The sequence below is a fragment of the Ahaetulla prasina genome, chromosome 2 (genome assembly GCF_028640845.1).
Source record: "Ahaetulla prasina isolate Xishuangbanna chromosome 2, ASM2864084v1, whole genome shotgun sequence".
Taxonomy (NCBI): Eukaryota; Metazoa; Chordata; class Lepidosauria; order Squamata; family Colubridae; genus Ahaetulla; species Ahaetulla prasina.
The window spans coordinates 31,868,144-31,991,236 of NC_080540.1; the positions used below are offsets into that span (position 1 = coordinate 31,868,144).

Here is a 123,093-nt window from a genome sequence, read left to right on the forward strand (position 1 = left end):
ACTCCTAGCTTACTCTTCCCAAGAGCTTCATAAAAACATCACCTTGACCTGGAGAATGATCTTTGAAGCTACGGATTTGTACAATGAATGGATGCATGCCATAACAACGTCCTTTCAGATAAAGTTGAGCAAAAACCACAGCATGAGTTGCAGTTCGGCCCACTGCAAGAAGATGAGAACAAAAGAAGTTATCATTTGGTTAAAAATAATGGTCCGGAACATCCAGGTCTTAGTATATAATCTCACTAAGTATTCAATTCAATTGTTTTAAGTTCTCATAAAGAAGACAAGACCCAAATACTTGATATTGACTTGAAAAGTTCACTGCTTGGTCCTCACTGATTTTGGAATGTGTTCAATGAACAATTATTCTACCAAGAAAGTTCTAGCCTTCACATTAATAAAGGCTGGAGGGAAACAAAATGTTAGGTTCCATAGATTCAGTGGTTGGTTGCCCCCGGTTTGGACCGTTTCTATAGAACCGGTAGTAAAACTGGCAGGAGGCTCCGCCCACTGATCTGAATGTCATCAAAAGTGATCTGCATATGCGCAGAAGTGCTTGCGGGCACGATGCGAACTGGTAGTAAAAGTAAGTAGAACCCACCTCTGCATAGATTCCTATAGGGATGCTGTCATTCCGATGGGATGGGGGAGGCTTGGGGGGGGGATCTCTGTATGAGGTTTCTGTTTCTATTCCTTGCTTTGCCTTGCTGTAATTTTAGGGACCCTGGGAGGGGGGAAAGGAATGTGCCTCGAACCAACTGCCTTATCTTGTCTCCAGAACGCCAGTGTTGCCTTGGGAACCAGCGTTTATCACCTTCTCGACCTGAATTTCTCATAACATATTCACATCTCGGGATTGGCCCGAGGTAAAGATGAACTGGACTTTGGGAGGGGCTCTGTTTGCAATAGTTTAACTTAAGAGTTTGAGCGGGAAAACCTTAGTTCCTGCCTACACCTTGCTATCACTATCTTCCAATAAAAGTTCCTTTTGAAGTAGCTTTCATTTCAAGAGTTCTGCTTTCTTGAGAAAACTGGCAAGGCAGGACCTTACACAAAAGAAGAAATGAATCTAGCAATTCCTTCCATTTAGTTCCAATTCACCAGCATGCTTGGTACTTACGGTCTCCTGGCCACCATTTCATGGCAGAGATGGTTGGCGTGTTTAGGATAAACTCCTGAGTGGCCACATCAAATGTGGCTGTGGTCTCCAAGCCTCGAAGATTAGATCCTTTGCAAAAAAAAAAAGATAAAATATACAATTTTCTGCATACCCGACAACCAGCAGCAGATTGCTAACTATTTCCAAAAGTGCTTTTTCAAAGTCCAGTTGCCTTTTGAAAAGGCACTTTGGGGACAACCATGATCTGGATGACTCAGAATCTCCATAGACATTTGCTAGCAAGATTTAGCAATCCTAGCTGGTCTTTTCTCAGGAATGAAATTTGCGCAATTTTTTTCTTGTTGTGAGCAAATTCCAACCTTGCAAAGATCTCAGTGAAAAGTAAGGTTGTAATATTTTAGACATATTTAATATTTCCTAGCATGATTTTGGGAGTAGAGCTCAGTATAAGAACTCATTGAATGACAATCTCATTTTGTCTAGACTTTTAGGTCAATTCTTAAAACACATACACATGCACACCAATAAATATGAGGTTTATAAAACATCTATACAAAATCAGAAAATCACTGTCTGGTTGACCTAAAGATCGGCTTAAGCCTTTGTGACAACCGGGAGACTCCAGCTAGTCCAGAATGCGGCTGCGTGGGTAATAGTGGGAGCACCATGTTGCTCCCATATAACACCTATCCTGCGTGGCCTGCACTGGCTGCCGGTAGCCTTCCGGATGCAATTCAAGGTGTTAGTGTTCACCTTCAAAGAGCTCCATGGCTTAGGACCGGGCTATTTACGAGACTGCCTTCTGCCACCGATAGCCTCCCAACGACCTGTGCGCTCCCACAGAGTGGGCCTGCTCCGGGCGCCATCAGCCAAACAGTGTCGGCTGGTGGCCCCCAGGGGGAGAGCCTTCTCTGTGGCAGCACCGACCCTATGGAACGAGTTACCTCTAGAGCTACGCCAACTCCCCGACCTCTGAACCTTCAAGCGGGAACTGAAGACTCTATTATTCAATTGGGCGGGACTAGCCTAAGTGTTTTAATTTAATTTTAACTTAATTTTAATGTATTAATTTGTTTATAATTTTAAATTTTAAGGGTTTTATATCGGTCTATGACCGTTTTAGTTAATTAGGCCTGTTAAATATTTCATTTTAAATGCATTTTAAATCTGGGATTTATATTGTGTATTTATGTGTTTTAAATAAGGCTGTACACTGCCCTGAGTCCTTCGGGAGAAGGGTGGTATAGAAATTTAATAAATAAATAAATAAATAAAATTAGCATCATTCTGCATCTATTCTCTACTTATAGGCTGGAAGGCTGGGTGCCTATCCAGGTGGACTTATTATAAGGCCCCAAATTACTCAGGGACCACCAGGCACAATAGCTAGTTGGAGAAAGGACTCTGCTCTCATTTCAGTTGACAGACATTGCCTCATACTGCTCAGTGACTGTAAAGGACAATTGAACTGAAGGACTTGGTACTTAAAGTTAATTAAGCAAAATGTCTGCTCTTGCAAAATCCAGAACATAGAACTACTTTATATATACACTAGATTTTGTATTGGTTTGGTTTGGTCAGTTGCTAGGCCTCTTTATCTAAGCATCAGGTTATTCTCAAGTGTTTATGGCCAACTGGCTGGAAGACATGGAGGTTAAGAATATTTATTTCTTTAGCATTGGGTTAATCTCAAGTGCTTATCGCCAACCGGCTGGAAGACATGGAGGTTAAGAATATTTATTTCTTTAGCATTGGGTTAATCTCAAGTGCTTATCGCCAACGGGGTGGAAGACATGGAGATTATGAATATTTATTTCTTTAGGGTTAGGGTTACATTCTATTTGTATAGCTATTTTTTGTACACAATTTGCATTGCAATTGATGGTGAAGAATGATGATGATGATAGGATTTGACAAGGGAAGTGGCCATACAACTATGGAGAAAATCATAAATGAAAACCAATGAAAAATGTTCATGTTAACAAGAGCTTCTGCAAATCAAAAATATAACCATTAACAATACAATTAAAAAAATAGTCATATTAACAAGAACTTCTCTAAAAAAACACACCCTCAAAAGCAGATTTGATGGACCACTTGATCTTTTTCTGCCGTCAGTTTTCTACATTTCTATATTTAAATCTGTGTAATAAGTGGTAAAAATGAGGTTCAAAAATCAGATCAAGAGATTTCTATAGCTACTGAAGGTAAATCAAGAGGTAACATTCTACTAAGAGTCATGCTATGATGGGTTTTACTACTGCTCTTGTTAGTTATTACTCTCACACAAAGGGTGAGACAGTTAAGCAAGCATAAATACATTTCTGCTTCATTTAAAACAACAACAAAACAAGTGCACAGAGCCAGATTTATGCACCTATACTGTCGGCTGTATAACATTTAAATAATAATATAAAAACCTGGGGCAAAATTTGCTGTGAAGATTATGTAGCAGAAATGTGAGATCACAAGCACTAACCAGTAGGTCATGGGTGTCCAATTTGTGTCATCACGACGGTGTCACATGACATATCATGACTCCCCCCCCTCGCTAAACTGGGCGTGAGCATGGCCAGTGCGTGACACAACTGGCCCATGGGTCGCGAGTTTGACAGCCCAGCAGTAGGCCCTCTTGAGAAACAGATTTACCTTGACAAATGGAACTACTACATGCTGAAAATAGGCAAAAACAGGTTTTACAGCATACTGTGAGTCAGGAATGAAAGAAATGTGATAGAGATGATGGGGCGAAATTGTTGCTATTGTTCTTAAAAGTTTACTCAGCCCCCAAAAAATGGATCCCAGCACCAGAACCATCTTTAACACTTTCAGTAAAACCTTAGTAACATTAAGATGTGTGGATTTCAACTCCCAAAATTGCTGCCTGGGGAATTCTGGGGTTGAACTCCCTATATCTTAAAGTTGCCACCATTGAGCAAACCTGATAATCATTTCTTTGGCTGCTACTCTCCTACTTTCCATTTCAGAATCACTAAACGTTATGCTTAGAGCCTCCTGCACAAAATTTCAGTAAGCAACTTGAATATTAGAGCACTTGATTTGCATCTAGGTCATCCTCTTAATCCAACCTCATTGTGTATGTGAAAACAAGAGAAAGCACTCAGCTGACGATGCCACAAAATGGAGCAGTTTTTCTTCTCTCTTGCTATTCAGTAGGACCCAATAAAAGTCCTACTGAAAAAAAAAACCCCAGCTTCTTTCAGCCTTCCTGGGTGTTGAGTGAAGGGTGTGTGGGTGTGTGTGTTGCAAATTAATTCATATCAAATAATGGCACTTGATGAATCTTTGGCTTAGAGTTTATGAAATCAGAGATCTGGATCCCGACGCCAGCCAAGGGTGCTTACCATGTCCCAATTCAGTTTGGGCGTAGGTCCCTATGATGAAATTCTTTTTTGCTAAAGGAATCCATTTGTTGATCTGTTCATCGGTGCCTAAAGCCAAAATGCTCTTCATAAAGACTATGTGTATGTTAAATGCCAAATCTTCACTGAGAAACCTGCGAAAACACAGATGCCATTATGTCCCCTAATAGTGACATACAAACGCGTATTCAATATACAATTCATTAGTAGACAGTGAGAGGGCTAGATGTTTAAAATTTCAGTGGAGCAACCTCCATAAGTGAGATCTATTTCTAGATGTTGTTTTCGCCTTTCAAAAAATCATAACCCAAACCATTTGATAAATCTTGCTAACCCTTTTTGAAAACCGCTCTCATTATCTCTGCGCACAGCCTCCAAGAAAATAGAGCAGAAAGCAAAATTAATTCCTTAATTGCTTCCAGTAATACAATTAGTTTTACATTGCAATCCTAGGCATGTAAGCTCTACTGCTTTCAGTAGGTCCTGTGGCTTGTAACATGTGGTTACAATTGCACTTCTCCAAATCTGTTAAGGAATACAATGTGTTTCTGAGCCCACTGATTTAGAAAAAAAATATACTAACGAATTAAAATTACTTAAAGCAGTAGTGCTGTTCCGGGCCGTCTTCAATCCATCCCATTTTAGCCATCTTTTGCGAGAGGTAAACAGTTTTTCTGACTGCACTTCCATATCTTTCATTTTGATTCTCGAAATACCGGTTTTCTTGGCTAAACTCTGGATCAGCCTCGAGCACAGCCTCTGTTGAACATATAAGCATTCTTTTAACACATGGTGATATGGGACAATGTCTTCAGTTATCTCCTCAGATTCTGCCGTAAAGAATTCCCAGGAGCATTGCAAATGACTGTAGGAATTTCTGGTTGTTTCTGCAATTTTAAGCTGGAGGAAAGCTTAGCTGCTACTTCCAAAACAGATCCCTCTTCAGATAATGTTTATATGTTGATCAGTAAGTACTTTTGAATGGAAAAGAAGTCCAATATAATGGCAAAGAAATCACAAAATGATGTAACATACAATTTGGTCAGGTTTGTTTAGGATGCACCACTTAATGCCAAGAGTAAGCAGTGAAGAAGACATAAGCTACAGCTAAAAATATGTTATCGTATATTTGACTTTAATGAGATCCTGTTGGGTGTAATTTTTATTTTATTTATTTATTTATTTGTCAACACAACTATATATATATAAGTATAAGCATGAAATAACCATACAAATTGGATACAACCAAAGGGAACATTAGGACAGGAACAGTAGGCACGTTGGTGCTCTTATGCACACCCCTTATAGACCTCTTAGGAATGGGGTGAGGTCAATAGTAGACAGTTTTTGGTTAAAGCTTTGGGGATTTGGGGATGAGACCACAGAGTCAGGTAGTGCATTCCAGGCATTAACAACTCTATTACTGAAGTCATATTTTCTACAATCAAGATTGGAGCGGTTCTCTTTAAGTTTAAATTTATTGCGTGCTCGTGTATTGTTGCGATTGAAGCTGAAGTAGTCTTTGACAGGAAGGACATTGTAGCAGATGATTTTATGAGGTCATGCCGAAGGCGGCAGAGGTCTAAATTTTCTAAACCCAGGATTTCAAGTCTGGTGGCATAAGGTATTTTGTTGTAATCAGAGGAGTGGAGAACTCTTCTTGTAAAATATTTCTGGACACGCTCAATTGTATTAATGTCCAAAATGAGGTATGGGTTCCAGACAGGCGAGCTGTATTCGAGAATTGGTCTAGCAAATGTTTTGTATGCTCTGGTTAGTAGTGGTTGAGAGAGAGAGAGAGAGGGAGGGAGAGAGAGAGGGAGAGAGAGAGAGAGTGTGTGTTAAAGAGAGGGAGAGAGACAGAGGGAGAGAGAGAAGGGGGAGTTAAAGAGAGGGAGAGGGAGAGAGGGAGAGAGAGAGAGAAACAGAGAGAAAGAGGAAGAGAGAAAGGGAAGTTAAAGAGCGGGAGAGGGGGTAGGGAGGGAGGGAGAGGGAGATATGCAGGGTACTCCAACCTTGGCAACTGTAAGGCTTGTGGACTTCAACTCCCAGAATTCTCCACAAGTCTTAAAGTTGCTAAGGCTGGAGCTCTAACTGCAATATTCACAATTCTCTAAAGATGAATATTAAAATTTGAGTGATGTGTAAAAAAGATTGACTTAATTTATTTTTAAAATAATAGTTGCAGTGGCTTTCTAAAGAATAAATCACAGTTATTACAATAACCTGGCTCACTAAACAATAAATTACCATAGTTCCACAATGATATATGAGAGCCAAGCCAACTACTGTACTACAGAAGTTTACACATTGTGTAATGATAAATTGTTGCAAAACTCACAGGTTTTGCTGAATCAGAACATTGCCCTAACTAATTTAGGGCTAATTATTGTGTATGCTCAGAATTTCAGAACAAGGTCTTCCTGGGTTAGACTGAACTTGGAATCTTCTGAATGTAAAATATATTTTCTAATGCTGAACCATATGTTTTTATTTTCAGCAACATAAACTTTTCAGAACATAAAAATTCTTCCCTCAACTCTAACCAAGATACGATTGCTTTCTGAATCCTAGATGCATACTTTTGTGTGTGTTTTTTTCTCCTTGATCAAGGGACTTACTTTTTCCTCTTTTAAAACTGATAATTTCATAAACTAAGTTCCAAAGACTACATAGAAAGTAGCTAGCCTGGTTTTAATGGTTGCTGCTTCTTTTGGCTTCTGTAGCTCAAAATCAAAGAGATGACTCCAGTCTTAAAACAAACATTCAAACAAACAAACACATGCAGTATTGCAATGGTGGAAGATGTCCATAGGATAGAGAGAAAGAAAGACATAGGATACAGAGAGACACAGAGGTGTAGGGAGTCAAATTTTAAAAAAAGTTGTCATGAGTTCTTTTGAGTTATCTACTAACCAACTTCCCTCCGGAGCTTGGTGTTGTTTGCTCCGCCGTCCAGTATATTAGTAAGGTGCTCTACGGAGAAAGAGATATTTTTTCGTTCATTGTCAATATCAGGGTTCACATTTTGTCCCGGAGAATTTGGAGAAAATATATTTGCTTTCTTTGCTTCCATTTTGAATACTTTAGAACCTGTGAAAAGCATCCAAAATTAGTTATCTTAGATTCTTAGATCTCATAAAAAATAACCAACAATTTGAGAATAGAAAGGAGGCTTTCTTAGAAATGAGTCTAGGAGAGTGTCAAAACAATTCTATCTATACTTTCCTGCTGGGTATAACCAATTTCAAACACAGTGGGATTTATTCTGAACAATCATTCTTTAGATTGTGCTATCAGTGCAAGAGTCTATTTGACTTGACATATTCTATTTAACTCCTAGGAATGAGCTTGTTCATTGTGATTACCAATAGCATTATGATGTTCTGTCGGCAATGTAGAGCCACAGTTGCCAAATCACCCACAACATACATACATACATACTTATATTTATATGGTTTTTCTTTGCATACAATATGTGCTTAATAAACAGTGTACTGTCTGGGTCATTTTGTTTACATAGTAATACTTCTTAGGTTCCAAATTTCTACCCCTTTTATCCAACCACTGATAAAACAAGTCCCAAATTTGAAAATATTCTGTCTCTTCTTTTTCTTTTATCTTCAGTATTAATCTGTCCATTTCTGCACAATCCAATATTTTTTTTTAATTATATCTTCTTCCATAGATGTTTCCTCGCTTTTCCAATGTTGTGCAAACACAATCCTTGCTGGTGTTAAAAACATGCAATATCAAATATACATCCCCTTTATCATATTTTTCTGATATTATACCCACGACATTTTTATATGGCGTAAATAAATAATTTTCAAATGGTCCAGATTTCATACTTAGTCTTAGAATTGTTTCCTAACCTTGCAGGAAACTGCAGACAGCTCAAGGATGCAATAACATGCCACCAAGTTTATACTATGCAGATATGAAGGTGTTAAAGGATCTGATAATTTTTATGCACTTTTGTAGCTCTGTCTGTATAAATCTTTTAATAAGATGCTTTGTGAAGCCACCAAAGCATTTCTCCAACTCTGCTACCTGAAGATTTCACAAAGCCACAACTCTTGAAGGTTTGGAGCCACCATTTTAGGGCTGTCTCCATGACTTCTGAGCAAACCTCTGCAGGCACAGAAGGCAGTTCCTCTCAGATGAAGCTGCTAAAGAGATTCTTTAGTAAGCTTTAGATGATGTGGGGAGGACCTGAAATGGTCAAGGCACGACCACTTCAGTGGTTCAACCAGCAAGTTCTGAGTGGGGGGGTGGCTACACTCAGTTTGCAAAATCGAGTTATTTGCACAGTCCTTGAACAAAGCATCAAAACAATCCCCCTTTTATGTGCCAAAAATAACTGGAGCTCATCAAAGAATTGATGTTGTATTTATACCTGCAGTGCTTTTATGAGGCATTCTTCTGCTTTATTCAAGCACAAATCAGAAACATCTCCAAAATGTTCAGGAATTGACATAGTGGGGGAAAGAGATGAATAGAATTTGAACTGGAGGGAAAATGAAGATATTACCTCAGTGAAAGCAAGAAAGCCAGCTGAGCAAGTCTGGATACCAGATTCCAGAGATAACAACTATCATGCAGTTGGTCAATCTCATGGGAAGTAACCAGGAACAGGAACTGATTTCAAAGCACTAAAAGTTTGTTACATGCTACTCATACACAAGAATCTGATCTAATGGTCAAATCAAACTGGCACTAGGTAAGGGTCAACTGAATTTCTGGGGGGCGGGGAAGCTGGATTTGGGAGTCTTGAGGGATAATATAATCTGTAGACCAGCTCAAATGTGCTTTTGGCTTAGCTGTCTATGTATGCCCAGCTATAAAAACTTTCTATTTTGGCTTGGCACTCTATGTGGATTTGTTTAATTGTGGATTATTTAACAAATCATTATTAATCAAACTCCATCTTATTCTTTACTTTAGGAATCGTTATATAATTACATACTGGCATTTCTTTTTCTTATGAAGTTTCCTAAAATACATATTCACATCCCCACAATACTATCTGAAAAGCTATATAATTTTAGAAAAACATTTCAGCTCATGTTTTCTGTGACATCCGAGTGAAAAATATTATTTCCTATAAAAGGCTATTAGGAAGACAGTTCTGTGAAGAATAGCCACTGAAAAAATCTGTCATCTTTAAATCATTATTTTTTTTTGTCAACCATCTCATACCACCTGACAACTAACAAGCAGTGCACTGCACAAGTTAACCTTTGCACTGTGCTATACGTGACACATTAATAGATCACTACGAGAAAAACAAATGTTCAAGGTGAAAGAAGAAAAATAAAGCCTTTTGTATATCACCTCCTGCTCTAACTCTGTAAACACTCTATATGCCAGTGAAACATGGACACTAACCTCACAATTGATACAAAAGCTACGAATGGCGCAAAGAGCCATGGAACGATAACATGCTTGGCATCATAAGACAAGATAGAAAGACCTGCACATGGATTAGAAAAGAAACAGAAGTATACAATATGATCAAGAGAGTAAAAGAATGGAAATGGGCTGGTCACATAGCAAGAAGAACTGATGGCAGGTGGACTAAGTCATAGAATGGATCCTATTTGATCAAAAGCGTCCACAAAACAGACCTAAAACAAGATGGATTGACAACATCAGCAAGTATTGTGGGCCCAATTGGCAAAAGTGAGCTCAGGACTGTATTGGTTGGAAAAGGCCTTCATCCTGCAGTGGATAAACGATGGCTAAAATGATGATGATGATGATATAATATATAACAACAGAGTTGGAAGGGACCTTAGAGGCCTTCTAGTCCAACCCCCTGCCCAGGCAGGAAACCCTACACCATCTCAGTCAGATGGTTATCCAACATTTTCTTAAAAATTTCCAGTGTTGGAGCATTCACAACTTCTGCAGGCAAGTCGTTCCACTTATTAATTGTTCTAACTGTCAGGAAATTTCTCCTTAGTTCTAAGTTGCTTCTTTCTTTGATCAGTTTCCACCCATTGCTTCTTGTTCTACCCTCAGGTGCTTTGGAGAACAGCCCGACTCCCTCTTCTTTGTGGCAACCCCTGAGATATTGGAACACTGCTATCATGTCTCCCCTAGTCCTTCTTTTTATTAAACTAGACATACCCAGTTCCTGCAACTGTTCTTCATATGTTTTAGCCTCCAGTCCCCTAATCATCTTTGTTGCTCTTCTCTGCACTCTTTCTAGAGTCTCAACATCTTTTTTACATTGTGGCGACCAAAACTGGATGCAATGTTCCAAGTGTAGCCTTACCAAGGCATTATAAAGTGGCACTAACACTTCATGTGATCTTGATTCTATCCCTCTGTTTATGCAGCCCAGAACTGTGTTGGCTTTTTTAGCAGCTGCTGCACACTGCTGGCTCATATCTAAATGGTTATCCACTAGGACTCCAAGATCCCTCTCACAGGTACTTACCTACTCTACATCCCAAGACATTACATAACTTCAGCCACAAAATTTCAACAAAAGCTTTTTTTTTTAAATTGTAAGGTCTCTATTAAAATGGTAATTCATCTAACTACAACTGATAATTTAATTGTGTATTGTTTAATTTACATCCCAGTCCCGCCTATCCTTCACAGGCTCCTCAGAATCCTTCCTTCTAACAGCCTTTTGTGAAATTGTAAGTTAGGAAAAACGGAAGGAACTAATGAATGGAGATGTGAATCTGGATAGTTCAAATTCTAACCTAAGGGTTTAATCAGTACCCTGACAGTATTATCAAAGCTCCACCAATGTTTAATGTATGACATATGCAACCCCCCCCCCAAAAGAGGCGAAGCTACTATAACCACCATTTTGCCTACATTCAGCCCTGATCATTACACAACTGTGTCAAGGAAATTTGCCAGTTACCTCTTAAATTTGCAGTTCAAACACCTTCATAGTTAGGGAGAAGAAAGTACAATTTAATCCAATGTGACCACCTCAAAAAAGAAGCATGCATAAGTCAAAGAGTGTGTAACTTATCTCAAACACCTTAGATCAGCTTTGCTGGCTGGGATATTCTGGGAGTTGGTCTTCCAGGCTTAAAGTTGCCAAGGTTGGAGACCCTGCCTTAGATCAGGGGTCTCCAACCTTGGTCCCTTTAAGACTTGTGGACTTCAACTCCCAGAGTTCCTCAGCCACCAAAGCTCAGCCAGCAAAGCAAAGCTGGCTGAGGAACTCTGGGAGTTGAAGTCCACAAGTCTTAAAGGGACCAAGGTTGGAGACCCCTGCCTTAGATGACACCCACAGAATTGAATGGGGCTTACTTACAGGAATGAAGCTTAAGCCCAGAGGAGGAAAAAACCTTTGCAAGGCCATCTTTCAACTTAGTAGAAAAGATGCCGGGGAGGGGGGGGGAAGGGAATAAATTTATTACACAAAAACAAAATCGAAGGCTCTAAAAGAATGATTGAAAGTCCTCGAAGAAAAGAAATGAAGATCGCAGGCAACCTATGGGAGGTTCGGTGAGGATGTTACTAGCTCAGCCACAAATTCATGGGAAGCTTTAGTTGCCTAATTCGAATGAAAGCTTACAGGAATTTTCTCTGAATAAATTCTATCAAGTTAACTGGCACGCAAAAACAAGTCTTAGCACGGAAATCTCCAAAGATACAAACTATCAGGGAAGTTGTGTCTCGAATCGCAACCCTGGTAGCATTTTCCCACTTGAAGCCGGAAAGCCGCCTTTGCAGGCAAAGTGTCTGCATGGCAAAGTGTCGGTCAAACCTTGTGTCGGTCAAACTCCGGCCAGCGAGCTGACAGCTCTGCAGACGCAGATCCGTGTTTCATCTCTCCGAGAAAACGCCATTCAACCTCATCCTAACCTTACAAACCTAGGCAGCCCACCCAGAAACGTCAGAAAAAGAGTCAACTTGGGAAAGTCAGTATCCTTGGCAGAAACTTTCAAGAAACTTTCAAGAAGGAAAGAACTCATTTCCGTTCCTTTCGATCAGTGAACGGCGACTGACGCGTCCCGTTCGCCTTGGCTTGAATGCGCACCTCGGACCCGACCTACCTTGCAGGCTTTCCAAACAAGAAATCCCAGCGCCCTGCCTTCGCTCGGTTTGTCGAACTTCTACACTGGAGTAACCTTTTCAGACTTCCTTCTCTTCTCTATGATTCCCTGCTTTCTCCTTTTCTCTCTCTCTCTCTCTCTCTCTCTCTCTGGCGGAGTCGCTACTGCTTCCTTCTGGAAGGGAGTGCAAGTTACAGGAACTGGTTGGGAAATCGAATTGGCTGCTTTGGGGAGGGGAGAAAGGAGAGCAGGTTTGTTTCGAAGGCAGGGGAGGGAGAGAGAGAGGGAGAGAGAGAGGAGGAAGGAAGGAAGGAAGAAAGAAGGAAGGAAAAGAAAAAAGAAAAAGAAAGAAAGAAAGAAAGAAAGACAGAAAGAAAGAAAGAAAGAAAGAAAGAAAGATTGGTTTAGCAGATAATACCACATGGGAGCCTTACATAGAAAAGGATTAAAATGAAAAGTTACAGAGTCACTATAGAGGCAACAGTTAGGAGTAGTCTGGTAGTACCTTTTCATGTATCTTTATTTTTATTTAATTTATTTATTTATTTTGTCAATTATAAGATAACAGGTAAAAGTATAAACATAATTTGGATACATGAAAAGAGTAAGTAAAAAAGGAATAATAGGACAGGGACGGTAGGCACGCAGGCGCACTCATGCACTATCTTGTTTAAAAGTTGTAGGCTTTTAAATCAAAATCTAAGGGACTGGACTAATTTGCACAAAAACTCAACAGCACTTTTTCGTGTGGCTGTTGATAAAAATAGGATCACCAACATGATCGCCAACGTCCGATGACGGATATGGCAGAACAAGAAGAAGGCGTTTAAAAGGGGAAGGAAGGAAGCGATTGTAGGAATTTAGCACCCACCCCCCTCCTAGAAGAATGAAATATTCTAGGAAATATTTTAAAAAGCAGAATATTATACCTTCCTGGATGAGAAAAGGAGAAACATGCTCTTGGAAAGCGGCCCCCACCTTTGTTAATAGCCCCAGAAAGACAAAAGACATCTTATCTACAACACAGAAGACCTTCAGCTCCAGGGTGATGGGATTAAGACATGGTCCTCAGGACATGATAGGATTAGCCTCTACCCATTTTACCACATGGCACCTGGGAAGATTACATCAGCCAGCAAGGCTCAGGCAAGCTTGAGGGACAACCTACAATGTTAGCTAAGACTCCCACCCCCTGGGAGTCTGACAACCAATCAGGATACTCTTCCTGTGCCCCAGAAAGTTCAAAGCTCAGAAAAAGCATAAAGCCAGGGAGCACACAGGATCTCGGCCCTTTTCTGTTCAGGATCTCAAGCCATGTGATCCTGGCCACCATTAAACCATCTTTCCAAGCAGCCTCCATGTTTCCAGTGTCTTTGTCCCCACTTTGAACTGAACCCAGATGGATATTTCTTCCAACACTAGCTTTCTTCAATCAGCTGCCCAGAGTGGGTAGTTTAGGCTATGCTGCTGGGAATTATGAGCCCTGAAGTCCAACATTTCTGGGGAGTAGATCAGGGGTCTCCAACCTTGGCAACTTTAAGACTTGTGGACTTCAACTCCCAGAGTTCCTCTGGGAGTTGAAGTCCACAAGTCTTAAAGTTGCCAAGGTTGGAGACCCCTGGAGTAGATGATTGAGATGGCTGCTATAAGCATGTAACCAGAGAATCAGTGCCATTGCACTAGGAACAATTTGAGAAAGAGAAATGGCAGATCTAATTACTACCCCACCTTTGTTGTTTATTTGTAATTGAAGGTGACAAACATACTCCTTCCTCCTCCTCTTTTTCTCATAACAGCAACCCTAGGAGGTTGGTTGGGCTGAGAGAAAGTCTCTGGCCCAAGATGGCTTTCATGGCTAAGGTGGGACTAGAACTCATAAGCCTCTTTGATGCTAACCATTATTTTGTTGTAAGGTATGGAGAATAAAATATACAATATTTGGGCTGGGACTGGAGAGATCCAAGTTTTAGTCCACCCTCAGATGGGTGATTTTGAGCATATCTTAGCCCAGTGTTTCTTAACCTTGGCAACTTTTAAGATGTGTGGGCTTCAACTCCCATGCTGGTTTATTCCTGGAAATTCACAAACTATATATACAGACCTGTTAAACAGATTGCATAGAAAAAGATTTCCAACAATTAAACCAAAGTATTCCATTGATGTCCAACTGCTATTAGAATTCTACACATACATGTATGTACAGACACATACACATCCCTGCTGTACATGTAAGTACATGATAAGTAATATGTGGTTTTTTGGGGGTGGATTGTGACCCTGCCCTTTGTGGTAAAACCATTATGGCTTTGTATCTCAGTGAGAATGAGCTAATTGTGATTTATTCAACAAAGCATGATTAAGCAAGATAGGCCTTTGGAGTTTCTCACACATTGATATGCTGGTAACTCCCATTGTTGGAAAATAAAACAGTGATTAGCATAACTCCTTTGAAGTATTATGGCCTCCAAAGAGATAATAAGCAAGTCTACTGAGAGATTTAACAATAAAGAATCTACACATTAAAAGCAAGATTACTATATATTTCCCCAAAGAACTGATTCTTTCAAACAGTAGTTACAGATTTAGAATTTGAAAGACACGGTGTATTGATGATTATTATGTGCCATCAAGTCATTTTTGATTCCTAGTGATCACATAAATTTTCTCCAAGAAACACAATTTCTTCTTTCTTTTTATGTTCTAAGTAATATATGGTATCAATTGTAGAATGTTAGCACCCACCCCTCTCCTAGAAGAATGAAATATTCTAGGAAATATTAAAAAGGCAGAATATTATATTTCCCTGGATGAGAAAAGAAGAAACATGTTTTTAAAGACAAAGAGCATCTCCCTGCAGATCCCTGCCCCCATCAGATATTTGGTGCATGTTAAGACTGGGCCAGCCTATCTACAAAAAAATTAGAACTTCAGCTCCAGGGTGATGGGATTAAGACATGACCCTTAGGACATAATAGGATTAGCCCTCTACCCATCTAGCAGCAGGGCTCACTGCATTGTGAAATCACCTGGGGACATTACATCACCCAGCAAGGTTCAACCAAACTTAATTCAGACAATCTAAAAAGTTAGCTATGACCCTTGCATAACCCCCTGGGAATCTGACAACCAATATAACACATTTCTTGCACAGGAACAGGAAGCTCAAGGGCAAGGCCCAAGAGTGGGTATAAATACCACCCCCTCTCAACTTCATGTGTTCAGCTGCCCAAGATCTAAAACCCATGTGGTCTGGTCTTCAATAAACCATCTTTCCAATCAGCCTCCATGTTTCCAGTGTCTTTTTCCCCATTTGGAACTTAACCCAGATGGATATTTCTTCCAACACAATAATGTCTCATATATCTTGGCCTTTTCTAAAACTCATTTGAATGTCAGGAATTTACTTTTTCCATGTAGGACTCTAATCTGCATTGGGAGATCTTAAACATTACTTTGCTAGCATGTGAAATTAAGGATATTGTATTATAGTCTGTGTGCTCTATTAAATCTCATTTTTTTTAGTATAGGAGTGTAAATTGACTTCTTCCAATCTGTTGGCCACTGTGTCATTCTCCAGATTTGCTGGCATAGCTTGGTTAAAACCTTGAGTGATTCTTCTGTTTCTTGCCATATTTCAGCAAATATTCCATCAGTTCCTGTAAACTTCCAACCTGGCAATGATCAGAATATTAATATAGCTTCATATTCTAGTAATACAGGTTCTAAAGGAATATCTTCTGAAGTATCTAGGATGTTGGCACCTCTACTGTATAGTCTTTCAGAATACGCCTTCCATCTTCCTTTGATCTCCTTTTATCACTTACTATCTGTCAATTCGCATTCTTTAGCATGCCAGTTTGAGGTTGGAACCTCCTGAGTTCAGTGATCTTTTGAAAGACTTTCCTTGTTTTTCCATGTCTATTTCCATCTTCAAAGACTTTGCAGATGTTATTATAATACTGCTTCTTGTCTCTTCTTACAGCTCTTTGAAATTCTGTGCTAAGTTCCTTTCTGTGATTTTTGTCTTTCTTGGTTTTAGTTCCCTCCACAGGTTTTTTTTCCCCTGACATCCAGTTTACTTTCTTTTTTTTCTTCATTTTTGGCAATCTCTCTTCACATTCAACCTTAACAACGTCTATAAATTAATTCCATAATTCTTCTGTTTCTCTATCAGTGAGGTACAGGGCTTAAAAGTGATTCCTGATGTTCTTTGTGAAAATGGTTGGTGTACACTCAAAATCATACTTTAGAAACTGGTTGGCTTTCTTCTTCTTTAACTTAATTTGGAGCTTGCACGTGAGCAGTTCATGATCTGTTCCATAGTTAGCATCTACCCAAGACTGTGGTGCTATAATTGAGCTCTTCCCAGTTCATTTTCACAATAATATAATCAATTTGATTTTTATACACTCTACTGAACTCATCATCATTATCATCATTTTAGCCGCTGTCTATCCACTATAGCAGTGGTAGTCAACCTGGTCCCTATTGCCCACTAGTGGGCATTCCAGCTTTCATGGTAAGAGGTAGGGGTTTTGTCCGATACTGAAGCACTTTCCTTTTTTTTAAATTTAATTGACTTTTTAAAAAAATTTCATAGCATTATTTAAAAACATTTTCATTAGGTTTTCATAAAATTCCCTGTGAAAATTAAAATTTCTGAAAATATACTATTCGTATTGCCCGCACATAAGTTTAGTTCATGTTACATAAGTGAAACTAAATGGCGCTATAGTGCGACCGCAAACAAAAGAGCCTTGTCCCAGAATAGCTCGTGCATCTCCCCCCATACCACCCAGCTGTAACAGACAAGCAGAGCTGGTAGCCGGCGCCCCCCGCCAAACCCAATCCACGATGCGCGAGAGGCATGTGCAGACGATGATACACTTTATAAATCACCATTACTGTGGAATCGGTGAGTGGTTAGAAAATTTTACTACTAACAGAGATACAAAAGTGGGCAGTAGGTATAAAAAGGTTGATACCACTGCACTATAGGATGAAGGCCTTTTCTGCATGTTTCCAACCTATACAGTCCTGAGCTTTCTTTCGCCAATTGGGCCCACAATATTTGCTGATGTCGTCAATCCATCTTGTTTTAGGTTTCTTTTGTGGATGATTTTTATCAAGTGGGATCCATTCTATGACTGCCTTGGTTCACCCGCCATCAGTTCTTCTTGCTATGTGACCAACTCATTTCCATTTCAATTCTTTTACTCTCTTGATAATATTGTAAACTTTCATTTCTTTTCCAATCCATGTGCAGGTCTTTCTATCTTGTCTTATAATGCTGAGCATGTATCTTTCCATGACTCTTTGTCCCACTTGTAGCTAGCTTTTGTATGGATTGTGAGGTTAATGTCCATGATTCACCAGCATATTTTATTATTTATTATTTACATTTACATTTACATATGTTAGAGCAGGCAGGACATACTGATCAAAAACTTTTCTCTTGAGGCATAGAGGAAGGTTGTTCTTGAAAATTATGTTTATCTTGCCGAATGCCTGCCAACCACATTTAATACGCCATTCAATTTCCTTTATTGAATCACTTTCCATTGAGATCCATTGGCCAAGGTATATGGTCTGCTATGTCTAATTCTTTTCCAGATATCATTTTTCTTTCTTTAGTGAATTTATTAACCATAACCTGGCTCTTTTTCAGGTTTATTTTTAAGCCAAATGGTTCTCCTGCTTTGTGCAGCTCTTGTATGTGTCTTTGTATGTGTCTTCTGGGTCTTGTGAGACAAGAACAACATCATCTGCAAATCTTAAGTGATTTAAATAGGTGCAATTCAGAGGTGGGTTTCAGCAGGTTCTGGCCAGTTCTGGAGAACCGGTAGCGGAAATTTTGGGTTGTTCGGAGAACCGGTAGTAAAATTTCTGACTGGCCCCACCCCCATCTATTCTCTGCCTCCTGAGTCCCAGCTGATTGGGAGGAAATGGGGATTTTGCAGTATCCTTCCCTGGAGGGGGGTGGGAATGGAGATTTTACAGTATTCTTCACCTGGAGTGGGGTGGAAATGGAAATTTTGCACTATCCTTCCCCTGGAGTGGGGAGGGAATGGAGATTTTACAGTATCCTTCCGTTGGAGTGGGTAGGGAATGGGGATTTTACAGTATCCTTCCCCTGGAGTGGTGTGGGAATGGTGATTTTACAGTATCCTTCTCTGGAGGGGGGTGGGAATGGAGATTTTACAGTATCCTTCCCCTGGAGTGGGGAGGGAATGGAGATTTTACAGTATCCTTCCTCTGCCATGCCCACAAAGCCATGCCCACAAAGCCACACCCACAGAACCGGTAGTAAAATTTTTTGAAACCCACCACTGGTGCAATTGATTTTTATTTCATATTTTGCCCAGTCTAGTTTGCAAAATACTTCTTCAAGGCAGGCTGAGAAAAGGATAAATGATATTTTACCACCTTGTTGTACACCTCATTCTATGTTAATTTCCACTTTAAGATCATTAAGGCAAATTGCCACCATTATTTTTTCATATATTGATTGGAAAAATTTTATGTAAGCAGTGTCTACACCTTTGTTGAGCAATGCATTAATTATTGCTTGCTGGAATACTGAGTCAAATGCCTTTTCATAGTCAATGAAAGCCATGCACAGAGGCATGGTGTACTCAATGTGCCTTTCAGTGACTTGCTGAACAACCTGGATGTGATCCATTGTGCTGTAGCTGCAATGTAGCCTCTACTGAACCACTATACTATATTAGGAAGTAAAAAAAAATCTTGGAAGAAGGTAGTTCTTGCATTCTATGGCATTTAAGAGTCAAACTTCTTTAGAAGGTAACTTCCTGGATTCAAGGAGAATCCTAAAGCATTATTTTGCTAGCCTATGAAATTAAAGATATTTTGCAATATTTTTCACAGTCCATTAAGTCTCCTTTCTTTGCTATTGGCATGTAGACCCACCTCCAACATGTTGGCCATTTGTCATTTTCCAGAGCTGCTGGCATAGTTTGGTTAAAATCTTTATTCCTTCCATTGCTTACTATGTTTCTCTTGCTCAGCTTTAGTGTTATACTTCCAGTGTGCTTCACTCCTCTCTCCTAGGAACAACCCCTGCCATGAAGAAACAGCACAGCAGGGTAGGGTGTAGATGTTCTGCAGATACCTATTAACCTATCTGAAGGACATCTAACTGGAGAAGGTGTGCTAGGTGGAGAAATCATTTTATTTTAAATAAGCCTTCTTCTGTTGGTTAATAACACTGCAGGGCTCTGAAACCTGAGTTACACATCCCACTAAATCATCATGTGGCTGATTAAGACATCATGTATAACCTAGTTACAGAAGTAACCTATTTTGAAGATTCTCATAAATAATTGACCCATTAACTAATTAAACATATTGAAGGAAAAGATTCCCCTCGCACATATGTGCTAGTCGTTCCCCACTCTAGGGGGCGGTGCTCATCTCCATTTCAAAGCCGAAAAGCCAGCGCTGTCCGAAGATGTCTCTGTTGTCATGTGGCTGGCATGATTAAACACCAAAGGCGCACGGAATGCTGTTACCTTCCCACCAAAGGTGGTCCCTATTTTTCTACTTGCATTTTTTACGTGCTTTCGAACTGCTAGGTTGGCAGAAACTGGGACAAGTAACGGGAGCTCACTCCATTACCTGACACTAGGGATTCGAACCCTTAATCTTAGTTACTTATCATCAAGTATAGAATAGTGTAGAAATAAAGCACCGGGTCTTCAAAACCGATCTGGGTTAGTATATTGCATGGACAACGCCATTTCATTTAGTTGTATGGTCCCAGCTATTGTGGTTTCTTCTGCAAATTCAACCATGAACCATTGTTTAGTGCTATGTGTAAACCTAGCCTGAGAAACACTTAGTTGTAGATGTTCACTGTTAGTTGCTTTCTCTGTTCTTTCATGAAGATATGTTTGAAGCAGAATGGCCCGCTTGATCCCAGGGTCTGGTAGAATGTGGGGAAGAAGAATTTGTGCCAAGGGAAGACAGACCTTCCATAAGACCCAGAAATGCAAAGGACAAAACCACCTCTCCCAAATGTTATATAATTTACTGTAGAACCAGGAAAAGATCCATTCAGCTTTCAGGTTATATTTAACAACAAGAAGCTACAGTGCATTCAGGTAGCATTTACAACAAAACTCTGCCTATTCAGAGAAACAATTCCTTATCACTATTTTTACGCTACTTTGATGAAATTTCTGAAGTAGGATAAATTTATAATCTTTCCCTTTTAACCACCCAGGATGCATCTCATATTTTATCCCCCTGTAATTGGGTCTGCTGTATAGAGAAAGTATAAACACCTTTTTTGGTTGTCCCTTGCTCATTAATGCCAACTAAGTTAGCTGTGGTTGCCTTGGACACTGAGAGTTCTAGTCCAACACATAGGAAAAAAAATAAGGTGGAAAAGATGGTGCGTGTCAACTCACAAAGCTTTCCTGACCTACTCCCGAGTTGCCATAGGCAGGGGGATGGGAAATCACACCTCACAGCTGCACCGAGGAATTCATACTTCAGTCAAAACAAAACACCACCTAGCTGGCCAAAGTCAAGGCCATCTTCATGGAGACCTGCAACAGCTGGAGGGAGTGACTTCTACCCGTGAAATTGCTTCATTGAGGAATGTGACTGGTGACACACCTTTGGGTGAGGGGGCAACAGAGCCAGAGGCAAGGTATTATTTATTTATTTTATTTATTTTATTTGATTTTTATACCGCCCTTCTCCCGAAGGACTCAGGGCGGTGTACAGGCATAATAAAACCAACAATACAATATACAAATTTAAAATACGATTTAAAAAACTTATTTTAAATTAGCCCAATGATTAAAATTTACCATACTAAAAAACCCCGTTTAAAATTAATAAATTTAAACAATAAAATCCCATTTTAAGCCAGCCCCGCGCGGATAAAAAGATGAGTCTTGAGTTCGCGACGAAATGTCCGAAGGTCGGGTATTTGGCGTAAACCCGGGGGAAGCTCGTCCCAGAGTGTGGGAGCCCCCACAGAGAAGGCCCTTCCCCTGGGGGCCGCCAGCCGACATTGTTTGGCGGACGGCACCCTGAGAAGTCCCTCTCTATGGGAGCGTACGGGTGAAGTCAGAGCTGGCTTCACCTAGGTCGTGCTGACATGGTGCTTCTAATAAACAACTGGTTTTTTCTTGCACTGTAGTTTGAGGCTCCTAATTTTATTAGGGCATTGGTCGGAATCCTGACATCGCACAGGATTGTACTCTCCAACTGTAATTAATGTGGAAATTCAGATAACTTCTTAATTGTGTTTTGCTCCCTGTCATTATTGAATGAGGAGAATTTGTTTTCAAGAATGATGATCTGTGCTTAATTGTCATAAGCCAAAGGCCCAAGTCAAATATTCTCAGGATCAAAACTGAGGATAAAGTTACAGAATGCTCTGTACTTTAACTAAAGAAAACCTTGTTTGGTCTGCAGTGAAAAGAAATAGTAAAACTTTGTAGTGAAACAGCAAACCTGATTGTCTATTTATGACAATATACAATGAGCTGCGGTGGCACAGTGGTTAGAGTGCAGTACTGCAGGTTACTTCTGCTGCCTGCCAGCTGTCTGCAATTTGGCAATTCGAATCTCACCAGGCTCAAAGTTGACTCAGCCTTCCCTCTTTCTGAGGTTGGTAAAATTAGAAACCAATTTTTGGGGGGCAATAGGCTGACTCTATAAACCGCTTAGAGAGGTCTGTAAAGCACTAAATGCTATTGCTATTTATTTGTATAAATCCAGTTCCATCGTTTTAGTTTTTACAGTGAAGTACGGTAGATCTCAGCTCTGGTGGTTCACAATCAAAAGTGCAGTCCTGGGGAAACAACAGACAAAGGAAAGTGCAGTGGGGATCAATAGGAGAAAACCTGGATGTCTCTTATGTTTCTCACTCAATCCACTGGGAATCCAGTAGGAAGGAGGACAGTGATGAAAAGAATACAATTCATGTCCTCTTGACGACTTTGCGGTTCTCTGAGCATGAACAATCCAATAAAAACTGTAGACCTTAAAAGACACACTAGCAGAGAAATTTAAATGCACTCCAAAAGCAAAGTGGCTATACATTCAGATTGTGGTGTGTTGCAATTGCCTGATCGAAACTTAGAAGGAAAAAAACTTACACAAAGTTATTAGAGGCTTTGGAGATGTTCAGCCTAGAAAAGTCTGCAGAAAAACACAACAGTCTTCTTTGACTAGCTGAATGGCTGTTATGCAGAAGGTAGGGTGGAGTTTTCAGAAGTGTTCCTGAAGACAAGAAACAGATAGTCCTTGAGTCACAACCACAATTGAACCCAAAATTTATGTTGCTAAATGAAACATTTGTTAAGTGAGTGTGCCCCATTTTACAACTTTTCTTGCCACCGTTGTTAAGTGAATCGTTGCATTTGTTAAGTTAGTAACACAGTTGTTAAGTGAATCTGGCTTCCCCATTGACTTTACTTGTCAGGTCGCAAAAGCTGATCACGTGACCCCAGGAGGACATGCCAACCGTCATAAATATGAACCACTTGCCAGGCATCTGAATTTTGATCATGTGACCATGGGGATGCTGCAATGGTCATGTGTGAAAAACGGTCACAAGTCACTTTTTTTTAGTGCTGTTGTAACTTTGAATGATCACTAAATGAACAGTTGTAAGTCAAAGTCTACCTGTAGTGGATTTATGTTAGAGAGAAATTGATTTTACTTGGGCATCAGGAAAATATGTCCTAATGATAAGAGCTGTGCAATGATGGGATACTTCGTTTTGCAAGGAAAAAGGCAAAACCAACAAAAAGAGGCATGAACTCCACTATGAACAAAAAAATAAGAAATTCACAGCTGTTTTCTCCAAAACCGATGAGTCTAAGTCATAGTGAAGATATGTTAGTGAGATATAAGTAGAATGAAGGAAGCAAACTCATATAAACAATACAAACATCTTATCAGGAAACCAGTGATAGGTTGGGATATGTACATCAGTTGCTTATTAGGTAAAAGGATGTGCTCTAATGTTTAAGAATGTGTAGTTACTAATTCTTTCACTGCACAAAAGTTACCCATTTCTCTATTTAGCTACTTGGAAACACTGGATGGCATGTCAGACCCTCGCTTGGTTCAGATATGACATTATTCCATGGTTTACTTCGATCGTGGTATATTGCCTAAGCCTCATTGGCTGGGTCTACATATAACACTAAGCTAGAAATCATGATTTACAAATTATAGGAGAGGTTCACACAACAAACTAAGGCATAAACAAGGGAAATCATATGGATCAGTGTCATGTGTGAATCTAGCTCATCCAGCAAAGGAGGACCAGGCAACTATGGTTCACAGGCAATCCTAACCTCATGTCTATATCTCTGAGCCAGTGGTGGGATTCAAGTAATTTAACAACCGGTTCTCTGCCCTAATGACTTCTTCCAACAACCAGTTTGCCAAACTGCTCAGAAAGTTAACAACTGGTTCTCCCGAAGTGGTGCGAACTGGCTGAATCCCACCACTGCCCTGAGCCCTCAGTTGCAGCAGGAAAATTTAATGAGAATTTGCTTTTATGGTATGTTTATGAGAGAATGAAATGCATGCGTTAAACTGCTTCAAAGTTTATAATTTCCCAACTCCCAGGTCCAACTGAAAATAAAGGGGCTGAATCAATTTGCCCAAGGAGTTCATGTTGAGCTCAGCCTTCTATCTACTCTGCGGGCACAAACATACACATCCTCCTTGACCACACAGACATGAGCTGAATAGAAGGTTCAGGGATGCGGCTTGGTCAGAGAAGCAATTTGGTTGTAGATGCCTTACCTCAAAGACAAGTTGACTTTTATATATAAAAAGAGGTTGCTCTGCCAATGAGCCTTTTTGGAAGCAATGCCCTAATACAGCATCTCTCAACTTTGGTGAGTTTAAGATGTATGAACTTCAACTTCCAGAATTCCCAAGTCAGCATGCTGGCTGAGGAATTCTGGGAATTGAAGTCCATACTTCTTGTCATGGTCAGGTCAGAGCCTGGGAGACAGAGCTAGGGCCAATGAACTACCAGAGGAGCAGGGCAAATCAATCCCAGATACTTCAGGCTGGGAAGGATCACCAGTGAAGGAGAGAGGGCGCAGGATGACCAAGCAAAGGAGGAGGAGAGGGCAGGCAGTGGAGCAGAGGAGCGATGGAGCTCCGGCGACGAGCAATTACTTTCCCCCGATCCCCGAGCACGGAGAATGGAGAGGAGGCAGGATCAGCGCAGGGCAGCCTGACAACTCAGGAGGAGGGCACCCTGCCTCTCTTCACAAGGCTCACCTGGGGAATGAGATTTAAGGAGATGCCGTTGGGAGGGGCGTTTGTCAGGAACAAGCATTGCCTTTTCCCAGTCTCACATGCTGTTACCAACATCTGGATACCTTGCTGTGCCTTGCCCTCCTTGGCTATATGCGAGTTCGCAGCGACCCAGTTCTGTTTTCGGTTATGCTGCAGTCCCAGGGAACTCTTCCTGTGTCGAGGATTCTCTGGAACCAAATTTTCTGAACTGTGGCTGCTCCTCTGGACTAATAGCAGCCAGAAACTATTGGAGGTTTGTGTTTAGAGATTGGCTCCTGGACTTGCATGAACAGTGGGACTTTTGGGGGAAAGTTGGAGCAATAAAGGGGAATCAAGGCTTCCTCCCGGTTGTGTTGCTTTCATGTCCCAGCCTGGGTCATCACACATCTTAAGTTCATTGAGGTTGAGAAACATTGCCCTGAAGAATGCAAAGTTCATGTTACTTCCTTCCCCCAAACATTTCCAAAATGCTAAACTACCCACGACAGCGGGAATGTTGGTGCATCTGTATCATATTTCCAAGCACTCCTGCTTGCATACTGAATTCATCAAGACGGGATCTAGCCAATTCAATGTGCTTACTTCCAGTTATTTAAAGAGCATTGTGCTTTTGTCCCCTTTACACTGGATGCGGTTTTGGATGCTTGACTCTCTATATCAGGGGTCTCCAACCTTGGCAACTTTAAGACTTGTGGACTTTAACTCCCAGAATTCCTGGCTGAGGAACTCTGGGAGTTGAAGTCCACAAGTCTTAAAGTTGCCAAGGTTGGAGACCCCTGCTCTACATTGTGCTATGCTAAAAATCAAAGGCTGTATTATGGCTCAGTGTGATTCATAGATCTTTGCAAAAATCCAAAAGATCATGAGACAGTAGCAGAGAAATATAAAAAAACACACCAGCTTTCATTGTCTATTAAAGTCCTTGTTTTTAGTAGTCCAGATACGACAGGCCTAGCAAGCTAGAAATTTATCCATCGTGTTTGCGGAGTGTTTGTTGAGCAAATAACCTGGCTAATTTGTGGCTTATCATAAAGGAATATCTGTAAGAAAATCATGCATGAACCCATCCGCTCAATGTAAAGGCTACTTTATACACACAGAGAATAACTTCGGGTCAGGTAAGAGGGGCAAACCTAAAGCCAGCAAATCTCAGGGAACGCTTGACAGTTATAGTTATGCAGTTGAATAGTTATGCAACCACTGAGTTTCAAGGGCACGAGGCACTAGACCTGCAATGTCCTAGAAAAGAAGGAGAAAAACACAGCAACATTCTGACATAGTGCTGTGTGTTCTTTTAAACAGCTTCATTGCAGTATCCAGTCAAGATCCTTGCCTAAGTCTGCCACATCACGTCCGTGAGGGGCAGACGTGATGTAGCCAGGGGTGAAATTAAAAAATTTCCCCTCCTGGTCCTGTGGGCGTGGCTTGTTGGGGGAAGGTCATGTGACTGGATGGGTGTGGCCAATTCGACATCACTCACATCGAGGGACTCCTCACCAGCTCCTCCCCTCCCAGCCACTCCTTGTCGCAAATGGCAGGAAAATGGGGAGGGGAATATTCCTGCCTACCTCAGTCTGTGCTGAGATTGAGGAATGGATGACAGAATGAATGAATGAAAAATCCCCTCCGCCATTTTCCTGCCTTTCGCAAAAACGGCTCCATTCCAGCTGCTCCCCCCCATCCCCCTTCCTCCTGGGGACTATCTTAAAAGGGACAGGCTGCAGCAGCTCCGTTCTGAATGGAGGGAGAAAAGTTAGCATTCTCTCTGCTGCATTTAGCATTGAACTCTGTGGCAGAGAGAATGCTAACTTTTCTCCCTCTATTCACAACAGGGCTGCTGCTCTCTTTATGGTTCCCTCCTGGCCCCCTCCCTCCTGGGACTACCTTAAAGGGACAGGCTGTAGCAGCTCCCTTCTGAATAGAGGGAGAAAAGTTAGCAACCTCTCTGCTGCATTTAACATTGAATTCTATGGAATATCGAGTGGCCGGAAGAGGTGAGTGGCAACCAGCCGGGCATGGGTGGGGCCAAGGAAGGGTAATTACTACCGATTCGATGAACTGATGCTCATAATCCCTAGCGGTTCTCCCAAACCGGTCTGAGCTGGTAGGATTTCACCCCTGGTTTTAGCTGACTTCAAGCCTGGCAGCTCTGCTGTGGCAACTTGAATATCCAAGAATTTCTTCTTGTTGTTATGTTCTGCTTGTTTTCTTCTCTCTGGCACTCATCTCCCTATAATCCTATTTGATAAATGGTGCTCCAATCTTTATATACTACCACGATCAGCTTCTCAGATTTCTTGGCACGATGTTGCAGTCCCAACACATCTCCATGCATTTCAAAAGCAACGTGGAAGGCACAAGAAAACAAACGTGTTCCTCTTGATACCTCTGAAGGTCTAACTTTTTAAAAAGAAAATCACAAATCCATCAACTTTATTAATTTTAAACAGTAAAATTAAGTTTATTTGGTTGTTGCCTGCTTTAATTCACAGAATATAGACTCCACAAAATATACAACTGCTTTTTATTAATAAGCTTCCCCCCATCCCAAAATCTGTGGTTACAATCAAGTCATATATGAGTTCTAGATGATACATATAGATAATATGTGTTATGTATTATTTTGGCTGGTCTTTCCCTGGTAGTCTTCTGCATCTCAGAGGGTCCGTCCTACCAGGAAAGCTGACCTTAATCTGACCTTAAAATTGTGAAACTAAGAAAAAAAATATTGTGGCTTTTGGTTATGTTTATCTTCGGTTCAAGACTAAATGAATAATAAACGAATAACAAAGAATTTTAAGAAGTCTCTTGTATTTGGTGTAAAAAACACAGCTCTCCTTCTGAAAACCAAACATGAGTTGGTCTTCCTTTTTTGGATAGACATATGGCCTATTCTTGACTCCACCTCCGAAAGCAGAGCTGAAGGGGGGGTTGGCAACTCACTTTTTTGCCTTCCTGTTATTATATATTTTAAAATCCATCTAAAACAGTCCGTATTATAGTAAATATCTGTATAATAAGGATATTCAGGATTTTAAAAACAGGAAAGGGCATCTGGGAGGTGTAGACTTCATGTAGCTATAATCTATAAATAACCTTCAATTTTATTATATATTTTTTTAAAAAAGAATCTTAGTTTAATGTGTTATATTTGTGCAAAATCCAGAAGACCCTACATCTGGTATTGTTCTTTGACTTTCTCCTTAGAATTCTTTGCTGTTTCCCTTGCAAATCCTTTTTTTGTGGATTTGTCACTTGTCTTTTTGAGACATACACATAGATGTCTGCTTTTTGTGTGGCTCTCATAGTTGGTTTTTTACACATTCAGAGGACTCCAACTCCTGCTACTTTTTCTGCAGCTCTTAAAGATCCTTTCCATAAAGTATCTTATCTTATTTCTGCTTCTCATTCTGGACACCAGAACTAGATGCTGAAAGACTGGTTGGACAATCTGTTTGGAAATACCTCAGAATCTATTTGTCATAGTAAACTTGACTATACAACTATCATGGATGTTGATTTGTGACAAGAATCTCAAACATCATTTCATGTCTGCTAAATCCCAATAATGAAGAAACACACATATTTTTACTGGTTATTGTTGATGGGATACAGCACCTCAGGTGCCAGCCTAGGTTGAGGTGCTCTAAATCTTAGCTAGTACTTTCCTTATTGATCATAACTTCTCTTTCTGCCGTCTTTTTTAGTTTCCCAACTTGCTCCCTCAAGCGTTAATTGAGCTAAACTGAAGATTTCAATACCGGCAACGGAACTGCTCTGCTGTATAAACATCTGAATCCCAAATGTTTAGCAATCTCTCTTCACACAACATCTCCCATTCCACACATGCGCCTGTCCTGCTGAATCTCAAAGGATTAGCCAAGAGTTAGTGATGGGAAAGGGCACCGTATTATCTCAGTACTTGACAGGAAGGCGAAGTCTGTATTACCTTCCCTGTCTTTTTCTCATCTGAGGACCCTTGTGAACGAAAAGCCACCTTATTTGGATATTCTTCTTTTCCCAGATGTGAAAATGCCCCATTTTTTTAAAAAAATGGAGCAAGCATTAATGTACAGTAAGTAGCCGCCGAGACAAAACTTTGAACGTCCATTGTTTACCAAAATGTCAGCATGTAGGTATTCAAAGCAGAAGGTCTTAATCTATTTTGGTCTTAGCTGATGCTTTACTCTGCCCCAGGTAGCGTAGATGTTCTCCTCAGATTTTCTTTGACTTTAATAAATTCTGGTGCACTCTCTTCTTGCTTTTCATCTTCCCTTTCCAGCTGATTAAAAAAAGGCAGAAGAAATAAATAGGTGATTTTTTTTTGGTAATCTTTTAAAATAATCCCTGCAACGTCTATTAGTTATAGGAAATGGGAGACCAGACAAAACTTTTAAGGGAAGTTAATAGGCTCTGTGATGTGTCACTCGTTGAGGCTGTAAATAACTGGCCTTAAGTGTCACCATCTGCATCCAGCCACCGAACCAACATTTGTTTTTTGTTAATCACAGTTTAGAACCTAAAGGGTTATTTGAATTCTTAGCCCGATATCAGGCAACTAATAGCTTATCAAATCATCAGCTTTCATTTTCAGTCCAATTGATATCTTAAGGTCACTTCTATTTTCTTGATGCAGTAACTGCTGAAAAATGGATGTCACAGATCAAAATTTGGCTCTAATTGTGCTCAGTAATAAGATTCAGCAATAAACAATCCTCAGGTACTTGTGTACATGTTTAAAACTTTCTTTATAAAAAATCAATTATTTCTTAGTGTTTAACTCTTTTCCTTCCACACATGTATTAAATTAACTCAACTTGGGTGTGCTGCATAAGAAAATGTTGCTTCTTTCCCCCCCTTTTTTCAGCAATTTCATCTATAGCTCCTAGTCAAAGATATAATCTATAATCTATAATCTATCATCTCTCTCTCTCTCTCTCCCTCCCTCCCTCTCTCTGTACTATATATACGTATAGTACCAAATTTGTGTTTTGCTGATAAAGAAATAATGGGAGACTAGTATAGATCTATTTCAAGCTATTTAGCTCTCATTAGCCAGCCATACCTTTACTCGGATTTGAACTCCATATCTATATCTATATCTATATCTATATCTATATCTATATCTATATCTATATCTATATCTGTATCTGTATCTGTATCTGTATCTGTAAGTGTGTGTGTGTGTGTGTGTATGTGTGTGTATGTAGAGAGAGAAAGAGATAGATATATAGATAGATAAAGATGATAGATTATCTCTCTCTCTCTAAATATATCTATTTCTATCTATCATCAATCTATCCTATCCTATCCGTCCATCCATCCATCCATCCTATCTATCATCTATCCATCTTTCATCTATCTATCTATCTATCTATCTATCTATCTATCTATCTATCTATCTATCTATCTATCTATCTATCATCTATCTATCTTATCAATCTAAATCTCTCTCTCTCTCTCTTTCATTATCATCTCTCCATCTCTCTTTCTCCCTCCCCCCCATCTCTTTGTATCCTGCCTTTATTATTTTTATAAATAACTCATGATCATGAAATATCCAGCACAGTTTCCTCTTCCTATATTTTCCACAATAACAACATGTGAAGTATTGAGCTGAGAAAGAATGACTGTCTCTAAGTCACCCAGCTGGCTTCCATGGCTAAGGCGGGACTAGAACTCATGGTCCCCAACTTTCTAGTCTGGTGTCTTAGCCACCAAATTACCAAATGGACCAGAGGTGGGTTTCAGCAGGTTCTGACTGGTTCTGGAGAACTGGTAGCGGAAATTTTGAGTAGTTCGGAGAATTGGTAGTAAAAATTCTGACTGGCCCCGCCCCCATCTATTCTCTGCCTCCCAAGTCCTAGCTGATCGGGAGGAAATGGGGATTTTGCAGTATCCTTCCCCTGGAGTGGGGAGGGAATGGGGATTTTACAGTATCCTTCCCCTGCCATGCCCACCAAGCCACGCCCACCAAGGCATGGCATGCCCACCAAACCCCACCCACAAAACCGGTAGTAAAATTTTTTGAAACCCACCACTGAAATGGACTCTCTCTATCCTCCTACCTGGGCAGATATCAGCTTTTAACTGACTTAAATTTAAACTCGTTGTTAAATATTTTGTTTTAAAAATGTTACAAATTATTGTAAACAATGAACATAAGGACAGGGGGAAGAAAACTCTGTTATGGAGGCATCTGCACCTGACAGAGTTACAGTTGTTTTGTTTTGTGACCTGTTAACGGTCTTGTGGGTTATGCAATCCCCCAGAACGGTCACTTTTGCTGATTAAAAGAAACTGAAATTTGAAGCCTGGTTTGTTTAAGGCCAAAGAGAACATCAGACAAAGAATTTAGTATGTGGAAACTCCTAGGAGCTTAATTTCATGCTTTTTGGCAATTGAAAGAGAAACTTTATTCTGACATATTACCCCTTTGGTTTTGTAGTTCCCAAGTTCTGAACAGTCTTTTATTTTTTGGTCTGTTTTGAAGCTTTGCCTTCTAATGCAATGAAGTGAAGACTCACACAAGTCCCTTATGCCCAAAGCCTCTCTGTATATCAAATGGAAAAGATTGGAATTGTAGGTCATTGGGCTCTTCGAATGTCTGTTTTAAATAGATATTTTTCATCACTTCCTTTTAACAATTTTCCATGAGAGATCAGATAAATTTTATATGGTTCTCTCTCTCCTTTCAGACTTGAATGGAGGTTCTAATATCAACATATTAATGAGAATCCTCCCTCAAAATTGTCAGTTTTGTGTCTGTTGGCAGTTTGAGGATAAAGACGGTTAAATCTACAAAAACCAATTGTGGAGAAACCAATGGTGAACTGTTTATAATTTTAAGAGTGCTACATTTATATTGTATACTTCTGGGCCCCTACAATGTTGGAAGTTGGGTGTTTGTGTAATGTTTTACAGTGGTTCTATTCCTACTTCCTATCCTGGGGGGGGGGCAGGTGTGCAATGCCCAAAACTGTAGCAATATCAGTGTGGATGTCACAGGTTTGGTGCTCTCTGGCCTGTTATTTTAACATCTATTTGAAATTATCAGACCAGGTCATTCAGTGCCTTGTGAAGAGATATCATAAATTCAGTCATTATACTGTTATATATATGCATATAGTAAAATACTAATTCTACTCACTGTAGTGCAGGCAAACTCTACCCAGTCTGTAGTTCGATCCTGATGGGGCTCGAGGTTGACTCACAGCCTTCCATCATTCTGATGTCGGTAAAATGAGAACCCAGATTGTTGGGGGCAATATGCTGACATTGTAAACCACCCAGAGAGTGTAATAAAGCATTATCGGGCAGTATATGTCCAAGTGCTATTGCTATATCATGAGCGCAGTGGTTAGAGTGCAGTACTGCAGGCTACTTCTGCTGACTGCCGGCTGCCTGCAATTTGGCAGTTCAAATCTCACTAGGCTCAAGGTTGACTCAGCCTTCCTTCCTTCCCAGGTGGGTAAAATGAGGATCCAAATTATTGGGGGCCATAGGCTGACTTTGTAAACCGCTTGGAGAGGGCTGTAAAGCACTGTAAAGCAGTATATAAGTCTAAGTGCTATTGCTATTGCTATCACCAAACTTTGGCTAAACCAAAATCCTATAGGCTGTGAGGATTTGGATGATGCAAAACAAGCTCACATTCAATCTTTCCAAGATGGGGCAGCTTATCATCAATATACATCAGGGAAATAGAAACATAGAATCATGGACTGGAAGGGACCTTGGAGGTCTTCTACAATACTTTAGTCCTTTTTGCTTACAGAAGAGTTTCTGACTGTTTGCTTCAAAGCCAACTCCCTTGCTCTCTACACTACAAGAAGTTCTCCACTTAGGACCACAATTGAACCCAAAATTTCTGTTGCTAAGCAAGATAGTTGTTAAGTGAGCTTTGCCCCATTTTACAACCTTTCTTGCTGCAGTTATTAAGTGAATCACCGCAGTTGTTAAGTTAGTAACGTGGTTAAATCTGGTGCTTGTCAGAAGGTCGCAAAGGATGATCTCATGACCCTGGGACACTACAACTATCATAAATATGAACTGGTTGCCAAGCATCCACATTTTGATCACATGACCATGGGGTTGTTGCAATAGTCATAAATGTGAAAAATGGCCATAAATCACTTTTTTTCCCTGTGCTGTTGAAACGGTCACTAAACCAATGGTTGTAAGTCAAGAACTACTGGTATTGAAAAAATCTCTGTGTCTTTTAAAGGAGTTTTTACCTAGTAGAATCCATAATTATTTCTACCTCATCAAGCTTCTGTTGCCTTTTCAAGAGCTCCTGTTCAAATGGAGATTTTAATTTCTTTGCCTCTTCTTCTTCTTTCCTCTGTTTCAACAGCTGGTTTCGTCGGCGATGTTCCAGGACTCTTTGCAGTTCTGGTTTACTCTCAACTCCTCTAAAAGATAAGGTAGACAGTGAAAGATCGAGATTGAACTTGAATGCCAAAAAGATAAATACTGTAGTAAAATAACCTACCAGGGTAATCCTATGAGCCACGGTGGTGTAGTGGTTAGAATGCAGTACTGCAGGCTACTTCTGCTGCCTGCCGGCTGCCTGCAATTTGGCAGATCGAATCTCATCAGGCTCAAGGTTGACTCAGCCTTCCATCCTTCCGAGGTGAGTAAAATGAGGACCCAGATTGTTGGGAGGCAATAGGCTGACTCTGTAAACCGCTTAGAGGGCTGTAAAGCACTGTAAAGCGGTATGTAAGTCTAAGTGCTATTGCTGCTGCAGTCTAACTCTGCTTACTGCTAGGAGTTCGATCCTGACTGACTCAAGGTTAACTCAGCCTTCCATTCTTCCTAGAAGGGTAAAATGAGGACCCAGATTGTTGGGGGCCATAGGCTGACTCTGTAAACCGCTTAGGGAGGGCTGTAAAGCACTGTAAAGCGGTATGTAAGTCTACGTGCTATTGCTATTGCTATGTCTTCCCCCTGTTAAAATAAATTCAACTTTCTAGAGAGGTGTTGTGACCCAGGCCCAAGTAGGTAGTAGTAGATGCAAACAGTTCAAAAACAAACAGACTTTATTAGAATAGCTGAGAATTAACTCATTCTCAGCATAGTCCCAACTAAATCAAAGCAAATTCTTCATAACATAATTCCTCCGTCTTATCACCAACCTTGGTCTAATTAGGCAAACTGCCAAAGGCTTTTCTTGGCAAAAGTTCAAAAGCAGAACCCTACAAGAAATAAATGCAGCAAGACAAGGAGCAAGGCTATCAACGTTGTTTTCCGGCAAAGAGCCCAAACGCCATTGCTAGTCTTCTAAGCCTTATGGGAGAGGCCAATCATCTCTTGGCCCTACTCCTACTCTTTGCTTTAGCTGCTCTTGCCTTCTGATAGCTCTTCTCATGCGTGCATTAGGAACAGGCTCCTCCTGTTCCTTTGCCTCACTACTGTCAGCCTCTGGAGGCTCCGGAGTCTGCTCATCACGCCCTGGCCCCACCTCTGCCTCAAACGCAGAGTCCTCATCCAGGCCTTCCCCAGCCTCCAGGACTGGCCCATGTTCTTCCTCAGCCACATCACTGTCCAATTTTGCTGCCAGCTCCGCAGGCTGCTGGCGGACCACAACAATAGGTTTGTTTCCCTAACCCGCCCTAGTTGTGCCATGCTGCCTCATTGTAGTGGGAGATGTTCCTTGGAGAAATAAGCAAACTGCAGCGGGAATGTATGCCAAGAGCACATACTTCTCACCCCAGCTTCTCAACTCAAACAAGCAGATGCCGGAGGTGGGTGATCGTTTTAGTGACAACCGCAAAGGCATCATTTCATACTGCATAAAAGAAGGCATGGGAAGCCATTTGATTGAGAAAACCCAATGGGTAGTCAAAATGTAAATTTTGATATAGGCCTCTCAAGTTGGATGCCACTCCACAGTCTATTTAAGATCTTTCAGAACGCTAATGGTGTTATGACACTGCTAAAATGAAAGCTTTCCAGATGGTTGCTAATGTATAATATAATATAATATAATATAATATAATATAATATAATATAATATAATATAATATAATATAATATAATATAATATAATATAATATAATATAATATAATATAATATAATATAATATAATATAATATAATATAATATAATATAATATAATATAATATAATATAATATAATATAATATAACAACAGAGTTGGAAGGGACCTTGGAGGCCTTCTAGTCCAACCCCCTGCCCAGGCAGGAAACCCTACACCATCTCATCTATAAGAAGCATGGAAAGCTCAATACTGTGTCTGCATCCTTTTTCTTGAGATCATGCTCCATGTCACCCATTGGCAGGTCAGTTTTTGATGATACTCCAGGCAAAAAGTGAAAAAGGAAGTGAACGGAAAGACATAAGCAATTGAATATGAAGAAGACCCAAGAACTGAAAATGGGTGCAACAACTAGCCTTAGTATTGACAAAGAGGATATTAAAGTGGTGGATAGCTTGTGCATTTAAGATCAACAATCAACTGTAAAGCTACTAGCACTAAAGAAATACACCACAGATTAGCCCTTGTAGAGTAGCCATGAAGTCCTTAGGAATTATTCAGATACAAGGATTTTGTAGGTACACCTACAAAAATAATAATCATATAAGATATTCCTGGTGACTCTCCATGGAAGCATAGGTTGGACTCTGCAGAAGTAGGATTAGGAATATATTGATGCTTTTGTACTTTGGTATTGGAAAAGACATTTGAGAATGCCAAGGATAACCCAGAAAACAACCAAATGGGTCAATGTCTGTGGAGTTTCTTAGTCATCCAGGTCATAGTTGTCTTAAAAGTGCTTTTTCAAAAGGTAACTGAACTGTTTTTCCAAATCAACCCAGAGTTCTCACTTGAGAAACAGATAACCAGAGTCAAATAATCTTATTTTGGACAGATTATGAAAAGACCCAGCAGCAAAATGAATGAATTGCAAAGCAATGGATGTAGAACTGAAAGTCTGAATAGGCTAAGTTGAGGACAGATCACTCTAGGGAAAGTTTATTTATGTATAGAAAGTTTATCTACGTCTAGAGAAAAAAATATTTTTGTTTCTAAGAACTGACAGCAGAATCCAACATGAAAGTTGAGGTTCAATGGAACTTCCAGGAAAGCAAACATCAGAATGTGTAAAGTCAAAGGACACACATGAAAAACTGCTAGAATAAAATAACAAACTTCTTATAGTTTGCTATAAAATAACAAAGTTTGCTCAGGATGCTTCATTAAAAGATCATTTCTTTTCATCTTCCCAAAACTGTTTCATTTCCCCATTTTTTCATCCCCTTATGGTGGTGTAGAAGAAATCTGAAGCCTTGAATTTCCTAATGTCTCCAGATATTTTCCCTCCATTGAAGTTTGATAATTAATTGCAAAGAGCATAATCAAAATGGGTATCAGAGCGCTAGAAGAAAACGTGAATGTTTAAATTAACATTCACTTAATGTTAATTTGTTTGCCCTTAAAAGCAAAAAAAAGTAAAATATGAAACTAAACACAGATAAACAAAAATGCATAGTGGCCCACCAGTTTGATTAAGATATAGAATTGATCATACTGCCTGCTGCAGTGCTGATGAAGTGATAATTAATGGGTTGCTATCATCCTTTTCCTTCCTTAAGGTAAAGGTTCCCCTCGCACATATGTGCTAGTCGTTCCCGACTCTAGGGGGCAGTGCTCATCTCTGTTTCAAAGCCAAAGAGCCAGCGCTGTCTGAAGACGTCTCCGTGATCATCTGGCCAGCATGACTAAACGCCAAAGGCGCATGGAACGCTGTTACCTTCTCACCGAAGGTGGTCCCTATTTTTCTACTTGCATTTTTTACGTGCTTTCGAACTGCTAGGTTGGAAGAAGCTGGGACAAGTAATGGGAGCTCACCCTGTTACATGGCACTAGGGATTCGAACTGCTGAACTGCCAACCTTTTGATTGACAACCTCAGCATCTTAGCTGGTATCATCTTACATGATATTAAATCTTCTGTAAATTCACATACCGTGCAACAGGGGTTTTCAAACCTTTTCAAGCAGCAGAACCTTTAATACATAAATAAATAAATAAATAAATAAATATTGGAATTTCTGAACAAGTGGCACAGCTCTAGTAAAGGAAACATGGCAATAAAACGAAATTTGTACTGTCATTTGCTGCCTGACCCTACAAAAAAGCCAGTTAGAAATCACTGCCTGATGGATGCTCCTGCTTTCTTCCCCTGCTTGGGATTAGCACGAGAAGGCTGAGCCGGGGTAGGATGACTTTGTAGGAAGCACAGCTTATGATCTTTTTTTCTCACATGAGGCATTTTTCTAGGTAAAGCTCATAGTCATCATTTTCACCCTTTCACCTTTTAGAGAAATCACTATTGATGCAGGGGTGAAATGTTCCCGGTTCTGACCGGATCTCGCGATCCGGCAGCGTTTGTGTCTGGTGGTTCGGCGATCTGGTAGCTATGGCAGAGCAAAGCTCCGCCCACCTGCCCGGGTGTCATTACTTCCTGGTTTAACCAGGAAGTAATGTGTTTTTACCTTCTGCGCATATGCAAAAGATCTGCATGCATATGTGTGCGCCGGGCATGTGCACCTCCAAGCCAGTAAGGAAGGTAAGTAGATTTCACCCTTGTATTGATGCCTCTGGCTGCATTCAAGTGATTTTTCTCCCTTAGTGTTTCACGGAATCCCATCAGGTTCCTGTGAAACTTTATTTATTACATTTATTTACTGACCACATCGAAATGACTCTGGGTGGTTTTCAGCATTAAAACATTAAAATCCTAACGATAAGTATTTCTAAAACAATAAAAACGGAATTAAAGAACTCAAAGAGTTCTAGAAAAGGGAATATTGAAAATCCCTACTTTAGACCATTTTGCGTCACTAGACAAGGCAAGACCGACTTGGTAAAATATATCAAGCAAGGGCCCACAGTTACATTCCATGGAGAGAAAGCAAGGACAACTGAAGCTTCACATAATATGAGCCCTGGCAGTGAAGTGGTTAGAATGCAATACTGCAGGCTACTTCTGCTGACTGCCTGTTGCCAGCAGTTCGGCAGTTCAAATCTCACTGGCTCAGCCTTCCATCCTTCTGAGGTCGGTAAAATGAGGACCGAGGTTGTTGGGGGGCAATATGCTGGCTCTGTAAACCACTTAGAGAGGACTGTGAAGGGGTATATAAGTCTAACTGCTGTTGCTAATACTAGGTTTCAGAAAACAGAAAATAGGAAGTGTTTTGCCCATGATGAAAACTCATCATCTTTCTAGCTTTCTAACTAGTAAAAACTTTAAGGAAGTGTGAAGCAGAGAAGCCTTCAGTCTGCTGCCTACCTACCAGGATTCCAACAACATTTAGGAACTAGCCTTGGAAGGGCTGAATTTTTGACTTCTCTATCTTACTCTGTATTAGGAATACCTTCAGATTTTTCCTTGGATGTTGACCTAGTTATTTGTCTGGTCTGTGGTTTAGGCAATTATGTTTGACCCTTGGACTATTTTACGATCCTGTTACATTAGAACAGTGTTTCTGAACCTTGGCAACTTTAAGATGTGCAGACTTCAACTCCCAGAATTCCCTGGCCAGGTGGCTGGGGAATTCTGGGAGTTTTTTTTTTGTTTTTTTTTGCATTTATATCCCGCCCTTCTCTGAAGACTCAGGGCGGCTTACACTATGTTAGCAATAGTCTTCATCCTATTTGTATATTTATATACAAAGTCAACTTATTGCCCCCAACAATCTGGGTCCTCATTTTACCTACCTTATAAAGGATGGAAGGCTGAGTCAACCTTGGGCCTGGTGGGACTAGAACCTGCAGTAATTGCAGGCCGCTGTGTTAATAACAGACTGTCTTACCACTCTGAGCCACAGAGGCTCAGTGTGAGTTGAAGTCCTCACATCTTAAAGTTGCCAAGGTTCAGAAACACTGTGTTAAGACTCTGGATCCCAGCAAACTATTCTGAAGCAGTATTGCACATGTCAAAAACAGATGTGCTATTTCCAAAAACACAATCTGTGCTTAACAAATAGTTACATCATCCTCTGACTGGATTGTTACTAATCTTAGTAAATGTTTGGGCCTGTTGCTTAACATGAGATATTTCATGTAAAGTATAGCACACCTAAACATTTCTCATAAACTAAAGTGCCAAGAGGGAAAATTGCTTATTTTGAAATAAGATTGCTAAAGGTCTGAGCCCTTCTTCATGTGAAAGAGTGAAAACTTAGCAGGGTAGAGCTTCCTTATTTCCATTTCAGGCAAATGCATAACCTGCTGAATATTTATCTATAAATACAACCTGCAAAAGGGCAGGAGAAGCCCAGGCAGAGAAGAAAGTACTTAGGTTTCACAAATATATTGTTTCGTAGAATTAATTAAAAGAAACAAGACAAAAAATAAATAAATCTCTATTTTCCTCCTTTTCCAGCAGGGGGAGTAATTTAACCAACAATCTCATGATGGAATTTAGCATTAGAAGTTCTGGTGTGGTTTCCACCAGAGAAGATCTCAACTTTCACTACTGTATTTGCTAGAAGTGCAATGAATTTAATGGGCGTTCCAGCTGCTGGCTTTGGTCACATGAGTCAGATGAAAAAGTTGGTTTTCTTAACTGGTTTCCATATTCTGAGGGGCCAGTCTTGCAAACTGAACAACTAAGACAACTATCTTTTGGGGTTGTGTCCCCATGTGGGACATTTCACTATCAACTGCTGGGTTAACACTTTCTATGTTTTCAAGATCAGAAATTCTCAGTCATCCAGGTCATGGTTGTCCCAAAGGTGCTTTTTCAGGAGGCAACTGGACTTTCTTGTTTTTCTTTGGAAGACATTTCGCTTCTCATCTAAGAAGATTCTTCAGCTCTCTCGTCTTCCCAAAAAAAATCACAAGAAAGTCCAGTTGCCTCCTGAAAAAGCACCTTTGAGACGACTCAGTGCTAGATGATTTGATGGATAGCAAAGGAAAGATTCTACTTATAATTCTACTGCCAACACTTTTTTCCAATCTCTTTTAGATCAATCTAGGCATGTGCAGGACAGATTTTCTCAAATCCCATCCCTAATCTTCCCAATTACAATGTCCCTTGAATGCACAGGGAGCTGTAACAAACTAGCTGAATTTTTTTGAAAACATCAACCTATTATTCTCAAAGGACAATTTCTTGTGGGTTATTTATAACCAGCAGGGAGCCTGGTGGAACCAACTAGGACAAGAATGTTCTTATGGAACACCTGCTTCAGTTTTGGAAGACAGTTTTCCTTTTTGCTTCCTAACTGCCAGTTCCTTTCTCGCAAACTGAAGTCTAATCCCTTCCTGGCTGAATTCAAGAGGAGACTGAAGGCTCAACATCACACTCAAGCCTTAGGATTTTTGTCTTTTAAGCACAGATGTTTCACACTTCATATTGTAGCATGGTTTTGAGTATTGAGCTAATTTAAGGATTTTACACTGCAAAGCTTAAGATGTTGTCGAATTTTACTGATGCTCTTTTTCGATTTATTGTGTTTACCACCTCAGTTGGTTGGTTAAAAGTAGATGGCTTATAAATATGACAAACAAACAAACAAACAAACACCTGTGTGGTTAATTATTATGGTAAAGTTAAGTAAGTAAGTTCTTTTTTGCTTCTTAACTGCCAATAAGCAGTAAGGGTTCAGATATTGTATGCCACCCAGAGTGACTTCTTTTGTGAGATGGGCAGCCATATTCCCATCATGTCTCCCCTAACTCTTCATCAGACTGAGTAACCCCAATTCCTTCAGCCAGTATTTATAGTGCACGGTGTGCTTCATATACTATTATTTCCCAATCTTGCATCTAGATTTTGTATACTTTTATGTTTGTGTTTCAAAATGCTGTAAGCTGCCTTCTTGAAGAGGTGGTATTAAATATTAAACTAGTAGTTGTTGTTAAAGTACAACTGTTATTAAGAAGATATAGATCAGCGGCCCTCCTTTTCATGTCAGAATGCATTTTGAGATTTTATTTTTTAATCAAACTCCCATCACATCAGGCCTTCTTTATTAGGTTTGGATGACTCACTCCGTCTCTGTCTACTTTTTGCAAAGGAAAGTTGTGTTTCATAAAACAAATAATGCTACGGATATGGCTGAGAAACCAGCAGGATATTGGCCCGATCTTCTCTCTCTTTTCATCTAGATAGCTCTTGACGAGTCCCTCATTTGCCTTTCATCTACAGATATACAGTATTTACCTTTCTATGAGGCGCTGGGAAATCTCAGCTCATCTTTGGTATTCTTTGATGTTGCAGAGAACCAAAGGAGGTCAAAACCTTATCTGAATCATGGGAGAGCTTTTTTTCCATGACCATCAGAACTAAGGAAAAAAAAAACTTCTTCAAAGTTTTACGTGGAGCTAAATAATATCAAGGGGACATGGTGGATCAATGGCTAAGACGCTGAGCTTGTTGATCGAAAAGTTAGCAGTTCAGCGGTTCAAATCTCTAGTGCCAAATAATGAGGTAAACTCCCATTACTTGTCCCAGCTTCTGCCAACCTAGCAGTTTGAAAGCATGTAAAAAAATGCAAGTAGAAAAATAGGGACCACCTTTGGCGGGAATGTAACAGCGTTCCGTGCGCCTTTGGCGTTTAGTCATGCCGGTCACATGATCACGGAGATGTCCTTGGACAGCGCTGGCTCTTCGGCTTTGAAATGGAGATGAGCACCGCTCCCTAGAGTTGGGAACAACTAGCACATATGTGCGAGGGGAACCTTTACCTTTACCTTTAAACAATATCATCACAGATATATGGTTCACAAAAATGTTGGCATATGTATCTTATTTTGTGACAAATGTAACAAACTACAAACTGCCTTTCCATGATTAGCTGAATTATGCTTTTCTCGATCCAATTTTTGAGGTTCACAAAAGGGCCTGGAGGCTAAATTGTATGACGAACAGTTGAGAGATCTAAGTTTGCCTAGCTTATCAAAGAGAAGGATTGGGGATGGACATAACAGTTGTGTTCCAGTACTTTACAGGCTGTCACAAAGAAGAAGGGCTTGATTTATTCTCCAAAGCACCAGAGGGCAGGACAAGAAGTAATGGATGGAAGCTTGTCAAAGACAGATACAATCTAGACGTTAGGAGAAATTTTCTGGCAGTGAGAGCAATCAAACAAAGGAATAGCTTGCCTCCCAGGGTTGTGACTTCTCTATCACTGCAGGTTTTCAAAAATAGACTGGACAACCATTTGACAGGAATGCTATAGGACTCATGCCTTGAGCAGGGGGTTGGACTAGAAGATCTCGGAGGACCCTATAATTCTATGATTTGAACCTCACACATCAGGGCAGGCAAAAGTGTAGCTGGAAAGTTTGTGGATCAAAATGACACCTCCCAAAGCCCAGCATATGTCAGCTCAACTTTTCTGCAGTCTATTAATGATCCAAGAGCCCTGTCTTTTGTACTTAATTAGGGACAAAAATAAAAATACTCCTGTATTACAATGACCATGGTCCTAGCTTTGCTGGGAGTAGATGGTATACAAATTGGATAAATGCACAAATAAATTTACATGCAGTTTTAACATGATCTTTTTTCTGCCAAAGTTTCTACAGTGTAAAGGGAAAGATGTTTTTATGCCTGAGGAATGGCTTATTTTCTAAACAGTCATTCTTAAGTCTTAAGGTTGCACCTGAAGAATGGTAGATGTGTTTGAAACACACACATGTATCTCATTCACAATACGCTTGTTCTGAAAGGCTGTGTGAGTGCTGGTTATCAGCTTCCATTTTACGGAAGGCAAATTCATTAGACCGAGCGACATTGCATCTATTCAAGGTGTAAAGGCAAGCTCTGAAAATCAAAATATAAAAATACTTCTTTGAACCTAAAAGAATGGAAAGATAATTCCCTAATCAATTTCCCTAGAAATATCCTGCAATGCAGGTATTCAAAAACAACATAGAACACAGCTGCCCCAATAAATATAACCTGTTTTGCAAACCTGTTCTACCTGCAAGATTTTCTGTTCGATGGAATATGTGTCATCAAGTTAGTATTAATTTTTAGACACGATGTGTAGACCGATTTTCTGCAGGACAATTTATCACCAATGTGGTCTTTCAGGACTTCCAAAAGGGCATCCTTCACTGCTTTAATTGCTGCTAGTTGTTTTCTTTGAAATATAATAATCTGAGCCTGGATATTTGAGTTTCAAGTGAGCATTCTGTATTGACTTGTTCTATGATGCATTGGATTAATTTCTTTTGGCTCCCTTGCTATACTCAGGGGTTATCTCCAATGCCAAAGTATTGATCAAAGTGTCAATATTCTATGCCACTTCTTCAACATTCTTTTTCATAGAATGTCTCAGACAAACCCACAGATGTCACAGCACACATAATACAATACCCAATCTATCCCTCCTGAGGAAGCCTCTGGCTCCAACCCTCTGCTCACCTTCTGTGATTCATAAGTAGTTCCCGATGAAGTTCTTGGTGGCTTTTTGAGGCTCTTACAGGATTGAGCAGCTTTTTAGGTTTGATCAGATCTGGGTTTCCATCAAGATAATCAGGATGAGTCATGATATTCCCAATATCAGGCCGCTCTGACTGTATGTCTGAATACATAGATGCTGGGGGAGGAAGAGACACCAGACAATGCATCACAATAACTGAAAGAAATTCTCAGAAACCAGGCATACATCAAATTCAAACCCCTCAGATTTCAGATTCCTATCTCTGAAGAAAGTCACTTGTTTATATTGGAAATCTTACACTCTAATTTAAAATTATTTAGGCCCAGAAGACTAATTAAGCAAAATATCATTTGAACCCCTGTGAATTTGATTAGTACAGATGGTAAATGTGCAGTGACACTGTGTAACTACTAGAATTTTGGAGAAGCAATCCATATCAGTTTCTCTCATTTTCTAATCCCCCCCCCTTGAATGCCATCACTCTGCTAAACAAATAATTCCCTCAACACTGTCAAACTAGTTATTAAGTCTCCATTACTATTAATATTTTCATCGTTCCTATCACCAATCTCCTCCCATTTATGACTGTAACCTTGTTGCTGGTATCCTTATGATTTATATTGACTGTTTCCTAAAATGATTTGATTGCTTATTTGTTTCCTATGACTATTTTTTTTAATTTGCATTTATATCCCGCCCTTCTCCGAAGACTCAGGGCGGCTTACACTTACAATATACATTTGTATATTATATACAAAGTCAACTTATTGCTCCCAACAATCTGGGTCCTCATTTTACCTACCTTATAAAGGATGGAAGACTGAGTCAACCTTGGGCCTGGTGGGACTAGAACCTGCAGTAATTGCAAGCAGCTGTGTTAATAACATTGTCTTAGCAGTCTGAGCCACAGAGGCCCTTATCTATCTATCATTAAGTGTTGTACCTTATGATTCTTGACAAATATATCTTTTCTTTTATGTACACTGAGAGCCTATGCACCAAGACAAATTCCTTGTGTGTCCAATCACACTTGGCCAATAAAGAATTCTATTCTAATTTTTGTTAATATTTTAGTAATCGAAGTAAATCATGTGTAAACGCTCTCATGTACATAGTTATAAATGAATGGTGATAATAATTCTAAATTGAATAAAAATTCTTTGGTTTGCAACTGGTTCCAAAAACTACAAATTTGGAATTGCTTTCCTTCAAATGTATGCTAAACAAATTTCTCCCCTTCCTTAGTTAGTGCTCAGAGCCACATCTACCTGTAAATGACTTCTTCATCTAGGAAGCAGATCCTGACTAGCTTAGGATCACTACATACAAATATTTGTATGCTCATCAAAAAGCCACACTAGTTTCCTACAACCTGAAGTCCTTTTCCTAAATTGTAACAACAGTACCTAGAATCCCCGACCAGCATTGTTGGTATGCTCATCTATTTATGTTTTCATCCGACATGTGAGATTTATGCGATAAGATTTAAACCCCATCTTTTTTCTGAGAGTTTATACATAAATTGAACAAACAAGAGGCAGAAGGAGTGCCAGTTTTTTTTTTAAAAAAAGTTTTGGCTTGATGCATGTTGAAAAATGTATTCCTTTTTCAAAAGTTCATCTGGAATGCCCCCAAAATATTTCCTCTTCCACTTCACTGCATGTCCTCCTCTTTCCTCAATCTCCCATAACTGTATCCTTGTGGGGTGGACCAAACTCTGCAAGATAGCAACTCAGCCTATCTATGGCTGAAAGTGGACATGGATCTGAGTCTTCCTGGACTTAATCTAAAAGCTTTAATTATCTGTCACTTGAAAGAATGATGCTGAAAAAATGTAGTTCAGATGGCCACAGATATCTGGTTGACATGGCCATGGGATGACTGGGAGGCATTCAATAGAGGAGATGCAACTTGTAGGTCAGTGGTGGGTTTCAAAAAGTTTTACTAACGGTTCTGTCGGTGTGGCTTGGTGAGTGTGACATGGCTTGGTGGACGTGGCTTGGTGGGCGTGGCAGGGAAAGGATACTGTAAAATCTCCATTCTCTCCCCACTCCAGGGGAAGGTTACTGCAAAATCCCCATTTCCTCCCAATCAGCTGGGACTTGGGAGGCAGAGAATAGATGGGGGCGGAGCCAGTCAGAATTTTTACTACCGGTTCTCTGAACTACTCAACATTTCTGCTACCGGTTCTCCAGAACTGATCAGAACCTGCTGAAACCCACCTCTGTTGTAGGTAATGTGGACGGGGGGGGGGGCATATTCAAGGAATGTTTATTTTGAAAACCTATACAGTGCTAAAGCAGCATTTGATCCCCTTCCATGGTGCTCTTCAACCTCTCCCTTTCAGATTGCTGGACTTGTTCTACTTTTTATCAAATATCTCCAGAGTCCAATAGGAAGCTGAAAGGGAGACGGGCACATTAAGTAGTGAAAAACAGAAAACATTCATAGTTATTTTTTCTTTTGTAAAAGGAGAAAGTGACTGAATTCATACCACCACAATGGTTCCCTCCTGCCTTGGTACAATGACAGGTCTCTGATGGCTATGGAAAAAAGACCCATGAAAAGCCAACCGCCATGGATTACATCACTATAATTGGGGTGAAAAGTTCAGTGCTACAATTAAGCACCAGAGGAGAAATAAGGGGGTCTTGTGACTCCTTTCACTAAGTAGGAGTGGGTTTTATTATCATTTTTGTCCAAGGAAATTGCTAACAGTGTGGAAAGCCACAAGGAAGGTTGCCTGCTTATCTCACTCCTTTTCTTTTTCAAGAAATATTTTCTAGTTATGCTTTGAAATGATGCAGACAATTTCTGTAACTTGGAAAGCTCTTCCCAAAATCCTTCCCAAAAAATCTCTTCCCAAAATCCCCAAAACTTTAACCAAAAACTATCTACTATTTATCTCACCCCATTCCTAAAAGGTCTGTAAGGGGCGTGCATAAGAGCACCAATGTGCCTACCGTTCCTGTATCCAATTTCATATAGTTATTACATACTTATGATTATATATAAGTTTATATATCGTATAATTATTTCATGCTTATGTTTATATATAATGTTGTGACAAATAAATAAATAAATAAATAAATAAATAAACAAACAAACAAACAAACATGGTTTGGGGGGTCCACAAAATATAGGGGTGGGTAGCTAAATCTAATACAGTTCCTGGAGAGTTACCGCGCTAAGATTGAACAAAATTTTGTATCAAACCCCTTGTGCTGCCAATAGCATTGGACTCCTCAAGTTTTAGGATGATTAAAATCAGAATTTTACCTAGTAAAAACAAGCCCATTAATAAAACACAGGGAGCAGGGAGGCTGTCCTGTATCCAACTAAGATTTAGAAATGTTTGCCTAAGGAACGTGCTTTATTTGTTTTTTCAGGCAGATGTTTATTTTCAAGATATTGCAATACCTGACATTTTAAAGACCATCTGTTTGGGACACAGGAATGGGAGAAGAAGTTTGCAAGGGTAAAACGGAGGAGACAAGATTCATTATACAAATAGGAGTATGTAACACCCTGGCTCAAGTCAATAGAAAGGTGAAGAAAAGCAAAACTGAACGCTATTTATGATGTATATCAAATAAATGATCACTGCAGTATGTGGCATAAAAAGCAACAGTTCATAGCAAAAGCAGATGATGAAATGCTGCCTACCTCAACCTAGCGCCCTCCAGAGGCCTTGGATCTGCATGAGAGGGTGCCACGTTAGAGACAAATTGTACACTGTATTCACTTTCCAGCAATGGAAAAATGCTGTTCAGCCATCCATGTCTTCTTGATAAAAAAAAAAAAAGATGCGATCCCTTTCTTGGATCAGACACATAACAAAACCTGATGCAGAGGGTCAAATGCTTAAAAGGGAGGCTCTTGCACCTTTAAATAACACAACCCTCATCACTCTCACTTCTGGGTAATTGTGGTCATTGCACCGTTCTTCAAGAAGAAAAAGGATTCATGTACAGACAGCAGAAGAACATCTGTGAGGGTCGCCCTCAAATATGTAGACCAGTAGTGGTTTCCACTTACCTTCACTATCGGTTTGGAATCTGGAGTACTTGCGGTGCTTCTGCGCATGCACAGAGCATCCGTGATGATGGCCAGGTGGGTGGGCAGAGCCTCCTGCTGCAGCCACTACCAGTTTGCCTGAACTGGGGTGAACCAGTAGAAACCCACCACTGATCTGGACAGCAAGTGAGGTGGTGTGATTTAGGGAAGGACTGTAACTCAGTGATAGTCCCAATGAAAGAGTCCATTTTAGTTCCCAGTATTTATTTTTATTTATTTATTAAATTTATCTGCTGCCTATCTGGCCTAAGAGGCAACTCTAGGTGGTTTACAACAAAGTATCTCAACTTTGAAGTATTTCCGTCCGATATCCTAGAGCTGTGGTTCCCCCAACCTTTCCAGGTTTTCAGCCTGGCATGTGGGGGGGGGGGAAGAGGGGATGTTTTTGCACGAGGGGCATGCGTGCATGTGCGCGCATAGCTTCATTTCAGTGAGCGTCCGGTGCATGCACCCACCACTTGTGTGAGTGGGGCTGCGTGCACGAGCTCCCGGGTCTCATGTCAGTGGAGCTATGCGTGCATGCATGCTCATCTGTTGCTTGCACGGCCCGGTTCAAAATGGTGTATGGCTCCCTCCCAGGCTGTGGCCAGGGGTTTGGGAACCCTTGTCCTAGAGAGCTCTTGCCAACATCATAAATCACCAGAAACAGCTGAACCAGATAAGCCATGGAACTATGTTATCAGAGACTTTTGAGGCAGAGTCCCTCGAGCACAGCGAAAGGGGCCTTTTCTTGTGTAACTTACATTAGACGGTCTCCCTGAACCTGCAATTTGTTTCTTCTTTCCCAGTTTCAATACATTCATCCCAGCCTTTCTGCAAGAAATAGTCTTCTTATGCTTCACCCTCAGTTTTTTGTCCTCAACTCTGCTCTGAAAGGTAAATTGGGTTGAGATGCAGTACTGGGTGTTCAGGCAGCCTCATGCTTGGAGATTTGTATCTTCTGGGCTTAATCTGATGCCATGATCAATATCTCCTGCCTTCTCTCTCACACACAAAAGTGTCTTTGGCAAAGGAAACTGTCTTTCTGTTAATGCACCATTTGTTTTTGAATTATGTAAGTCCTATGGTTGTTTCAAACCAGATACTGCTATGGATGGAAACAGTTTTCTGTAATGTGTGTGACATGTTTTTTCTCTTTCTCTCTCTTTGTGTGTCCATCTGTGTAACATTATGTCCCTTTTTGTAAACATGAGATAAAAAGCAAGGTGACGGAGCTGAAGAATGTTTTCATGTTCCCTTGTTGCTTGTGATAACTAAGAATTTCTATTAAGACCTTTTCTTGTAAAATGAGAGGTACTGAAAGACACAGTTCCTAGTCATCTTGGCAGGAGAAGAAAGGAATAATTCAGACCACTCTTCTGTAAACTTTTTAAAATAACTTTTTATTAAAGTTTAGAATTACAAAGATAAAAAGAACTAATATAAACTAAAAAAAATATAAGAGAATAAAAAAAAGAAAAAACATAATAAAGGAAAAAAAGGGATATATAAAAAGATGACTTCTACCGTCATCCTAAGAACAAAGAATTTCAGTAACTTATCACTGATGCAAAAAGATTCGGTGACCATTTTGTTCCTCAAAAAAGAGAAGCTTTTTTTTTTTTGCAAAAAGTCTGAATTGATTTGTTACTTGGTCAGAATTTTTAAAATCACATGGCATAAAGGGCACATGAGAGACATTCAGAACTGGCATTTGCAGCTGCTTTGCTCAATGAAATTACTGCTTGCTAATTTGAAGCCAAATGAAATAATTTTTATTTTAATGGTAGAAATGTCTCATCTTTCAGCTCTGGTTGATAACACTGAGGTTCAACCAGAGAACCTGGTAGCAAGGCCAGGGGTAAGTAGGTTATGGGCAGAGGTGGGCTGCTGCCGGTTCGGACTGATTCACCCAGACCGGTTGTTCCGATTCTGTGCTGTTTGGAGAACCAGCAAATCACACCACCAACTGGCTCCACCCAGCCCATTTTTCAGGCTGTTTTCAGGCTGTTTTGGGGGGCATTTTCAGACCTGAAAAGGGCCCGAAAAATAGCCTGAAAACGGCCCAAAAAAGCTGGCTGCGAGAGGAAGAGAAGCCAGGTGAGCCGGACCCAGAGGTGTCCTGGGTCCCCTCGTCCCAGAAGCAGCAACACTCTTCCCTCTCTGCTATCCCCCTTCTTCACACGGGATCGCCTTGCAACGGAGAGGCAGAGGGAGAAGGGGGTTAGCAGAGAGGGATTGCGGTGATACGGGTGAGACGGCTGAGGGTGGTCTTGGTGACATTTTATGGGATGAGTTTGACCCTGTTGCTCCCGAGGACATGGACAGGTTGTTGGGGAGGCTGAATGCCACCACATGTTTACTGGACCCGTGCCCCTCCTGGTTGGTGCTGGCCACGCAGGAGGTGACACGAGGCTGGCTCCAGGCGATTACGAGCGCTCCTTTGGTGGAGGGTGTCTTTCCGGCCGCCTTGAAAGAGGCGGTGGTGAGGCCCCTCCTCAAGAAGCCTTCCCTGGACCCGGCTGTTTTAGGTAATTATCGTCCGGTCTCCAACCTTCGCTTCGCGGCGAAGGTTGTTGAGAGGATGGTGGCATATCAGTTTCCCTTACACCTGGATGGAACTGTCTATCTAGTCCCGTTCCAGTCCGGTTTCCGGCCCGGTTACAGCACAGAGACGGCTTTGGTCGCGTTGGTGGATGATCTCTGGAGGGCCAGGGATAGGGGTTGTTCCTCTGCCCTGGTCCTATTAGACCTCTCAGCGGCTTTCGATACCATCGACCATGGTATCCTGCTGCGCCGGTTGGAGGGATTGGGAGTGGGAGGCACCGTCTATCGGTGGTTCTCCTCCTATCTCTCCGACCGGTCGCAGTCGGTGTTGACAGGGGGGCAGAGGTCGGCCCCGAGGCGCCTCACTTGTGGGGTGCCGCAGGGATCGATCCTCTCGCCCCTTCTGTTCAACATCTACATGAAGCCGCTGGGTGAGATCATCAGTGGGTTCGGTGTGAGGTACCAGCTGTACGCGGATGACACCCAGCTGTACTTTTCCACACCGGACCACCCCAACGAAGCTATCGAAGTGCTGTCCCGGTGCCTGGAGGCCGTACGGGTCTGGATGGGGAGAAACAGGCTCAAGCTCAATCCCTCCAAGACAGAGTGGCTGTGGATGCCGGCATCCCGGTACAGTCAGCTAAATCCGCGGCTGACCATCGGTGGCGAGTCATTGGCCCCGATGGAGAGGGTGCGCAACATAGGCGTCCTCCTGGATGAACGGCTGTCTCTAGAAGATCATTTGACGGCCGTCTCCAGGAGAGCGTTCTACCAGGTTCGCCTGGTGCGCCAGTTGCGCCCCTTTCTGGACCGGGAGGCCCTATGCACGGTCACTCACGCTCTTGTGACGTCTCGCCTGGATTACTGCAACGCTCTCTACATGGGGCTTCCCTTGAAGGGCATCCGGAGGCTGCAGTTAGTCCAGAATGCGGCTGCGCGGGTGATAGAGGGAGCCCCTCGTGGCTCCCGCATAACACCCATCCTGCACTGGCTACCTGTGGCCTTCCGGGTGCGCTTCAAGGTTTTGGTGACCACCTTTAAAGCGCTCCATGGCATAGGGCTGGGTTATCTACGGGACCGCCTACTGCGACCAGATACCTCTCACCGACCCGTGCGCTCTCACAGAGAGGGACTCCTCAGGGTGCCGTCACCTAGGCAGTGTCGTTTGGCGACGCCCAGGGGAAGGGCCTTCTCTGTGGGGCTCCCACCCTCTGGAGCGAACTCCCCAGGACTCCGTCAACTTCCTGACCTTCGAACCTTCCGTCGCGAGCTCAAGACACATTTATTCATCTGTGCAGGACTGGCTTAGATTTTAAATTTAGAGGGGTTTTAAATTGATTTTAATATTTATATTTTATATTTATATTTCTATTTTTAATAATTCGGGCACTAGAATAAGTTTTTTAAGGATTATTTTAATTTGTATATTGATGTTTTATATGCCTGTGAACCGCCCTGAGTCCTTTGGGAGATAGGGCGGTATATAAATTCGAATAATAAATAAATAAATAAATAAATAAGGGATGAGTGCGAGGTTGCTGCTTCTGGGATAAAGGGACCCGGGAAGCATCTGAGTCCAGTTTACCCAGCTTCTCTTCCTCTCGCAGCCAGCTTTCCCAGGCTAGCTTGACACAGTCTCTCTCTCTCTCCCTCCCTCCCTCCCTCCCTTTCTCTCTCTCTCTCTCATACACATACACACACACAAACAGGTTGGATATTTCTTTCCTCCTGCTCGCCCCCCCCACCAGAGACCCCTGGATTCCCTCCCCAACCCTGCATGTCTCATACAGATAGCACCTACACAAGTGACATAGAGGTCGACACGCTCACTCAGTCACATGACCCCACCAGCCACGCCCACCCACCCAGACATTAGGGCAGAGAACCGGTTGTTAAAAAATTTGGAGCCCACCACTGGTTATAGGCTATATGTACTGTAGTTCCTAGTATCCAGGAACAGATTCTTGGGAGCTTTGTTATCCCAACAGTGAAGGGAAAAGAAATCCAGCTGTTGTGACCCAGGGCCAAGTAGGTAGTAAGAAACTCAGTCCATGAAAAAACAAACAAACTTTATTCCCAGCATCGTTCAACTCAAAGTAAAACAAATGCCTCCCAACACAAATTCCTCAGTTATCTCACAAACCTTGGTCTAATTAGGCAAACTGGCAAAGGCCCTTCCTGGCAAACGTCCAGAATTCACAAAAACAAAGACGTAGATGAAGCAGAAGATGCAGCTACGTTGTTTTCCGGCAAAGCTGAAACACTGGTGCTGGTCTGTTTTAAGCCTTATGGGAGGGGCCAATCATCTCTTGGCCCTACTCCCGAGTTGTCCTCTCTGCTTGAGCTGCTCCTGCCTTCTGGCAGCTCTTTTCATGTGTGTATTAGGCTCCTCCTGTTCCTCTGCCTCACTACTATCAGTCTCTGGAAGCTCTGGAGTCTGCACCTCACTTCCCGATGGCCCTGGCTTTACCTCAGCCTCATCGCTGTCTGACTCCATTGCCAGCTCCATAGTCTGCTGACAGACCACAACACCAGCTAGTCATTTGAGTGGGAATGAGTGGTGAGTAGAGTGGGAGAGGTGCGGTAATCAGATGGGCTGCATGGGCAGGGCAAGTGAACCAGAGAGTGAGATATATAGGACGGGATAGCGCTGGGGCGGGTCGGTGGGACCAGCCGGTGGTCGGCAGCAGCCCACCTCTGCCTAGTTCCTATATCCAATTCCAGATCTCCAGTTTTGATTTTTTTTCCTGAGAACAATTATCTAGCTGATAAGAAAAACCCAGAGACCACTATTACTTCCCCCATCATGGCATCTGCTGCTCATTTTCCTTAATGGTAGGCCTGATCCTATTTTTATACAAAATTGAGCCTCTGGTGGCTCAGCAGACTAAGCAGTCTGTTATTAACACAGCTGTTTGCAATTACTGCAAGTTCAAGTCCCACCAGGCCCAAGGTTGACTCAGCCTTCCATCCTTTATAAGGTAGGTAAAATGAGGACCCAGATTGTTGGGGGCAATAAAAGCTGACTTTGTATATAATATACAAATGGATGAAGACTATTGCTTAACACGATGTAAGCCGCCCTGAGTCTTCGGAGAAGGGTGGGATATAAATTCAAATTAAAAAAAAAATCCCTTTCTGCTGTCCTATTTACTATAATTGATTGTATGAGTTCTGCACCACATATTATGCATGTTTCCTTGCTCATCATTCATGTTCCAAAAGCAGGAAATAAATTACGAATCCTGTTACACCGGTATAATATTACATGTTCTGTTATATAAGGGAACAAATTTTTAATGCTCACAATTCACGTGAAGATAGATCTTTACAGAATACCAAAAATCTGCTAGTTAGAAAAATGGCTTTTTGCACTGCTTCAGACACAGAAGGAACACGAAGTTCTCAGCTTTTCCGCTTGAAAAGATCTCTAAATTTACATTTCAGAAAGAAATGTAGCTTGGTTTTAGGGCTTAGATATCCATTTCAAATTAAAAGAGTTTCTGCCAGAGGTCGGTTTCAGCAGGTTCTGACCAGTTCTGGAGAACCGGCAGTGGAAATTTTGAGTAGTTTGGAGAACCGCTAGTAAAAATTCTCACTGGCCCCGCCCCCATCTATTCTCCGCCTCCCGGGTCCCAGCTGATTGGGAGGAAATGGGGATTTTACAGTATCCTTTCCCTGCCATGCTCACCAAGCCACACCCACAGAACAGGTAATAAAAAATTTTGAAACCCACCACTGGTTTCTGTGTATTAAGGCTTCAGCTATGAAAACATCAGCTGTCCATGTCCTAAGAAATTAAACACGGCTACATTAAAGCTGTGAAATCTCTATGGATATGGCAGTTTGTGTGTCAAGATAAACATTTACAGCAGACACTGTATGCAGAACTTATGGCTGTCTGTCTATATCTTGCTGAACTACACACATCCCCTACAATTGGTCATGTTATATTGTATTATTATTTCATGCTTATATATACTGTGTGACAAAATAAATAAATAAATAAATAAATGTTGGTTAAGCAGCTGGGATCAGTAGTGCAGCGACTGTTAGGTCAATAGTTCCACACCTTTAATTTAGAGTGTCTGCCATCTACTTGATGGGTATCAGCTAGCATTTACTTATTTGTATTTCACCTTTATTGTTTTTAGAAAAAAACTCAAGGCAGCAAACATACCCAGCATTCCTCTTCTTATTTTCCATAGAAAAAAACCCACCCTTCCATGGCTAAGGCAGGACCTGAAGCCAGTGGTGAAATCCCAATTTTTTTACTACTGGTTCTGTGGCTTGGTGGACGTGGTGTGGCTTGGTGGGCATGGCAGGGGAAGGATATTGCAAAATCTCCATTCCCACCCCACTCCAGGGGAAGGATATTGCAAAATCTCTATTCCCACCCTACTCTGGGGCCAGCCAGAAGTGGTATTTGCCGGTTCTCCGAACTGCTCAAAATTTCTGCTACCGGTTCTTCCGAACCTGTCAGAACCTGCTGGGTTCCACCCCTGCCTGAAGCCCTTTTACAGTCTCTCACTTTCTAGCTTGGTGTCTTAACTACTAGGCCAAACTGGCTCTTTGACATCATCCCTCTACCCTGATGGTCAGTAGATCAATAGATTTTTCAGGATTTCTGGGAACCAGCCAACAAAAAATACATTAGAGCTTTATGGACGTTTTGATTCATCCATGTGTGTCCTTTGTGATTTCAGGCAAAACCATCAGAACTTGAATGTTACACAAGGGCTTTGGGGGAATATTGTCAGCAATGCAAATAGATAATCATTATATGCAAAGGCCAGAGTACATCAAAATCCTATTAAAATGCTATTAAAAGGTTGAAAAAGGACAGAATCTTGATGCTAAATTTCCTTGAGCGATTTCTTGAAAGGTTGACTGGATCACTGAAAGTTCACCGTGATTAAAGTATGTACTCCTTCAACAAGTTGAGCAAGTATTCAACAAATATTTACTCTTGAATTGAAGGTGGGGCATCACAGCCTTTTGCTGCTCTGCACCTGCTCTGTCTCAAAAGTTCATGCATCTCATCGTTCTCTTTAAAAACAAATTCTCAAGAGCCGTGGTGGTGCAGTGGTTAGAATGCAGTGTTGCAGGCTAACTCTGCCCACAGTCTGAAGCCCTGGGCTTGAGGTTGACTCAGTCTTCCATCCTTTCGAGATCTGTAAAATGAGGACCCTGATTATTGGGGGGCAATAAGCTGACTCTGTAAACTGCTTAGAGAGTGCTGTAAAGCTGTAAAGCTGTGGTCCCCAACCTTTGTGGCTTGGCAGCCCGACAGGAGGCGTTGAAGAGGGGAACTATGACTCCAATAGCTGGGTAAGCCCACATGGTAGAGAATGGTTCTAAAACTCATATGTAGAGAAAACCGGGTAAAAGGACAAATCTTATAGCCCTTTTCCCACACTCCCCTTCCCTTTGGAATGCTGAGATAATTAGAAAAAAAATTGACATTTGTATTAACATTCATTGAAGAGAAAGGGATTGCAAGTGAGTAAGCAGACACACAGTGGGGAAATATACATGAAAGGCAATGCAGCAGCTCCGGCTATTTGCCTAAGGTGCTTGCTGCCAGTCTCTTAGGAGGCCAACAAAGGCCTTTAGTGTGAAACTGTTTAGGGGCATGTCAGTTTCAGCCAGCAGCTTCCAAGCACCCCACTTCTAATTAATTGATTGCAGTGCTCAAGTTAACTTTTCTTAATCTGAGGTGGGAAAAAACAGCTCAGGAAAAGAACTCTTTGAGAGGAGGCAAAAAAAATAAAATAAAAAATAAAAAAAAAATAAAAAAATAAAAAGAAGGAGTGTGTGTGTATGCCAGGACAATAGTACAACAGACTGTAATTGTGGACATGAGAGAGGCTGCAAAGGTGGACATTATTTGCAAAGTTACTTCATTATAACTGCAAATATTCACTCTCTGAGGCAGTTGCTAACCAAGGACTACTTGTAATGCAACTTGTAAGTACTCTCTCCTGTGAACAATTTTAAAATCATGAAAAGCTAGCATGTATTGTCAACAGTACCTTTTGCCTGACATCTCTTGATCCAAGGTGCTTCCACTATAGATTGTGGAAATGCTGATGTAATATATCTTGATTTCATAAAAGTGTTCAATGCAGTATCCCATGACATTTGGATTGTCAAGCTACTTGGCTATGGTTGCGTAGCATGGCAAGGAAGTGGCTATATTGCTGGTTGAAAACTGTGCTCAGAAATATTCAACTGGAGGGAGATACAGAGAAGAACCTATTGATTTCAGTTCTGGACCTTGAACATTTCAACATTTGTGTTTATAACTTGGAGGAAGAGATGGAGGGAATGCTTATGAAATTTGCAAATGACATAAAATTTGGAGGGATAACTACCATAGTACTAGAAAACAGAAATAAAATTCAGAATCCTATTGATAAGTTAGGTTGTGGACTGAAACTAACGAAGAGTTTGATTTTATAGAAATTACTGCAAAGTTATTCCCTTGGGGAAAAAGAAGTGAAATATATAAGAATGGGAAGACTTGTGCTTGTGAAAATACGCAAGTATGGTGAGACCATGCTTGCACTTGTGAAAAGTCTCAGAATAGTAAATTACAAATTGAGTATGAGTCAGCAATGTGAGACAAACAGGCAAGAAGTAGTTCAGGGCCTATTCTCTTTCAGTTCAGAGAACATGGCACAGAGACATGGATTTAAGTTATAGGAAGTCAGATTCCAAATAAATGATAAAAAAATTCTTTCTGACAGGGAGCTGGTAGTCTCTCCTTAACTGGATGTGTTCAATTGGAGGCTGGGTATCTACCAGTTAGGATTATTTAATTTGGATTTCTCCATTGAGAAAAGCTTTGGACCTGAAGATTTAAATAGTGGCTCCCAGTTACAGGTAATCCTCAATTTATAACCAGTTGCTTAGTGACTGTTAGATGTTATGATGGACTCCTCAAAAGATACTTTTGACCAGGTTCCAAAGTTCGTGTGACTGCATTTTGGGACCTCAGCAACCATCCCACATTTACAGCTGTCTTCAAAATCCCATGCTTACATGACTGCAATTTACAACATCTTTGCTGAAAATTACTTCCGATTTTCAGAATCTGCGACTCATTTCCAGAAAAAAAATACCCATGGTGAACAATGGATTTGCTTAACAACCATGGCATTTGTTTAACAACCTCTGCAAAAAAACCCACCCAGGTCAGTCATTACCATCCAGTTAGAGCTGAAGAAGTTTCTTGAATGAGAAATGAAATGTTTTCAAAAGAAAAAAACACAAGAAAAGTCCAGTTGCCTCTGGAAAAGCACCTTTGGGACAACCATGACCTGGATGACTGAGAATCTCCATCGACTTTTAGATATGCACTTTGGGATGTAGGAATTTAGCACCCACCCACCTCCTAGAAGAATGAAATATTTTAGAAAATATTTAAAAAGGCAGAATATATTTCCCTGGATGAGAAATGGAGAAACATGTTTTAAAGACAAAGCAGCTTCCTGATTTCCCCTCACCTTTGTCAATGGGCCATTAAAGCCTCAGCCAAGCTCACTCATTTCCCCCCACCTTTGTCAATGGGTCAGAGGTAGAAACTCATTCTCCCCACCTTTGTCAATGGGCCATCATCATCTGCAACATAATAGGACCCATCTAGCAACAGAAACTCACCACATGTCAAGGCTCAGGCAAGCTTGAGGGACAACCTACAATGTTAGCTAAGACCCCTAGACCACCTGAGAGTTTGACAACCAATCAGGATACTCTTCCTGTGCCCCAGAAAGTTCAAAGCTCAGAAAAAGCATAAAGCCAGGGAGCACACAGGATCTCAGCCCCCTTTTCTGTTTAGGATCTCAAGCCATGTGATCCTGGCCACCATTAAACCATCTTTCCAAGCAGTCTCCATGTTTCCAGTGTCTTTGTCCCCACTTGGAACTGAACCCAGATGGATATTTCTTCCAACAGGGATGAACCCCCTTTACAATGGTGCAGGAGCTTGAATGGATTTCCAGAAAAAATTGCAGACTACAGGAACCATTTGTACTTCAGTTTGAGATGCAGACAACAGACTCATCCCTAACAGCCTGTGCCTGTCTTCAACAGTGAAGGGATCCAGGGTAGAAAACATCCTGCAGCCAAGAAGGCTCCACACCCATTTGCACTTCTCAGGTGACCCTGAGGACACAGATAAACCTCCAAATGGCTTCAATGACTCTCTAAAAGGATGCAAATGACCAGCTGTCTGCAAGGAGTATAAATCCTTCCATTCCCCACCATCCAGTCAGAGCTGAAGAAGCTTCTTGGATGAGAAGTGAAACATCTTCAAAAGAAAAAAACAACAAGAAGAAAGTCCAGTTGTCCTCCCAAAAAAGTACCTTTGGGCCACATCAGTCATGAGATGACCTGCTGTACAACAATCATGACTGATGATCATAATTGCCAGGCTCAATTACAGTCATACGTTGAGGAATACCTGTGTGTCTTCCCATCCTCATAATCTTCTGAAGGACTTGAAGATTTAGTCATACCATTCGCTCTACATACTCACTCTACATACTCACTTTACACACACCCACACTCCCCCACACCCGTTATGTTGAAGGAAAGAGTACATTCAAAACAGTTAGGATGCCTTCTGAAGTGTGAGGCATGAGCAAGAGAGTGAATGCAATGGCTTTGTGGAGGTGGCCAAAATTTATCCTCCTGAATTTGCATTACATAGATAGACTACTTGAGAGATAGATACATCATACATATTCCCTGAACCACTGCAGACTTTTATAGTGATAGCAATAGCACTTAGACTTATATATATCTTCATAGACTTATATTTATCTTTCGATCTTTTGCCCATTAAAGATCCCATCATTCTATAAATGTTTCAAGTCCCGCAAAAATTGTATTTTATTTCAGTGAGCAAATATAATACGTGCCTGGAAAAGTAGCATTTCTCGTATTTTCTACCTTTACTCATGCAGTTGCTACATCCGAGAAGCTGATATTATCATGGTCCATTAAACAAAGCTTATCATTTTGCTTGCCAAGTACAAATATCAAATTTACAAAAAAGGGTTGCCATATCAACTCAGTTTCTCCCTTGTAAGATCTCATTCCCCAGGCTGATCTTTGACAAACTCTTGTGTAACCCAAAGTTGAGTGGTGGTAGTGGGGGAAGGCTAATAAAAATATTTAAAAACAAAAATCCACACAAAACTAGTCCTTTTAAAAATGGACACCTATCTTCACGTTTAGGTTAGAAGGGATATAGTGAAAGAAACATGTTCTTTTTTAATCATTTGATTTGAAAAGATGGGGCATTAACAGAATAAAACAGTTCCTTATCTAATTCTGAACTAACACTAAAGTAGGCACTATGGAGATTGCTGAGGTGAAATGTGAAGGCGTTTGAGGAGGATCTCACTATTTTAAAAGTGTCCTAAAATTCAACCCAATTAACTGTTAAGGACGGCTGATTTATTCTTTTGATGTTGCAACAAGTTGATGTGGTGATCCCATTGTGTAGACTAATTGGCTTAAAAGCTTTATCGCCCCCACATTACAGATCTGATAGAAAGCACTAGAAATGTGGATGATTCAAACTTCTTTTGCTACCAATAGCTTTGAAAGAGAACTAGTTTCTCAGAATAGTCTATAGTTGGGGTGCTCAACTTTGGCACGGTTGGTATGGCTATCTGGAGAATTCTGGGAGTTGAAATCCACAGGTCTTAAAGTGGACATCCCTGGTTTATAGAATTACCGTATATACTCGAGTATAAGCCGAGTTTTTCAGCACGTTTTTTGTGCTGAAAAACGTCCCCTCGGCTTATACTCGAGTATATACGGCTTATACTCGAGTTTTTTTTTTCTTCTTTTTTTCACATTATACTGGATGGCGCAAACTTGGCGGGCTTTTGCATTAGCGCGGGGAAGCCCTGCCGGTGCAGTGAGAGGGCGGGGCGGGGGAGCCGCCAGCCTTCTCGGCTGAGGGAGGAAGGCTTTCCCTGACCGGTAGCTGCCTCATTTCCCTCCCTCGGCTTATACTCGAGTCCCCAGTTTACCCCAGTTTTTTTGGGTAAAATTGGGGACCTCGGCTTATACTCGGATCGGCTTATATTCGAGTATATACGGTAGCTTGAAAATATTGCAGTAAGGTCTATATTCAAGTTACTATCAGGGCTTTGAAAAAATATCAACTTAACTGAGAAGCAATATCCAACCACTATGGCATATTAATTGTCTACATATCTAATTTTATAGGCCCAGCCTAGATATTGTGGGGTTTAAGGACGCTTAGTGTTAATGGACATTTCCCTTGGTGTCCACCAGACTACCTGTTGTTCCCTGACTTCACTGCTGTTTGATATTTTTATGGCATTCAACAGCATGCTTAACTGGTTAGCTAAAGATACAATGACTTACAAAATTTATAAAATAATAAAATCCTCAACGTGATACAGATTATTCCTTCAAGTTATCACAGCAAGTTGGGAATAGAATAATATCTAAAAACAATCACCTGTATGGTGGAAAATCTCTATACGGGAACTGCATGGTCAAGTTATTTGAGAATAGCACCTTCAAGTACAAAACCGACTTAAGCACATACATGGGAGAGATTTTTAGGTTTAGATGAAGGACAAACTGCACGTCAAATGCTTTAGAAGAAACAATTGAGGCAGCAGGAGCAAAGAAAGAAGATAACAAATAAACATTGTTAGCAGTAGATAGTGAATATTATTTGGAAAGGGGAGAAACAATGTCTTGGATGCTCAGTCCACTCAAATTTACGGAACTTCGTGAGCTGCAAAATCACTTCTGGAAGAAATGGTACAATATCCATAATACAGCAAATTGTAACTGGCTAAATATTTTAAACTATATGTCTTACAGTTATAGGTTGGTTGAAAGAATTTCAGGCTTAGCCATAAACCATTTAGTTTATGACTAAACTTATATGATTCTTAAAGTTATCAGAGTTGATGAACCCCCTTCTTTTTCAACATGCCCATTTCCTCCAAAGTTATGCAAATTGAGGTCTCATAAGAATATTTTACTGGTTCACACAACAAGTGAAATATATGTAGAAATCATATAAACCCTTGTAAGCAATTTTAATGCAATTTTGCTCTAATTTTTAATCCATTGCACTGCTTCAAAAAACATGTGAATTATTCAGTCTTGTACATCCCTCTCTAAAGTCTTTTGTCCTCCTTAACTTTAGCAGAAGTGCACCCTTCCTCATTGCTGTATAGATACCTTGGGCCGCGGTGTGGCTCAGGCTGTAAGATAGCCTGTTATTAAACACAGCTGCCTGCAATTACTGCAGGCTCGAGTCCCACCAGGCCCAAGGTTGACTCAGCCTTCCATCCTTTATAAGGTAGGTAAAATGAGGACCCAGATTGTTGGGGGGGGCAATAAGTTGACTTTGTATATAAATATACAAATAGAATGAGACTATTGCCTTACACAGTGTAAGCTGCCCTGAGTCTTCGGAGAAGGGCGGGATATAAATGTAAATTAAAAAAAAATTAGTTGTTGCAATTTGAATGCTTCTCACATATAAACCATTTCTGTGAGATGATGGCTATGGTTGTACAGTACAGTATGCTTATCTGGAAGAGAGTGTGTGACGTTTTACTAGTTTTAACCTTCGTTTTGGGCATATTTTGGGATTAATTTATGCTTCAGGGTATTTCACAGATCCAGAAAACAGATTGCCAAAGTAACCAGATTATGTGAGTTAAGTAGAAAGGACAGATATGCATTTCACTAATTTTAATGCTGTTTTCTTGCCTATTTGCTAGGAAGCATTTGAAAGGGGTGGTTTGCAAAACATACTGGCATGAGTAAGGCAACTTTCTGATAAGTACAAAAGTAGCCACTTTCTTTGGAAAGTTCAGTGTGACTTCTTTGTAGGTTTCCCCCAGTTTTCTGCCCTTTTGTGTGCATAGAAATCCATTTCATGTCACAAGGAGTCCCACTGATATCTATCAAAAACAGTAAGCAGTAAGCTGAGAATTCCTTCCTTGAAACATTATAACACAAGCTAGGTCCACTAGAATTTACATTGCACTAATTGCAGTGTCACAGTAATGCAAGGTCTTTATTTTCCATCAGCTTGTAACACACCTGATGCTGAGTTTGGGCTGAGAGCAGTAGTGAAATCAAATTTTTTTTACTACTGATTCTGTACTTGGTGGGCATGGCAGGGGAAGGATATTACAAAATCTCCATTCCTACCCCACTCCAGGGGAAGGATACTGCAAAATCTCCATTCCCACCCTACTCTGGGGCCAGCCAGAGGTGGCATTTGCCGGTTCTCCAAACTATTCAAAATTTCCGCTACCGGTTCTCCGGAACCTGTCAGAACCTGCTGAATTTCACCCCGGCTGAGAGGGAATGATTGGACCAAGGTCACTCAGCTGATTTCCATGCTAAGAAAGGACTGCAAGCTGCATCTTCCCAATCCTACTCCACCATCACTCCACCACACTGATTCTCTAGGTTGAGGTGACATGAGCATGAATTGCTCCTCAACATGGAAAACTGAGAAGTCCCTTGGTGAGGGAGCTGGGTGGTTTCAAAATTTGATAGATGAAAACAAGCAAAGAAACAAAACTTCCAAACTTCTAATGCAGGAATTAGAAATTTCTAACTAGATTCATCTTAGGACACTTAAGTGAAAGAAGTCATAGTTAGTATAAATCTTATTATAAAATGCAGAGTATACATTTCATCAAACCCAAAAATATATATTTATCCTCAGGCAATAAAAAGAAGCACAGAGAAGGAAAAGGAAGGTTAACCCTGACAGAAGACTGTTGTGATGAATTTCTTCCAGGCTATTTAGGATTCCTCTTTCCTCCGCTGTTGAAAAATTGGAGAGAAAAATCTCTCTGGGTCTCTATGATCCATGGAACCTACAGAACATTTCTACTTATTCTCTGAATAACCAGTAACCTTTCCATCATTGTCTTTAGTATACCAAGATACATACTATAATATAAGGAGGGCAACTAGGAGACCCCAACTTTGATTCTGTACTATCTACTTTTAAAAAGAAATACATTATTTTAGGCCTGAAATATCTACCTTACATAAACCCTTGTCTCTCCCCACAGCCCTGACCACAAGAAAAAGCTCTAGTAGAAGAGAATATATGTAGTTCAGGGTTGAACTATGGAGTGCTTGGTGCTATCTGGGTTTGGTTTACAAAGTAACCAGAAGGTTTCTGGGTTTGATTGACCAATGATTCTGATTGACCATTGACCATTCTTGGTTATGTATTTAGAATATCCTGGCCAAAGATACCTGGTCCAATTCTTTCCTAAAACAGGGAACTCACTGCCTTTCCATATATTCTTCCACTTGAATTGAAAGTATTCTGTCCTCCAATTTTTCTACCTAAAATCATCTTGATGTGAGAAAGATGGGGGGCCCAATATCATTCCATCAACCTCTGACTGAATATAGAGTTAACTGTTCTGCCCTCCTTCGCCTCTGTCCGAGTGATGGCTTAATTAGCTGGCACTATCAGCTCTGGCAGCAAAATAGCGAGCGTATGCCAAGTGTCTGTTATCTCCCTTGATGGCGATGAGTCACCCAGGAACAAACTTCAGCTCTTAGTTAATCAGTTGATTTGCCTGCTACGAAGAGGCACAGCAGCTCGTGCTGCCTTTCTGTCCTGTGGGGTGTGGCTCCATGACTCACACTTCCTAGGCCTGCCCCACCCCTGCTTCTGTTGCTCCCTCCTCTCCTGCCTACGAAACCTAGGGTCCAGCCAGGCCTGATTGCCATCAACTGGGTCTGGAGACATGGCCTGGTGGGGGGAAAGAATCAGGGGATGGAGGCCTCGTTATCTCTTCCACCTGGCCTGCCTCTGGCTCTTGGAGCTGAGCCAGGGAAGCCGGTGCTCCCGAGGTAAGTCCTGACGGCCCTTCCCCCTCACTTTCCAAGTCACTTTCTGGCAGGAGGTCCGGCTCAGGGGGCGCAGACACAACACTAACTCTGAGCCTTCCTGGTTCTGGTCCAACATACTAATTCCTACCTTATTTTGGATGATTTGTGACAGTCACTGTCAGCCTAACTGTAGGATGGTTTTGAGCAGGGGGAGATTGTCCTAAAGGTGAAATGTGCTACCTTTAGCTCTTTGAAGAAGGAATAGGATCATGAATGGTTTTTCTTGCTTTGTAAAAGAAGAGCTACATCACAAAGCATTGTTCTTGGAAATCTAAATCTGCAGAGTTAAAAAAAAAGAGTAAGAAATCAAACATCAGCTCTTAGCAGTATTTTTAGCATGGAATTGTTCCTGTATCCTTGTTCATATACACAAAATCATGTGGTTTTTCCTTAATGAATGATTAGAGAATGGAACGTAGAGCAGAGGATATAGATTTAGATAAGAAAGTCTCTAGGTACAATCACTGACATCATCAAGTAAAAATAGGAAGTTTCCTGTCTGGAAGTAATTGTCAGTCAGACTACAGACTAAATACTCTAATTCAAAAGAAGGTTACTTTTATGTTGCTAAAATGGGACACTGTCAACATTTCAACAGAGTTTAGTTTATTTAACAACAGAAATAAGGTGGACATTTGAAAAGTGTTCATACCTGACCTTAGTAGAGAAGATATGGGTGGGACTAAGCTACCCTTAGCTAGATGGGAGTGGACTAGATGACCTTTATGATTCCTTCTATCCCTATGATTCTAGTTGGACGATCACACTCAACAAGTCTACATCAATGGCGAACCATGAGGTTAGAGGGAAGCCTTGGATGGATTTATGTAGAACTTGTGCTGTTTTACATATGGATATATGACTTGGGTGAAGGCTTGGTAGTTATGATTATCAAATGAAATGAAATGAAAAGAAGGACTACAGGTGACACGATAGCAGTGTTCCGATATCTCAGGGGCTGCCACAGAGAAGAGGGAGACAAGCTATTCTCCAAAGCACCTGAGGGTAGAATAAGAAGCAATGGGTGGAAACTAATTGTTGTGTCTTGCCCGCTCTCACCGCAGCCGGGGTCTGCTTATCTGCTTCCGAACGCTGAAGAATGTCCTCCCGGCCCCAGCCCTGGCTCCATGCCCAGACAGGCTGAGGAGGGGGCATCTCCCGGCCCCAGCCCTGGCTCCATGCCCAGGCAAACGGAGCAGCTAGACCCCTCCCCCTCCTCCACAGCATGTGAGCCTGAGGAAAGTTTATTTCCAACAGCTGCTGATTGGAGTGACCCTCCCATCAGAAGACTGGATAGGCGGAGGCAACAGAAGGGAGGGGCAGGCCTTAATGAGTGCTGAGTCATGGAGCCACACCCCATGGCCTATATAAAGGATCTGCTTTCTGGCAGTCTCTGAGTCAGGCAAAGTCGAACTTATCTTGCTGAAGTCACTTTTTGGTCTCCTGCCTGCTCTGAGGACTTTGCTAGGACTTTGGGCAGAGCTGCAGAGGCAAGCCTGATTCGGATTTCCCTGACCCGGCTGTCAGCGGAGGAGTGGGACACGACACTAATCAAGGAGAGAAGTAACTTAGAACTAAGGAGAAATTTCCTGACAGTGAGAACAATTAATCAGTGGAACAACTTGCCTCCAGAAGTTGTGAATGCTCCAACACTGGAAGTTTTTAAGAAGATGTTGGATAACCTTCTGTCTGAAGTGTTGTAGGGCTTCCTGCCTAAGCAGTGGGTTGGACTAGAAGACCTCCAAGGTCCCTTCCAACTCTGTTATTCTATTCTATTCTAAATCTGAACAACTCTTATCAAAGATTTGTTCTACATAGAATGCTTTAGGGTAGGGGTATCAAACTCAAGGCCCGTGGGCCAGATCTGGCACATCGGGTGCTTAGATCTGGCCTCCGGTGCTGCCATGGAAACAGTGAAGGCCTGGCCCACAGTGCCTCTGCCAGAAAAAATGGAGCTCGTGAGGGCTGTGCACGGCCCTCACGGGCTCCGTTTTTGGCTGCAACGGCCTCCTGCAGCCCTCTGCTAGCAAAAATGGAGCTTGGGACTCCTGGGCTCCATTTTCGCTGGCAAAGGGTTGCAGAATGTGGAGCTGCCCATGCCTACCCTGGCCACGCCAACCCCAGCCACGTCCACTCAGCCCCCCAAGGTCAAGCACAACCCTGATGCAGCCCTCAATGAAATCGAGTTTGAGACCCCTGCTTTAGGGTCTATTTTGACTGATTTAATTAAAAAGCTATGCTTGGATAAGTTTCTATGAATGCCCCACAAATGATAAGTGTTATGAGTGCTAACAAGTATTTGAGACTCTGAAACAAATGTGTTGGTTATTTATTTCCACATAGTCACCGATGATTTAAATACAGAGATAGGTGCAATGTTGTTACAGGAATGTGACAATTTTCTCATTCTTTTTAAAAAGGGTGGGCTAAGGATGAGAATGAAACTAGTTTCCCATTAAAAAAAAAAGGTTTCCTCCCATCAGCCACACTAAACCACCACACACTACTACACAAAGGAATGAAAGAAATCTCTCCCTTGTTCTGCCAATGCTATATTACTGGATTGCCTTCTGTGATTTTTGGAAAAACCAGGCAGCTGAGTTGCAGGTCTCAAAACCACTTAATATTGCCCACCTAAACTAAATCTTTCCAGTGCTGAATTTGGTGAATAGTTAACTTCAACATATCTGAAGGGCTTCATAATAGGGAAGACCTGGCACTCTGCTGTCCCCTGGTTCAGAAGTTTAATAGTTAGGACTCACTATCTCAGAGTGAAAATTAGCAAATGTTCATTCATAAACAGAATCTAAACTTCCCTGCAATTAGAATAGTCCTAGTTCAGATTCATGGTACTTTGCAATAGAGAGCTGCAGGAATTTAAGTCTTGTGGAGATCTTGTATCTCCAGTTGCATCCTTGTTGGAAATGGTTTTGACTTCTAGGTTCACTTCAGAGGTGGGTTTCAGCAGGTTCTGACCAGTTCTGGAAAACTGGTAAGCGGAAATTTTGAGTAGTTTGGAGAACCGGTAGTAAAAATTCTGACTGGCCCCATTCCCATCTATTCTCTGCCTTCCAAGTCCCAGCTGACCAGGAGGAAATGGGGATTTTGCAGTAACCTTCCCCTGGATTGGGGAGATTTTTAGTATCCTTCCTCTGGAGTGGGGTGGGAATGGAGATTTTACAGTATCCTTCTCCTGCCATGCCCATCAAGCCACACCCACCAAGCCATACGATGGCCACCAAGCCACGCCCACAAAACCGCTAGTAAAATTTTTTGAAACCCACCAATGGTTCACTTACATAAACTTTGCAAAAGTCTTGTGGACAATTTTATTCAATGTATGACCATGTAAACTACTGTGGACCACAGCACAATCCATCCAATTAATTGAGCAGGTTCCCAAGGAAGGGAACTATTGCAGGAACTCTTGGTGGCAAGGTCAAGGTAGAAGCAGTAAAAGGAGAAGTGAGAGACAGCACTCATCCTTCTTTTTGTTGACAAGAAGCTGTGAAAGATATGTTGAATGGCTAAGTCAAGGACTACCTGTAATGATGTCAAAGAGGTTACCAAGGGAGAGAACAATAAGATCTCCCAGTCTCCTTGAAGACCTGTTGCTCCTCTGGAAATTCTTCAGGGCTTTGAATAGAAACCCAGTTGTTGCAAAAAAATCTCTTGTTTTGTCTCAGAGAAGGCTTCTGTCTCCAGAACTTGGCTTAGGATGGAGATTTCAAGTTCTTTCGGCATTTTGTTTCCTGTACAGGTAGTCTTCAACTTACAACCATTCATTTAGTGACCATTTGAAGTTACAACAGCATTGAAAAAATTGACTTATGACCATTCTTCACATGACCATTGGCAGCATCTCCACGGCCACGTGATCAAAATTCAGACACTTACCAACTAACTCATATTTATAATGGTTGCAGTATCCCGGGGTCATGTGATCATCTTTTGGAACGTTCTGACAAACAGAATCAATGGGGAAACAAATTCACTTAGCAACCGTGTTTCTAACTTAATAACTGCAAGGATTCAATCAACAACTGTGGCAAGTACGGTCTTAATATGGGACAAAACTCATTTAACAATTATCTTGCTTAACCACAGAAATGTTGGGCTCAATTGTGGTGGTACATTAAGGGCTATCTGTATTGCATTCACCATCAGCCATCCTCAGCATTTGTTCATAGCTAACACTTCCACCTTCTAGCTATAGGGCAACTTAATTTGGGTAGTTGCAGGTGACTAACCTGACAATTGTCACACATCACTGAAAAGGAGCAAATTCTATCCACTCAAACCACTGTCATGAGTTGTGTAGGGAAATATGACTAGTCTTGACAAAAAGTTAAAACTGTACATTGGATTTCATGTCTGAATGGAATAATTGATCCTGCCTGCCCATTACATCTTGGACACAATTTAAGGACCTGGTATTGATCCTTCAAGCCCTAATGGTTTAGGACCTGACTATCCCAGACAAGGCCAGACAAGGAATAATGGATGGAAACTGATCAAGGAGAGAATTTTCTGACAGTGAGAACAATCAACCAATGGGACAGCTTGCCTTCGGAAGTTGTGGGAGCTTCATCACTGGAAGCTTTCAAGAAGAGACATGGCTGCCATTTGTCAGAAATGGTGTAGGGCAGGGGTGTCCAAACTTGGTCCCTTTAAGACTTTTGGACTTCAACTCCCAGAGTCCCTCAGCCAGCAAAGCTGGCTGAGGAACTCTGGGAGTTGAAGTCCAAAAGTCTTAAAGGGACCAAGTTTGGACACCCCTGGTGTAGGGTCTCCTGCTTGGGCGGAAGGTTGGACTAGATGACCTACAAGGTCCCTTCCAACTCTGTTAATCTATAATCTATTGAGGGACCGCCTTTTTCATCGGAAACCTTGGTAACTTAGATCAGCAAAGGAGACCATTTCTAAAGATGTTCCTGTAACCAGAAGCTCACTTATAGACCACACAGGAAACAGTTTGCTTCTCTGCAGCTCCCACTCTCCCAACACTTGAGTTTAAATTCAATTGTATTGATGGTATTACGTTTTATATACTGTACATTGGCTTAACTGTGGTAAACTTCTTGAGTGGTTATGTAACCATGAAATTGCAGTATGTTTAATATTGCTTAAAAATGGAGCTAGTAGCCAAGAGAAACAACCCAATTTGTTCTTTTCAAAGCACTGCACCTACAGGAGAACAATAAAGAATAGGTGGGACAAACATTCTCTGCCTCCTGGATTTTGACACATCTATTCTTTGGAAACAGACCGGTTAAAAGATTTCATTTCTTGCTAACAACAATGGTATAAGCTGGATTCCTAGGAGATTTGCTCTGTCAGGTAGCTTATTTTTTGTGAAATGAACCATGAAGACTTGAATTTAGTACAGAAGCCTCTAATGTTGTGACTTTCCCAGCCGCTTTTCAGGCAAGACAGCTTCCTGCAAACATCTGCATTACTCCTAATAATGTAAATATTGCAGCACACTTGCCACCTTCAAGATTGTGGGAGCTTGATCACTGGAAGCTTTCAAGAAGAGACTGGGCTGCCATTTGTCAAAAATGGTATAGGGCAGGGGGTCTGCAAACTTGGCTCTTTTAAGACTTGTGGACTTCAACTCCCAGAGTTCCTCAGCCAGTTGGCTGAGGAACTCTGGGAGTTGAAGTCCACAAGTCTTAAAAGAGCCAAGTTTGCAGACCCCTGGTATAGGGCAGTGATGACTAACCTTTTCCAGACCGAGTGCCCAAAGCGTGCATGCGCAAGCATGAATCCGCATGTGCATGCCCAAAATGCAATGCATATGCAGTCCCCTGCATGCACAAGTGCCCCCCTGCACACCCCCACTCCCAGTGCATGCATGATAGAGACCTGAAGACCAGCTGTCTGGAGGCAGGTGCACGCTCATGTGTGGCAGAGCTGAACTGGGGCAAGAGCTCGCGTGCCCACAGAGAGGGTGCTGTGTGCCACCTCTGGCATGCGTGCCATAGGTTCGCCATCATGGGTGTAGAGTCTTCTGCTTGGGTGGGTGGTGGGGTTGTTCCAGAACAGGGGTCTCCAACCTTGGCAAGTTTAAGCCTGGAGGACCTCAACTCCAGAGTCCTCCAGGCTTAAAGTTCCAAGGTTGGAGACTCCTGGACTAGAAGACCTTCCAACTCTGTTAATCTGTTATTTGTTAAAAATGGGTTGAAATCGCAATTCATAGGTGTTGGAGTTCTTATTAGATCAGGATTAGATTGATTCCAGGACTAGGCACAATTCTTTCTCAGCAACAATTATCACAATTGATTGTCTAGCCAACTTTTGGCAAACACGTTCCATAGTGTTATCTCTTTAAGCACCTGGGACGTAGTGCGATTCCTTTATCTGTGGTATTTTTGCTTCAAACCTTTGGCTCGTGCGGCAATCCCAACACTCTGACTCTGCCTGCCAGAGCCAAGCGTAGCATAACTTTAGATGCTGCTTTCCTGTTTGTCTATCGCCCATCCTCATGCATCTTCCAAGTATGAAACCTCCAAAAGACCTTTCTGTGTTGATATCTGCAAATATATCATCAAATAACACAATTTGTTTTGTATTTATAATACAACAAGGCACCTGGAAGCTGATTTCACCTTGGGTTATCAAACTTCTTCCTCAGATTTCTGGAGTCAATTCACATTAAATTATATGGCTTATGGAGTTCTCCAATGAATCTCGTTGCTACAAAGACTCATGCCTGATCATGCACATAGTAACCCATCTGGAAGTAAATACAGGGGTGCAACTCAATTTTTTATTTACTTAGTGGCAAGCATGCCCTGCTCCAAAATGAAACTGAATTTTAAAAAGCAGTCAAAAGATTGCGGCCAAGTAAGTATCATGATGCACATTTATTCCTCTCCCCAGTAAACAATATCAATTAAAACTATTAATTAAAATGCCTTGCTGAAGCGCTAACCACACAACAGTTCATTACTCCAGTAACAAATTACCTTTCTAAAAATTATTGGGGAACGGGAAAGGAATAACAATGCTAATCCCCCCCAGCTGTAAGTATTTAAAAATTATTTGTGGGAATCCAATAACTAGTGCATACATTTATTTTGAAAATAAAATCCTAATGAGTTTAAACAGAGATAAGCACTGTGAAATCATGTTATCACCATACATCTTTAATCATCTGTCTCATTGTTTCATTATTAGGTCATCATTACCCACAGACTTGTCATAAAACAGGCCTCCTCCTTCTCCCCACCCCCCCATTTACACAGTTTACAATGTGAGACAAATGTCAAAATGTGGGTTAACGTCTTGGCTGCCTTTCCACCGAAAAATGTCTTGCAAAGCTCAGCACAACTCATTTTTCACAGCTTTCAGAGTTGGCCATTTCAGGAAAAAAGGAAGGAAGGATAGGATAGGATAGGATAGGATAGGATAGGATAGGATAGGATAGGATAGGATAGGATAGAATAGAATAGAATAGAATAGACTTTATTGTCACTTTGAATGTAGACTAAACCAGGGGTCTCCAACCTTGGCAACTTTAAGCAAAGGTGGCTGGGGAATTCTGGGAGTTGAAGTCCTCCAGGCTTAAAGTTGCCAAGGTTGGAGACCCCTGGACTAAACGGCATAACTCAAAATGAAATTTCATTGCAAACAGCTATCAAAGAGTCATTACCTCCAATATACACTACATAAACATGACAAAATATATAGAAAATTGTGCACATACCCATGTATATTATATGACAGAGAAACAACACAGTCTAGGAAGTATGGAAGGGGAGAGGAAGGAAGGGGAAGGAAGGAAGGGGAAGAAGGGAGGAAGAAGGAAGGAAAGAAAAGGAAAGAAAGGAAGGAAGGAAGGAAAGAGCATTAGGAAACTCAGCAGTCAAAGCTCAAGGGTTCACTGGAGGTGCAAGGGAAAGAGCACACACTCCCACACGCACATCTGCAAAGATGTGCGTTGGACTAGGTGGGCAAGCTCCACCTTGCAAACCCAGCATTGGCTTCGGCTGCTGTTCAGTCAACCCCTCCCCCAGGCTGCGTCCTTACCTGATTTGACTAGCACCGCTCTGTACAACCCAGTCGCACCAGGTGGGATTCTCACCTGGTCGCTCCTCCTCTGGCTCATCGCGCCGGCAGGTGGCTCTCGGCGGGGGCTGCCTAACTCTACTCCGGCCGGGCCAAGACCTCCCCCCACTCCTCTCTCTTTCGCTCTCTCTCTTTCTGCCCTCTCCCTTATTTCGGCGGGTTTCTAAGTGGCCATGACTTTGGGGCAATCGGTGGAGAAGCCCTCTCGCTCCCGCGCGGATCTTTACTGAGGCGACGAGTCACGTGAAAGGCGCCAGCGGCCGTTCTGTATACAGCCTCCCCCTCCCCTCCCCGTTCTCACGAAACCTTTCCCGCCCCCCACCCCGTTCCTCCCGCCGCTCGGATCCTGTAACGTGGCATGAGTCGCTGTGCAAAAGCTGTGCGGAGCTCACACTTTGGAGAAGGAGGCGGCGATGTGTATGTGTGTGTGTGGGGGGGGGAAGGGGGCGACTTGCAGACGCTTTTGTGCCAGGCTTTGCTGGCTCCTGCTGGGAACTTTGGCGACAAAGGCATTGCGTGCAACTTTTCGGTATTTAAGAACGAAGCTTTGTGTTTTTTTCGGGGAGATCTCCCGCCCGCTTCATCCCCCCCACCGCCCCTATGCAACGTTAGTTATGCCATGAGGCAGCACTTTGACGAGGAAAAGAGACCTATAGAAAGCGGCCTCCGACGACGAGCCGAGCGTGGAGTCGGGCGACGCGGGAATGAAGGCAAGGCAAGGAACATTTGCTGCGCAACTCCTACGCTGCGAACGGCAGGCGCCAAATCAAAGCCGGCGTCATCGCCATCCTCAGCTCTCAGGTTGCCGCACCGTTTAGACATGCTTGCAAAAGCAAAACAAAAGACGCTGAGGACCCTGAGGACACAGATCGACTTCCAAGTGCTTCAAGGACCCTCTAAAATAAATAAATAAAAGGATGCAGGTGACCAGCTGTCTGCAAGGGATATAAACATTTCCGTTCCCCACCATCCAGTGACAGCTGAAGAAGCTTCTTGGAAGAGAAGCGAAACGTCTTCAAAAGAAAAAAAAATCAAGAAAGTCCAGCTGCCTCCTGGAAAAAGAAAGCACTTTTGGGAAAATTTGGAGCAGAGGTCTCCAACTTTGCCAACTGTAAGCCTTGGCGGAATTCTGGGAGTTGAAGTCTGCCAGGTTTAAAGTTGACAAGGTTGGAGACCCCTGATTTTAAGAGAACTGAGAATGTCTACAGACTTTATGCTTACCAAAACCCAAGACCGTTTAAACGCATCCCATAAAGGGCTCTTCCTTGGAGTCCCGTTCCTCTATGATTTTCTTAACTCCTTACTGGTGGAATAAACTGCAATCGGCGCCCGGGTTGGTGGCACGTCGCAGCTAGGATTCAGTCAAAACGCTTGAGCCGAATGTGTGAATGTTAGTCGCAGAGATTTTTGTTCCTGGATGGTTGTTCCTGGCTCGCTCCTTTACGTTGACAGAGCCTGGGTTGCCCCAGGCTCACTGACGTGACTCATAGATCTTAAAGAATGGTGTAAGCCTCTGGCCAAGATTGCAAGCTATGAGTAAGGAAACGCAAGGAAACTTTAGATTTAATGGAACTTGGTGCTATGACTTTAAGAAGAGGAGATAAAAAAAAACAAAACCCGGTGCCAATTGTGTCATTTGTGTAAAGATGCTATTCGGGCTAATGTGCATGTGCGATTATGTCATTTGCACAAATCGTATCCCCGTGAGCAATGTGGCTTCTGATTTTAACTAGACAATCAAGAATAATGGATTCTTCTTTCCCCAATTAGTCTATTAAATGAACAAGATGGGCAAGCCATAAATCTAATTAACAAACAAGCCGAACAAATAAATCAAGATTTCATGGTAGAGGAAGAAACATTTCTTCAGATATTATGATTTTCAAGGATGTTTTTTTTTTAATATCAGTGTCAGCCCTTTTAATGGGGACTGAAAATGAACTGGGAACCAGTGTAGTCTAGTCCCTTGCCTTACAAGCACAATTGGGACCAGAATTTCTGTTCTAAAGCAAGGTGGTGTAGAAAGTTAGCAACTACCCCTCTCCTAGAAGAATGAAATATTTTGAGAAATAAAAAAAACAGAATGTTATATTTCCCTGGATTACAAATGGAGAAACATGTTTTTTTTAGAGGGAGAAAGCAGCCCCCACCTTTTCTTAATAGCCCATAGCAGATGTCAGCATTTAATACATAAAGAGACAGATAAAAAGTTAAGAGATAAAGAGATAGTTCTATTCATAAGCAAATACCCTCACCCAAGATCCAACACAGGAAAAAGCCATTAAGCCATAATAGGAATGGCCCAACAAAGGGCTGTCAAACTCCCGGCCCATGGGCTGGATGCGTCATGTGCTGGCCACACACATGCCTGGTTTAGCGAAGGAGAAAAAAGTCCCGATGCATCACGTGACACCGCCATGACAACGTGAGTTTGACACCCCTGCCCAACACTCTTTCAGAACACAAGCCTCTTCATTGCATCATCTCAGCAGTCCAAACTTCAACCAAACCTGGGCGCTCAGATAACCTATAGAGCCAGCCATGACCCTACATAACCCTATAACAGCCAATAGAATACATGTTCTTGCACAGGAACAGGAAGTTCAAGTGCAAAGCCCAAAGAAGGTATAAAAGCCACCCACTCTCAACTCCATGTGGTCAGCTGCACCAGAACCACAAACAAGTGCTTCTGTTCATCAATAAGTGGACCCTCTTTACAATCAACCTCTAGCCTTCATTTTGTCTCCAGTGCCTTTCTCCCTGCTTGGAACTGAACCAGATGGGTAATTTTTCCCACAGTGGTTAGGTGAGTTGCACCTGATTTTATCTTCATCCAAGATATCTGGTTCTAATTAGCTGCCACTTGTTTGGACATTTTGTCCAGGAAAGAAACGTTGAGCAGAAGCTTATACATATTCAGAACTTCCCTGTCTGAGTATGTTATGTTCCAGACTGTCCACATTATGATTACCTTTAATGAAAATGAGATCATTTTTTAAAAGGAGCCATTTGTAAGCTCCTTTGTGAAGGTGAACATCTCTGTCATATTAAATATAATAAGCCAAGAAGAGAAAGATTGAGTAAACAGGTAGATGGCTGAACTCTATTAAACTAATCTGAAAGATAACCAAAAAAGATCTGATTGGCAGGTATCCTAGACATACTTTAGAACAGGGGTCTCCAGTCTTGGCAACTTTAAGACTTGTGAACTTCAACTCCCAGGATTCCCCAGCCAGCAAAGTTGGAAGATGAACTGCCAATATTATAGAATGAGACATGATTAAGATGATTAATTTTATCCTGATAGTGATATGTTTACTCAGATCTTTGACACCAAACTCCCAAGGGTTCTGAACCAGCACCTCTCAACCTTGGCAACTCTAAGGAATGTGGACTTCAACTCCCAGGTTACCCCAGCTTGCATGCTGACTGGGGAATTCTGGGAGTTGAAGTCCACAAGCCTTGGAGTCGACAGGCTTGAGAAACACTGTTCTAAATGGTCATGTTAGACCACCTTGAAGGGGTTCATTGGGCAGAATTCACTGGAGGAGAAAAAATTTGGATTCACTCCATTCACTACCTCAGCATAGTCTCAGTAATGTATCCTCTAGTAGATGATTAACCACCTGACATCATCTCCCACCTTGGGATTCAGTCTTTCTGTGTGGATCTCAAAATTGTTCTAGCGCCATTTGTTGAAAATCTGTTGTATGTCAAAGCAACAGAATATAAGGTTAAAGATAAAGGTAAAGGTTCCCCTCGCACATAAGTGCTAGTCGTTCCCGACTCTAGGGGGTGGTGCTCACCTCCATTTCAAAGCTGAAGAGCCAGCGCTGTCTGAAGACATCTCCGTGGTCATGTGGCTGGCATGACTAAATGCCAAAGGCACACAGAACGCTGCTATCTTCCCACCAAAGGTGGTCCCTATTTTTCTACTTGCATTTTTTACGTGCTTTTGAACTGCTAGGTTGGCAGAAGCTGGGACAAGTAATGGGAGCTCACCCTGTTACGCAGTACTAGGGATTCAAACCACTGAACTGCTGACCTTTCAATCGATAAGCTCAGCATCTTAGCCACTGAGCCACTGTGTCCCTGTTAATATAAGGTTACCAAGTGTTAATATACCGTGTGAATTGGCAAACATAAACATGGGAAATGATCTCACAAAATGGAGGGAAACATACCCCAGATAATTGGTGACTGGGGAATATTATTAGAAACTTTTTTTTTTGAAAAATCTTAAATTATGGCTGCAAAACCTTTTATACATATCTTGAAACTGCTCTTGAACAATGTTAAAACGAGAAAAAAAATACAATTTTAACACTCCCTAGGACAATCTAAAAAGTGCAGGTATGTACATTGGAGAAATGAAACAACCTATTCACAAATGCATGGCACAACATAGGAGAAAAAAAAAACCCATCAGGACAAGATTCAGCAGTCCATCTGCATTTCAGAGACAAAGGTCACTCTTTTGAAGACAGCAAAGTCCACATTCTGGATGGAGAGGACCACTGGTTTGAAAGAGGGGTCAAAGAGGCCATCTACGTTAAGATTGAATACCCCTCTCTCAACAAAGTGGGAGAGATACAACATGACCTATCTTCTGTTTACAACACAGTCCTTTCAGCAATTCTAAGAAGGTTCCACACCCACTCGCCCTCTGATTCAGGTGATCCTGAGGACACGAATGAACTCCCAAGAGGCCTCAATGACTCTCAGAGCTAATGACCCATCTTCAAACCAGATGACTGCAAGCAATATAAATCCTTCCATTTCCCAGCATTCAGGCAAAACTGAGGATGCTTCTTGGATGAGAAGCCAAATGTCTTCAAGAAAAAACAAAGTCCAGTTGCCTTTTGTCCCACCTTTGAGACAACCATGACCTGGATGACTGAGAATCTGCACAGACATCCTCATAATCCTCATCCTTCCTTCCAAAGAAGATCCGAGTGTGTGACAAAACAATAGAAATGCAGTGTTTAATTGTACAACAGTTCAAAAGAATATTTATTTAACAAGCAAGTCTGTTCTTGGAACATTGGTCATCATGTGACTTGTCAATTTCTGGATAAATAAACACATCTAATGCCATTTTGGACTAAATAGTGGGAGATCCAGTTGTGTTTCCCTGTAAGGAGAATTCCACAATCAGCCACCATATCTGAGAAGGTCCTAGTCATAGTCACCATATTTTGAATCAAACCCAGTTGTAGGACCAAAAACAGAACTGATCTTATCATATGTCACTTATGCTTAGCAATGTCTAAATTTAAATGAGACAATCAAAAAGCCAAAAAGAAACAAAAGGACCAAAACATCTCTTCAGCAGTAATCAACACCCAGATGAATATAAGTTAACACCACTACCAACACAGACAAACAAGCAAACAGTAAACAACAGCTTAATTAAGGAACCAAGACCACTCTCACCAACACTGACAGGGCAAGCCACTAGTATATAAAATGAGAAAACCCCCTCTCCCCTATACCATTGATGATGTTACCTAGTTGGGTAATGAAATATCTTCAAGAAAACAAGCAAGCTTGGAGAGCACCATTGGCATTGGCATCCTTCAGTCTCAAAAGACTATGATATTGGTCTCTGGAAAGAGGTCCTAAAACTGCATCTAGTGTAACTAAAAAGGCCAATTCGAGAGTAGCCATCCCTTCCACACTGAGGGCAGATTCATTCTGTCCCCTGCCCAGACCCCAGATTTCGCTGTTTCTGGAACTGCCTCTTTGCCTCAGCCTGCCGAACAAGTGTCTCTTCGAATTGGAGAAGGCCATGCTGCGTCTTTAGCTTCCAAGCTGAACGATCAGAGGTCAAGGTTTCCCAGTTGTTAATGTCCATTCCCAGGGTCTTTAGGTTTTATTTTATTTATTTATTTATTTATTTTGTCACAACAATATATGTAGGTATCATACAAAAAGATTATATAGTATATAAACACTTATATGAGTAAATATAAGGAGGTATAAGCATATATATATATAGGAAGAAGAAAAGAAAAACAATAGGACAGGAACGGTAGGCACGTTTGTACGCTTATGCACGCCCCTTATGGTCCTCTTAGGAATGGGGTGAGGTCAATAGTAGAAAGTTTTTGGTTAAAGCTTTTAGGATTATGAGAAGAGACCACAGAGTCAGGTAAAGTATTCCAAGCACTGATGATTCTGTTACAGAAGTCATATTTTCTGCAATCTAGATTAAAGCGGTTGACATTAAGTTTAAATCTATTAGTTGCTCTAGTATTATTGCAATTAAAGCTGAAGTAGTCTTTGACAGGAAGGACATTACAATAGATGATTCTGTGAGTTAAACTTAGGTCTTGTCGAAGGCGACGGAGTTCCAAGTTTTCTAAGCCTAGGATTTCAAGTCTGGTGGGATAAGGTATTCTATTGTTTTCAGAGGAATGGAGAACTCTTCTTGTAAAATATTTCTGGACACGTTCAATTGTATTGATGTCAGAGATGTGGTGAGGGTTCCTCTTGCAGATATCCTTATACCACAGCTGTAGTCTCCCTCTGAGGCGCTTTCCCTGCACTAATTCTCCATACAGGAGATCTTTCAGAATCTGACCATCAGCCATTCTCACGATTTGCCCAAGCCAGCGTAGATGTTGCTGTTTCAATAGTGTATACATGCTAGAAATTCCAGCACATTCCAAGACAGCGCTATTCGGAACTCCAAGAATACCTCGGAGACAATGCATTTGAAAGGTGTTCAACTTTCTCTCCTGCCGTACGTAAAGGGTCCAAGACTCACTGCAGGAGAAGAGCACCAAGGACCACACAAAATATCAAAATTAATAGATTCCTAAAATGGAATTCCCAACTACAACTACTTAAGGTTGATTGAAATTGAGAGGGAAAGCGAAGAGAATATGATTCTACTTTGAGAGGCAACTAGGGAAAATATTTATTTGCATCTCATATTTTATTTGCATCTCATACCTGAGAGCGTATGCACCAAGACAAATTCCTTGTGTGTCCAATCACACTTGGCCAATAAAAAATTCTATTCTATTCTATTCTGTTCTGCCATTTCAGCCCAAATATTGTTACAATCTTCCTCATTAGGATTTGTATTATTTCAGAGACTTACCTGTGTTACTGCTAACATGTTTTCTATTTTTCTGGTGACAGTTGGACCGAGGAGAGTATTCTTTCTAGAGAAAAGAGCAGGAAAGAGAAAGGGCCATGAATTCACAATTTATCATTATTTCAATTCCTAATGCTTTTCTAAAGGTTAGAAGTTATTTTACCAGTTTGAATACCATTTTTCTCTTTGTTTTGTTATGGGATGAGCCCCAGCCTTATGTTGTGTAAACAATGCAACAGCCAAAAGAAAGGTATTATTTGGATAAAGCATCTCTCACTCACCGGCAGTTGCAGTTTTGCGCCACTTCTGATGTTTAGGCAGTCTTCAAAGATGACTGCAGTATGTTGCAGTAGTCTATCTTTGAGTTGACAAGGACATGAGTTACCATTGTCAGGTCACACTGTTCCAGCAAAGGGGCCGGAATAGCTCAGGCTGGTAAAGCCTGTTATTAAGAACACAAAGCCTGCAATTACTACAGGTTCAAGCCCGGCCCAAGGTTGACTCAGCCTTCCATCCTTTATAAGGTAGGTAAAATGAGGACCCAGATTGTTGGGGGGGCAATAAGTTGACTTTGTAAAAATATACAAATAGAATGAGACTATTGCCTTATACACTGTAAGCCGCCCTGAGTCTTCGGAGAAGGGCGGGGTATAAATGTAAACAAAAAAAAAAAGACTACAACTAGTATACCAGCCTGCCTGTTGCTTTCACCTCTTGAGGAATTAGGGCCATAAATCTGAGAGGACTCCCAATTTACTGTCCTCCTCTGGGTTAGTATGATCCCATCCAGAATCAGCCAAGGAGCCAGGATCAAGCCAAAATGGTTATGTAAGAACTGTACCCAATCTTAGTTTTATTTATTATTTTATTTATTTATTTATTATTTAATTTTTTATACCGCCCTTCTCCCGAAGGACTCAGGGCGGTTTACAGCCAGATAAAATAAACAGTCCTATTACAAAATAAATACTATTAAAATACCACTAAAAAACTTATTCAATTTGGCCGCAATTAAAATTTAGCAAATAATAAAACCCATGAAAAAACCCATTAAAAACCCATCGATAAAACCCATTAAAAAACCCATAAAAAACTAACCCAGTCCAGCGCAAATAAATAAGTGAGTTTTGAGCTCGCGGTGAAAGGTTCGGAGGTCCGGAAGTTGACGAAGTCCTGGGGGGAGTTCGTTCCAGAGGGCGGGAGCCCCCACAGAGAAGGCCCTTCCCCTGGGCGTCGCCAGACGACACTGTCGCGCCGACGGCACCCCAAGGAGTCCCTCCCTGTGAGAGCGCACGGGTCGGTGAGAGGTATTCGGTAGCAGCAGGCGGTCCCGTAAGTAACCCGGCCCTATGCCATGGAGCGCTTTAAAGACGTTTTAAAGTTGTTTTATAGCCTCCAGGTTTTATAGCCTCCAGGTTTTATAGCCTCCAGGCACCAATAAAGACCTCCATTGCATCTCCAGTTGAGCTCACAGTGACAATTGGGTATCATCAGCACATCCCAACCCATGCATAATATCACCTAGCAATTTCATGTACTGTAGATGCTAATTTGCATAAAGGTGGGAGGGAATTCTGAGACCAACAATGAGAGCAACAATTTTTAAAACAATGATCATTCGGAGGTCTGAGCATTAAATCACACAATGGGGGAAAGATCTGAGTCCTATAGCATTCACAATAAAAAAGCCAGAAGTTTACTGTTTTTCTTCATTAACTATGGATTGGAAATGGCCAGTCAAGAAAGAAGGGAACTATCATAAAATACTGTCTCCCAATCACAACTTTTGCAGGAGGTCCAGAACATAGATACATTCATCCATTCACTCACTCACTCACTCACTTTTAGAGATCTTATGGGCAATTCAAATTATGTATACAGTTCCGACTCTGTAACCTGGATTAATACAACAGAATATACAATAGCTACAATGAGAGAATATGTGGCATGCACTGCGTAGCAAAAATCTAGCCAAATTCAAAATGGAAGGATGGAGGCATATTTGGGTCAAGTGATGAAGTAGTTATACCATTGCCACTTTTAAGGAGGATGGCAGCAGAATTTCACTCAGTGATGAGTTTACCGTTGTCTTAATTGTTGGTGGTATCGAATATTGCTGAGAGAGGTTTAATAGCATTAGAACTTAATAGGACTTGTTCCATCTAGGGGCCATGAAAGTCATCCACTAATGGTTAGTGCTGTTTCAGTCTCTTTTTCCAGATCTGAAATGAATCCAGATGATGTTTTTGTTAGAATATGAATGTTCCTAGATTGGAATAGACATGGCAACAGCCAATGGGGACTACTTGGATAGACTTGGTAACAGGTCAGCCAATGGGGACTATTTGGAAACTGAAACATAGTATTTATTTGTATGGGACCATAAGAGACAGTTTGGAGTCTGGGTGTGGCTTAGACTTGCTGAACTGTATATAAGAGTTGGTTTGGCCTCTGTAACTAGTGCCTCTGTTATAATATTACCCTTTGTATCTCTCTATTCTGTAATGACTTGCTTCTATGAATATTGCTTCTGTGCTCCTGATTTTGTATGCAAACTTCTGCTGTATGGTATTGTATATAAAGAAGTTTCTTATATATAATTGAATCCTGCTGAAGTGTGCTGGTCGGATGTGCTGCAAATACTCTGACAGTTTTATGTAGGAATCTGTGCTTCACTATCATTTTCTGAATTTTGCCCCTACAACCTGCTCAGAGATGAGATAGTGGATTAGCAGAAAACTGCCTAATGCGGTTGGACCAGAATATAAAAACAGCGATGGGACAACAGCACCAAGATTTTGTAGAGTTATATGCACTAATGAGGACAGTAAACGCAAATTCATAAAGACTATAAACTCAATTGCTAAATCCAACCCTACCTACAGTAAACTTAGATCACGTCCTGACCTATCCTTTCTACAAAGGATACGCTCTCGTGAACTTCGCACAGAACTTAAAAGAAGACAAGACAATGGTGAATCCAACCTATACATCGACTACCATGCTGATTGCATAAAAAATAAAACCTGCAATCAAAAAATCACCTCCAAACCCCCCATCACCCATAACAATCAACCAGCCATCCCAGTATTCAATCAAGTACCCATCCCCCTACCTCCCATTCAACCAACCATCTTACCAGCTATCCAACCAACAGCCATCCAACCAACAATCCAACCAGCCATCCAACCAACCATCCAAACAGCCATCCAACCAGCCATCCAAACAGCCATCCAAACAGCCATCCAAACAGCCACCCAACAATCCACCCAACCAGCCATCCAAACAACCATCCATCCAAACACCCAAACTACCATCCAACCATCTATACAACCATCTATTGTCCACAACCCCCAACCTACTAACACCCAAAACTAGGTATGCACGCCCCTTACCTCTTCAACACCAATCATATCAGATCTCAAATGCAAATTGATAAATGCAAGAAGCATAGTCAACAAATTACCTGAATTTATCCTCTTATTAAACAGTGGCACATTTGATATCATTTTTGTTTGTGAAACATGGCTGAATTCATCCCTTCCTGACTCCATTATCTCAAACAAAGAATATCAAGTCTATCGATCAGATCGGGAAACCGAAGAGGTGGTGGAGTGGCTATCTTTTACAAAAGACACTGAATCTAAAAATATCCAAGTAGCACATAAACTCTCTCTTCCTGAAACTATAGTATCGACCTATCCCTTGACACTACTCTTGATTCTTACTATGCTACAGAGCCCCCGACTATGACATTACCCACGCAAATATGCTAACCTCAATGCTAACATGGACTACCTCTTGCCCATACCCTCTTATCTTCCTGGGTGACTTAAATCTACCTCTCATTAACTGGACAACCAATGAATGTTCAACTGACCCAATCCATACTACACTATACAACGCTGTTACAAACCTAGGTCTTGAACAACTTGTAACTAACAATACAAGACTCAACAACTGCCTTGACCTCATCTTCTGCAACAATCCAAACTCAATTTACGGACTACAAATTAAAGAAGCCTTTTCCAACAGTGACCACTGCATGATTGATTTTCGTCTCAATATACGTCCATACTTAAAACATAACACCAGAACTCCCAACTACAACTTCAAGAAAGCCAATTACGACCTTATAAACAACGATCTTTCACTTCTGAACTGGCAAAATCTGTTTGCAACCTGCATAACCGCTGATGACCTCTATAGAGTCTTCCTACTTGAAATCAATAGAGTCATTAAATTATATGTACCACGAATGACTACCATGTCCAAGAAAAACAAACTACCCATATCAATAAAAAAGCTTCAATCAAAAAAAAAATCCCTCTGGAAAAGAAACAAAAAAGGCTATGTTACAAACTTCAGAAACCGTTACAGAAACATATGCAACCAAATAAAAACCGAATGCACAAATTACCACACCAAGCAAGAAGAAAACCTTCTACGCACAAATTCCAATCGTGCCTTTTATAATTTTGTCAACAGTAAACTTAAAGATTCAAGATCCATCCCACCACTAAAAGATTCTAACAACAAAGAATGCAATGACGAAACAGTCAAAGCAAACCTCTTCAACATTTTCTTTGGCTCAGTTTTTGTTAACTCCGACAACACATATCCAACATTCCACAAACGAACCAGCAATGACTATGATGATTTAACTCATATAGATTTCACAGAAGACAACGTTGGTAAAGCTCTTCACAACTTAAAACCATCGCTTTCTATTGGACCTGATGGTCTATGTGCATATTTCTTAAAAAAACTTTCCATTAATATAGCTGAACCCCTAAGTATTATCTTTGATAAAGCTTTCACTACCAGTTCTCTTCCCAAACTTTGGTCACTAGCCACAGTCATCCCCATCTTCAAAAAAGGAGACCCCAGCTTAGTCGAAAACTACAGACCGATCTCCCTTTGCTGCGTCACCTGCAAAGTCATGGAATCTATCATCAATCAATCCATTACCTCACACTTAGAAACTAACAACCTACTCTCCAACAAACAATTTGGTTTCAGGAAAAAGTTATCATGTAACTTACAACTTCTCCACTGCAAAAACATATGGACTTCAAATCTAGATCAAGGCAAATCAATAGATGCAATCTACATAGACTTCTGCAAAGCTTTTGACTCAGTAGTACACGATAAACTTCTCCTTAAACTGACATCCTATGGCATCTCAGGACCCCTCCACAAATGGATATCTGCTTTTCTGTCTAACAGACAACAAGTGGTCAAAATTGGCAATGCTTTATCAAATCCTGTTCCTGTCAAGAGTGGCGTTCCTCAAGGCAGCGTCCTTGGACCAACACTCTTTATTCTATACATTAATGATCTTTGTGACCATATCTCAAGTAATTGTGTTCTCTTTGCTGACGATGTCAAACTATTTAACACCACAGACAAAACTTCTATCATTCAAAACGACCTTGACCATCTAACCGCTTGGTCTAAAAATTGGCAGCTCCAAATTTCAACCAGCAAATGCTCAGTCTTACATATAGGAAAAAAGAACTCTAAAACTAAGTACATACTAGATGGACATTACCTTACAGACGACCCCATCCCGTTAAAGACCTTGGAGTTTTCATGTCAAATGATCTAAGTGCCAAAGCCCACTGCAACTACATAGCAAAAAGCTCTAAGAGTTGTAAACCTAATTTTGCGTAGCTTCTTTTCCAAAACACCACACTACTAACCAGAGCATATAAAACATTTGCTAGACCAATTCTAGAATACAGCTCACCTGTTTGGAACCCTCACCACATCTCTGACATCAATACAATTGAACGTGTCCAGAAATATTTTACAAGAAGAGTTCTCCATTCCTCTGAAAACAACAAAATACCTTATCCCACCAGACTTGAAATCCTAGGCTTAGAAAACTTGGAACTCCGTCGCCTTCGACAAGACCTAAGTTTAACTCACAGAATCATCTATTGTAATGTCCTTCCTGTCAAAGACTACTTCAGCTTTAATTGCAATAATACAAGGGCAACCAATAGATTTAAACTTAATGTAAACCGCTTTAATCTAGATTGCAGAAAATATGACTTCTGCAACAGAATCATCAGTGCTTGGAATACTTTACCTGACTCTGTGGTCTCTTCCCATAATCCTAATAGCTTTAACCAAAAACTTTCTACTATTGACCTCACCCCATTCCTAAGAGGACCATAAGGGGCGTGCATAAGCGCACAAACGTGCCTACCGTTCCTGTCCTATTGTTTTTCTTTTCTTCTTCCTATATATGTTTATATGTGTATATACTACATAATCTTTTTGTATGATGTTGTGACAAATAAATAAATAAAATAAAATAAATAAATAAGTCCTCTTCAGCAGAAGGTGCATCAAGGAAATGGTTGGTAGATCTTCTCCAAAAGAAGAGCCCAATTACAGTCACATAATGGCTGCCTGAAGAAACTGTGCGGAGAGTGGATTCATCTCAAAGCTTTGCCTATTGCTATTGAGAGTCATTCTGGAGACTCCACAGATGACTTTTTATGTTGTTGTCCTTCTTATCTTATTAACCCTGTGCAAATAATGGCTAAGGTGAAGCAAATGTGATTTGATCTGCCAAATATCTGGAAAACAGGTCAGCAGTCTAAAAGAGTCTTGCTGAATAGGCTTAATGCGACCTTGAAAAAGAAGATGACTACAAATGGTCTCTTACCCTGTAATAACTAAAGTCTTTTCTACATCTCATTTCAGTCAAGTATCTGGGGCTATTCTTGCCAATCCAGGTATCATGAGAAGTGGACAAATTGTATATATCAGATTAATTCCACTGGTTTGCACAAAATAACCGTGTTAGAGGAAATGAGATACTCTTGGCCGCTTTAATCTTGGGCACCAATTAATGGGAAGATTTTCACATCGAGATCCAGTTTTCCAAAAGTTATTTAGTTGAGGCTTTAGCTTGGCATCTGAATTAAGAAACAGTCCCAACCTGTCCTCTTACAGATTTCTGCACAAAAAGGCTTTGTCTTTCTCCATGGTTCCCTGAAGGTTACCGCATGTCAGTACAACTGGTTGCTAGGTGATGGTTATCTGGAGCTGTTCCTTTGGACATCGTGTCTTGTGGTTAAAAAGAAGACTTTTCCTCCCACAACTGTAGTTTCAAAAGTGAAATTCCTGCACTTGACACCCTGAGATGATGACATTTGCACACACCTCATCTCCAAAATAAATTTTTGCAGCATTTTAACTCCCTATGGACTTATCGGGCATGGTATGTTCCAAGAAAGTTTCATTCTAAATCAGAAGAATCCTGGAAATCAATGGGCTTATCATGTAATATGATAATTCAAAAATAATGCTGGCCCCAATAACTTGGGAGGTTCTGGACAAGGCCTAGTTCATTTCTCTGAGAAGAGGGCTGTTTTTTCCTCCATTTATTTTGCTCAGTCTTTCCCAACTTGGCATTCCCCAGATGAACGGGTACCCATAATTCTTGAATTCTCAGCCAACATTCATGGAGAAGCTCAGCATATGTGTGGTGGGGAGATGAAGATGGGAGGGCATATGGTTGGTGGGTGAGTGGCTGAGGAAGATTTCCCCCCCAATTATTAACCTTTTGATGCAATTTTATTTTATTTCAAGTACCAAAGTGAATCCCTAAAATTAAGACCCTAAAAGGGTTGAACTTTAAACAACAGGTGGATACTGATTTATCCAGATGCCCAAATCTCATCTGTATAAAATAGCTTATTAGTTTGATGAAGTTTGATAAAGGTTAGAGCAGCTAATGGCAGGCAGTCTTTCTTTCCCTATCTGCTGTTATTCAGTTTGGTGAAAGAGAATTTGATTAAGAAAATTTTCACAGGAGAACTCTGGAGAAATTCTCCGAGGGAGGAATCAATCAATCAATCAATCAATCACTCAATCAGAATAGAGCTGGAAGGGACCTTGGAGGTCTTCTAGTTCAATCCCATGCTCAATCATTTCAGAAAGGTGGCTGTCCAGTCTTTTCTTAAAAACCTCCAGTGTTGAAGAACCTACAAGTTCTGAAGCAGAGGTGAAATCCAGCAGGATCTGACAGGTTCTGGAGAACTGGTAGCAGAAATTTTGAGTTCAGAGAACCGGCAAATGCCACCTCTGGCTGGCCCCAGAGTAGGGAGGGAATGGAGATTTTGTAATATCCTTCCCCCAGGAGTGGGGAGGGAATGAGGATTTTGCAGTATCCTTCCCCTGCCACGCCCACCAAGCCACGCCCACAGAACCAGTAGTAAAAAAAATTGGATTTCATCACTGTTCTGAAGGTACGCTGTTCCACTGGCCAGCTATTCTCACTGCTAGGAAATTCCTCCTTAATTCCAGGTTGTTTCTCTCCTTGATTAGTTTCCATCCATTGTTTCTTTTTCTTGCCTTCTGATGCTTTGGAAAATAAGTTGACCCCCTCTTCTTTGTGGCAGCCCCGCAAATACTGGAATAATGCTATCATGTCACCCTTAGTCCTGCTTTTCTCTACATTAGCCATACCCAATTCATTCTTCATGTGCTTTCATATATATCATTGTACTGTTCTTGAACTTGTTTAGTTATGAGACTGCCAAGAGATATGGGTGAGAATGCTCAGTTCCTGATAGTCATTTCTTCAGCAATCTGCATTTTCCCTGGCTTCTGCTGCTTCTGCTGAATTTCATGGAAAAACACAATGGTGCAATACAGCCAATGGATTTCATCCTACTGGTAATGGTGCTTCTATAACCGTTAAGAAGAAATGCTGTTTTAAAAAAACTTGGAGAAAATCTCCATCCACCAAGAAAAATTTGTAGACATTATTATATGTTTGTGCTAAAATCTCAGCCATTTTGAGCCTCACTTGTAAAACATGCCGAACATGTTTTTTTTGTGATTTTAAAAACACATCAAGTGATATGACAAAGCACAAGGTCCTAGTCAAGCCTTAGAACATAATGGCTCAATGGGACTTTATGTAATGTTTTCAGCAATGTTGTATCTTTACTAAACATCTCAGCAAAAGGATACTGAACCAAAGGATACTATATACCAGGAGTGTCAAATGCGTGTTGTCGCGGTGGTGTCATGTGGATGCCGGCACCCCGGTACAGTCAGCTGCAACCGCGGGTGACTGTTGGGGGTGAGTCATTGGGCCCAACAGAAAGGGTACGCAACTTGGGCGTTCTCCTGGATGGACGGCTGTCGTTTGAAGATCATTTGGCGGCCGTCTCCAGGAGAGCTTTTTACCAGGTTCGCCTGGTCCGCCAGTTGCGCCCCTTTCTTGACCGGGATGCCTTATGCACGGTCACTCATGCTCTCGTCACTTCTCGTCTGGATTATTGCAATGCTCTCTACATGGGGCTACCCCTGAAGTGCACTCGGAGACTCCAGTTAGTCCAGAATGCAGCTGCGTGGGTGATTGAGGGAGCCTCACGTTGCTCCCGGGTAACACCACTCCTGCGCAGTCTGCACTGGCTACCTGTGGTCTTTCGGGTGCGCTTCAAGGTGCTGGTTACCACCTTTAAAGCGCTCCATGGCTTAGGGCCCGGGTACTTACGGGACCGCCTGCTGTTACCTCATGCCTCCCACTGACCCGTGCGCTCTCACAGAGAGGGTCTTCTCAGGGTGCCGTCTGCCAAGCAATGTCGGCTGGCGGCCCCCAGGGGAAGGGCCTTCTCTGTGGGAGCACCTACTCTCTGGAACGAACTTCCCCCCGGTTTACGCCAATTACCCGACCTTCGGACCTTTTGCCGGGAATTGAAAATCTATCTATTTATCCAAGCGGGACTGGCCTGAATTTTAAATTTTTAAATTTTTTTCAATTTTAATAATTTTATTGGGTATTTTAATATGGTCAATTTGACGGTTTTAATTTCGGCCTTTTTGAATAAGTTTTTTAATTGTTATTTTAAGTTTGTATATTTAACTGTTTTAATGTAGGCTGTACACCGCCCTGAGTCCTTTGGGAGAAGGGCGGTATAAAAGTTTAAATAATAAATAAATAATAAATAAATAAATGTGATGTATCATGACTTCCCCCCCTTTGCTAATCTGGGTGTGGGCGTGGCCAGATGTGATGCATCTGGCCCGCGGGCTTTGAGTTTGACCCCCCTGATCTATATTAAAGATGGCACATAAAGCACAATTTATCATTTCAGGTCACATATGGGATGAAATTAAACTAATCCTTCTTTGCCCAAGAAGCTTGTTTTAAAACGTAGAAACATTGTTCTTGATCTCAAAAAGTTTAATTGTGGCTTCTTTTTGTGCCTTAAATGTTTGAGGCTCCTGTATTGAAGATCTGAAAATCTAAATTTCTCTCACAAGCAGGGGTACAGAAAAGAGTCTTGAACAGAGACAATTGTATTGTTCTAAACCTTTTGCTATTTTTTTAAAAAAAGATATGACCACCCTTTTGTTAAGAAACATTTTCTGGTTTTTTTTTTTTAATTACACAAACTACTTTGGGGCTGGTACTTTTTGTCTTTTAAAATTCAAAAGGTAGCTTTTAAAAAACCACTCAGATCTATATTGCAAGGGCTAAACTATGATGAAATTAATAAAATAAAATGCCGGAAGAAATACAAGCTGTGTGGGAGGCCATCCAACCATTTTATTATTCCCTTCTATCATCGCTATTTTGTAACCTTGTTTTTCTCAGAAAATTGACATTTCAGATTTCCTTTGCAGAGTGGTACAGAGTGACATAAGGTGGCATGACACCACTGAAAATAACGCTCCAAATGACATTCGGTTTCGTGTCTCTTGGGAACAAGTTAATTAACTGATTTCAGATCAGGATATTGCATAGAATGTAATACAATAAACTCCCAGGATCAGTCTATGTGTGGTCATCATGTATATTTCCTGTTAAAAGCAGAAAAAGGAAATGAAAAGCATATTATTATTTGGAGCAGGTATTAGACATCCCTGCTTTTGCCCTGAACGATGGACTCATTTAATCAATACCAAACAACGCAGATCAAGCAGACATTTTTATTGGGATAGACATTTGTTTGACATCAGAGTTCCCAGTTTCTTTCCAGTCTCAGTTCAAGATTCTGGTCATTAAAAAGAAAAAAAAAAGATTCAACGCTAGTTATGTCCTTAGAATAAATCTTGGGACTGCACCCAAGGCACCTATTGCTAGAGGTGCTATCTTTGCTTTCTTTTTGCCATTGTCCTTCTATTTGCAGATCTTCGTATTATGTGATTTTCCCCAGTTGTTTCTGTTTTGCTCTGCAGACTCCAGGTACATCCAATATCCAGACCAGTGGTGAAATCCAAATTTTTTTACTACCGGTTCTGTGGGCGTGGCTTGGTGGGCGTGGCAGCGGATGGACACTGCAAAATCCCCATTCCCTCCCCACTCCTGGGGGAAGGATATTGCAAAATCTCCATTCCCACCCCACTCTGGGGCCAGCCAGAGGTGGTATTTGCCAGTTCTCTGAACTATTCAAAATTTTCGCTACCGGTTCTCCAAAACCTGTCAGAACCTGCTGGATTTCACCCCTGATCCAGATCCTTTTTGGCTTTCATATCAACAATTGTTACGTCTAGGGAGTAATGTGTCGGGTGCTTGTTTGTCTGAATTCTAAAGCTTCAGAGCACTTTACTATTTTGTCTATTTTGGGGGGTCCCATCAATTCTTGCTTGTAGGCAAATGGTATTTCTTGCAGGTGTTGCACTGCACCATTGTTGCTGCTTTTGTAGTCAGTATGTATGATCTTATAGCATTAATTAGGTGATCTGCTGTTTCTTCAGCTTCTTTGCAAAGAGAGCTTTTACTCTTTGTTGCTGTTTTCTCATTTCTGACAAGTATGCATTGGAATTAGCCCCTCTGTCTCTTCAACTTTCCTGCTCGTAGCCATTGCCTGGTCTTGTTCTTACCTAGGTTTGTGTGTGTGTGTGTGTGTTTGAACTGGGCATGTAATACTTTGCCTTGCCACGTCTCTTTTCTGTTCTTCATTTGGTCTTTCTCATAGGCCAGTTTGGTCTCTCCAGTACCCGATAAGCCATCATGGCGTACTAGTTTCAATCCCTCTTCTTCACCATCCTTCAGATATTATTCTAATGCCTCTTCCCCCCTCCACTTCCATTGACTGGTGTCCTTGAGACATTCCACTCACCTTGATCAATCAAATCGCTATTATGATCATAGACCAGCGTAGGAAGGTCTCCATTATCCTCCCCAAATAATTCTGGTGACTAATTCTGTCAGAAATCTCAACCATACTCAGAGTTCCCGAGGAAAGAGAGTGGCATTGAAATGGGTGACATTGAGCTGCCCTTTGACATTTGATCAAGGCTCCTGCTATTCACGGAACAAGGAAGCTCCATTATTCTGATCCAGCTCACTGATCCATTGAGCTCGTGATGACTGGCAGCAGCTCAGAGGAAAGAGAAATCTTTCCAATCTCTGTTTGGAGATTTCTATCTTGGCAGCTCTGAAGGCATCTTTTTTTGCCCTTTCAGTTTGTCTCAAACTCTAGCAAGGGTCAGGGAATTTTAGCCTATCCCTCCTAGGGATCCACAAATGGGATCCATATGTGCCCCCCCCCCAGATGGGGTGCACGTCTTCATGTATAGCTTCATGTATAAGTCAAGCCACTTAATGGTTTATGTCAGGGGTTTCGAACCTTGGCAACTTTAAGCCTGGTGGACTTCAACTCCCAGAATCCCCCAGCCAGCAAAGCTGGCTGGGGAATTCTGGGAGTTGAAGTCCACCAGGCTTAAAGTTGCCAAGGTTGGAGACCCCTGGTGTATGTGGTATGTGAATCCAGGACTTAATCCTAGCATTCCAACTCAATACTCAATTGGAGATGCCAATTCATATCATGCTTTGTCTCCTCCATTCATAACCAAATCTTATAATCCTTGTCTTATGCCTAATGCCTAATATATTTCTGTCCCCCTCATCCCCTTCCTTTTCATCTTAAACTCTTGGAATCTTCCGTCTGAAGAAGCTAAATAAATCTGAGATAAATGACCCTCTTCTCCATATAATCCAAACTTTAGCACAAGAAATAAAGGAACAGATTGGCAAATTGTTTACATTAAATAAAGGTTTTTTTTTTTAAAAAAATATTATTTTAGAAGTTTATTCTAACTTATCAGATTTTAAATTAACTTTATAGGATACCTTCTCCCTAAAGGCAGGGTTGACTGGGTTTATCCAGATGGTTTGATACAGTTTATTTGGTTTTGACTTAAGAAAACTGCACTATTTGAAAACCAGATAACTGACTGTGGCATTGTTAGTGTTTGGCAGATAAGCCTATTTGTTTTCTGGCTCTGTAAATATCCAGGATAGCCCTGAAAATGATATCCCAACTGAAGCTCTGCAGAGATTGAGGGTGGCCTGTTTTCTCCTCGGTGAGAACTTTCTCATTTCCTTATTTCTCGGGCTTGAGACATTTCCTCCCTAACTGTAGAAGTTCTGCTATTGTATTTTACAGGTTCTTAAATACAACAGCAAACTTTTAAAATATTGCTGAGGGGAGACGGCAGTGATATTTCTGCAGCTTCTCTCGTCTTAGCCATTCTGTAGGGCTATAGTGCTTCGGTGTGCCTTTGTGAGGTGACTGCTTGGATAAATCCCTGCAGTTTTCTTGGCAAGATTTTCAGAAATAATTTGCCACTGCCTCCTTCTCAGAATGGAGAGAGAGGGAGTGGCTCAAGGTCATCCAGCTGGCTTCACGCCTAAAGCAGGATTACAATTTTATACTATTCTGGTTTCTAGCCTGGTGCCTTTAACCACTATTCCAATTTACTTCTTGGGACTGAAAGGTTGGCTGTTTCTGCAGACCCTTTTCAGGTCACCTGGATTTTTGTAGGAAAGATATGGTACCAAACACCCAGTGGTGAAATCCAATTTTTTTTACTACCAGTTCTGTGGGCGAGGCTCGGTGGGCGTGGTGTGGCTCGGTGGGCATGGCAGGGGAAGGATACTCCAAAATCTCCATTCCCACCCCACTCCAGGGGAAGGATACTGCAAAATCTTCATTTCTATCCTATTCCAAGGGAAGTATACTGCATAATCCCCATTCCCACTCCACTCCTGGGGGAAGGATACTGCAAAATCTCCATTCCCACCCCATTCTGGGGTCAGTCAGAGGTGGCATTTGCTGGTTTCCGAACTACTCAAAATTTCCGCTACGGTTCTCCAAACTACTCAAAATTTCTGCTACCGGTTCTCCAGAACCTGTCAGAACCTGCTGGATTTCACCTCTGCAAACACCCATCCAGCTGTTGGGGAAAATCGCCAAAGGAAGCAGGTTGCTAATTGAATCTCCTACATGGAGGCTAATTTTCATGAAGATAATTGCTAGTCAGCTTCAAACTGCTTTTGGTTTGGGATTGAAAGCCATAGTGTTGCAGAAGTGATAAACTATGTGAATCTAAATATTGTAACTTCTAAATCATAGCCAGTGTCTCAGCATGTTATGGGATTCCATCCAATTGTGGTTTAGTCAGTAAGCCATGGTTTGCTTCACTATGGCCTCATCCATGGAGCACACTAAACTACAATAGTTTCGGCTGCAAATGATGAGTGGATTTGGCTCTTGTCTCAGCTTTCCTTACAATGATGCTTTAATATTCAATTCATTCTTTGGCTAATATGCTACATGACCTTTTCTATTTGTCCTCCCTGTTCCTTGAACAAATGGTAGGCAAGATATTGGCTAATTTTTTAAAGCAATACTCAACTATTAGATTACCTTTGTTCCTTGCCCTCAGCACAGTTGGTTCCAGTAGATATCGCATTACATCTTAAGAGGGATGAGTGCTTGTGGTTGTAACACTGCCCCCATTACTGATTTTTTAATTTTTAGAAGAAAAACTTAGCATGATTTCCATGCTGGGAAGAAAGAGGTCCAAAAATTACGGAGTGGGAATATTTATGTAAAATTACATTCTGAGTGACTACAACAATAATGGTGAGTTTTTAAATTAAGATTTTGTATCAGCATCAGTCACACCACTCATTAATATGGATATTATCACAGACTTCTGTTTCCATGGTTTAAAAAACTGAGCAATGAAGAATGCAAACCATATGCATACTGGCTTGGCAAAACTTGAATAAAATTAATTGTATAAAGAATTGGCATTCTTGTGGCGTTTTGAGAATTTCTAAAAATGATTGTGTATTATAATATGATCTTATTTTAGGGACTCAATTGAATGTGTGGTGCTTCTGGATACACACACACACACACACACACACAACACACGCACACACACACGAGAATGAGCATCACTCTGGAATAGTATATGAGCCACTTTCCTGTCGTAAAATTATCATTTCTGGGAAGCTGCCAGATTAACACATTCCATTGGGAAAAAAAGTGGAATATTCTCTTAGTAAGCTACTGAATTTGGCTCACAACTACCATAAACATGCCAATAAGTATCAATTTAGAAAATTGTAGCATGTTAGGAGTAAGATTAACACAGAACATTTCTCCCTTTGAGATGGCAGTGTGAGTTTTTCCTCCATCTCTTTTTATTCACATTTGGTCTTGTGAGACCCCTATTGAAGTTTGAAAGGGACAAATTTACCTACTCAAGAATAATATTCAGTCCTACCATTTGAAAGAATGTCGACCAGTGGTTCTCAACCTCTTCTTCACCACAGACCCTCTTTAAATAACTTTTGTAGCCAAGGACCCCCAAGACTAAACTCAAGATTTAAATCATTCTTCAAGCCTTCATGGACCCCATGGGATGACATCATGGCCCAGCAGAGGTCCACGGCCCACAGGTTAAGAACCACTGATGTAGAAGATGAGCCTACATGCATGAGTAGATAACTTGGTGTCTTCCAGAAGTTTTGAACCACAATTCGCATATGTAGTGGCAATGTGGAGGACCATTGTTATTGGGAAGAGTTAAGTGACAGATTTTGATTTCTCCTCCATATTAAGAAAAGTTTAGAAGTTTAGAGCTCATTCTGAACTACGCTGCTTGTTTTTCACTCTTGCTTGTTGAACAAAGGAGAAGGGGAGGGAATCTTAATGTAGTTTTTCCCTCATGGTGAGGTCTCTGACTTTTAATTCCCATCTCAGAATCATATACCAACCATACAAGGTCAGGTTTTGTAGTCTCTTGACCATAACAGGATCATGAAGTTATGGTGCCAGGTTTTGATACAAATTGTGGGGTTGTTATTGTTAGCGGGGAGCATCTGCCCAGAATCTAGCAGTAGGTACTTGGTACCTGGCCACCCATGGGGTATCTCTGCTGTCGTTATTAAGGAGATACTGGAAGCTTATAAGAGATTTGGGTGACATCTTGCTTGGTCTGTACAACTATTGCTTGAGCTAATAGTAGAGCTTAAAATCTACTTATTTAATGGTGTGCTTATTATTGTCTCTGGATCCAAAAGAACTAATTGCCCAGGTACCTGATTACTATTCTGACATCTGGCAAAACACCAACTCTCTTATCTTTGATGATGCTGGCCAAGGCTGAGAGCAATGAAAGCCCCAACCTTCAGAAGGATGCCAAGCTGCAGAGGTGGGTTTCAGCAGGTTCTGAACCAGTAGCGGAGATTTTGAAGAACCGGTAAATACCACCTCTGACTGGCCCCGCCCCCATCTCTTCTCTGCCTCCTGAGTCCCAGCTGATTGGGAGGAAATTGGTGATTTCAGGGAGGAATCGGGAGGAAATTGCCCACCAAGCCACACTCACCAAGCCATGCCATGCCATGCCATGCCATGCCACACCCACCAAGCCATGCCCACCGAACTGATAGTAAAAATTTTTTTGAATACCACCACTGCCAAGTTGTCTTACCCTGTTCATATCTGGACATTTCTTCTTTTCAAACCCAGGAACAGTGGAAGAGTTTGCCCTTTCACCCTCACAATTTCTTTGATATGTAGAAGAAATGCAGTATTGCAAGCAAATACTGGAGTTTGATCCTCATGGGGCTTAAGATTGATTCAGCCTTCCATCCTTCCCAGGTCAGTAAAATGAAAACCCAGATTGTTGGGGGCAATATGTAAATAATGCTTACATCGTAAACTGCCCAGAGAGTACTGTAAAGCACTATGGGGCAGTATATCCTGTAAGACTATTGCTAATGCTATTGCTAGCTAGTACAAGAGGTGGGATGGGTTGGGATCATATAATGGAACATTGGAGTGTTGCCGTTTTGTCACTACCATTCTCCTGATTTCAGGTTTTTCCAAGACAGTTTTTTTTCCTTGTGTGATCACTCTGCTGAACATCTAATTCCCACAGAACTGTCTTATCTCTGAAGATATTGATCCATGCAGAATGGCTGTGTTACTGTCCTTTTCATCTTTTGTACCACTTTCTCCTATTGGTATCTTATGATTATATTACTTCGTTGTTTGTCTGTACACTGAGAGCTTATGGACCGGAGACAAAATCCTTGTGTGTCCAATCACATTTGGACAATAAAAAACTACTTTACACTACTCTACTCTACTCTACTCTACTCTACTCTACTCTACTCCTGTTCTGTTCTGTTCTATTCTATTCTATTCTATTCTATTCTATTCTATTCTATTCTATTCTATTCTATTCTATTCTATTCTATTCTATTCTATTCTTCTGATTTCCTATACTTGCTACTCAAAAATGAAATAAAGTCTTAAACTTTTGCTCCCACCCTTGTTGCCATTGGAATTGCCAAATGCCTACTAAAATTGCTAGTGTCAATGAACATTCCCCATTGGAAATAGTAAGAAGGGGAGAAATTCTAGTTTGGATTTTGGTCTTGAGCTACAAGTCCCTACTCCTCACAATGGGAGTCTAATCAAACCAGCATTCCTCATTTTTGCAAAATAGAAAAGCAAGTATACCAAAGCAAATTATGTTAGAAGGAACACGCTGTAATAGTATCCTTTTTTCTTCTTTGATATGCAAAAGATAAATTTGCTATAAAGAAAACATACTTTAGGAGTTTTTTCCCTTAATTCCCTGTTATTTACATACAATGTGAACACCCTATAGAATAGCCTTTTTAGTTTGGTATCATGGTAACCTAAACACATTTTCATTCACGCAGAAATGGTAAATTATCCAAGCTAGCTAATTTATGCAAGTTAGCCACAAAATCATATTTAGCCCAAGGAGCAGGAATACCTGTATAAATGTGTTTTGTGTGATAGTATCAGCATTCAAGAAAACAAACACATGGATTATGAAACAAATCAATCCAGCGTTCTCACTCAAGCCACAAATGAGCAGGCTTGAATTATCCTACTTTGGACACAGGATATGGAGACCCAGTTCTCAGAAGAAGGCCCTCTTTCCAGGAAAGGTATGGAGACCCAGTTCTCAGAAGAAGGCCCTCTTTCCAGGAAAGGTGGAAGGAAAGAGAAGAGAAGACCAGCAGCAAAGTGGATGGACTCAGTTAGTGGCCATGAGTGTACCATTGGGAGAGACACATCACCATGGAAAATATCTATGTAGTTGTTAACAGTTGACACTGATTTTATGGCACACAATAAAAATAATACCAGGATGGAACATGCTGAATTTACAGGACTTGAGTTAGGAAGACTATCATTTTGAGCCACAGTGGCGCAGTGGTTAGGGTGCAGTACTGCAGGCTACTTCTGCTGCCTGCCAGCTGCCTGCAATTTGGCAGTTCAAATCTCACCAGGCTCAAGGTTGACTCAGCCTTCCATTCTTCCAAGGTGGGCAAAATGAGGATCCCAATTGTTGGGGACAGATATGCTGACTCTGTAAACCACATAGGGAAGGCTGTAAAGCACTGTAAAGCGGTATATAAGTCTAAGTGCTATTGCTATTTTGTTTTCATTTTATATTTTAGCAAACAAGGAAGTCTTTTAAGCACAGAGCAACTGAAGTGCTTTTTGTTTGTTGGGAGGTTGTCAGCTCTGGAAGCCATACTAGGCCGAAGGCTTCCATGTGCTGCTACAATTCTCCTCTGTGGGAAAGGAGGGGAGGAGGGCGGTAGTGCAAGGGATGATTAGACATAACAACATTTTTCTGCTGGTCAAGGTCAGGCTGGATTCGCATCTGGAGAAGTAGTGGCTGGAGTGATGCTTTGACATGGGACGGTTGAGGATTGGAGCATGTGTCATGAGGGTGGAGATTTTGGGGGTTGTATTACTGAGGGACGAACCGGAATCCCCAGTTTCGGTTTTCATCCAACTGTGCCAGTTCACCTATGCTAGTAAAAGAACTTTGAAAGATGTTGATTTCGGAGTCTTTTCTGCAGGAGGGGTTTTCTGGAATGTTGACAGAGGTGACATTAAAAACATAGCAGTGAAGTTTTATGGATTTATTTCTTATTTGTTAGTCACATTGATTAGCCAGAAGAGATGCCACCAGCGTTACAGTAACATTATATAATTCTAACTAAATTGTTTGTATAGTCACGGCTATGGTTTTCCCAGTTGCAATGTATGACTGTGAAAGTTGGACCATGAGGAAGGCTGAGTGCCAAAGAATTGAGGCCTTTGAACTATGGTGCTGGAGAAGACTCCTGCGAGTCCCTTGGACTGCAAGGCGATCAAACCAGTCAGTCCTAGAGGAGATCAACCTTGACTGCTCTTTAGAAGGCCAGATCTTTCTAAAGATGAAACTCAAATACTTTGGCCACCTAATGAGAAGGAAGGACTCACTGGAGAAGAGCTTAATGCTGGAAAAGATTGAGGACAAAAGAAGAAGGGGACAACAGAGAATGAGGTGGCTGGATGGAGTTACTGAAGCAGTAGATGTGAGCTTAAATGGACTCCAGAGGATGGTAGAGGACAGGAAGGCCTGGAGGAACCACTGAGTCGCGATGGGTTGGACACAACTTCACAACTAACAACAACAACAACAACAAAGTAAATTGTTAAACATAATTGATGCTCTCTGAGTCTGATAACAGGTTAAACCAACTGAAAGGAAACTTGGTTGGACAGACAGAAAGTTTGCTTCCAGAGCTGGTATTCAGCAGGAAGTGTTGGGAAAGAGTCAAGCTACCTAATAAATTTTATTTTGTATTTTAGGAAATCATTGCTGCTATTAAAAGAAAGGATTCAGAGACTCAATGAAATTTGCTTTTTTTTCCTTCCCCCCTCCCCTCCTCACTAATCCTGATGACCACTGAAAAACTTCTACAGAAATGGGGAACTGCTGGAAGAATGGAGAGAGGGTGGTGTGATGGAAGTTTAAGAAACCAAATCTGAGATATGTTCTTCAGAATGGAAGGACTTCTTTGCATATGAAAAGTACAATTTAAGAATGTACAAGAGTTCCCTCCTAATAGGAACAATAAGGAGAAGTACTTGAGGAAAAGCCTGTTGCTTAGTAGTAAAACATGTTTTGCATGCTAAAGACCTCAAATTCAATCTCATTCTGTGCTCGGGATGTTTTTTTTTTTGTCAAGTCTATAAGAACTGCCAGAGAGGCTTCCTTCTGAGTCCTCCTCTAAAAATCAACTTGTATTTACAAGGAACCAGGCCTTTCCTATGATTACCCTGATTTTGTGGAATCCATAGCTACCAACATTTCCAGTTGTTGGAAAAAAGTCCATCTGAGTTCAGTTCCAAGTGGGAAGAAAGACACTGGAAACATGGAGACTCCTTGGAAAGATGGTTTAATGGTGGATAGGACCACATGATTTGAGGTCCTGGGCAAAAAGAACACATGAGTGAGAGAGGGAGAGAGATTTATACCCCCTCTTGGGCCCCCACCTTGGAGCTTCCTGTTCCTATGTAAGAAATGTACTCTAATTGGTTGTCAGACTCCCATGGGGCCATGCAGGGGTAACTTTGTAGGTTGTCTTGAGTCCCAGGCCTGGTTGAATCTTGCTGGGTGATAATGTAATGAAGGGGCTTTGGGCAATTTCTATTATGGCTTAATGGCTTTGTCCTGGTTTGGATCTTGAGTGAGGGCTAATCCTATCATGTCCTGTGGGCCATGTCTTTTGTTTTGTAGATAAGCTGGCTCAGGCTTTGTCTTGTAGATAAATTGGCACCAAAATATCTGCTGTGTGGGGGGTGGCGGGCAGGGAGCTGAGGTTCTGAGTTTATGTTTTTAGAAAGGAGTTTCTCCTTTAGGGAAAATATAATATTCTGCCTTTTTAATATTTCTTAGAATATTTCATTTTCCTAGGACAGGGGTGGGTGCTAACTTTCTACACAGTTGTCAGGTGTAAGATGAAGTCTTGGCTCTTTTTAGCTTTTCCTGCTTGGAATTTCATTGACCTCCCAGCAAGGTCTTGTACTTCCGACTGATGTATTGAATCGATGCATTGTATGTTTGTGTGCATATTTCAATCTAACCTTGAGTGTATTTCAAGGTGAAAAGCAAGATGAAATAGAACTACATTGATGGTTACCTATTGTAACTGCTCCAAGGCTTCTTTCCCATTTAATTAATGCCAGATTTTAGCAGAATTTCTGTGGGAGAGCATTTGATTTTTTTTTTTATTGTAAGCAACCACATAAACCAATTGTAAGAAGGGATGAGCTTCTTTCTGGGAAATTATAAGAAATTTATTCTTATTATTTCTGCTGCTTGTTTATTTATTTTTATTTATTTATTTATTTATTTTTGTCACACAGTATATATAAGCATAAGCATGAAATAATTATACAATATATAAGCATATATATGAGTATGAGTTGTAATAACTATATTAATTGGATATAACGAAGGAAAACAATAGGACAGGAACGGTAGGCACATTTGTGCTCTTATGTATGCCCCTTATAGTCCTAGAAGCTAGGTGTGTGTGTGTGTGTGTGTGTGTGTGTGTGTGTGTGTGTGTGTGTGTGTGAATATTTGAGCTGGGTTCTTTTTCAAGAGGCAACCGGACTTGGGGATCCTTCCTTCCATTCCCCACCATCCAGCCAGAGCTGAAGAAGCTTCTTGGAGGAGAAACGAAATATCTTCAAAGAAAAACCAGAAAGTCCAGTTGCCTCTTGAAAAAGCACCTTTGGGACAACCATGACCTGGGTGACTGAGAAGCTCCATAGATATTCGAGTGGGGAACTTTATTCTCCTTTCTTTGAAGGATGTACACCTCAAATCTAAAATTAGAAGAGAATAGAGAAGCATAATTCCCACAATAGCAAAGTATAGCATTTTTAACTTTCATCCAACTTTCGTTGTGATACAATAACAGACGCGCAAACAAGATTGCTCTCGTTTTAGCAGTGGTTGGGCAATTCCCTAAATATGCTATAAGTCACGACTGTGAAAATGATTCACATGTCAAATCCTCTTTCAGGAGAAGACAATTTCTCTGGGCTCTATAAATACAGACAGTGATCCCATTTAAAATATAGTTTGATATTTTAAGCTGTCCGATGAATTGATGCTTTTTATCTGATCAATTAACATGCAATTTTAAGTGTAAAATTATAGCTAATTATACTTCTAAACATAAAAACAATCAGTTAAAATATAATTCTGAATTTCTAACTTCACTAATCACTGACTACAAGATCAAAGGATTAAAAACATACACTAGAGTTTATGGACTTTATAGACTTTCAGTAAATGACAAGAAAGAGAAACAACCTAGATCCACTATTTCATTGCGAAGTAATATTTATCCAATGAAATAGCCAGTAATATCTCCTTGCAAAGAAAGTAGAGAAAGAGTGTGAGGGTTCATATAAGACCATATTATATTCCCCACCAATCAAGATTTTGAAAGAAAAAGAACCCCTAGCAAACAAACTAAAGTTGCCCAGATATCAAATAGAGAGATCAAGCACATCACCTGTTTCAAATTTCCACATGACATTTATATAGGCCATATAATTCTATTTCATTCATTTTTAAGCGTATTCCTGTATGTAATAAATGCAATGTGCAACCTTAAGGAAATTGTAGGGAGCCATGGAAATGACCTTGCAGAAGACAATCTAAAAGCCAGAGGTACAGAAAAACTACGCAGTAAACCCTCCAGGAAAAGTGGAAATTATGAGGAAAAAAAAAACAGGTCTAAGATGGGTCTAAGATGGAGGAAAAGGAAAACAAAGATGGAACAACAAGATTATGCTACAATAGCCTATTTCAATGAAGATAGATCTACTCTTCTTTTGAACTCAGTTTCCTAATCTGGCCTCTGATCTCACATAAGGCTGAGAGCAATGCACAGTTTATACTAATTGGTGCATTTTCCTCCTCAATTTAAGTACAGTAATAGCCAGCCTAGGGGTCATCTTTGTGTCGTGCTTGACACAGCAAGAAGATGCCTTACTAATTGTTTCTAAAAGACACATCCTCATGACATTACCTCCGGCTTGACTTCTAAACACTGTTGAGGCCACCCAGAATTGGCTTCAGTTGTTCCAGTGTGGAATCAAGGCTTTCATTTTTCTCAGTATGCAAACTTGCTATCCAAATAATCTAGATTGACCAACCTGGAGATGACATATTCAAAGACACTGTGCACTACTTTATGACAGAATTTCCACTTTATTTTGATTTGGACAGAGATAAAATAATTGGCGGGGTGATCAACACATCAGTACCCCAATATACCCCTAATATATTAATACTAAATCAGCTGCTGTCAGCTGTTGGAAGTGGGCTAAACCAGGAAACTGACTCCATAAATTTGACCGCAACTGTATTTATTGATACAAGCTACAACAACAGAATCTTGAAAGGCCAATGGGGTTTTCCTTATCCTGTTTTATATCCGAGGGAATTAGACTGAGTTTCTTCCCAATCATTTCTTCTTCTTGGGCTTAAAGCAAATTCTACATGTTCTCCACATAGTTTCTCCCAGGTAACTTCTTTACACCCCCTTTTTGAAATACGATGCTTTTTTAAAAATTAAATTTTATTGATTTTCTATTAATTACATTTCTTAGTGCTTAATAAACATCATGTTGTCTGGGTATTTAATTTGCTTAACAATACAAATGCCATTCTTACTCTCCACCCCTTTTTTCCAACCACTGGTAAAATTAGTTAGAATAGAATAACAGAGTTAGAAGGGACCTTGGAGGTCTTCTAGTCCAACCCTCTGCTTAGGCAGGAAACCCTACACCACTTCAGACAAATGGTTATCCAATATTTCCTTAAAAACTTCCAGTGTTGGAGCATTCACAACTTCTGGAGACAACTTGTTTCACTGATTAATTGTTCTCACTGACAGGAAATTTCTCCTTAGTTCTAGGTTGCTTCTCTTCTTGATTAATAATAATAATAATAACAACAGAGTTGGAAGGGACCTTGGAGGCCTTCTAGTCCAACCCCCTGCCCAGGTAGGAAACCCTACACCATCTCAGACAGATGGTTATCCAACATTTTCTTAAAAATTCCCAGTGTTGGAGCATTCACAACTTCTGCAGGCAAGTCATTCCACTTATTAATTGTTCTAACTGTCAGGAAATTTCCACCCATTGCTTCTTGTTCTACCCTCAGGTGCTTTGGAGAATAGCTTGACTTCCTCTTCTTTGTGGCAGCCCCTGAGATATTGAAACACTGCTATCATGTCTCCCCTAGTCCTTCTTTTCATTAAACTAGACATACCCAGTTCTTGCAACCGTTCTTCATATATTTTAGCCTCCAGTTCCCTAATCATCTTTGTTGCTCTTCTCTGCACTCTTTCCAGAGTCTCAACCTCTTTTTTACATTGTGGCGACCAAAACTGAATGCAACATTCCAAGTGTGGTTTTACCAAGGCATTATAAAGTGTTATTAACACTTCACGTGATCTTGATTCTATCCCTCTATTTATGCAGCCTAGAACAATGTTGGCTTTTTTGGCAGCTGCTGCACACTGCTGGCTCATATTTAAATGGTTGTCCACTAGGACTCCAAGATTCCTCTCACAGTTACTACTATTGAGCAAGGTATCACTTATGTTGTACCTGTGCATTTTGTTTTTCTTGTCTAAATGTAGAACCTTATTTTTTTCACCACTGAATTTCGTTTTGTTAGCTAGTATCCAATGTTCAGGTCTGTCAAGATCCTTCTGTATCTTAAGCCTATTTTCTGGAGTGTTGGCTATTCCTTCCATCTGCAAATTTGATGAGTTTGCCATCTATCCCCTTGCCCAAGTCGTTGATGAAGATGTTGAAGAGTACTGGGCCTAAAACAGAGCCTTGGGTTACTCCACTCCATACTTCCCTCCATGTGGATGTAGTTCCATTGAGGAAGTTCTTGAGATATGATACTTTTGAGATATACCAGGAAGTATGTCTCTTGATCTCTTGATAGATCATGATATTTCAGATTTAAATAGATTGACAAATCTTCAATGGGACTTTGAACACCAAGATTTTTACTTAAGGTTTCTTTTAGAAGGTATGGCTTTTACTATGTTTAAAGTCCAGACAGCCTACCAGGCCCTCCAACAAGAATGTAATAAATGGAGAGACTGAGAGATTAACGTTCCCATGACAGGCAAGCAAGCAAGTAATAAATACATAAATAGGTAATCTTGCCAAAAATTGGCATTTTATTATACCTTCGGAATGGCAAAAAAAAAAAGCAGCCTATAAAAGGAATAAGGTGACCTAGACCTTTGTGACAAAAGAGAAGAATTTCATTTGCTATGCAGCTGAACAAATCGAAAGAATGGGAAAATGAAACACATATTACTTCAGCTCTTCTTAGCAACTAGCTGTTTGTAGATTTGATGTTGTAATCCCCTAAACCTTTGCTTTTAGGTATTGTCACAACAGTGTTCATTTGGAAAGTGAACATCATTTCATACATCCTATAGTTCTCAAATCTGATTTTTAAAAACTTTCCTATATAATGGGAAAAAGCCCATATTGTCCCATTTTACTTATAAAGCAAAGTCCAATTATTATCTCTCAACATACTTGACTTAAATAGTCTGAGAATAATTTTTGCTTGGATTTGGATTTCTTGTTAGTGCAGGATTCACATCTCCTTTGAGCGCCCATAGTTGAGACACAATCAGTTTAAACTAGGGATGTCAAACTCAAGGCCCGTGGGCCGCAACCAGCCAATGGGGTGCTTAGATCTGGCCCTTGGGGCTGCTCTGGAAACAGCGAAGGACTGGCCTGCAGTGCCTCTGCCATTGAAAATGGAGCTTGGGAGGGTCATGCATGACCCTCCCAACCTCCATTTTCAGCTGTGATGGCTTCCTGCAACCCTCTGCCAGTGAAAACAGAGCTCGGGAGGGCCACACACAGCCCTTCTGAGCTCTGTTTTCACTGGCAGAGCACTTGGGCCACCACAGCCCTCCCTGACAAGAGTGGCATCAAGCTGGCCATGTCCCCTGCCCCTCTGAGGTCAAACACAACCCTGATGTGGCCCTTAATGAAACCGAGTTTGACACCCTTGATTTAAACAGTTAAATACTGGAAATTACATTCTGGATTGATAGGTGCATCCATCTATACAAAAATAGTCTCAAAAGATATAGCATCAGCTTTCCTTGGTTTATTTGTTCTTTTTGAAAGCATATCATTTGACTGACCAGAAATCTTCCCATTTCAACCCAGGCAGTGATTTTTGTAAGACAAATTTATCTGGGAGAACAGGTTTGCTGAAATCCAAGGGAGTTGTTTCATCTAGTGTTGGAATATTAGGTAGAGATGTTGAAAACAATAAAGGCTATTGTTAGAAATAGTTTGGCAAGAGACTTTAGTGCAATAGCTTTGAAAAATAACATATTTTTACCATGTCAATATTGACCTTCATCTTCTATCCTTCTAGAAGACAGAAACCATGTGACAAGCAACCAATTCATCAATCAATCAGCACTGACCTATAGACCCTTTCAGGGAGAGACAGAGGGGAGGAGGAGGAGGAGGAAGAAGAAGGAGGAGGAGGAGGAGAGGGAGAGGGAGAAGGAGAGGGAGGAGGAGGAGGAGGAGGAGGAGGAGGAGGAGGAGGAGAAGAAGAAGAAGAAGAAGAAGAAGAAGAAGATGATGATGAAGAAGAAGAAGAAGAAGAAGAAGAAGAAGAAGAAGAAGAAGAAGAAGAAGAAGAAGAAGAAGAAGAAGAAGAAGAAGAAGAAATATTCCAAGTGGCTAGCTGATGGAGTACAAGAGGACCATGAGACGAAGATGTAAAAAGTACCTGGAATCCCTCTGTCATTTAGAAGGTGGGATGGTGGGCTGCTAGTTTTTTTTTAAACCTTAGTATGTGATTTTGGGGGTGAAAGGAAAGGGACAACATGAAATGGCAACATTGCCTCTTTTTGCCAGTATGAAGAAGCTGTAGGATCAATATGCTGACTTATTTTCCTCCCAAGATACGAATGGGAAGAAAAGACATTGATGGAGCCATGTGGATGAATGAGCCTGTGCTGTACATGTAGTTTCCCCATATCATGGAGGAGGTGGGTTCTAAGTCTTACACCAGTAGAATTGTCCAACCTTGCAAATGTTCATCAAATGATAGAGCTGGTGAAGAATGATCCCCATCCACCTTCCTTATATTTAATGATGAGTCGATATAGGTTGCTTGGATAGAGCTTCTCAATTTCTCCATCTCATTCCTTTGTTCACAGTACTGATTTGGGCACACATGGTCTATTCTGCAGCCCCATATTGAAAGGCTATTGTCACTTGTAGGGCTTAGCATCTTGCTGCTCCTGGTTTTGCTTGCCAGCATCCAATATTTTTCTTGCCAGCATCCTGCATTCAGGGCTATCCAAAGCCCTCATGCTTCAAGAAGCCAGCAATGAATGCTTCTCCCCTCTTGCAATTAAAAGCCCAGAGAAAAGGACAAAACTTAGCCCTCTCTCGGTTCCCCTTGGCTGGCAGTGGCTGCTGGAACAGGCCTCTTCACAGCCTAATAAGTTTGGGCAGCTGCCCAGGTTGCCCAGCTGCTGCTGCTGGCCTTACCTGTTGCTAGGCCACGGAAATAATATTTGCATTGTGTTAAATGCTCAACCAGGGAGAGCCAAACTCTTCTACACTAGCTGGAAATTAATTATGAATGAACTTACCTTCCCATCTCAGTTATGGGAGAGACATTTTTTCCAAGGTCAACCTTTGCCTTGAGGAAGAGGAATAGATAAAAGCAAGGGGAATGGAGAAACCTGAAGAGGTCTAGCTTTTAATTAGGGCATCTTTCCCATTTCTCTGGCAGAAAACATATGGCTGAACTGTCTAAGTGGCTAGCGTAATATGCTCGGCCCTGGGAACATTGGACATTGCCATTAACCGCCTCCTCTGAATGGAAAGAGGCCTTTCCTTCAGATGTTATAAAGCTTCCCTCTGTTCTGTTAGAATCATATATTGTGTTCTGCTTGCTTGCATTAATTCTGCCTCTCTATCTTTTTCTCCCAACTCCCTTGATAAAAGGAGACAGCAAATCGGGAAGAAGCAAAAAGAAGGTGGAATAAGTACCTCAGAGGAAATTGCAATGAACGAAAAACTAGAAATTGTTTGATTCATCCCCAGGAATACTGGACAATTGATAAGCAAAAATCTCGTGAGATTCTGTCACTCTTCTCCCTGAGATCCAGCATGATCTTCAATGAGACCTGAAGGACTTGCATGAGATTGCTAAAATCTGATCTCATGTAGGAGTGCTAAACTTTTTGTCAGATTTTGGGTCATGGAGTTAGATTATTTCTGAAGTTCTACAGATGGTATATACGGCAGTTTGGTGCTTGAGGGACAGATACTTTTGATTTCTTACCAAATGTAGAGAAGGCCATATATCCCTATTGGATATGACCTTCCCAGAATTAGATCAAGAATCAGAATCAGACGGGATATTAATATAGTCCTATGAGACTTTAAAGGTTTGTGTTCACCAGAGGGCAGGAGAACACATAGAATCTATTAGCCATTATAGCTAATAGTTTTAGATTCTGGAAGATGTAAATGCATCTGGAGAGCATCATGATAGGCAAAACTGAATTTAGGTCATGTGCTTTAATATATGCCAAAATAACTAGACACAGAGATAGATTTTTCCCTTGTGCCAACACTCTGCTGCACACGTAATTTCCGTAGCACTGTCTTATGTCTAAGGATATTTACGCGTTAGTAGTGTATCCTTCTAATCTTTCCTCTTACCTTCCTTTACTGGTATCTTCTGATTATATTACTTGGCTGTTTGTATGTACTCTGAGAGCTTATGCACCAGAGACAAATTCCTTGTGTGTCCAATCATACTTGGCCAATAAAGAATATCCTATCCTATCCTATGCTATCCTATGCTATGCTATCCTATGCTATGCTATCCTATCCTATGCTATCCTATCCTTAGTTTGCCTTTGAAGAATTATCCCAATTTTAAAAGGCCTACAAATAATCTGTCCAAAAGTAGCAGTCAGTTAATTCCTTGATATTTTTGTACAATGCAAATTACTTTATACATTTGCATTGATTATCAATTTGCTTCCAGTGCCAATTCATAGTAAAATTTTGACCTTCAAATAATATAGGCTCATCTAATTCCAGGTCAATATTTTGGCATTTTGATCCCTTTTGTAATAAAACACACTGAGCTCTGGATAAAACTCTACTCTAACACAAATAAAAGCATATCTAGACAAATGAGCTAGAACTTGTTTGAGTACTTAGAGTAAGATAAATGTGATAAAGATGAATTTAACTCTGAGCCTGACTTTTATTTTAAGAGATCTATTTTTATTCCTTCACACTACTTTAAACAAATGTATATGATGTTAAATATATTTTTAGTAGAGGCATCTTTTTTAGAGCCTCATTATAAATTACAATGCCAACTGCAAAAAAATTGGATTCAATTTTCTACACTTTCATATAAATATCCAGTTAGAACACTTTATTCCTGGGCATTTATCTGGGTCTTTCAAATACCTTAGTTGCCCCAAAGGTAGGATATGGTTTCCTTCCATTTCAAGGTTGAAAATATAGAAGACATCCCAGGGATGAAATCTACTTACCTTCCCTAACAGTTCGAAAGGGAACATGCCACGTGCGCCCTTGGACCCTCTGTGCATGCGCAAACCCTTCTTCTCATGCACAGAGGGTTAAAAAACAGGTTACTTCCTGGTTTTAATGAGGATGACAGGGCGGGTGGGTGCTGCCGTTGCTACCAGTTCTCCGAACCACCCGCTCCCGTTGCTACCGGTTTGGCTGAATCGGTCCAAACTGGTAGCATTTCACTCCTGAGATATCCTGTACAATCTAAAACAGCTTTTGTGGCTTTATATAATTAACAAAGAAACATCACAAACAAAGACACAAAGGTCAATATCCCACAAAAAAACATTCTACCTCTGTGTAATTTTGTGGCATGGTCCTGCCCACTCTGCCCACATCACCACAATCAATGTTAACACTTTCCTCTCCCTCAAAGTAAAATGTGGCCCTTGCTAATGGGGTTGTCCACCCCAGCTTTTTAGGGTGCAGCACACAAGGCTGAAGCAGTTCTGGGCTTTTGATGCCTAAAGCCTTCTAGCCCTCAACAGGCAAGAATTGTAAACAAGAAGGAAGACAGCAGACAATGGATTAGATTAGATTAGGAGGCAAGCTGGCCAAACTAATAGGCTTTGGTTTAAAATAACTCTCTCCCTCATATAGGAGAGAGGGAGCTGGATGAAGGGAAAGGGCAAACAGGAGAAATTTAAAGGAGAAATCAGAACTGGAATAGTTTGCAGGAAGCTTGCTTTATTTTTGGAGAGAGAGAGAGAGAGAGAGAGAGAGAAAGAGAGAGAGAGAGAGACAGGGGGGAGAGAGGGAGGGAGAGAGAGAGAGGAAGGGAGGGAGAGAGAGGGAGAAAGAGAGAGGGAGAGAGAGAGGGAGAAAGAGAGAGGAGGAGGGAGAGAGACAGAGGGGGAAGGAGGGAGAGAGAGAGAGAGAGAGACGGGGGAGGGAGGGAGAAAGAGAGGGAGGAAGAGGGTGGGAGGGAGGGAGAGAGAGAGAGAGAGAGAGAGAGAGAGAGAAAGAGCTCTTGCTGGAAAACAGCAGTGACTTCCATGAATCACATAATCAAGATGTAAGCTTTTGTGAAATAAAATTCACCTCACTTACTGTGTCACGTCTCCAAGGTGCCCTAGGACCCTTGGCAGGATTGAAGGGTGGGGGGTAGCAAGGAGGCATTGTAACATCCAAATAGGAGGGAAGAGGTCATACCTTAATTCCGAAACTTTTCCTTTGTATTTTGCTGACCATAGATTCAAACTTTTGTACTTTTAGTTTTAAAAGCCTGATGGAAAACTATCTAGTCAAGCTATTCTCCAAAGCACCTTTGGAGGGTAGAACAAGAAGCAATGGGTGGAAACTAATCAAGGAGAGAAGCAACCTAGAACTAAGGAGAAATTTCCTGACAATTACACCAATTAATCAGTGGAACAACTTGCCTGCAGAAGTTGTAAATGTTCCAACACCGGAAGTTTTTAAGAAGAGACTGGATAACCATTTGTCTGAAGTGGTGTAGGGTTTCCTGCCTAAGCAAGGGGTTGAACTAGAAGACCTCCAAGGTCCCTTCCAACTGTTACTCTAAAATTCTACTTAAAAATCTGGAGGATTGTTGCAGGTCAGAATGCATCAGTCTAGACTATAGGGACAAACTGATATTTGAAGGCCATTTCCAAATGCCAATTCTCAGGATAATGAGGAATAATTTGATTTTCTGGTACTGCAAGGTAGGTTTCATTAAATGTTGCAACACTTTCCTATCTTTTGGGGGTTGAAACTATTGTCCTACACTGCATTATAAAATATGAAAAGTGTCTTTGCCACAGCTTCATATCAGAGCACCTCAGTGCTCAAAGTCAAAGCTTCAACTCTACTCAGCCCTATATTTACTAGGACAAGGCAGATGGCTATTCCAACTTTAGAGTAGTCCAGCTGGGAAATACTGTCTCTCTCTCTCTCTTTCTTTCAATTTCAACCTTGTGATATTAGAAGAGCCAAGGATGACAGGAGGGACAGGTCAATCAAAAAGAAAGCTAAAACGAAAATAGTGACGAGGAAAGAATTCACAGAGGTCTGGGAATGTTCAGGGTTTATTGAACAAAATGACCCCTTTGTGATAATCTGAATACTGAATAAGGTGAATGTGATGGTTGAATGGTTTCTTGTTCAAAGGAAACTACTTAGAGCAGGGGTGTCAAACTCGATTTCATTGAGGGCTGTATCAGGGTTGTGTTTGATCTTGGGGGGGCCTGGGTGGGCGTGGCTGAGGTGGGCATGGCCAGCTCAACGTCACTTGTGTCGGGGGCGCCTGTGGGGCCCAAGTGCTCTGCCGGTGAAAATGGGCTCCTGGGCTCTGTTTTCCGCTGTGATGGCCTCTTGCAACCCTCTGCCAGCAAAAATGGTTTTTGCTGGCAGAGGCACCACAGGCCAGTCCTTCACTGTTTCCAGGGTGGCTCCACGGGCCAGATCTAAGCACTCCATGGGCCAGATCCGGTCCGCGAGCCTTGAGTTTGACCCCCTTGAATTAGAGCTTCCCCTGAAACTCCTTCCAATTTTGAGAAGTGGGGAGGTGGCCCAATTACTATGACATTCCAAGCTTCAGATTGGATAGAACCACAGATTGGCTTGGAGAAAAGCAGCTGGTAACTCCTCCCTTCCAAGGACTCTTTCCATTAGCAGCCACTTGACCAGATTCCAATGGAAGTAGAAGTGGGACTAAAATGCCACTTGACTTTTCCTCTCCTAGAACAGTGCACTTAAGTACTCTTAGGAGGTGCACTTGAGTTCACCTTCCTCTTTCTACTCCTCCCTTTTCCCTTATGGTACAATGTAATTATGAATTGCCAGTGTAAATGTATCAAAAATAGTTTTCAGTATCATACCGGGATATGTTAGAGAAGCTTAAGTTTAGTGGAGAATATTCCCTTCCCCAGATTCTCCCATTTTCTACCATACTGAGCCACAGAGAATAAGATAAAAACCTTACAGGGTTCCAGTTCATTAATGCGCATATGACTATGTTAGTCGGGTGTCTTATTGGGAGCAAAATAATTTTCCTTAGCAGGCATTCATTAAGAACATCTCTAAGGAGCTTTTCAAAATGGATCCCCAGTGACGTCCAATATTCCAGTAATTCTTATTGTATCCCCTTCATGGCTTCCAGCCTACCAGATCTGCTTTTCCCCCGGCTTTGATTAAATAGAAAGATTCGCTCTATCACGAGTTGACCCATTTCAATGGATGAATCCAACCCAATCCTCCTCCCCCCCTGCTAGCTACGCTGTGCCTTCTTACCCAACTCCAAATGCAAAATAGAAAATCTTTACCTTTTTCCCTTGAGCTGCACCCATGATTTCAGCAGTTCACTTCTTCCCCTGCAACAGTTTGAATTTCCCTCCAGGCTTTTGTTTGCATGTGGATGAGGGAGAAAGCCAGAACAGCCAGCCCTGTATATGGAACTGTCTTATTCTGCCAGGTTCAAGAAGTCGAGGGCACTTTTTCCAGAGAGATGCCTCCGGTCTTCGGTCTTGCAGAGAGTGATGTTATGCAGCTCCTTGCACTCCCATTTACTCATCGCGTAAGAAGGGTCAGAAAACAGCAGCAAGAGGTTCAAGGGGACGAGCAAAGCAGTTTCCCCTTGATGGCTGATCCTGGCATGTAAAGAATTCATTTTTTGAATATACCTAACAACTGACTTGCATGCTGCCCGGGGCTACATACAAAGGCAGCTTTCATGCTGGAGATGGCCATCTCCTTAGCAGAGCTTTCTTTCTCCCTCTTTTGTTTGTGTGTGTGTATGTGTGTGTGTGTGTGTGAGAAAGCCTCTTGAAGATTAGATTAATCAGACTTGACACAACAAGATGACACTGAGAGCTGATCACAGGAGGAACCCAACCTGTGCCACACAGCTGGGCCGCAGCAGCGGGAGCCCTTTTTCTTGATCAAGAATTTGTGCCATCCTTCCCTCCTCCTCCTCCTCCTCTCCCCTCCCTCTGCCCCCAATTTGCTCCTCACTTCAGTGCAGCCTTGGGAAAAAACAACAACAACAGCAAGGAAATCAAAGCCCCAAGAGCTGCTTTAAGAAGAAAGAGGAGGAGGAGGGAATGTGGATGGGCTCTAGACTGTCTACGCATCCTGTATGCCCCTGCCTGGCTTTCAGACCCCCAATGGCCTCCTATTCTGCCCCAGCCTTTTTCAAAAGAAGGGCCCAAAGCCTGGCATTGCCCCATAGAAATGTAGCAAAACGTCACAGTGGACCAAACGGCCCCAAGGAGGGTCAGGGCGAGGGTCTGCTGCACGTAGTTTGATACAAAACTCGTTCCTCTTGTTGCTTCCAGTCTCTAAAATTTCATCTACTGTATGTGATAATGACTTTTGTGGTGTGAGGGATAGAAACATAAGGAGAGTATTCGTAGCTCTGGGTTGAAATAAGGGAGTCCTTGGTTGATTGTTTTCTTGCAGACATTTCATTGGCCAAACTAGGTAACACCATCAGTGCCAGGATAAAGACAGTTCATCTGTCTGGAACCCGCACTGCATATCGGACATAAATACAATCGAGAGAGTCCAGAGATATTTCACAAGAAGAGTCCTCCACTCCTCTGCTCGCAACAGAATACCTTATGCCACCAGACTCCAAATTTTGGGCTTAGAAAACTTAGAACTATGCCGACTTGAAACTGACCTAAGCATAGTACATAAAATTATCTGCCACAATGTCCTACCTCTCAATGACTACTTCAGCTTTAACCACAACAATACATGAGCAAATAATAGATACGAACTCAAGGTAAACCGCTCCAAACTCGATTGCAGAAAATAGGACTTCAGTAACAGAGTGGTCAATGCCTGGAATGAAATACCTGACTCTGTAGTTTCTTCCCCAAACCCCCAAAACTTTAAGCTTAAACTGTCTACTTTTGACCTCACTCCATTCCTAAGAGGTCTGTAAGGGGTGTGCATAAGTGCACCTGCGTGCCTACCGTCCCTGTCCTAATATTCCTTTTATACTTACTCTTTTCATGTATCCAAATTATGTTTATACTTTTACCTGTTATCTTAAATATGATTGACAAAATAAATAAATAAATAAAATAAATAAAAGCATATTGAGTAAGCCAGATTTTAACCACAGCCATTGTCTATGGAGATTCTCAGTCATCCAGGTCATAGTTGTCCCAAAGGACATTTGCCTTTTTTTTCAAGACGCAAGTGGACTCTCTGGTTTTTCTTTGAAGCCATTCCAATCTTGTACTCTTCATCTTGTACTCTGAAGAAGCTTCTTGGATGAGAAGCGAAACGCCTTCAAAGAAAAACCAGAAAGTCCAGTTGCCTCTTGAAGAAAAAAAAAAGCACTTTTGGGACAATCACAGCCATCATTACAGCTATAGCTCAAATTAAAGAGGGAAGGAAAGAGGCCTCTTCTAATAACCCAAATCATTTGATCAATTCATTATTGTCCCTCCCTTGCGTTAATCCTATTTATCTCACAAATAGTAAATGGATAGATTTGACAGAAGAAGATGTTTCTAGGCAGTACTTGGTACCATGGCACAGTGGTGAAATCCAAATATTTTTACTACCGGTTCTGTGGGCGTGGCTTGGTGGGCATGACAGAGGAAGGATACTGCAAAATCCCCATTCCCTCCCCACTCCTGGGGGGAGGATATTGCAAAATCTCCATTCCCACCCCACTCTGGGACCAGCCAGAAGTGGTATTTGCCGGGTCTCTGAACTACTCAAAATGTCCACTACCAGTTCTCCGAACTGCTCAAAATTTCTGCTACTGGTTCTCCAGAACCTGTCAGAACCTGCTGGATTTCATCCCTGCCATGGTGGCAATCTTCTCCTAAGCCGCCACTTTCCCAAAACTGTCATTTACCACCAATGTCCAATTGGTCACCGTAGAACAAGATCACATTTGTTATTTGATTCAAAAAGCTTTATAAATCTCCGACACTTCGCAGAATCCATGGCACTGGATATACTTTCAAAATGTTGGATTTCTGGGAGGACCCAAAGCAGGAACAAGAATGTGGAAAGACTAGATTTGCCAAAGAATGCAATGCCAGTTTTATAGCAGTCTTAAGAACAAGAAAATAATATTAAAAATGAGAATATACCTTAATGTCAGCTTTGTAATCCTTTTAGAAGACAACCATCTGGCTAGAAGTGACTTTACCTGGATACTATATGAAATGCTGTTCTAAGAAAAGGCCTTGACTTCATTGGCTCTATAGCTAACAACACAAAAGTTAGATTGCACACTGTACCTTTTGATGCATTTTAATGCGTTGACTGTTGGCCATTGCAACCTTCTTCTTCTGATAGTAATACAGGAACACAAGAGCTTTTGAGGAAAAAAAATCCCACTCATGCACACCAGCAGGGGAAAAGGCAACTCCAGTGTATATTTTGCTGCAGTTGCTTTTCAAAACTTTCCCTTTTCCTGTGGAAAGCCAGTCAGAAACAGTCAACTGGAGCAGAACCCCAGGATTATCATGATGTAGCTTGGGACTGTCAAGGAACAGATGTACCACAGAAACCTAAAGTCCCTCTGCTATTCTGGTGAGGAGTTCTGGACTTGCAACTCCAACCCATTTGGATAGCAATAGGTCAGTTCTAATCCATATTGGAGCAAAAGAGTATTGAGGAAAGAAGAGAAGTGACTGTTTTTGTCCTACTAGCTCAAGGGTCTGCAACCTTAAACACTCAAAGAGCCATTTGGACTCATTTCCCACAGAAAAGAAAACACCCAGGACCACAAAACCTGGGTGAGCGTGGCCAACTTGATGTCATTCACTCCCACCCAGTCACATGACACCCGCCCCCAGCCATGCCTACTCAGGGTTTGTGGCTCCTGGTGTTTTCTGTAGGAAATGTCTCTCTCTCTCCCCCCCTCCCTCCCTCTCTCTCTCTCTCCACCGCCATCACCCTTACCTTCTCAGGCGAGCAGTGACTGGGAGGGGAGGGCGAGGGGCGAGACAGGGCCAGCCAGTGGTGGCACCTGGTTTTGCAGGGAACCACAGCAAGGGGCCCAAAGAGCCACTCCATACAGCTCCAGAACCCCGGGTTGCCGACACCCCTATTAGCCTATGGGCAAAAGCTAAATAATATGAAGTTGAAGAAAGATCAGATCAGAAAGGCCCCAGAAAGGTAAATAAAGCCCTTTATATAATTTTCCTCCTTCCTATAGAACAACCTAGATAGACATTGTTGATGTTTTGCTCTTTTCTGCCCAGGTTCATGGTTCTGTTCATGGTTTAGATTTAACAAATACTACATTTCCAACTGATATTGAAAAAAGTGCTGATGATTTGACAGGCAGCGAGGAAAACATCCACCAGGAAGTCTGTAAATATTCCCAGTCTCAGCACTAGAGCCAAAGCTGACATTCAGGTGAGGTCACAGATACTCAGGTGACCCTGAGGACACAGATAAACCTCCAAGTGCTTCAACAACCCTCTAAAAGGATGCAGATGACCAGCTGTCTGCAAGGCATATAAATCCTTCCGTTCCCCACCATCCACTCAACTCAAGATGCTTCTTGGATGAGAAGTGAAACGTCTTCAAAGAAAAAACAAGACAGTCCAGCTGCCTCCTGAAAAAGCACCTTTGGGATCTACCAGGAACCACTTATTGTGGTATCAAGCAACCACACTTGGTATCTTTTATACTTATAGAAGACTTGGGAGGGCAGAGGGCTTTGAATTAATTGTACCGAACCTTAGAGTAGCTGCAAATAATTTGTGCCTTCAATTGGTCGATCCAGAGGAACAGTTGGGCAAGTTAAGTGCCTCTTTGGTTCATCTGTGCCTAAATCTAGGCTTCCCCCTTCCTTGGTTCTCAGGATCTATCAACTTCTGTTAATTTTTTTTCTTTCCTATTGTATTGTCAACCCTAAAAGCTGGACCAGAATAAGAACCCAATGCCATATTCCGTAGGTCGGGATTACTTTCATTGTAACAGCTATAGTAAGACTCTTAAAATTCTTGATGTGCTTCTTCCCTCCTTCTCTTTACCTTCATGTGAAGTAGGGAGAGACTTGTATGAGATGTTTTTTCAAGATGCTTTCTTGGCCAGGGCTCAAATCCCTATTATCTCTAACCATTGCCTTCTCCCTGTCCTTCAAGGCTATTCCTCTGCCCTTTCCATATATGGACTGCTAGAAAGTAGTATGTGACATTTTTTATCCTTACTGGGAATTGTCAGATTGCCTCTTCAGGATTGGTATAACAAAAACCATTATGTAGGATATACACTATATAAAAATAGGGAAATTTCCCTATTATTTAAAAGGATGATTTGTGTAACCTTGAAGTTGTATCACGTGTCAGAATGGTACACCTTAAGCCACATCCCCATGAAGTTGTATAAAGGCTCATGGATGGGTGACATGACTTAGTATAACATCTTCTTTGCAAAATTTAAGGAATGTGCCATTCTGATAGATTCTTGCTTTTTGAAGCTTTGATTCTTTCCCTCTTCTTAAAAGTTTCTAGTACCACAGTCCATACTATTGGAAATAAAGCAGAATTAGGGGTTTAAGGACGAGAAAATGTTGATGGTGATGATCCTGAAATGAATATTGGAAAATTTTCTGAAAAATACATGCTAGGGGGAAAGGCAGTGGACTTGATCTGAAAGAAATGTCCTGATAAAAGAATTGAGGGAGTGTGTTAATGATCTGGAAGATGGATATTAGTAGTTAGAGGATAGTAGTTAGAGGAAGGGTTTCAGGGGAGAGGGATAATGATGAGTCATGTCAAAAATGGGGCAAATCAACCTGGTGATATTCTATCTTTTTTACAGATTTTACAGTATCCTTCCCCTGCCATGCCCACCAAGCCACGCCCACAGAACCGATAGTAAAAAAATTTGAAACCCACCACTGAATTGGGGCTGGAATGCAACATCTAAATATGCTATAAACAGAAATGTAAATTAAATGCACTTATCTGAATATAAAAGGCACGGACTGCATATTTATTGCATATTTGAATGATTGGGGCATGAAAGAGCTTTATTTGGGCTAGAACCTGTGTGTCCCTTCAGGTTTTGTCATTTGGAAAAGAGGCCTCTGGAGTTAAAGAAATTAGCCTGTGACTATAAAGTTCCAACGTTTTCTTTCTTTCTATTTCTTCCTAAGGAAAGATTTCCACCTGCTGGTTACAAGATGAAATTGTAACTTGTTGCTTTTATCCTGGGAGAAATTAAAAGAGTATATAGAAATGTTTGCCTCTGAAGCAGTCGGTAGGGATGGGTTAAGCCAGGGCAGCAGCTTTGCTGGAAGGTCCTGTTGCAAATAAAGTTTATGATATTTTAGCCCCCCAAATGCAAAACAAAGCTGTAGGATGGAATCACAAGTGAGCTATTTCAAGCATCAGTCTGTGGATATCTGGGAAATCATTATTTATTTATTTATTTATTTATTTATTTAGATTTTTATACCGCCCTTCTCCCGAAGGACTCAGGGCGGTGTACAGCCAAATTATAAAAACAATACAATATACAATTAAAACAAAGACTTAAAACAAGCATATTCCATAAATGGCCGAAATTTAAAACAATCAAATTTAAAACCCTTAAAATTCATAAATAATAACCCCAATTAAAATTATTTAAGATTAAAAATTTAAGCCACTCCCGCTTGAATAAACAAATGCGTTTTCAGCTCATGGCGAAAGGTCCGAAGGTCAGGTAATTGGCGCAAACCAGGGGGAAGTTCGTTCCAAAGGGTAGGAGCTCCGACAGAGAAGGCCCTTCCCCTGGGGGCCGCCAGACGACATTGCTTGGCGGATGGCACCCTGAGAAGACCCTCTCTGTGTGAGCGTACGGGTCGGTGGGAGGCATGAGGTAACAGCAGGCGGTCCCGTAAGTATCCGGGCCCTAAGCCATGGAGCGCTTTAAAGGTGGTAACCAAAACCTTAAAGCGCACCCGAAAGACCACAGGAAGCCAGTGCAGACTGCACAGGAGCGGTGTTACATGGGAGCAGCGTGTGGCTCCCTCAATCACCCGCGCAGCTGCATTCTGAACTAACTGAAGCCTCCGGGTGCATTTCAAGGGGAGCCCCATGTAGAGAGCATTGCAATAATCCAAACGAGAAGTGACAAGAGCGTGAGTGACCGTGCATAAGGCATCCCGGTCAAAGAAGGGGCGCAACTGGCAGACCAGGCGCACCTGGTAAAAAGCTCTCCTGGAGACGGCTGCCAAAGATCTTCAAGCGACAGCCATCCATCCAGGAGAACACCCAAGTTGCGCACCCTTACAGGGCAGGGGTGTCAAACTCGATTTCATTGAGGGCCGCATTAGGGTTGTGTTTGACCTCGGGGGTGGGGGGTAGCAGTGGGGGCATGGCCAGATCGATATCACTCATGTTGGGGCACTTGTGGTGGTCCGAGCACTCTGCCAGCAAAAACAGACTCTGGAGCTCTGTTTTCGCCTGCAATGGCTTCCTGCAACCCTCTGCCAGTGAGGGTCATTCCATCTAACAATCGGAGGGCTGCCCGCTGCGAGCTTTGTTTTTGCTGGCACAGGCACCATGGGCTGGTCCTTTGCCATTTCCAGGGCAGCCCTGTGAGCCAGATCTCCAACATCAGAAGATGTTGGATAACCATTTGTCTGAAGTGGTCTAAGGTCACTGGAGGCTTTCAAAAAGAGACTGGATAGCCACTTGCCTGGAATGGTATAGGGTCTCCTGCTTGAGCAGAGGGTTAGAGTAGAAGACACCTAAATCCCTTCCAACTCTTATTCTATGTTCTATAGTTGACTTGTATTAACTTTGTGAGTTTTTATTTGTTTTGTTAGAATAGAAATAGAATACCAGAGTTGGAAGGGATCTTGGAGGTCTTCTAGTCCAATCCCCTGCTTAAGAAGGAAACCCTACACCACTTCAGAAAAATGGTTGTTCGCTCTCTTCTTAAAAACTTCCAGTGTTGGAGCATTTACAACTTTTGGAGGCAACTTGTTCCACTGATTAATTGTTCTAACTATCAGGAAATTCCTTCTTAGTTTTAGGTTGCACTGATTAGTTTCCACCCATTGCTTCTTGTCCTGCCCTCAGCTGCTTTGGAGAATAGCTTGATTCCCTCTTCTTTGTGGCAGCCCCTGAGATATTGGAACACTTCATCAAACTAGACATACCCAGTTCCTGCAACCATTGTTTATTGTTCAGTCATGCCATCTAACAGATTTTTTATTGCTTAATAAACCAACCAGAGTTGAATGATTCGGGCAGCTCGGTAAATCTGATAAAATAAATAAATATAAAAAATGACAGGAGGCCTTTCAAATATCTTCCAAGGCTTAGATTTTATGACTGAACAAACTAGACCCAGAGTAGAAGAGATTTGTGGAAGTCAAACTGGTTGGACAAGAATGGCGGGATCCATTATTTTGTTAGGCAAATTCAGTCAGGTATCTCCATGAGAACCAAGAAAGCAGAAGTAGCAGGATGTTTTCTATTCCCTACCTACCTAAAAACAGGAGACAAAACAGTTCCCTCAGCAAGGATGACGCGAAAGATGAGATTTTAGATTCTTTCAGGACCAACAGCATTTTGGAGAATTGATGTGGGAGAAAGAAATGGAGTGATTATCTGAAGCATAAAAACTGAATAGCTTCATTGGGTTCAATCCACTGGTGGGATTTAGCTGGTTTGCACCAGTTCAGATGAACCAGTTGTTAAATTACCCACCCCCTGCTATCAAATGTCAACCGCTTCAAACTTGATTGCAGAAAATATGACTTCTGTAACAGAGTTGTTAACGCTTGGAACTCATTACCTGACTCCATAGTCTCTATTCAAAATCCCAAAATCTTCAACCAAAAACTGTCTACTATTGACCTCACCCCATTCCTAAGAGGACTATAAGGCGTATAAGAGCACAAAGTGCCTACCGTTCCTGTCCTATTGTTCCCTTCATTATATCAAATTAACATAGTTGTTGCATGTTTTTACTTATATATACATATATTTCTTTCATGATATCTTGTTTTTATTTATGATGATTTTTGTGTATACTGTTGTGACAAAAATAAAAAATAAAAATAAATAAAAATAAAGTGGATCTTGGGTGCTGCACTGCACTGCAATGGAGAAACGGGCAATGGAGCAGCCAGTGTTTTCCCTCTGTCTTCTCCCTGCTCCTCCTCCTTCCCTCATGCTGGCCACTCCATTGCCCATTTCTCCATTGCACTGCAGTGTCCAGCATCCACTTTGATAGTGGGAGAGGGGAATAATTTAACAACCGGTTCACTCGGGGTCAGGTTGGCTGTCGCAGGAGGCTCATCCCACATGTGCGGCGGAGCTGGAGGATGGGGATGGGCCACGCCTCCCACGACAGCCAACGTGACCCTGGGTGAACTGGTTGTTAAATTATGTGAATCCCACCACTGGTTCAACCTATATATCATAAACTAGCACAAATATTTCAAAGTGCCAATAGGTGGCAAAAGGACTGGCCAGGCCAAGGGGAGTGGTGAAAAGAGGGATCAACTAAAATCCCTAAGTAGCTACAATAAAAGTTCAACCCCTCCCTACCGAATGCCTGTTGTGACTCCAGCCCCCGAACCTGGTCCCATGACTGAAAGTGACTCCGAGAGTGAGGGGTAAGGGCCGGTAAAGCTTACCTCGGGAGCACCGATTCCTTTGGCCCAGCTCCAGGAGCCAGAACCAGACCAGTTGGAGGACGTAATGAGGCCGTCATCCCCTGATTCCTCCCTTCCCCTGGCTACGCCTTCAGACCCAGCTGACAATAATAATAATCAAGCTTGGATCGACCCGCGCTTCAGAAGATTAGAGAGGCGGCGTCATCAAAGGGAAGGGTGGGGCAGGAGCCCCACCCCACAAGCTATATAAGGAGCTTTGGGACTGCTCTCATTTCACGGGAAGCAAAAATTAGCTGAACCATTTCAAAGAGAGCTGAAAGTCTTACTCTGTGAGTCATTTGTTTGAACTTTGGCAGACAGCTGCGATTTCTCTGCCAGGACTGATAAGAGCCGTGAATCCACTGGCTGAAGGCCAGCTCGTTGCTCCGAAGTGGGGAAGGAGACTGTTGTGGCTCCCACCCCCGAACCTGGCCCCATGCCCGAAAGTGCCTTATTTATTTATTTATAATTTATTTATAATTTAATTTCTATACTGCCCTTCTCCCGAGAAAGTGACTTGGACAGTGAGGGGGAAGGGCCGTCAGGACTTTCCTCGGAAGCACCGGCCTCCCTGGCTCAGCTCCAGGAGCCAGAAGCAGGCCAGGTGAAAGAGATAACAAGGCCTCCTTCCCCTGACTCTTCCCCTCCCAGGCCACGCCTACAGACCCAGCTGACAGCAATCAGGCTTGGCTCAATCCCAGGTTTCGTAGGCAGGAGAGAAGAGAACAACAGAAGCAAAGGAGGGGCAGGCCTAGGAAGTGCTGAGTCATGGAGCCACACTCCACAGGATATAAAAGACAGCAAGAGCTGGTGTGTCTCTTTGTATCAGGCAAATCTACGGATTGACTAGAGCTGAAGGTTGTGACTCACAAGCGTCTTGGCAGCTAACGAGGGCTCTTGGCAGACGCTGGCTCTTTTGCTGCCAGAGCTGATAAGAGCTGGCTAATTAAGCCATCGTTTGGACGGAGGCGAGGAGGACAGAACAGAGACAGAACAGTGCCATTGACCTTTATCTAACTCTAAACAAGGGCTGACTGTTCATTCAGAAGATTCCTTTATGGGACCCGTGATGGCGAACCTATGGCACACGTACCACAGGTGGCACATGTAGCCGTATCAGTAGCACGCAAGCTCAGCGCCGGTGCACATGCCTGCACTAGCCAGCTGATTTTTGGGCCTTCTGGGCCCACCAGAAATAGGGAAATAGGCTGTTTCGTGCCTCCAGAGGGCCTGGTGGTGGTGGGGAAGGCCCGTTTTTCTCTCTTACCTGGCTCCAGAGCCTCTCTAGGAGTCTGGGGGAGTGGAAAACTGCCTTTCCCACCCCTTCCCAGGCCCTCCAGAGGCCAGAAACAGCTCATTTACCAATTTCCGGTCGTACAGGAAGTGACATTTTTTGCTGCCCCCAGCCCCCATAGAGCCTCTCTAGGAGTCTGGAGACTGGGGACAGCAAAAAATGTCACTTCCTGTCCAACCAGAAGTTGGTAAATGGGCCGTTTCTGGCCTCCCGAGGGCCTCCAGGGAAATGGGGAAGGCCATTTTCCACCCTCCCAGACTCATAGAGAGACTCTGGAGACAGGTAAGAGGGAAAAACGGGCCTACTGGGCCATCGCATGTCGGGGTGGTGGTGGTGAAGAGTCGC

General features: G+C 41.5%; 2 protein-coding genes across 7 annotated transcripts in view; both read right to left on the reverse strand.

The window, feature by feature from the left end:
• The window catches only part of ACOX2 (acyl-CoA oxidase 2), a 37,772-nt gene extending 25,085 nt beyond the window's left edge, over positions 1-12,687 (reverse strand). The window contains exons 1-6 of the mRNA XM_058167402.1: positions 12,543-12,687; positions 7,423-7,599; positions 5,103-5,265; positions 4,489-4,640; positions 1,124-1,231; positions 43-162 (exon numbers count right to left, since the gene is read on the reverse strand). Coding sequence (XP_058023385.1) covers positions 43-162; positions 1,124-1,231; positions 4,489-4,640; positions 5,103-5,265; positions 7,423-7,582 — 703 coding nt within the window. The 5' untranslated portion in view covers positions 7,583-7,599; positions 12,543-12,687. The remainder of the gene's footprint in view (positions 1-42; positions 163-1,123; positions 1,232-4,488; positions 4,641-5,102; positions 5,266-7,422; positions 7,600-12,542) is intronic.
• A 14,640-nt stretch (positions 12,688-27,327) lies between these two features.
• On the reverse strand, positions 27,328-112,523 carry FAM107A (family with sequence similarity 107 member A). Of its 6 annotated transcripts, none has more exons than XM_058167404.1 (5): positions 112,132-112,523; positions 79,026-79,089; positions 43,267-43,441; positions 33,118-33,268; positions 27,328-29,136 (listed from the first exon to the last, which is right to left on the reverse strand). In XM_058167404.1, exons 1-5 carry the CDS (start codon positions 112,153-112,155, stop codon positions 29,038-29,040), a joined length of 513 nt encoding a protein of 170 aa, XP_058023387.1. In that variant the 5' UTR covers positions 112,156-112,523; the 3' UTR covers positions 27,328-29,037. The 6 variants fall into 6 exon arrangements, with proteins under 6 accessions (XP_058023387.1, XP_058023389.1, XP_058023390.1 ...); XM_058167406.1 differs by lacking the exons at positions 79,026-79,089; positions 112,132-112,523 and adding exons at positions 67,739-67,802; positions 71,876-71,897; XM_058167407.1 differs by lacking the exons at positions 79,026-79,089; positions 112,132-112,523 and adding an exon at positions 73,136-73,724.
• Positions 112,524-123,093: the final 10,570 nt, after the last annotated feature.

What these genes read in the sequence shown, in the direction of transcription:
- FAM107A (XM_058167404.1), bottom strand. Translation starts at nt 112,155, where the DNA reads ATGGGTGCAGCTCAAGGGAAAAAG. An exon ending in CTACTTATGAATCACAGAAG is followed by an intron (nt 33,269 to 43,266) that starts GTGAGCAGAGGG and finishes CTTATCTTTTAG; the next exon opens with AGGAGTTGAGAGTAAACCAG. An exon ending in GGCAACAGAAGCTTGATGAG is followed by an intron (nt 29,137 to 33,117) that starts GTAGAAATAATT and finishes TTTTTTAATCAG; the next exon opens with CTGGAAAGGGAAGATGAAAA.